This window comes from Calonectris borealis, chromosome 8, assembly GCF_964195595.1.
Source record: "Calonectris borealis chromosome 8, bCalBor7.hap1.2, whole genome shotgun sequence".
NCBI classification, from domain to species: Eukaryota; Metazoa; Chordata; class Aves; order Procellariiformes; family Procellariidae; genus Calonectris; species Calonectris borealis.
Window position 1 is genome coordinate 14063964 of NC_134319.1, and position 144179 is coordinate 14208142.

Sequence of the window (144179 nt, forward strand, 5' to 3'; positions counted from 1 at the left end):
TGTAAAGTTTCCAGAGAAAGGCGCTGCTTTAAACCGAATGCGTGCTCTGTCTCACAGGTCTGGCACCCGCTAGATTCCTCTCCGCTCCTTCAGCTAACTGTCACATTACTATTATTAGTTGCTTGCTCTCCATGTGCCATAAAACGACCTAGGACCTGACCACGGTCGGTATAAAGCCTCCCCTCTGGCAGGGCAAGAACCAGTGGCGGTGGAGCGCTCCCTGCGTGGCCCGCGTTCCTGGCCAGGTCTGATCGGGGGCCGGGAGGTGCGAGCGGCGGTGTGCTGAGGCTGCGGTAGCTGTAGGTACGCGGTGGCAATTAGCTGCTGGGCTGTCGGCTCCCTGCCGTGACCTGGGGCAGTGATCTCTGGGGATGTGGCCGTGAAAAAGCGGGGGTGCCGCCGCCTCAGCCGCGGGCAGGGCAACAGCGGGCGGGCGGCGGAGGCTGCGGGGCGGCGGGTCCCCGTCCCCTCCGCCTGCACGGCCCGCGGAGCCCTCTCCCGCCGCTCGCCCGCTGCCCGGCGGCAGGGACGGCGCGGCCAGGAACGCGCTAGGCGGGAGGCGGCCTCCCTCCCCGGTTATTTATAGCTCCGTGGTGCCTCCGGCCCGAAATAAGCCTGTTGGCCCGGGCGGCTGTCCGCGGCGGGGGCGGGGGGTCTGGCGGGGCGGCCGGGCTGCGCCCCCCGCCGCGGCGAGGGGCCGGGCATGGCGTGCCGAGCCGCGCCGCGGGGCCGGGGCCGGAGCCGGGGCCGGGACCGAGGCGGGCCGGGCCGGGCCGGGCCAGCTGCCGCGGCGCGGGGCTCGCCTGGAATGCGGGCGCCGGCCGCGCGTCGCGACTTTTATGGAAACTTGCAGCGGCGGAGCGGCGGCCGCAGCCAAGGGGCGCTCCGCAGCCAAGGGGCGCTCCGCAGCCGCCAGCCCGCCCGCCGGGACCACGCCGAGCCGCAGCGGCGGGGCAGCGCGCACAGGTAAGAGCGGCTCCGCCGGCCGCGGGAGGGAGAGAGGGTCCGCGTCGCTCCCCGCCGCGCACAGCCCAGCCCGCTCCGGGCTCGCTCCGCGCTCGCCCCGCGCTGCTGCCCCGCTCCCTCTCCTGCGGTGGGGCCCGGGCTGGCTGCCCCCCCCGGCGCCCCTCGGCCGGCCCCGCCGCCTCACGGCCCCGCCGCCAGGGAGCCCGCTCCGCCGGTCGCCCCCTCAGAGCCCCGGCGGCCGGCTCCCCCCGGCGGTGGTCTGTCGGGAGAAGCAACCCCTTCCGCACCGCGGCCCCGGAGGGGAGGGCGCGGTGGGCGAGGGCCGCAAAGGCCCCCTCGGTGGGGGCGGCTGGCCGCAGCCTCGCGGGAAGGGATAACGGGATGCGCCGAGCGGGGCTTGCAGCGGCCGCTGGCGAGGGCTCCGCCGGGGGCGGCTGGGCGGGGGACCCCCACGGCCCGGGCGCCGGGCGGGGGCCGGGACGCGGCGGGCCCGGGGCACGGCGCTGCGCCGGCACGGGCGCGAGGCGTCGCTGACTGCAAGTGGAAGGACCGCAGGGCGGGCTGGCGTCCGCCCGGGAACCCCGCCGGGGTGAGCGCTTCCACTTGCCCCGCAACAGGCGGCCCAGGGCCCGCGCGGAGCCCCGGGCAGGCGGCAGCTTCCCTGCTGGCGTCCCGCGCCGTGCCCCGGGCGGGAGGGGTGGCCGCCGCTGTGAGTCTGCCTCTCAGCGATGGGTGTTTAATGAAAGTGGCTCCAAAATCCCCCGTGTTCATAAACCGCACGTCTCTACATGAAAAGGAGTTCGGTTTCGTTCGTGTGGTCTTCAGCAGCAGGGGCGTACTGAGTGCGTTGATAGGTTCTGCTTCATCCGAAAGTGATGGCTCTAGGACAGCGTGGCTTGGAAGAAAATAGTGGGCTTCCGTGACAGCTCACAAACTATTTATTATCACGTTTGGTTTAGGTAAATAAGAGCTTCTGCTAAAACAATAAACATCTGCGAAAAAACCATGTTTAATGAAATGTATTAGTATTTCGAAAATTAATCGGCAAGTAACTGTGTGCTAGAAAACATAGTACTCTTAATCTTAGATTTCAGGTCTTAAGAGACCTTAGATCTCTTAGAAAAATGTCCAATGAAATGAAATTGTAAAATAATAATTAGTCTTATAAGAGGGCCAAGTGTATTAAGGAACATACAGAAGAATGAGAGTACGTGTAGTGTATGTAGAAAGCATAGTCTGGTGAAATACAAGAACTGGGTAGATGGTTAAAACATGCCTAAGAAATACCTTCTCTAACTGCATTTGGAGTATTTTATATGAGTAGTTTCCTCATGAAAGAAGTCAGACAATCTGTCATTTACCATACTTGGATATTCAGCTTTGAAACTCCTTTAACAAGGAACGCCCTCTGGAAGCTAGCTGTGGGAAAACGGAGCTGAAGGTTAACGACGGTGGAAGAGCAGTTCGGGAAGCAGTAGGAGTGACCCTTTGCGGTGCACTGCAGGCAGCCATACCCGCTCAGCTGAAGGTATTACATATGATCTGGTTTTTATGGCATCAGCGCTACCAGCAGAGTAGGGTTGGTCAAGTGGCAGCAGCAGTTTATCCCCAGGAAGCCAGGAGACCTCTCCTTTGTGGCAGCGGCACAGGAGTGCCCACCGCTGTGTTCAGTTTGAGCTGACCACGAGGATTTCAGAGACGAGGCAGATAGGCTGTGTCCCGCCATCTGAGAAGAGAAGCAGCAAATTTCAGTAGTGCTTCAATGTCCAGTATTTTATCCCACATTTCAGTACCCTGATCTCTGAAGTCTTGTCAGTGAAGTCAACAAGAGTTGAGCTCAAATCATCCTGTTTCTCTTCAGCTGCTGTGACACAGCGGGGGATGGAGGAACTAAGGCATGGGGCAAAACACGCTGATTTTTCTCTTGGGGACCTCGGTTCACAATTTACTGCCACCCATGATTAGGATCAGCAGATATCTTGGAACATGAAATCATGGGCCAGAAGATCTGAGCAGGGCTCCCCCCGTAACAGAGCAGTCTCTCAGCCCCCACTACATTTGCTCTGGAGCCTGTGTACCCCATAATAGTAGCTGATGAGAGTAAGGAATTAACAGGCAGACTTTTTCTACAGAGAAGGGTGATTTTATTTTTTTAATACAGCAGCGGGTCTGCATGGCACTGTCACATCAAAAGTATTTGTAGTTATATAAACAGACATAGACAAAATCCTTTCTAATAAATACGTTTTTATAAATAACATCATATCTGCAAGGACTATTCTACTATAATACGAGACTCTCAATAAATGTCGAAGTGCAATAAATTCAAAGATTGAGGAAGAGTTTGTGTATGAAATTGAATTATCTGGGTCAATTGTCAGTAAGCATTCTAGTCTTTAATTATAAAGACTTAATGAAGGAAATACAAGCGAGTGGAAGTAGTTTTGTATTTTGTATTTTACAAAATGTGAAGTTTAGACAGCTGGTGTTAATTGTCATAACTCATTGGCTTCAGTGGAGCTGACAGTTTGTGCCAGTTCGGGATCTTCCCCTACGCACGATAATTTTAGTATCTACTTTAGTATCTGTAATTTAGTACAACAACTGGTGGTGTCATTCCAGACGAGTTACAGTAAGGACATAAATGCTGAACGTCGCTCTCTTTCCCCTCCTCTTTCCAGTTCTATTTAACATTTCGTTAAATATTTTAACATTGTGGCCTGTGTTTTCCTCTCCTAAGTGCTTTGGCTGCAAGTAGTGAATTTCCAACTCCCACAATATGGTTTTCTTATATAATGGAGTCTTCCCTGCAAGCAGATCACAAAGAGGAGACAGATGGTAAACGTAACTTAGACCGTGCCGTGAAGGGCTTATTTATAACTCACAGTAGCCACAGGACAGCAGGAGGGCCTCCCGAAAGGAGAAATCACGGAGGAACTCAACTTTTTTTAAAGTCCTGGCTTTGTACTCCTGTTGTAGAGAGTAGTGTTCAGTTCAGGAAAATGCTGGTATTTTTTTGCGTCTGGTGTCAGGATGTTACTCCCTCCACTGAAAATCAAGAACTTCTGTGTTTTCTCATGAAGGGGAATTTTATTATGGGAGTTTTTTTATTTTGTTAAAGCTGCACAACAGTTTTTGATCAATTGAAGACTGACCTCCTTTCAAAAATGGAAATTAATTAGATTTAAGGAGATGGATTTTGGGACTTGTGAGCCATCAAACCTTCTGCGTCTCCTTAATGGTTTTCTTTGTTCACTTTTATTTTGCCTAAAGTAAGGTTTTAGGGAGTCTGTATGAAGGGTTGAGAAAGTGCTATGATCATAACAAATCAAGACATATTGGAGGTGGTAGCTTACCCATTTACAGCAAACAAATAAGATGCTTGAAAACAGTACTTTTTTTTTTTTTTACAGAGTTTTTCTAATCTATTGCCTAGTTTCCTATGCATTATTGGTTTTGTATTAAATTTTCACTTGAAACTTCGTAGAGATCACTCCCTGCATTATGGCCAGCCAAGCCATTCTAGTAATGGCATTTTCTCTTCCATTCGATTCCAGAGGTAGGACCATTGATCAAAGGATGGAGGTTAAATTTCTCTTCAAGGAAAAAATCTCAATGTAGACCTCGTTTGAAAGTGGAACTGCAGTCTAGTACTTTCAATATAAACATTATAACACCAAGACTAACATTTCCTGAGATACCTCGTTTAATCATAGGAAAGTTAAAATGTGGAGAAAAAAAAATCAGACTAGTGTCAGGTGAATGCGAGAGTGATGAGACTGGATAGGCAAAGAAAAGCCTGGTAACAAGCTCAATTCATTTTTTGATCATGGTTATGTTCAACATTATAATCTGGGATTTTTCTGAGTGGGAAGCTTCAATGGGGACCTCTTACAGCTTTTCCTGAGATACGTTGATCTCAGGAAATAAAAGAAAAGATGAGACTGAATCTTAAGATTGGACAGCTTCATAATAGGAGGACAAATCTCTTCTGAAGTAAGTACATGTGTAAGTAGACTCGTTGCCTCCAAGAATAAGCATGGCTTGTATTAAATGAACTCTGTGGGAAAATTACTACTAAAAAAGGATATATATACAACCTCAACATATAAGTAGTTCCTCTCAAAAGGGAATTGGTAGGAAGATACCTTATTTAAAAGTAGCTAGTGTTAGAAAATAAAATATGTCAAAGTTTCTTGTATTGGAAGATTTATTACCACATACTTCATGCAAAGTTATTGGCAGATGATGAAGGCACTGTTCTTCCACGATTTGTAGGTGTCAGGACTTCTTGACTTAGCCACTTTGGTTTTCTCAGCAACAATACATTGACTGTGTGGATCCTCTCCTAATGATAAGGCAGATACAAAGGAGCTTCAACCCACTGTAGTAGTTCCTGAAGCAGTGGTCACTGCCTCGCGGACCCACGCCAAAACTGAAGGAGTGCTGCTTTTTTTCTTAAAGGTACTGGATTGTCTTTATTGGCAATTACTCATCTGCCTTGAGAGGTGCCTGAGGCAATGTCCTGCTGCTGTTTCTGCTCAAGGTTTAACTGCCACGGAGAGAGATGAAAGTGCAAGCATGGGTGGTATCATGTTTAGTAATGCCCTACTGCTTCATATCCGTATCTCTTAGCATCAAAGGTGGAGGTAGGATGACTTGCAGATGCAAAATGTCATAGAGCCAGCTGGCTAACCTTCAAGCATATTAAGAGTTAGTGATGCCAAAGAACTGGAAAGTAGCCTGAAGTAATAGCATATAGGGCAGTAATCCAAACGGCAGAAACGTATCTGCCATCTTGAGGGCCCATAACCTGTTGGACTGGCGCGTTTTTGGAAGTTCAGGCAGTAGGAATTTGCAAAGAAAATGTCTTCCAACATTTGCACCGTTAAAAAAAATTTCAGATTTGTTATTAGAGGGAAGGTGTCAGCAATCTTAGTGACACTGTCAAGGAGTTCAGGTTATTAGAGCTATCAGAAAGGTTCGATACAAAGTTGATCCAGAAGCTCAAAAGCTAAATTGTGTTCTCAGACTTGTAAACCTAATCTTCTTCCTACAATTAATTGCATATAATAAACAAATCAGACTTTGGAATAGTCAGTTTTCAAATGACTTCAAGAGGAAGCCATATAGTTAGGGCATGTTGCTGCAGTGACAGTTAGCAGTAACCCTCACTTGAGGTGTTTAGGTGAAATGGAATTCCGTGTGAAAGATTATCTTTGGGACTTACTTTTCTGCTCCAGCCCTGTGTGAAGGCTAGAAGATCTCTGTGTCCCAGGCTACTTCAGTGCATGAATTGTACCAGTGCATGATGTTCCTTTGCTTTCTGATGGGCTTATGCAGTAAACCTTTTATTCAGCGTTGGTATTTTAAGGACGAGGCTAAAGGCCATCAGCCACAAGCAGGGAAGAAGAAATTAAAAAAGCAGAGAAGCAAAAGAAGAGAACAGAGAACTTCTCCAAGACCTGCATCGAAAAATGAGGAAGTGAATGGATTTTAACTAGTTTTAAGGTTATACGGATCACAATGGGATTTTACTTACCTGCATGAAATAAGCTAAAGCTTACAAAAAGCAAACCCAACTGCACAATATACAAATGTGTGTTAAAGTGCATGGGGACCTTGAGACCACAAGACTGCTAGTGAAGTTATCATCTGCCGTTCTAGACACAACAGAATTTTAACATGCTATTGCTGATCTGAAACGGCCTGAATAGGAACTAACACTTAGTACTTTTATGTTCATGTGTTCACAAGTGACAAACTGAAATGCCTTGGATTCCTGTCAGACTACAAATGAGGTGTTTGTCAACCTGATTTGGGGGGAATGACTTTCCATACTCATTCGTTGAAAAGGTACACCCAAGTGTTCTCCAGAACACCTCTGTTGAAACTGAATTTGAAGAGTTTGGAATTCGTAAACCAGGGCAGAATTGGTAGCTACATGCTCGTGTTTCATATGTGGTGACTGCTTTCATTTGGAAAAACATCCCAAGATATCTAAGAATCTCATCCGATCTGTATAGCTACAGCAGCACCAATGAGCATTGATGACGTTGGTGCATTTTTGGAGAGCTTACATGACAACAACTCTTAAAGCTCATTATTTTGAACACCACATAAAAATTCCCATGTTTATAATCTGCTTGTAACTAAGAATTAGAGAACTTAAAGGCTAAGAACTACTAAGAGCTTAACTTTCCCTATCATGAAACGCCCTGACTTCAACTTCAGTTCCCCTAAACAACAAGTGACAGGTGCCTTCCAGTAGCAAGCTACTTTTCTAGCCTTTTTACTTTGAGCCTTTGAGTCCGTTTGTTTGCACCGTGTTTGGCACACTGAGTTTTTAGGCTTGCCTGGGACTCCGGGCATCGGTGTAGCACAGACAGCAGTGGTATTGGCGTCATGTCATGGTTTCCTTCCTCCCACAAGCTCTGATAGATCTGACGATTTAAAAAAAAAAGGGGGGGGGAAGGAAAAGGCTTGCCCTGAACTTGAAGTGCCTTTCTGTTAGGTTCCTAATAAATACAGTGTAATTTCTCTTAAAAAATGCAGTGCCATTTCCAGCCCACAATTAAATGATATAAATACTTTCTCTAAGGTATGTTTGTGGCTTACCTATCTCATTTCATAGTTTTTAGCACTAGTTTTCCCTAGAATAGCCCTAGGAGAAGGGAAGGCATTTTGTATTCCCGTATTGGGTGAAGAGCTGAGAGTTGCCAGCCTGGCCGAGACTCAAGCAAGAGCATTCGCCCAGGCAGGAGATCCAGCTGCATCTTGAAACACAGGTAGGTCCCCGCAGCCACCGGGCCATCTTCCCTCCTGGCAGCCGTACAAAGGCGAGGCAGCGTCTCCAGGAGGCTGTGGGGTTTTGGCCCGAGCGCTCCACACACTTCGTGCGACCTGAGCTCCCTGGCTCACCCGTCAGGCTGCAGGGGAGCGGCGGAGGTGCAGGGCACATTCCTTTCTGCTAGCAGGAGTATGGAGAAACACAGTTTCGCAACACACCAGACAGGGCAGCCAGAGCTTGGCTCCAAGTTACTTTTTCTGGTTTTTTTTTTAAATGGAAATTAAAAACAAATATCTAGGACTATATAGAGGGGTTATGAGCATGAATCATGAGCTTGTTCTTTTAATTACTGTTGCATACTTAGAACCTATTCATGTCTTCAAGAGCCTCAAAGGACCAAATGAAATTGTGATACATCGATTTCAGCCTATGCAAACTTATTTATAGGAAGATGGTTAAAGCATCATTTAAAAGGAAAAGAAAGGAATGTAACTACAACTGTTTCTTTCAGGTAGAAACTGAAAGCAATCTTAACCATACCAGGTGCAGAGCACAATACAGTAGCCATGAATGACATTGCACAGAAAACTGAGGTATGTACCAATTTTAAAATAATCAAAGTAATGTAGTAATTTACAACTGATGCTTGCAAAAAGAGTAATTACAAACAATTGTAAAAGACAAACAATTATACTGGAATTTTGCTGGTATTGCTGTTATTTTAAGACAATGGAAGGGCACTTGAATGTAGCTCACGGAAACTATCTGATTTGATGGAATCTGTGAAATATGTTCTTACAGTTATTAAAAAAAACCTGAAGGAGGAAGGCAAAATAAAGGTAACAGAATATGAAGAAACTTTAAATGTTGGGGGGGAAATTCAGGGCAACATTCCCATCTAATTCTAAAATGTAAATATTAGGCTACTTCAAATATTTCTTCTTCTACATAGACTCACTGAACAACAGGAACAAAAGCAGGAACAAAAACTATTGGTTTAGGTGGAAAATATGAAACATGGAATGTTTTCAGCCAGTTTTCTCAGCATTACTGTATTGAGAGCATTCCTGTAGTGATTACAGTAAAAAGAGAGAAAACTTCACAGTAGTTCTGAAAAGTGGGAATTTCTCTTACTGTTTGGACACATACAGAATAAGCATTGACAAAGAACTGTCCGGTAGCCGTACCAATATCAGAGTCCTGTAAGTCCAGTCATCTTGACACTTTATAACATAAAATCACTGGACTTCTGAGTTTCTCTAAATATTAAAAAAGCATATATTAAGTATATAATGTATTGGAAGTTTTAAATGAACAAATAATATTATTTAAAAACCATATGTGGCTGTTGAAGTGTTGCAGAAGAAAACATACATACTGTATTATGTGTCTGTGTCTTTATATCTGTTTTAAATGCTAGGGGTAGGGAGGCTCTTTGGTGATTGCTTATGATTCAAAGCAACAATATAAATCTGTATCTAATTTTTGAAGCCATAGTAATTGAAAATGTACATTCACATAGTTCATATACTTAGTTACGTAGCTATTCATTACAATTACTTATAGCCTAAGTTTAATACAATGCTAAATGTTGGTTTGGATATTTTAGCATTTATTACTATTTATGAACAAATACAATGATGCTTAATAGATGATGGCTAGTGGCACAAAGTTCATAATCCCAAATGCACTTCTGTTTTATGTTCTTACATTCTTTCTAATCCAATCTATCAGAATATTTCTGTCCATCTGTTTCAACTTTCTTTTTCTTATCTTCATTTCTTCTATATCTTCACCAAGATTCTGCTTTCTTCATCTAAACCCGTCCAAAAATCCTATGTGCCCAAGCTTCACAAGGGTGATGTAAAGGATAAATTTGAAGCTATGCAGAAAGCAAGGGAAGAAAGAAATCAAAGGAGATCTAGAGATGAAAAGCAAAGAAGAAAAGAACAATATGTTAGAGAGAGAGAATGGAACAGGAGAAAGCAGGAGGTTATTTTCTTTGCAAATATTTTGTGTTATTTTAATATTCAATATTATTTGTGAAAATCTTTTCGCATTATTTTAAGATGATAATATTGGGATTTTATGTAAGGTATAAAGACAGTTTACTTTCTGTGTTTCGTCAACTAGATGAAAGAACTACTAGGATCTGATGAAGACGATGACGCAAAATCATCTAAAATAGAAAAAGGCTATGTTCCAAAGCTAATAGGTAAGGGAGGCCTGATTTTAAAGGCCACTAGATAAGTATTAGATGTACCTATTGAACTGTGTTTTTCATATTCACAGGAACCGTTAAAGGCAAGTTTGCAGAAATGGAGAAACAAAGGCAAGAAGAAGAAAGAAAAAGAATGGAAGAAGAAAGAAAGCGCAGAATTGAACAAGACATGATTGAAAAAAGAAAAATTCAAAGAGAATTAGCAAAAAAAGCACAGGAGGTATGTTCATCTGATCACAATAGCCAGGTTATAATTGTAAACAATCAACACAAGAAAAAAAGTTTTGTATTGATCAGAAGGATTTGATCTTAAGATTTCTGATAGTGGTGATTTACATGGGAGATGTTCAATAGGATGGAAGTGGGAGAATCTTCATCTTCACTTCTTTACGGTAACAATTTTTTTAAGCACTAAATTTGAGTTACAGATGAAACCAGGCAGGCATAAACCTGGTAGGAATGTTAATCAGGCACAAATTTTGATGTCATATGCATACAAGAGTTTATAGAATTTACAAAATTAATTTAAAAATGCTTCTTATATTTTACCAACCCTTAGTTTAGACAATTTTTGCTTATACATTAGTCAATACAGTTCAGTGATAGATGAACTAAGGCAAGCAAGAAGAAATAGGGAAGTGCCATTGGCAGGCAAAAATGAGAATATACTAATGCAGTAAAAATCATAAATCATGAAGATTCAGATCATGTTTTATTCCTTTGCCACTCTGTGAATCTTTTTTGCATATATATGTGAACAGACTCCAACTTTTGTTGATGCCAGTAAAGCAAAGTTTGTCTTTTGTAGGATTTTGCATTGGGGTATCATATTTAGTTCCTTTTGTAAGTGTTCTTCACTGCTGCAAATACTGCAGTGAGAGTGAACATCTAAATGACAGGCTAGAACCATAAGCGAATTTTTATTTAGCAAAAGATAGTAGTACTTAATTTATGTTTGTTTTTGTTGTAAGAAAAGAAAAACAGTGCTATAGGAGGAGTCAGTTTTCAACAAGGATTTGGATAGTATCTTCTACTAAGACTTTTAACATTGTTAAAACTGGACTTTTAACTGGAAACGTATTTAGCATATATTTAATCTACTCTGAAAGGCAGAAGTACATACCATGAATTTTGCAGGAGCTGAGAGGAAGACAATGTCACTTGAATCAGAAATAATCAATGATCTTGCTTTAGCTTTTTTTCTTTTTACACAATTCTGGAATGCTTAAATGGACATCTAAAGTACTCTTCTCAGTTCATCACTGAAGTGTTAAGAACACTTTAGCATACTTTCTGTATGATGTTTTATGTCATGTTCCCTCTTCCTCAACAAGCTAACCTATCTGAAGTATTCCAGCAAAGGTTCAGTCATTACCATCTCTGTGAATTTAAATGCTACATACACATCACTGATACAAAAAGAATTTCCAGTTCTATGTTTGCAAATCTAAGGCAAAGAGCCAAAGTAATGTAATCATATGAAATTCTCATTTAATAGATTGATGACTTTAACAATACGGGAACTGAATCAGCAGCAGAGGTAATCAGATTTTTTTTAAAGAAATGTTCACCTACATTTTTATTCACTTTGTTTTATTATTGTAATTTGGGCTGGGAAAACTTAGAAAAGGGCACACAAATACCTAATTAAAATTCAACCAAGAAGCTAACAAATTTTTAAAGTATACGGAACTATATGTCTGTACTTGAAGTGAATTTATTTAAGTTTGTAATAGAGTCTGCACTGTGAATACTTCGTGGTTAGTTAAAAACATCTAAAATGTAAATATTCAAAGCCACCAGAATGATTTGAGGTATACTGGCAATGATAATCTAAGTCCTCTTGCTTTGGAAAGTATCATCTTAAAGCTCTTTGCCTTAAACTTGAAATTAAAAGGGGATTCTGTCAATATACAGATGTCTGAACACTTCCTCAGTTACCTTTTTTTTTTACCATGAGAGTTTGGATTTTAAGTCTTGCAAATAAATGTTTAATTTCAAAAAGCTAGGTCCAAAGGTCCTATTGTCTTTCACTAACACAAGAAAATCACATTCCTACTATAATTTTGGAAAGACAAACAAACAAACAAAAACCCATTCGTTTTAAGTTATTTGACAGTATCCCTGTTAATCATGGTATTTTGTGAAAAAACCTCGGTAAAATGTATTTTGGCAAGTAAGTTGTGGAAATAGTTTTGAAGCAGCAACATCCTTCAAAAAAATTACTCTGCCTGACAAATTACAGATTGCTTTCTAGAATGACTAGCTTATTCAACTGCAGTATATTCTTTACTTAGTAAATGTAAGACTGGAACTAGAGTGTGGCTACAATTGCTACGTATTCAAAATTTCACCTGTTCTTCTCCAAACCATGAATATTTATAACTAACTGTTAATGAAAATATGTAAAGAAATGAAGGAGTTTGCCAGCTGTTACATTTGAAATATAATTCAGCCTTGATGCTCTTCAGATATTACAAGAAAACTAGTGACTGCCTCAGGCAGATGGGTTTATTCTTGTTGTTAATACTCAATACAAGTAATTCTTCTGGAAGCTTTAGTGCATAAAGGTAAAACCAGCAGTTTCATTAAGAAATGAGCCTATCTAGAAGTCAAGCTTTACGAAAATATAACAAATATCTTTTTGGACAGGAAGGGGATGATTCACTGCTAGTTACAGTAGTGCCTGTAAAACCCACCAAAACACCTGGGAAGATGAAAATAAACTTTGAGAACACAGGAAAGGAGAGAGCAGAACAAAGAGAGAGACAGGATGAAGAAACGAAGCTAAAATATGAGGAACAAAACCAATTCCTTAAGGAAACCAAGTGCCTTTCATTTGTCATGGTAAACCACTCATCTAAAAATACCTAAGAAATAAATATCTATTATTTAAGATATAACTATTTCATTTTTCTTACACAGGGTGAAAATGAAACACAAGAGCCTCTGTCTCCTGGGAAGCTGAAAGTGACATTTGAAGAACTTGAAAGACAAAGACAGGAAAATCAAAGGCGGCAAGCAGGGGAAGAAGCAAGGCAGCGTTTAGAAGAGGAAAAACGTGCCTTTGAAGAAGCTAGACAGCGAATGGTAAATACATATTTTGTTCATGTTGTTACAGAATTTTCGCATAGGATATGCTTTTACATTCTTTCCTGTATCTGATTCTTCTTTTTTCTTATTCCTTAACTATATTTCAAGCTGTTAAGAGTCTGAAAATTGTATCACCATTAATTTTTGAAAGACGTATTTTTGACCTTAATTTTAACTCAGTAACCACACTGGCATAATGCTTTAGACATTCTTTTAGTAAATCCAGGAAATTTATGTGTTTTAAATTTGCCAGCAACCTTAGCAGGTTTTATATCTACAGTTTGTAGTACCTTAAGCTGTAAGTCCTCAAGAAGAAAATTAGTTGTCTGTTTTGTTCTTAAATAGTGCTTCAGATGTTTCAGCAACCAGTTTTTAATGAAAACATTCTGTAGTAACAGAATGCTATTTCTTATTCCCATATTTATAAATAAATCGATAAATAACATCAATTACAGCTTTCCTCTTATGAAGAACGGGAAAAAAGACAGGTCAGCTCTCTTGTATGTATTGACATAAACAACAATATACTAGAAATTACTAGATTAAGCCCCAAATTAACAGAAATGTAGCTCACAATTCCTGTTTTATATTACTTGCAAAACTGCCTCCATATGTGTTCTTTATCATAAGCCAGATTTATTCTAGATCAACTATTCTAGATCAACAAAACAGACCTCACTATAGTTTGTTCTTTGATCATACTAAAGGAATCATACACTTAGTATTAACGTAAGATACACCAGATAGTTTAGTTCTATATTTCCTCACTTTACATTGCTCCATTTCCAAAAGCATTTTTAAAGTTCTGTATTTAAATCTTTCCCCTGTACAATCATGATCATAATGACTTTGTTAAATTCACATACAAAGAAGATTAATGAGAAATGAGATTTTAATCTTCCATGACATCTTTGAAAAAATTATTTCTAGGAATTTGCTAACTTTAACTTAAAAAGAGTATAATTATGAATGGACATTTTTGGACAAACAGCTCAAGATCACTATGTTGACTATACTTCAAAAACATCAAGAAATTGATATTCTCCAAGGAAAAGAAAAACAAAACAGGACACAGAACCTCCAGAAAGCTGAAACACTGAAATTCCCAACTGGTCCAAATTGAGAGGGTTCTAGGTTTAGGCAGATAGATACCCAAATTGTAGTTTACTCCTTCACCCCCACCTCCAATAAATAACTTAACCTTTCTGCACCAATAACCTTGACATTATGTCAATAATGCACTTTTTTCTTTTTATTTGGGAGTGGGCAGGGGATACTAGTGAAGGAGAAGAGGGAAGAAAATGAAGGAGAGAGAACTTCATGAACTCACTAGCCATTCTGTCTGAAGTTTTGTTCGCATCTCTCACCCTTGTGTATATGCATTTATTAACCAAGTAATATAAAGTAATTTACAAATTCTCTATTCCAAAAGAAATTTTCTAACATGAAGTTTTACATGATATCAGTGGTTGTCAAAATTTGAAGTCAAAAGTTTTCTTAAAGGAAGAGTTCAGCAGTTAATTTCCTTCAATTCTTTCTTTTTCCCCCATGAATTCCAAATAAAAGTTTTCTGTAATTCCCTTAACTGGCTACCCCACATACCAGTCCCAGGGCTGCTTGCAGTATAGAGAAATTTGGAATATGAATACTATGACAGTTCCCAGTCAATTTCCTCTGTTAACAAATAAGTACTCTGAGATATCTTCTGAAGGTGGTTTGTTCTTTTGTTCTTGATTGCAGTTTGCAAACCACAGGCTTCTCTTAGCAGGTAAGCGTTCACTGGAGACAAGCAATAGTGAAGAGATCAGAGTATCTCAATTCCCTTTCTTCAGTGATGATTAAATGTCTAAAAAGAAAAGAAGCAAAAATCTCAGTCTGGGGTAATAGCAAAATGTTAATTGATTTAGTTTTGCTATAAAACTCTACAGCATTTTTTTAACTGGTAAGTGCATTGGTGAAAACAATTTATATGCAAACAAAAAGACTTGATGGTATAAAGGTCTAAGAAAGTGATGCAAAGAAAGTGAATAGGGAGTGATTTACAGTAAAGAATCCAATCCTGAGACCATAAAATACGTACTTAATTGTTCAGCCTTTTCCTGATAACACATGTTCTTTGAATTACACACTCAACAGATTTTTTTAAAATTATAAAAGTTACATACAGGATACTGAAATACATTTCTTTTCTCCCTCCCCTGGCTAAAACCAAGACTAAAATGTTTCTTATAGGAACCAAACTCTAGATACATTTTTTCCCCCAGGAAAAAAAAAAAACATTTATAAAAGATCAGAAAGGAATTAATGGAGTATTTATTTACTATAAAGAATATTTTTATGTTTGGATAAGTTCTTTCTATTTTTTCCTCTCCCTCTTCTCTGAAGATAAATGAAGATGGCGATGAAGAATCTGAAAATTCTGTTAAAGAATTCCGTCCTGGTAAACTCAGACTCAGTTTTGAGGAGATAGAAAGACAGAGGAGAGAAGAGGAAAAGAGGAAAGCAGAAGAAGATGCAAGACGACGCATAGAAGAGGAGAAAAGAGCATTTGCTGAAGCAAGGAAGAACATGGTATAGCATTTTTGTTTAGTATATAGTTTATTTTTTACCTATGTCTCCAATGAACTAGAAAGCAGCTCTGGGAAAAAGCTTTAAATACAGTTAATGCATGCTTCAACTCCTTCATTAATTAGTTCGCCTCACTACTTATTAGAAGGTAGGGGGTAAACTAATCAAGATCGTTTACCAGAAATCATCACAGAACAATCCCTCCTCACAGCAAGCTTAGAAAGGATTTCAAGTAAGTTAGTCAAAACCAGATATTATGTCCAACATGCTAGATGCAACAAACTTGGAAAGCAAAAAGTTTTCACAAGGAGGGTTTGTTGGTTTTTTTTTGGGGGGGAAGAGCAATTCTTTTTAATTCTCTAAGTTTATCTCTCTACCTTTGCAGGGTGTCCACCAATCAGCTCTCCTAGCTAAATCATAATTAATAGCATCCTAGAACATTGCTCACCACAAGTACAAATTTTATAGTCACCTGTGGCCCCTTAGGAAGGAAAAATGAAGAAGGCTGAACTCGGCTAATTGATGTTTTTATTGTATTTCATTGCTTGTTTGGAGAAACAAAAAAAGTAACGTGCCATTTACCATTAGAACGATTCGTCATACGGCACTTCCTTAGGCAAATACAGATCTCTGTGACATGCAATGACTTCTACAATTTCAGTTGAGATTATATTGAAGACAAATTTTCAGGGACCTAGGATTGATGTACTAACACTACCTGAAAGCAGAGAAAAGATGCCTGATTTCAGAGGGTCACAACAACATTATTTATAAAAAATAACTAGCATGGAGCTTTTCACTGTATTCTTCATACTTATTCCAACAATTTCAAACTTCAGCGGGCTTTTGGATATAAGCCAGTTACTTATTAGTGGATGTTAGGAAATACAGTATTAAATTACACAACTACCAACTAAAACTAACTATTGTTTGTTTCAAAAGGAAGGGCAAGACATGGCAGTGTCTTCCTACATTCCCCTCTGCGGTTTTATTGGGAAAGACCAACTGCATGCCTAATAAAATTTTCTTCATCATTCAAAGCAATGCTTTTGAGACAAATTAAAGCTTTGTATGACTACTAATATTGCTAGCAGTGCTCCCTCTGCCTGAAAATTGGGCCAAAGACAAGACCTCTACACTGAAAGACTATCCAAAGAAACAACAATGTAAATTTATATTTGATATTGTACTGGTAAGCAATTATGGAAAATAGTGTCTGTCCATACCTCCAAAGAAAGAAAAGAGAAGCTAAAGCCACTAGGAAAAAAAAAAAACAAAAAAAGAGTGCTGCTGGACTTCTGCCATTAGAATTTTTATGAAAAACCAGCAGACAACTAAAGGAAAGTAAAGAAAGTACATGCTGTCTTCTGTTTTCTCCTGCTTCCTTGAGAATGTCTTTTTTCTGCCTCAATGTAGCAAAGTGTCCGGGCAAGAAAAATCTCACCGATTAAACAGGGTTTAATCCATTAGATATAGCACAGAGTCTATGATTGCACTGTAACAGCAATCAGCGAAGATGTTCAGTAATTTAAAATATTAACTGAAAATGTATTTTCAGCATATACATGTTCGAAAATTTTCTGTTAATTACCATCCTGAATATGAACACCACATTTGCTATTGCTTGTAACAGAAAATATAAGCCCATGCTTTCCCCATTTTCCACAGCTACACAATGTAGCAGCAATGCAAATGTGCTTTTAAACATTTGAAGAACATACTAATCATCTCTTTCAGAAGTAGTAAAACCTCACATTCAATTTTTATTTAAGCATCTAAATTAAGTAGTTATTTTAGAACCTTTTCACGTTTATTCATTTTAATTTAGTTTTGAAAGTATACACACACAGAAGTAGTGAGATTATTGCTGGAAAACACAAACACCACCTCCTTTTGGAAGGCTCTCCCTATTTCTCGTTTACTTGTGCTACATTTATACTTCCATGCTTCCCACCATCAAGGTGATTGCTTTCAGACTGAAGCATTCATCTTCCATCCCTGTCAGTCTCTTTCCGTTAGAGACTGCATGAAGAACCTGTCTTAGCACAAATAAAAAAAGGTTCTACTTTGTATCAGTCACTGTTTGCCCACTGAAAATTGGTTGACTGTGCTGCAAACTATGGTTATTACAGGACTGTTTCTCACTACCATCTGTTCCCACTTTGCAGAAGAAGTATGGTCTCACTTCACAAAATATGGCTAAAATATTTACTGAACTAACCACAAGGGTTTTGTGCATCACCCAATTCAGCTGAATTTTTTCCTGTGTTTTTTAACCAGGAAAAAGTTGGCTTACTGTCTTTTCATAACTGATCCAAAAATACAGAGCAGACAGCTGCTAGTGTTTGCTCATATGCACAGCTCTTCTAAGTTCATACATACACGTGTTGGTAAATTTTGAATTAATGCTTCTCGTATTCACTTAGTTCTAGATCTTCCTGAAGTGATGAGCATATGAACCAATGCATCACAAGCAAGAGACTTTCACCTTTCTTTGCTAATTTAGCCGTGGTTAGCTTCTGAAAACTATGTGGCTATGCATTGTTTTCATCAAAAGAAATCGTTTACAGCTTTGTTTTTTGACTCCACTTCTCCATAATGCAATTTCAACAAATATGCTCATTATGCAAAACAAATGAAGAATGGAAGGAATGGTGGGGCTGAAGTCCAGCCGTAAGCTTACTTGGGAAAATCTGAAGGAAATCTATAGTGAATAGCAGTATTTGAGTGGGATTGGGCCAAAAAACTATTGAAAGAGCTGTGACAAATAAAAAGGATATGGGCAAAGTAGGTCAAGACAGCAGTACGAACTACGATGGCACAAACAGCAGTGAAAGGTGTAAGTTATAATAGCAGTAAGTAGCAATATAGAGAAAAGGGAGTGCCAAAGAATCTTTTAAAAAATATCTTTATTTTCTGTTTCTTTATAAAGCTAGTTAAAACACTTTCTCAAATGGAAGTTTTGCTCCTTTAATTCTTTCTAGCATTTGACTGATTACTACTGTTGGGAATGCCTACAATTTAAGGCACATTTGGGCTCAACGTTTGCCACAGGGCTTTTCAAACATGCGCTGATTAAATAGCGCCTAAAGCCGCATCACCACACAGTTCTAGATCAGTATCTGACCTCATCTCACACATTTATCTACAGAATGTTCCTGTTGAGTCAAGCTCTGTTAATAAGTTCACATCGTTACGTGCACAAACATACATTTATATAGGTTTTATCAAGAAGTTATTTTAAAGTCTTCCTGCATAACTTGTGTCATGTTACCTGGCCATTTTTGTAGCATACAGCTTCGTATTTTAGTAATGCTTTGCTTCAAGAAATTCAGTCTGATAAAATATTTGTTCTTACACTTCCTGCTTTTGGAAGTAATGAAAATCGCCTTTCCTAGGCCCTACCATCTTCTTATCAATAGTCTACAAAATAAGTAAACTGCTCATGAATAACCATCAAAGCCCAACCCTACTCAGAAGCCTGAGAAGAGGACAGGGAAAGGAGGAAACCCTTGCTGTTGCTTGTACAAAGCAATGAACTGGCAACATAACTTCATATAATCAATTTGTGCACAAGAAGAGTTTCTTGTACAAAATTCTGTTCCGTTTCCTTACTGGCAATACTGATATTGCTTAAGAACAGGAATACAATTAAGTTTGATTAGAAAAAGATTACAGATATATGTACTTCAGCGTTAAGAGCAATGACATTTAAACAGAAGCCATTTGTCTAATGATAGTCTGTGAAGTAAACAGGAATGAATTGTTTCAGGTCCCGAAGCTACATTTAGAGGACATCCTCTCCATCATCTTGCAAAAAAGACCGCATTTTAGTAAACACCTTCATCTTAGTTATAAAAGTTTACCATTGTAATAATAAAGAGCTAAAGCCAAACACAAAACCCCACAAACACACTCCCTCCCAAAACATGAGAGGAATACCCAGGTTGTCATATTGCACCTTACTGTACTGTGGCAGATATGGGCAAAATACTTGGTTATCTTTATGTACTGGAAGTGTCTGAGCAACGCTGTGATTTCATCACAGGTACCTTCAGGAAGCATCATTAATGCTCTGAATTTCCAGCAGGTGCTGGATGATGAATCACCAGAAATGTTCAAAACAGTTTCTCAAGAATCTCTCATACCTGGTAAACTGGAAATTAATTTTGAGGAGTTGCTGAGACAAAAAATGGAAGAAGAAAAGAGACGCACAGAAGAAGAGCGTAGGCAAAAGTTGGAAATGGAAAAGCAAGAATTTCAACAGTTGAGACAAGAAATGGGAGAGGTTTGTATATCAAAGGATATGTTAAGCATGCTCTGAATAAAAATATAATAAATCAGTTAATTACTAAAATCTATAACATTGTATATAATAAGATACATACTTTTAATCACTAATCTACCAGGAAAACGCTTTTATCCCTGGCCACCCTTAAAGTAAAAACACAATTTCAAATTTGTAATTTTATTTTACAGTCACTTCTGAAAATTCTACAGTATTACTAAAACAATTATGTATTATTTACAATATTGGGAGAACAGAAACATCTAGTTCCTAAATGAAAATACAAAAATGAAAGTAGGAAAGAGCAAAATTCTTGCTTTTCCTCAAGGGAATGCTGTGTTGACTAATTAGGAAAGAATTACAGTGGCCTCAACTTATTTCTAATCAGCGTATCAAGGGTTTGAAGACTGTCACAGTTGATTTTAAAGATCACACACAAAATTTGCTTTGCATACCAAATGTCCAAAACATCATGTTCATGAACTTTACACTTCAATTTCATTTGGTTGTGGGTGGCAATTCTTTATTATTCCCTTTGAATGTTAGATAACTACATTTATTTATTTATTTATGTTAAGCGAAGCTTAGAGTGAGTAATAAAGGTTCTAGATTGCGAACTTCTCAAGTAAATTTTGTATTACATCCTGGGGAAGAAGGGAGAGACAGGGACATCCAAATAAAATGCATATACATCTTTACTGTCAGAGGTCATAAAAGGAGGGAGTAAAATATCAACAATTGCAGCTTCAGATGTGGTTTGACTAGGGATTCCAGGACTGCCATTTCTTTTCCAGCCATGACATCCTGAAATCTCATTTGCTTTTTACTGAATTAAAAAAAAAAAATTAGTAATTTTCTGTTTAACAAAATAGCTGTATTTTAGAAAATTATTTCATATCATATTGCAAGTCAGAGAAGTAAATTATGAATCCAGGATAACTAAGTTTTTTTGTATTGCTAGGTATCTGGTTTTCTGAGTCTGTGAAAGGTGGTTTGTTGACAGCAATCCTTGAACAAAGGGTACATTGAAGCAAGATATTTTAAAATCTGTATCTAGTTTAGATGTAATACAAACGCAGTAATCCTGAAAATAGCGAGGGGAAAAAAAAGAAATTGGAGGGAAAAGTCACTGTCCTGATTTCAAATAACTAAGAGAACTGTTCAAGTGTATTAAGTTACACCTATCTGTGGGGAGAACAGGTAGTAAAAATAACTAGGGCATTTTCCATCTTACATGTTCTGTAATTTCTGAACAGCTGGAAGAAGAGTCTGAAACTTTTGAGCTAAGCAAAGAATATGAAGAATTAATAAAGCTAAAAAGAAGTGGTTCTATTCAGGCAAAGAACTTAAAAAGCAAGTTTGAAAAAATAGGACAATTGTCTCAAGAAGAAATACAGAAGAAGATTGAAGAAGAGCGAGCTAAGAGAAGAGCAATGGATGAAGAAATAAGAGAAAGGGAAGCTGAAAAATTTCAAGAGGTAAGCTGCATTCTGTGTATGTTAATGATATACTTAACTAGCACACTAATGATCCAGGAGTGGACAATGCTGCTGCTTTCACCAAAGCTTGCTGTATTTCCAAAATTATTTTCTCCTTTCTTTCCTGTTTCCTCCTTTGGATGCATGAGGAAGTCTCATCTCAGCATCCGTGAAGGAAACAGCACCAGTTTATTATCAGTCATCTGGTCAAGCGGAGATCTGTTTTTCTGCTCGAAGTCCTCAATTCAGCATCGTTTTAACAACCTGAAACCTGCCAGTCTGAGGGTTTGAAACATTCATATTTGAGAATTAATCCTCACATGAATTGCTTCTCCTTCTGAACTCTAATTCATTCTCCACTGTATGAACTAAAAAAACCCAAACAGTACCATTTGAAGATCAAGTCTTCTTATCATCTTTACTCATTTCTCAGGGTAGAGCAGAAAAGGATGCCTACTTAATCTATGCTTCAGACCGCAACCTCTCACATTTTTTCAGAGGGGAAAAACAAGAAATGAAGCCATCAGTCTAACCAATAAATCAACACTATGCACTGTGACCCATAACACCAGTGTGAGCTTTCATGACATCATCTGGCAGTGCAGGAAACTTAACAGTAGTAAGCCTGATCTGAGCTTCATTCTGAGGTTCCTATCCACAGTAGCCAGTCACTTCAGTATCAGCTCAAAGCCTATCTTTTATTTTTGAGCTTTTAATTTAATGACTGACACTGTAATTGTGTTTCTGTAAGGTCAACCTGTGTTAGGTGTTGAAGCTACCATAAAATCATGGCTTACCATTGCCACAAGAGAGTATTCAACTTCTGTATGAAAACAAATCTTTAGGAGTATTTTTCTATATTTTACCTTATCCCTGGGATAAACTATTACAAGGCTTGATCTTAAATCCAACATTAAACAAACCTCTGACAAAAACAGGACTCTGGCTGGCTTTGCTCAGTTAAGGAGAACTACAAAACTAGTTTTATTATCATACACATTTAAAGGGTAATAAATGAGTTAAGTCCTTTTTTTTTTTTCCCCCAAGGATGATGAGGTAGATGTGAGACCAGCCAAGAAATCTGAGGCTCCATTTACTCATAAAGTAAACATGAAGGCCCGTTTTGAGCAAATGGCAAGAGCCAGGGAAGAGGAAGAGCAGAGGAGAATTGAAGAACAGAAATTACTACGCATGCAGTTTGAACAAAAAGAAATTGATGCGGCATTACAGAAGGTATAAATTACAAAGTACCTTTTCTTCAGTCCTAAGTGGCCTTTAACTTAGCATCTGATTACCACTGATGGCAACACTGCCAAAGGTATGAAACGAACATTATACTTGTTTTAACAGCTGCTGTGAATTGCTGCAATAATGTAAAATCGCTTTTGGTATTTTCACATGTTCTTGAAGAGTGTGAGAGGGATACTGCAAGGAAAGTTCATCGTATCCTTTGAATGGTCTAAAAATGGAATCTACATTCATGCCTATATTTTACCCTAAGATTCCAGCCTCATTAAAACCCATTTTACTCCCTGTTCCATATCCAGATTCAGTGCATTATGTTATCTAGTGAGGATAGGTGTGGCATTTCCCCTTCTCAGAAACGTGGCAACTTCTCTGTAATCAAATACTTATCACTAGCAGTCATGCTGCTATTGCCACTTCAAATGTTCTAAATCAAATTATTTTAAACAGAAAAGGGAAGAGGAAGAAGAAGAAGAGGGAAGCATTGTTAATGGTTCTACTTGTGAAGATGAGGAGGATCAAGCTCGATCTGGAGCTCCCTGGTTTAAGAAGTCACTGAAAAACACATCAGTTGTTGATGGCGAGCCAGTGAGATTTACAGTTAAAATTACTGGAGAACCAAAACCTGAAGTAACATGGTGGTTTGAGGGGGAAATGTTGCAGGACTCTGAGGACTATCAATATATTGAAAGAGGAGAAACCTATTGCCTCTACTTGCCAGAGACCTTCCCAGAAGATGAAGGGGAATATATGTGTAAAGCCGTCAACAACAGAGGCACATCTGCTAGCACCTGTATTCTCACCATTGAAAGTAAGAGTTAGCATTTTAATTCGCTTAATTCTCAAATATTCTTCTTGCATCTTTCCTATTATGAAAATCTAATTATCTGTTTCTCTTAACCCTTTTATTTTCTAGCTGATGACTACTAATGCTCTACTTTAGCTGGAATCTTTCTTCCCCTCGAAACTTTCTTATTGCATCATCTCTTTCTCTAATGGGGCCAACTAAAGAAAGCAAGGATATGCATTGATTGTCATTCCTGCATCAGATAAGAGTAACCTTCAAATTGTGAGAGTGTCCAGGTTCCTTGCTCAATACAAAAATTAGTATTAAAGGCTAAAGACAAGGAATCAATGTATGAAGGATCAACTAAAGGAAAAAGCTGAATTATAACAGTGCTCCCACATTTGAAGACCAACTGTTGTGTAATGGTATAAGACTAAATACACAATCTGGAAACTTGCGTAGTACTGTAAATCTATTGCTATATTTTGCATGAACACTGAATATTTAAGCTGTTTTACTTTATCCCAGAGGCATTGAACTGGCAAAAGGAAATACTTATTGATGATTTTCAAAAACCCCAGTGTACTATTTTTAAAGAATAAAAGATTACATAACTGCTCACTTTTCTTGTTTTGTTTCAAAGAGCATTAGTTCTTTTGTTTTAAAATGGACTTGCATTTAAACTGTTACGCTCTTATCAACCTATGCAGTTGATAATCCAAAAGTAAAAATAATCTCAGTAAGGCTTGTAATAGTCTTTATAGTACCAACGTTTGCTTGTAAAACTTCTGATTTTTTCACTGCTTAAATGATACAGGAACAGTTGGTGACAAAACATGAGCCTATCATAGCTAAATTAGTAGGAAGCAAGCTTTAAGAAAAATATTTTCAGAAAGTGCCTAACTTCTTGGTCTTTGTTCTCTCTTAATGCAATCAATTTATTGCTGCATCTCTAAACGTCTTCTTAAAGCTACTGTACTATTCTTCTCTAAGACCTCTTGATATCAACACTAATGTCATTGTGCTAACACCATGTGAATTGTTCAGCTTACGCTTCTGTAGGAGTAATTTTATAAACAAGAGTCACATTTTAAATTAAAGAACACGTGTGTAAGCCTTAACATAAAGGCAAGGCTTTACGTTGCAGCATATTAGATTTATGCAGTCATTTCAAAAAGAAATTTTCCTGTAGTTGAATCTGACTGCTCTTTGTACAGTTACCTATTGGAAGTCACTCTTTTGCCTCAATAAAATAGTTACAAATTCAGAAACATCTTGAAAAAATGGTAATAAGCTGCATGACGTTTTGAATGAATGTTTATCCTAACAGCCTTAAAAATATATTTTACTTCATTTCATGTGGGTGATGTTCATTCACAGAAGTACTAGTTGCTGCAATATCTCTCCCCTGAAGCTGTATTTCAAACTAACAAAGGCAGGGATAGGAGCATAAAAAAGACAAAAACATTGCTATTATTATCCATCAGTTTACATTTATTGAGAAAAACCATACAAAAAACATTATACAGTTAACGTGTACCCATATTACATACAATGTCAATGCAAGCTCAAAACCACATTTTTGTAAAGCATTCAATTTACCTCAAGTCCAAGCTGCATCTCCCTAAGACACTGTTCCCATCACAGTTGCCTTTTAAAGCCAATCTTCTTTTTACACACGGGTAGTTTCTGCAGAGAACACTTTTCTCAGGACGAAAAGGCATTTCACATGCACGCAAGAGAAATATTTGTGCATACATAAGAGTTTTATAAGCTATTACTAGGGAAGAGGGAATCCTGTCAACTGTATGCTTTCTAAAAAGCCCAGTCCTCCCTTCCTCCCCCCACTTCCAGAAAAAAGCAAAATAAAAAGCTTTCAGCATGCAATGGAAAACTTAAAAATTACTTTGGAAGAGAACAGGGGAGAAACAGTTTCTATCATCTAGTAAAATACCACTAGTAAAAAGATGAAATATTTCAAGATAGGCTGTGCAAGTGAATAATGATCCTGTCTGCCTGGACAACTTAAATAGATGACTTATGATCATGCTAAACTGAAGATTATCCACCTGACATTTTATTTCATGTCCTATTAAAGTATAGGCTGCAGAAAGGGATACAAAAATGCTTTTCCTACTTTGAACATTTACTACTTTCTTTTTAAACTTTTCGTACTCTTCACATTCTACTTAATTTGTGGAACTCTACGAAGGGGGGGAAGCATTTAAAGAAGGAAACATTTAAAGACGTCTTTTGGATGAGTTCATTACATTTCTAAGGAAGTCCAGTTATTTTTTTGGATCAGGATAACTCCAATAATCTATTTTCTGTTCTCCTAAGAACTATGAGTTTGGAAACAGAGTTGAAAAATAAACACTATGCTTAGCACAAAATAGCATGCCTGTAAGCCCAGCAGTGAGAAAGCTGGAAGTCAATACACCTCAAATGCTACATACAAGAACATCTCATCTTCCACACACTAGCAACATTCCAATAAACTGACTTTTTCTTCTCTATCTCCTCCCACTGTCTAAATTTACAATTGAAAGACTGTTAAGATATTTTAGCAACAACAGTTGAAGAAAAAAGTATCATGTAAAAGAAGTGAACAAATGACTCACCCCAACACTAAATTCACAGTATCAAAATCCAAATGGTACACACCTAACCTTTTCTCACGTCAAAAATGGAGTTACATATTAAGCTACAGATGAAATATTAAGTGGCTTGAGAAACTGAAGCACAACTATTAATTTAGTTCAAAAATTCAATATATCTAAGCTTGGCTGTTTAGAAGAATATAAATTAAAATAGATGGTTTATATTATTAAATCACAGTTTAAAAAACTTAACAGATTATGGAACATTTATGGTCAAACAAATAATACTTTAAAGAATGAAAAGTGATCAAACCAAAAATTATACCCTACACCATTATGTATGGGATACATTTCAAATCTGTTATGTTTTTGCCAATTTTACCTTCTACATGGAGCCCTTCTATGGTCCATGCTCATCGGCTCACCAATGGCATACACTCAAAGGATTCCTCTTTACTGGTAGTAACTATCTCAGGACCTGATTCTATGAGCTATGATTTGGTGCTTGCAGCATCTTCAGCACTGTGTGTGAAAATGAAGGCAGTATTTTTGAATATTTTTCTTTGATGTACAGATAAGCAGGACTTTTGAAAGAGGAGCAGCACATTTTTAGAAACAGAATAATCAACAAAAAACCAAATAGATGCTGCTTTACTTTAAGCTAAAAAAAAAAAAAAGAAAAAGAAAAAAACAACAAAAACCAGAAACAAAAACCTGTACCAGACCATCTATAAGACATACAAACATTTTAAACTATCAAAATATACAGCAATTCAGTTGAAGTATCAAGAAACAGGATACACTGACTGCTATATAGATAAAGTATTATTTGCTGTACTGTTAACATTTAATTGGTGCACATGCTTTTTCAGTTAAAACATACTAATCTGGAACTTTAGAATCTGTTTTCCTACCATGTCAAGTATGAATAAGTAAACTAAGTTATCTAAAAATTCCACTAACACACTATAACTGTAAGACAAGTTATCAAGTTCAGTGATAACAACAAGAAGTCATATTCTTTATATTTAGGTCTTACGGGTTTAAATGGGAATAGTGCCCTATTATAAAAAACATTTGTGAAGGCTGTTGACGTTTCTAACAAAAGTAATTCCTGCATATTTAAAGGTTTTGATTCTTTAATTGCAACAATTAGCTATTTGAGGAAAAATAACAAAAATTACTTATTCTCATCAAGTTTAATTATGCAATCTACTCATCTTTTCTAAAAAAAAAAAAAAAGAAAAAAAGAAAAAAAAGAAAAAAGATACATATTTACCTAGAAATAGAAACAGTTGTTTAAAAACTTATAAGACTTTCCACTGAAATGGAACCGTGAGTAACAATGCATTTGGGGAAGCAGCAGATTGCTTTTCAATACACAACCACAAAGATCTCACAGGGACAACATTAATGTACTGAAATATATTAATTTATATACTTCCTTAGGTTGTGCTTACCTGTTGCTTTTTTGCAGCAGAACCTAAGGTGGAAGGTCTGGGAAGGCACTGTGAAGTATAAATAATTGCACTGTTTGCAATTAATAAAGATTTTATACCTTAAATGAATCAAAATCAACAGCCTCCATTTTGTGAATGATAAGAATCCAGTGAATTTAATTTTGCTCAGTTTAGTACATAATAAATGCACCATTCTATAAGGTTATCTACAAAATACCATGCAAAATGTCTGAACTATTAAACTTCATACCCTACACTAAAGATAGCAAATACTGTCCTAGCCTTTTTTAAGCTACCAGAATAATTCCTAATTTTAAAAGGGATAAAAATAATTCCTTCTATTTCTACAGCACAATACATACATTGCTAATTACCTGAATAAACTACTTCAATTTTCAAGCCTTAACTTACTTCTCTGTGCAGCCACCCTAAAAAAATTTATTCTGAAAGCAACAATATGGTTCCAAAAGATAAAGCAAATAACAGTTATAGAATTATTTAAAACATACCTACATCACTACATATCTGCAAACTATCTGAAGACAAAAACAACTTCTGTCTAACAAGTGGTTCCAAAGACTTCAATGTTACGATACGCATACTTTAAAACACTGAATGATACAGCTGTCTCAGGAGTACTATTACTCAGATAAACAGAAACATGATCTTCTTTAGCTATTGCTAAACGTTTCAGGAATACTTACCCACAAAGCTCATATTATGTGTATGTATATATATATGCAAACCTAGGTTTCTGAATTAAGAAGCAATTATGATTTCCTAAGATATCAGCACTGTATTCCAACATAATAGTCACACAAGTATGGCATTTTCATTATGTGGAACATTGACAAAAAGATACTGTTGCAGTTCATCAATTTGTCATTCTGATGTACTTACAGTGCAATGCTCCTTGAAGGAACAATCAAGGATGATACACAGCACAGTCCTCCTCACCCCTATAGAGCTAGTTCTATACTGGCTGGATCAAACCTGCACTTCAACAGACAATGGCAAGACAGACTGTATTGCATGTAGTCTAATATATGCAAAGAGCCAATAAATATGCAAAGAGCAAACAGGATTTCAAGAGAATCAGATTTTTAGTATGAGCATTAGAGCAATAAGAAGTTTCAAGTATATATATATATATAAAAATAATAAATTGATTCAAATACTTGAGTATTTACAAAAACAGAAGTTATCTGCTCTGCAGGAAGTTCTCGACCACTCCCCACCACTCAAACAAAACAGAGTTTTAAGGACAGATGCAATTTTTGTAACTACTATGCATACCACATTGAGTTTTCTACACTGAATTTTGAAGTGGACTACTTTAAACTGAAGGCTTAAGCACATGACACTTAAAATAATTTTATAACTAGTCTGAAAAAGCCATAAAATAGTTATGCAGGAACAGTTTTGAAGTATTCAATTAAGAACAAAAGTTATCTGTTACAGCAGCTGCACAGGTCTGAAACAGTGGTCATGTATAAAAGGAAATTTCACTGTTAATGCAATGGAAGTATGCCAAAAGATCACCTTCTTAAACACATGCAGTTTTAATCAAATAGAAAATTAAGGTATCAAGATTACTGGTGCTAGGCAGCAAAATACAATGAATGAAAGAGATCCTCCATCTACAACTATTCTGCAAGAGGGGAAAAACATGCTAATGACAAGTCTTTAAACTCAACAAAGTTTCATGGGGGGAAAAAAAAATCTCATTTGTGTACAGGTACCTTGATTCAGCGTTGCAAATCAATCCTATAATTCTTTATATACCCACATATCCAACTTACCGACACAGGAGGTTTCATATTATTTATTGTAAAGCACAAAACAGGCATTTTAAAAGTGATAAAGTATACATTGAAAAAGTACATTTATATCACAAAGCATTGACCACATAATTGCAAATACATTTGCTGGAATGTGTACATCTACACTAATACTAAAAACAAACCATTTTTCATTTCTACACAGAAATATTACCTCCTATCAGTAGTGATAGATATTTTGTACATTTTCAAAAACACTATTTTTTTTTAACCAAACAAAATTAAGATCTTCATCAAGGCGTCTGCATCCATACATTTAACAAAGGTTTTTTCCCCCACACAATGAAGCAAATACTGTATTGTCCACTTCTTATTATTGGCCCTGTGCAGAAGAGATACATAAGAGATACACAAAAAGTTAAAGAAAATCCTTTAAATCGAGCTAACTCAGGAGTGAAGCCTTTAAGAAAGAAAAATTGGTTAATGTAAATGGTGGTGGCTTCTTGCATGGTTTTCAAAACCCTGGGAGGAGAAAGGTTTTCTTTTTTTAAAAAAAAAAATATAATCACCAAACATATGGATAGATACAGAACTCAAGTTATCAGGCAAACAAAGTCATCTATTAATTATTTTGATAGTTATTTTGCTAGAAAAAAAGATGCATACTCCAAAGGTAACAAAGCAGGAGACATGCAAAAAAATATCTGTAACGACTGAAACAAAAGCCAGCCAAAAAACACTTATAAAAACTTTATACCTGTGGTGCTGGAGGATGTTGTGGCATTCCCTGTGGACTTGTCTGGGCGTAATATGCTGCCTGTTGCCTGTAGTACTCAGCCCATGCTGCACTGTAATCTGGCTGACCACCTGGCGGAGCCCCAGCAGGGGCAGGAACTGCTTGACCTACAAGTAATTAAAATTATATACCTTTGTTGCTGCAATAGAAATGAGAAAATTTCAAAATCTCTCTGCCTAACAAACATCACCTAGCTTCTTGCAATATTCCTCCAAGGCTTTTGAATAATCTTGTGGCTGCTTATTTTTACCTAACCACTCATCCTATTATTTTGATGTAATGATTCCCACATAAAGCAAAATTGAGGAACCATAAGGACAGTTTTTTCCACCTCTTGAATCACATTTCAGAGCAAAAGAATTTAAAGCCTGCTGACCTAAACTAACCTGAAAAAACAGTAGCATTTAAATTAAAATACAGGTCAACAGGCAAGATTACTTTTTGTAAACCACCTAGACCGACTTTATCTTATTGTACAGGCTGCATTAATTAATTCACCAGATACCAATTCATTCACTCCCCCAATTTTGGCCTCCTTAATGCAACTGCTAGGTTACTGCAGATTACATTTTTCAAAAAGAGCATTAATTTTTGTAAACATTTACTCCACCACAGAATATAGTCCAGACACTTCTCCTTCCGACCTTTGCTTAAGTTCCGATCCTCTAGAAATAACACACACACACGTGTGTACACACACACACTCTCCCAGACTTACAGTTAAGAACTACCGGTGCTTCCAACAAAATCAACTTGCAGCTTGAAAACTCTATAAAGGCAATAGACTAATACACAAGGACTCTTTAGTGTATCAGAAAAGAAAATTACAGCCAACTTTTTAGGACCTCAGTCATGCTGTTCTTCCGAGGAAGGTCTGTCGCGGACATCTTTATTTCCTTTTTCCCTTCTCTTATTTCAGAAACATCAAACACACTCCACTTATTACCACTATGTTCTTCACAATTTTTTATCTGAAAGGTGCTTTTGCAGTTACCAGTGCAGAATGTACCTGACTATAAACAGAACACCACACTCTAACCTCATCTGTCCTCACACTTGCATGCATCCAGACAGAAGGGTTTTATATGGAGTGCTTCATTTTATGTTTACTGAACTTCTAAAACAGAAGAACTATTACTACTGTGATACGACATTTTTGTGATCGACATTCTTAAAGGGTTATTTTTTCAAATCAAAGTTTTACAGTCAGAATTAAGATACTACTGAAAAACCACCACATTCCGAAGTTTTTTCTAGGATACTAGGAAAAACAAAAACAAAAACAGAAACAAAACACCACATCCAATCACACTACATCAAATAAATCTGAGCAAAATGCAAGCCTGCACCCTGTAGCATTCCATGTGCACCTAATCTTCTGTTCTGCTATCAAGAAAAAGAGGCAGCTTCTGCACAATGGGGGCTGAAAGTTTTCAATCCTACCTGAAACCTCCTCACCTTTTATTTGTATACAAGGCCACTGAGCAACCTTCTGGGGAACATGAGTATCAGAGATTCTAATGAACTGTTTTCCAGGGTATCAGAGAGAAGGTTGGGTTTGTATGGTTGGTTTTTGAATACTTTTAAACAGAAAATTCACATGAAGAATACTAGCTATCCACACTCCTCTTACATATATGTGTATTCTCCCAATCCTCTCAAAAATACTAAGTGTGAGCAGAGAATCTGAACATTTAGCAAAGCACTATCCTGAACGTCTTCAAAATACAATCTTCCATTTTCCAACCCTCTATACAACTTATATAGTTTTTCCACTTACACTGTAGATATATTAAAAAAACCTCTCCATCACTTTTTGGGTTATACAGTAAAGCAATTTTTTTCCTAGAAAAACCTACTTAAATGTCTTCAAATCTTAAGAGCTGAAATCACATTTTACAATTTATACTTACAATTTATCACAGCTTAAAATTTACATGTCTGATCAATTATTTTAACCAGAATGATCTTTAATATAGTTACAAATTATCCCAGGATACACTTTTCGCAAGTTCACTATTAATTTATGAGGTAATAATTCTACTTACAAATTATTTAGCTATGTCATAGCTGCCAGCACAGCTGAATGTAACAGCTAAGGCATTTTTTTGTACATTATGACCCAAGAATCTTCTGACATTCAGCCAGCTATCCCAAGGCAGTGTTGAAATTCAAATAATAAATCAAATATAGGAAGTTTAACATCTACTCAAAGATGTCAAACTGGACTTCTGTCCTGAAATGGGTTAGTAAAAATTCAAAGCGTTTTAGCTGCATCATTCTCTTACTAAGTACTGCAACTAATTCTGAACCTACACATGGAATTCAGCAGTTTAGTCAAAACTTCCTTTCAGTGTACAGAACTGCACTGAAACAGTACATGCTCATTAATATCCAGATTCAACTGGAACACTAACAAATAAGATTGATAAACACAGAATACCTCCCCATTAAGGAAGGCTAAGAAAGAAAATGCCAGATGATTCTACAGTTCTTCCACTACTCAAAACATCAAGGGTGATTCTAATAAGAAAAAAACGTTCTTTGTCCTCTTTCCCGCTACAATGCTGAGGAATCATTAAAGAACAGTTTCACTATTTTATTATGGAATCCCTTAACTATAAATCAAGCCCACAATATACTAGAATGACTTTAAATGATAAACTTACAAACTCCTATGGTGACATACAGATCATTTACTAAAATATGACTTCATGTTTAGAGGGAACTGTTATCCTTTGGAGATTTTTAGGCCCAGTTATGCATACCTTTGTTTCAGCTCTTGTAGGGAAAAATAAAAATACTACATCTCCAATTCAAGATAACAGCATCTATATGTCTTCAAAAGCTAAACTACTGTCTTGTTACCTGGTAACACTCAACGAAAATTTAAAACAAATTTTCTGAATTTATGAAGTAGGGTACCAAGCAAGTAGATAGTCTGGGTCACCTACAAGATCCATGTACAGTAACTTAAGAATGTGTATGAGTAATTTTACTAGCTTTTCAGTCTTATTTTTAATTGTATTTGCTACTCAAAGCAAGAGTCCCTGACCAAAACAAGAGTCTGAAAAAGGAGATGGACTTTGCCACTGTATTTGTGAGTTAGAAAACAGGTTATTTTCAAGTCACTGTTCTAAATACTTAAAAAAAATAGGAAAGTGTTCTCTGTGATTAGCCGAGTCATACTGCACCAGTAGGAAGCCACTTTGGAAAACAGTATTATGGTTTTGATGGGGATATTCAGTTTTCAGATCACTCATGGTTAACAAAGTATGAGAAAATCGAAAGCAGCAATTGCAGTATCACATCCAACTTGTTCAGCTCAGCACTGTCACCCTCATAAGCTCGCCCATGGATTACCAGAAGTTTTCTTCAGCAGCAAAAATAAAACTGCTTGGGCTCAGCAAGTCCCAAGTTTCAGTTCAGTTCTCCAAAACAGCTGTTTGCATAATTATCTGTGCTGTGAAAAATCTGAAAGAAGAGTCAAAGAGTGACTTGTAATTCCTACCTTCCCCCTTTTGCAGAAGTTAATGGGGACAGAAGCATTACAGTACTGTAGGAAGCACAAACAATAGCAGCTGTATTTGAGAGCCCGGAGACTACATGAAACTGCTGATGGACAGCTTTCCTGTTTGTCAGATCTACTACTGCTTAGCACTGTTGTTAAGGAGGTGGGGAAAACCACCTCCATTTAGCACTAAATCAACTCTAGATGAATTCTCTGCCCTTCAACCTCACTTGGTTAGTTCTTCCTCTTTTCTAAGTGGATCTCAAGAGAAATGATACCTTCCATATCAAGATTGTCAACATGCTGAAGAAGCAAAAAGTTCTCACGATTTACAGTCAAGTTATACAGGTCCAGACATCAAGAGTTCTCCTTCAGGCAAAGAACTCAATTTGAACTAGAAAAAGAAATGAAGATCAGAATTGCCCTTCTGTTTTTCCTCTTATTTGATTGTTGTCTTAGTATTTTTAAATTTTGCCTTTTAATTCTGCAATTCTTTACATCTCCCAATGTCCATCTTCTTTGGGTTCACACTCCTCTTTGGAATTCCTCCCAGAAACTCTATCCTAACACCTTATAACTAGCTATTATTTCATTAGAGCAAGTGCAAGACTATTGCAACCCAGACTTTGCTTTCCAGAGATAGCAAATTTGAAAGATGGCAGAGCCCCTGCCAACAAATTACATTATTCTTAAAAAGGCGGTGGGAAAAAACCCACAACTTTGCATTGAAGAATGTGAGCTGAACTAACAGAGGCAGTAAATTGAAAAAAAGTAGTTAAATGAAATAGGAAGAGGAAAAATGGAGAGGCCCATCACATCTTAAAAATCACGTGTTTGGGAGTTCTGTTGCAATTTTCTTAGTCTGATACACAATTCTTGAAGCAAATCATCATTATATATTTTCTGTTTCATTTCATCACTTACACTGTGCCAAAATAAAGAAGAATAAAGGTAGTTATGTCTTGGCAAATAATTTGAGATCAACCTAGTAGAAGGTTGGTAAGAGGAATTAAATGTGCTATTAATCTTAACTCCAAATGCTTTTTAATATTCCATGAGAAAATGGGATGCAGTTGGAAGAGGGCACAGAACTCACCAAACCCTCCCACCCAAACAAACAAAAAATCCAAACTAGATGCTGCTGTCTGTCTCGTCAAACAGAGATACCAGGGAAAGCACTGGCATTCATAAGCCCACTAGTCAGCAATTTACAAATGTACATCAACTACAATATCCACAGGACACTGTGGACAGAACACTGACCTGCAAGACATTCCCATGATTTAAAAGATAACAGCACGTTCTGCCAATGCATCAAGACCACGTATTCTTGCCTTACTCAGTAAATGATGAAATCATCAACTTAAGCAGCAAATATATTTCAGTTGTATAAGTTTTGTAAGTCAGCTCAAGCAAAATATTTTGAAAAAGCTAGCAACAACAAATAACCTGCAGTTTAAACACAGCTCTTAAGTGCCGCAAAGCAAATACTATTTAAAAAAGGGCTTGATATAAATGAAAGCTAGTTATGATGCTTTAATATCCTGGAACACAGAAAGCAAGTTACAAGAAAAAAAAAAAATCTGTAATCTTAAGAGCATTAGGAAACAACTACCAAACAAGACAAAAACCAGCTTCATAAAGTAGATTGAAGTTGAAATCCCGAACTTATGAAACATACTTTAAAAGTATGCTTACAAATACTCAGATTGAAGTATTTAAAATATGTTGTTTCCCAATGATCAAATATAGACATCTCATTAGGTATGAAGTATTTTTGCAAAGCTAATTACTACCGTGAGTACAAGTAAATGCCTTAAACAAAACACAAGTTTTTAAGTCTCTTTTTCTGCAAGGTTCAGGGCCTCTAGCAATATATGGTTCAGAAGACACATGGATTGTGCATTTTTATTTTGGCGGGGTAAAAAAAACCCCACAAAACTATCTCATCAAATGAGATAACGCAAGTCTCCTAAAACATTCTACTATGCAACAACAGAAAAACAACATGCACACATACCCATTTTTTTGTAGTACTCCTCCCAGGCCTTGGTATAGTCAACCTGCCCTGCTGGTGCTGGATTTGGCTGATCTCCTGAATTACATTAAAAATAGTCAAAATAAAACTACTGGGTTTTGTTTCATACACAGAACAATTTACAAACGATCAGCTGAATTTTTCAGTAACAATCCCAAATAACATCACTCAAATCTGGCACTATATTATCTGGTACAAGCTATTACAAATATAAACAATTAGTAAAAGACACCACAAAGAAACAAAGAATTGTTTAAAGTGTTTTCAAGATTCAGGAAACGCACACCACTCACAGTACAAAATACTACCTAAAATTTAAGTGGTAAACCTCATCCAGGCACAACAGTTATACTAATACAACTAAATACTACAATTGTAATTGTCCTAAAACCACTGGAAGTGATGCAACTACTTAAGCAAATGACAATCAACAGTTTGGCTCATTCCATTTTTATTTATGACTGACTGCACTATGTAGACGTAATTAAGTCAGCCCAAATTGCAGCAAAATTCTCTTTAGAGTATATTACAATATGAATACATTACCCTTATTACTGCTGAAATCAAGAAAAGCAATGTTGAAGGCTCTAACCAAGAGTTTTCCAAGAAAACCAGCTACCTTATGATACAATATGTGAAGACAACAATAAAAAATAATGGGGCATCTACACCCCCAGCAATGAGAAATTTATCCATTTTACTAAACAGCTACCTTGTCCATTAGTTTGGGTTGTAGCTGGTCCACCAGGAGGGGCTGCAGGTGGTGGCTGTGCTTGCTGCTGATAGTAGTGAGCATAGTAAGCTGCCCATGCTGCCGAATTGGGATCTGTTCCTGGCTTACCTATGAAAACAAAACATAAGCATTTATAGAAGTAGTATGAACAGAATGCTGTCCTCAGTTAACCCTGTCCTAAGCACTCACATTTTCCTCCAAGGAACAATCCATCTAAACCAAATAACTATGTACATCCTGTAATTATCTTTTCTTTCTAGCACAAACTTTTGATCAGGTTTCAGACAACTGTATTGTACAAAATACACTTTCATAGGACTGATGAGTTAAAAATCTTTCTAGAACCCTTATTACTATGTCATTTATTAATTTTTAAATGTGATAAACAGAAACAGATTTTCAAGTTTATTTAAACAGTCACATTACTAAATGGTAGCAACAATGAATCATTCTAGCACCAATTTCAGTGGTTTTACTTTTGTTATAACCTCACACTAATGACACTGGCAGAGGTGGAGGAGGCATGCCAAATACATATTTCTGAAACAGAAGAATACAAATCTTACTAGCTATTTGCAGTGCTTGTCATTTAAACTTTAAGGTAACAGTAAAATACAGAAACACATAGTATTTTAAGAACCTGAGTTCCCATACGGGCTATAAAGCATCACTGTTTACTCACAGCTTTTTAGTATAACAAGTAATAGCAACGCTTGCATCTTCTGCAGCTATGTCCATGCTTCCCTTATTTTTAACTACATCTAGGTAGGCCAACAATGCTGCTTCCTAGAGCCTTATTTCTCCGTTTTTCATATATAGCCTTTAGGAATGGCTTATTCTTGCTGAATCACAGAGATTGATTACATTAACAGACTGGCAATCCACAAACACTGCAAATCTACTATTAGAGAATGTAATATTCTAGAACATAACTAGCATCCTTTAACATTAGTTGCATCCTTGAAGAATAAAGATATCTGCAAATATATGCGGCCAACAGAGGAAAGAACGTCACGTAAAGACATTGACACAACTGATACTTAAGAATAACTATACATGGGAATGGAAGTGTATTTCCCTCCAAAACACAAAATAGGTAAGGCAGTGCCTAATGAAAGAGAAAGGGGAAATCCCCTCAAAAAGGCATTCAGGGAGAAGAAATCTACAACATAACAAATTTCTTGCAGTATTTCATTTAGCATTAAAGTCAGCTGTAAACACTTAAAATGCACACACAGTAGTTACCGGCATACAAAAACAATGTTAACACCCCGTTTCCTTTTTAAATTAGACTGCTTCCATCAACGACAGTGGATTTAAACTAATATGTACTATATTCTAAGATTACCTGCAAATATCAAATAAGCCATTGCTTGGATCCCCCCCTCCTTCCCCTTAGTAGCTACTTCTCTAGAATAGAAGAACACAGAGCGGGATTCATTAAATTTCCAAAGAAATCTGACTGTAGTAACTAGCTCCACTTTCACGTGACAAGAGGCAAGCATGGTTCGGGAGAAAGCACCTCTGAAAAAAATACTAAAATAACCCATTTGTTACGCTGAAATGAGCAACTAAGTGGACAACTGTACAAAACTCATCCAAATAAATGCTAGTTGAAAGAAACACCAACTTCAACTGCACATAGGAAAACTTCATTACATTTTTAAGAGGAGTATTTATCCAAAAAATGGTTATAAAACCATCATCAAGATGACATCAAGGTATTTGCCATTTTTCTTACAGATCTTTATGTAGATAAATTACTTTATAAAAAATGAAAAGGTGGTATGGAAGAGACTGTAACATTTTGGCAGTGATCTTGGATTAAATGACACTTTCGGTATGCTGAGACTTCAAGTCAAGTAACTATGAATCATTCCACTTTTAAATAATGACAATAGGCACTTTTAAATACTAAACTGAATGCATGCAGAGCTACCTTTTATAAAAAGTAAAGGAAATGAAACCAGAGATGGTTCTTTGCAAAGAAAGGATACATAAAAGACTTGAACATAAGTAGAACTCTCTATAGATTATAACATCCTCCAAAGCCCCCCCCTTTTTCACTAATGGAACTTGTGTCAGGACCAGTGGCTACCAGAAGATATTTATTCCATTTAGAACAAAAATAAAATTGAGATCTTTCGACTGAAGTTCTGAAGCAGCTCTACCTCAAACAAATGAGGTACAAGTGACTCAAGCATCTAGCCTTACCATGCCTTCTGTGACTGCAGTTCCGTTTCCCCATATGCTCTAGTCCAACCAAAGGACGTAACTTAAAGAAAAGCAGGATACTAAAGTTCGGGAAGTTGTAATTAAGTAAAAACTCCCGGTCTTGACAAAGATAAACAGAAATAGAAGAAACAGATTCTACAAAGACGGGTTTTAGAAGAAAATACAAAACTATTATAAGCAAAAGCTCAAAATACACAATCCTAACTAGTTTTACTGTATTAACAGCAGTTCAACAGAAGTTTTGTCCCTCAAAAAGGACTGAACAAAATACATTTGTATCAAACTCTGAGAAGCAATCCTCATATAGGTCAACAAAAGCTAGAAATATGTAATATGGCATAAACTGTGCAAAGTCAGGATCAGTGAGGTTTTAAGGGGCACTGTTTAAAATAAAATACAAAGTCATTGACTATTAGGGAAAGAAAAAACATCCTCATTAAAGAACTTTATGCAAAAATATCCTTTGTAAGAAGAATGAACTGATTTGCACATAATCAGTTAACCAAGAGTCTTGCAAAAAGTTATCATAAATTGGGATGCAATATCAATAACGTTTAGTAAAGAAGTGTATTCCAACTGTAACAACTGAATTTCAACATCTCACAAGCAGCATGTGGGAAGTGTAAAACATGCGTAACTGACAATCAGTAAAGAAAAGCCTGAAGAATAGGAGCTTTTTCAGATTTACCAGTGTAACACAAATGAATTGTGGAATGTATATACTTGTAAGGATAAAATGGATGTACTCAAAGTATATCCACACTACAGTACAACTGTGACATTTCCTACCCGGATCTGGTGGATTTGGTGGCTGCCAGTGTGGATAAGCATTTCCCCATCCTTGTGGAGCATATGGAGCTGGAGGACCACTATAAAAGATCAAGTCAAACACATACAATGAAAGCCAGTCCCAGGGTCACCCTACAAAAAAAGGAAGCTAGCTGAAGCAGTACTCACTGAGGTGCAGGGCCAGGAGGCCCTGGATTATAAGGAGCTGGGTTATATGGTCCCATGGGAGCACCAGGACCTGGTGGCCCAGGGGGTCCATGTGGGCCAGGAACAACACCATGGGGTCCGTGGGGAACAGGTGGACCCAATGGATTTACCGGACCCTGCAACAAGAGTAGCACACAGATGAAAATAAACCTTGAAGTTCGCCATTTTTCAGCAGTTTAGAAGCATAAATCTGAACACTAAGAATATAATCTAAAAGGTTGGATTGTTTTTAAATAAAGACATTTCCCTGGAGAAAACAGTCTTTTTGAAGATTAATTAGGCTTATGGCTAGTTAAAGAAGAGAGTTAAGAGCAGCCATGGCAGTAATAGCAACTAAAAAGCTGCATTTATTTCAGTTCTTTCTTGAGGAAATAAAGAATTTTACAAATAAACAGGGATTTTTCCACAAGTTGCATTAAAAAACCCACAAACTAAAACAAGACTATTAGTGTTTTAAAATAAACGGATACATCTAAATCTGGCTAATCTTGCTAATTAACTCTGTTTGTAAGATCAGGTACAAAACCCAGGTAGTAAATTTGATTACATGCATACACATGCAAACAAAAGTACAGTGAATTTGGAGAGTGTAAACTTGGATTAAAATTCTACCTAAACGTAACGAGACTGAAAAACTAAACACACAGTTTAGCAGCTTTAACAGGCTATCTCTGAAGTCATCAAATATTTCATTATGCACAAAGCAGGCATCTTCAAGAACACATCATTAAAAAATACATTATATCACATTGAAGAAAGCAACTGCTTCTCTTCAAGTTTTTGCTTCTTTTGGTGCACCAAGTTATGTTTATATTACTTTAAATCCCGATTACCATTTATTGTTATCAATTTATTATCTGATTAAGTAATTTGGAAGTGAAATAGAAGAAAAGTCTCGACAAAGGAGAATCGCTTTCTATTCTGTTTAGTTATAACAGTCAACCACAATATAGTTATTCACTCACTCCAATCTTTTCTTCTATAAGTTGTCGTGCATAATCTATTTGCTGGGGTGTTCCACGGATAGTAAACATCTTCATGTTTGGATCCGCATTAGGTGGAGGATTTCTTTGAAGTTCTATTCTAGCACCAGACTGCTGGCTTATGCTTTTAATAGTTTCACCACCTACAATGCAACATACAGCTTTTATGACATGCATTAAAGTGAAAATACTAAGATTCAAATCAGAGAAAGTCAACTGCATGGAAGCTGAAGATAGAGAAGTGAAAAGACACTTATTCTTATGAGCCATACAAGAACATTCTAACAACAATTAAAAAAAAGCCTCTTCAGTGTACTATAGAGCTTTGATTGCAATAAAGTAGTAAAAATAAATTATTTTTAAAATTAAAGACCACATTATTGTTACTCAGAAAGAACAGCAAAGAACTCCTATAATGTTGTCTGGTTTTCTTCCATTCACATCAAGATGTAAGGTTAGACATGAGTAACAACTGACACGCATGGTTATCAGTAAATACAACCTTAAAGCCTAACCTCCCTATAAAGCAGTAGGCAAGCACAGATGACAAAAAAAAAAACCCAGAAGCTGATCAGACAGTAAAGTCCACATTTTTTGCAGCGCACTAAAACCAGAAAGTTAAATTCCCTAAACTAGTTCCTCCTCTTATAGGATCCTGAGAAGTTACTTGTAACATTAGTAGGCACAAACTTTTCAAAACAGGGGTCATTTGACATTTTAAAACAAAAAAAAAAAACCAACAAAAAAACCCAAACAAACAAACAAAAAAATCCATCAACCTTCCAGGTCAAGAACTGAACTATGTCAGCTTATTTGCTGTGTCTGGAAAACACATTACAAACAAAAGATTAAAACTCAAGCATTTCATTTAGAAGCATACAGTAAATTACTTTTAGAACAAAATTATTTGAGAAGTAATTGTTTTAATAAACACACACGTAAGAAATTGTTACAGGATTCCACTGTAGAAGATCTTCACCAGAATATGTGAAAATTAGTTTTAAGAGTGAGTTACAGACGTAATAACACTAGGCTAATCAAGCAGTATCAAATGCAAGTTAATTGTAAGATACATCATTTAAGAATCTACCAAACACTACCAATGTAACTCAGTACTTATTACTTTAAAAAAAATGGGTTAGATAAATTGATTGGTTCTTAACTACTAGGGTGTGTGTTTTAGTGAGAAAAATGTGAAAAGAATATTAGGAGTGTCATGATTTAGCAGTACTATGTTGCTCTACTGTACATGAAACTATTTGCAAAGGCTTCTCTTGAAATATCTCTCTAGTATGGCTATTTGTACAAATAGAAAAGCTTAGAGTTTTTTTAACTACACGTAAATACACATAAATATAAGATATATTGCCTTTGCCAATGATTAATCCAGTTTTGCCAGTGGGAACAATAAAATTGAATTCCTGTAATCCACCAGGAGGCCCCATGTTCCAGTTGCCTTGGCCTCTACCCCTTCCTCGACCACCAGGTCCTGGTCCACCAGGGTTACCAGCCTAAGAAGAAAAAGCAACAGATAAGCATGTTCTATAAAAATTACTGCAAACAAATTATTAATCCCAACTGGTTACATCACACCATTTGTTAAGAAAAAAATTATTTACTACTCAGATAGTTTTGATAGCTAAAGCATTATCTTTTCCAGAAGACCTAAATTACATTTTAAAAGATTTTCTGTACAACACTGCATATGAAAGATGAAGAAGGAAAGGTTATAGAAGAAATCAGAAAGTTTCACATGTACAAAAATATAACTTCTGTCTGCCTTCTGTAAATGCAGCAGTGGGGCTCATCTCAAAATAAGCATTTAGACCGTATTTTAAACACCAATTACAACCAAAAGTAACAGCTTATCGGCCAGTAATACAAAACAAGAGAAGAATCATAGAATCATTAAGGTTGGAAAAGACCTCTAAGATCATCGAGTCCAACTGTCAACCCAACACCACCATGCCCACTAAACCATGTCCCTAAGGGCCTCATCTACGCGTCTTGTAAATACTTCCAGGGATGGTGACTCAACCACTTCCCTGGGCAGCCTCTTCCAAGGCCTGACCACTCTTTCAGTAAAGAAATTTCTCCTAATGTCCAATCTAAGAAGCAGCTCTAAACCAGCAGCTCTAAAATCAAGAACTGCCATGACTTTGAATCAGTATTATCATTATCATCCTGACACATGCAAAACTAACTGTAAAAGCAAACATTCATATTCCAGACTGAACTTTGAAGTAGATAATGACACCATTATATTATTTTCTTTAGTTACACAATCATTTTTATAATTTTAAGTCTTTCCAAAATTCTGGCAGGAGATTTTAAATGGTAAACAACATATTACCCAACCTGAACACTTCGAAGGAGATCTGTAATAATTTCTGCAGCATGCTGACATCTGTCAGGAGGCCCTGTGATTTGGGCTATTCTATCTGGAGTTGTTCCATCATCTGGAATAAAAATGAACTATTCCAGTATATGTAATCCAGTAAATTTACACTCAATTCACAGAAACTTACGGACATATTACCAACCTGGCTTAAATTGGATCCTAACACCAGCATCGTTCTGTATCTTTTTTATCATCTCTCCATTTCTTCCAATTACAATACCTACAGCAAATCGTGGTATTGGAACCTTAAAGAGGAAGGAAAAAAAACGTCAGGATGTCAATGATGCAAATATTCCTACCAAATTCACACAATTAAAGGGTCACATATTAAAGTGGCAAATTAAGGCCAGCCCTAGGCCATTCTGAAGTGTGAATTTTTTAATGTCAAGTCACAAGCCTAGCAAATACTGGACAAAAGCATCGAAAAGAAAGAGATCCTATGCACTACAAGTTCTCATAGTGGCAGCAATTCCAGTGGATATTATGCTTCTCACAATCAAAGAACAAAAGTTCTAACAGGCCTAAAATGCAGATTCTAGCAGATTAAACTTTCAGCCTCACCTCTGATGAACAGTTATAAGCTCATGACTTGCATAATAGGTGGACTTAAATGTTCTTCTGTAAAGGCCAAACTCCAACTTCTATAATGACATTATATACTTAGCCATAAAACTTATTTATTTGATAAAAAACTCCAGCTAGCTGGAACTGTTCAGAACTGCTGGTAATGTAAAGTGAACGCTGCACACCATTTAAAGTCATAATTTCAGCAATGATCAAGTAACACTTACATGCCACAACCACGTTTGGAATCTGCTTAAGATTTTTCACTGGTACTACCCCGCTTAACATTTTAATGTTAACATCTCAAAATACAGTGAACAAGTTTTTCAACCATGCTTACGTCTATCCCTTCATTTCCTCCTATTCTTGACCCATATTCGTTGCGCACCTCTCTAAAGCCACCTTGATCACGAATTAACTCCAGCACCATTTCCTTGGCTTGCTAAAAGAAGAATGAAAGTTCATTTACATACTGCAACATCAGAATGGATTTTAAAATACTCTGAATTCTGAAGGACTCCTTACTTGAACTTTATAAGGGTCTCCAGTTATCCTAAGGGGCTTGTCTGCACCAGTGTTCTGTGGTCCATCTTGAATCATGACCATTTTGACACCTGCCCGCTCCTATTTGACAAAAGGGAGGTCAGTACCCACTCAAATCCAGATTCGATATTATCACACGTTTAAAAGAAGATACATATATACCTGTAATTGCTTAATTGTCTCTCCACCTTTTCCTATAACTAATCCTGCTTTACTTGCTGGAATCATAATTTCTTGGACTGCATTTCCAGGTCCATCACCATGATGAAAGCCAGGTGCAGGTCTTCCCTTTTCAACTATCTGATCAAGTAATCTTTTTGCTGATCTGTGAAGGAATATATACATTTATAAATACACTTATTCCTACAAGTATCACTTGCCCACACCTATTCTACCTGGAAATTTTTATTTTTTTAATTTGAAAAGTTTCTGCAGAAGAAATATAATTACTATCACTAAAAAATATGAGGCAAACTCAGTAAATCTGTAACAGTAACTTAAGCAACTAATTGCAAGATAATGTGGTAGACTTAAAACCACCCCAATGTCAATACAAAACGTGGTTCTTTACCAAACACATGTGAGTAAAAGTTACCTGAAACATGACTATCATCCCTGAATATAGTTACACTGATCAAACCTTAATTCAGAACAAAAGGTGGAAACCTTGTCCTTTAAAATATTAAAAAGAAACCATCCATGTTAATTAGAAGATTTAAAATTGTTACAATTCACCTTTTTTAGTGCATTTAAAAAAAAAAAAAAATCACCAGACAGAAAGCTTTTTCTAACTTTGCTTAACTTCAGTAGTAATTCAGATAACCTCTCATTTGACTAATTTTTTCTTTAATCTACTAACAGCCAATCTTAAGGTAGGTCTATTTTAAGTCTTGTAAAAAGGCAAAAAAACCCAGGCTGTAAAATAAACCTAGCTTTAACACCAAGTACTGTGATAGTTGCTGCTTGATTCAGCATGCAAAGTAAGGACATTTGTACTTGTAACCATTACCAGAACAGCGGACAAAAGTGAGTATATATTCACCACACATGTAAGTCAGTTGCCATCAGAGTAAAATCATGATTACAGTACTAACATTAGTTAAAAACTCTTCCCTCTAATATGTGAGCAGAATAAACTATAATTAGAAAGAAAATTCCCATAAAGGAATGACTTCATTAACAGCAGCCTGCTTGGCTGCAACGTAAGAGGAGAACGTCATGCTACTTTCCCAAAGGAAAACATGTAGCTGCAGGCCTTACCTGCAAACATGAAAGTGGGAGCAGCTAACGTAAATGAGGTAATACCAAATACACTACTACACTTAAGATCTTTCCTAACAAAGCCAGCATAAGTCGGTCTTCAAGTGGTTATATAACTTCTGTGCCAGTAAAAAAACCAAAACATTTTCACTGCTATCATCCTCTTCCCTGAACACAGGAAGGCAAAAGTTAACTTTGGTGATAGATATTACATAGACATCACTTTCATAACTTTTGGCATACATTAATTTATACCAAAGACATTTAAGAACTTTGATGGGCTGGGCTCTGAGTAACTCCTACTCTTACACATTACTGATTTTCCACATCTTCCCTGTGGTCTCCAATTTATGGTTAATAAAGAGTTTATTTTTAGCACACATTTCTTTTTAGTGTACATTCACACATTTCATTCTCAAGCTGAAATCAGTGCATGCTTAGGTAAATATTATCTACAACAAAATTTGGACTTGAAAAAGTTGAAGCCGCATATTTTTGTTGTAAAATTCCAAGTATGTTGAGTCACCAGACTGCCTCGTCAATAGAGAAAAAACATAATATTATAAACATACCAGCTAGATATTATATTTAGATCTAAAAAATGAAGTGTATTGCATAGTTAAATATGAACACACAGAATTTGTTTCACTTACTGAACAGACTCTGGTGTTCCAGTTAGCATACAAGATCTTTCAGGCAGGCCTCCACTATCTATGGTCATAAAATAAAACCAATTTAGCAGTAGTGTTAAGTCAAAAAGAGATTATGAAATTAAACACAATATACAAACTAGCGGAACTCCACTAAAGTAGAATAATCAGTGTATGACAACATTTTGCATTTCTTTAGACTGTGATAACAGCAATTAGCACAAAACATTAAAATATACCTTAAACGAAGGTTCAGGCAATTAGAAGCAATGATCGGCCTTCTGAACTTTCTACCAAAAAAACCCACCAAAACAAACAAAGAAAAAAAACCACAAATAGTTACCAGGTGCAATCTGTATTTTACAGCCAGACTCTTGCTGTATACGTGAGATCTGCTCTCCACCTCTGCCAATTACTTGGAGAAAGAAAATATAGAAAGATTATTTGTATTAACAGTATCTGCTAACATCCCTCACTATACTACACACCACATCCATACTACTTACTGAATCCAACCATCCCATCTGGAACTTTGTACTCCTCTGTCATCACAGACCTACACAGAATGTTAAATCAAACAAAAGACAATGATCATTCAGAGACCAAACTGGCATTAAATTCATATATATCCTCCCATTAAACTGAAGAAAGCTAGTGCCCCCACTATTGCCCTGGCTTGCTTGCCTCCCATTAGCTTTAAAAGTCATTATGCAAGCACAGTACTAAGTAAACTAACAATATACAAAGTGACCACAAAAAGTTCAAGTATAATACAAATTGATCTAAGTTTTCCTTCATCTTTACTATTTCCTTCATCCTTCTTTACTATTAAGAGATGTGTGGTACAGAAAAGGCCAGTGTAGCATTCATCTGTATATCCATCAAAGTATGCTGAAAATACACACATTTCAGCATCTCATCTGCCAAAACTGGCCAAAGCATAAGAATAATAGTTGCATGTGGTTGTTTAGGGAAGAAATGAGTGGAGAAAACTACTAAGTTGTAGCAAATGTAGCTGATTAAGCAATACGCTGTATTAAATCTGTTTGGTTTTTTTTTTAATCCATTAGCTTTCCTTTTTGTTTACAAGATAGTATCAACCCTTTCCCCTTCAGACCTGCTTCCAACTCCTATTTATGCTACCTATGCTCAAGTAGTAAAAACCAGCAACGCGTCTTCCTTTCACTAAGCTTGACGCACAGCCTAGGCTGCGAAGAGAAAGAAAGAGACAGCGATGTAGATGCATTTTAAGTGTTTGGCTTGGGACTTGCTGAAGCTAAATTTCAACAGATCAGACATACAGAGTAATTGCTTTATGCATTGATACAACTTTCTCAGAAAAATTTCTTTAAACTGCTTTCTTTCAGTAAAAAGGAAAACTCTACATAAGATGTAGTGTAACTCTTACCTTTGTTGCTGATGCATTGGTGGTAGCTGATTTCCAAAAGCTATAAACAAATATTGTTAAGATTAAATTCAAACAAGTAGTATAATTTACAACTAAGCTTCTACTTTGATAATAAAACTTAACTGTATTAACTTTTGTCCAAGCTGACTTTTTAAAGTGTTATCAAGAGGTTTAAGAACAGCTAAAAACATTCTCAGCTGTTGCTAACAACACTGTCAGTTTTACAAAACAGACGTGCACTTCTTCAAGAAAATAAGACATAAACTTTCAGCCATTCTTTTGATCTTACTGATTCAAGTATCACCTACCAGAACACTTTCAAATTCTTGTTCTGACAATGTTACACTTGTTTAGGTTTTTTTGGCAACAAAATAAAAATTACTTACAGTCATTCTGAGGAGCAACTTTCTTAGCATCTGGTTGATCTGCAAAATTAAGATTTTTTTAATTTTTTTGCCAAGAAATTAATGGAGTGTTTACACCTTTTAGTGTGAATTGTAACTTTCCAGAGTATTTTAGTCCCCCTTTCCTTTTTTTTCTTTTCTTTCTTTTTTTTTCCTCCAATTTCAGGGAGTTGATCATCTGAATAAAAGAAAGAATCTCACGAACACTCAGCACTTGGTTAGTATAGCTGAAAAGATGTTAGGTTTTTCCATATTATCTATTCAGTAGTTTAACAAAAGGCAGTTTTCAGAACACACTGTAGATTGCTCATAGATACCCAGTCACTGAAACTTAACTAAGACAAGGAACAAAGTTTGGTTGCTCAAGCTAATGATGCTTCTATAGTAAAAAAGGAAAAAAAAAAATCAAATCCATACAAAAATCAACAAGAATTTAAAGAAAAAAAAATTTCTGACAACGACCACAAATTTAGATCAAACATCTGAAAATACAACAGTATCACATGGCAATGCAATCTCAATCTGAATGTCCATATGAAATCCCTATCCAAATATCAAGCATTTCATAGCATAAAACTTCAAAAAAAAGCAGATTCAAAGCAACTACATCACTACCATCCAAATCCTTTCTGTACAGTAAAGGAATAAAAGGCATAATTAACCTGTTTCTGAAAAGATAGACTTCAGATGCTTCCTTCCCACCCCAAAATAAAGGTTACATGAACCACCATAATTTATGTGCAGCAAAAACTCAGACACATATTCCAAGAAATATTTGTGTCAATCCAGAAAGATCCACTAGTTTATGTCATGTTTACATACTAAACACAGGTAATAAATAAAAATTCCTGCCTTTAAAAGGAGAGGGCATTCCCTCCCAGTGTGTTGTACTGCTCGGACTTGTCCAAGAGCCATCTACACATAAAATAAAAAGAATACATTACATATATCATCTGAAGCATCATTAGCTCATTTTTGTATATTAAAAACCTCACCGTTAATAGGAAAAAAAAAACTTTATTACAGGACACAAGAACTCCTGATATAAAGCTTTAGTTACATTCTGTAGACTGAGTTTCAATCCTTTTAAAGGAAAAAAAGGCATTGCTCTTTTGTGAGACCTATGAGAACATTTCAACAAGCTCAGAGATTTCTTTCCACAATTTAGCCAGGATTTTGTGTGTATATTAAACGTATCAAACCCTGTTAAGTTCAAACTGGCTGCTTAGTAAGAGACAGAAGAAGACACACACACATTTCAGGAGAAAACTCTACTGCAGTATAAGGCAAATCCAAAAAGCTGCAACAAGTTAGAAGATTTAAGTATGATCTTATCAGGGTTCACACATGCTATAGGCTTAAATATTAGACTAAGCAAAAGTGTCTACAAGGTAGAAAATTTACTTTCCTGTCTTTTTTTAAAGTCCTATGCTTTTACAATGAAATGCATTAATACTTTTATTTGAAACTATGCAGTAATAAAGCATATAAGACAATGAAATCTACGGAGTGAGCACTTTGTAAATTCTAATTTACAAACTGTAATCAGTCCTACACAACAACAAAAGACTTAAATGACATACCTGTGTAAGCGTTTCTCGACAATAAATTTATCAGCCCCCCTCCCCGGCATACATTTTCCTCTTTGCAGCATTTAAACCATATTTAACATATTTTAGAACAGGCTTACATTCACTTCAGGTTAGAGCACAATGGTTTAAAACAAATTTCCCCATTAAACTGAAAATGAAAAAGGATGTCATGATCTATAAAGGGAACAAAATGTTTTTATGCTGTGCTATGGAAAAAAAAAATCCACAAACAAAAAAAACACCTGCAATCTTTCTGGCACTGTGGCCATACTCAACGAAAATAAATGCAGCAGTAACGAGTGCATACCTCCATCCTCAAGAGGTCTTTTTTGTCCGCCATAACCGTAGTCGTTTGAATTCATTGATGTGCCAGCATCTCCTCCAATTTTTGCTGCAATCTAAACAAAAGGCAGATGTTGTGAGTTTAAAAAAAAATAAATCAGTCAGCCCTCATTTATTTCAGGTCTTCTAAATGATTTTAAGCATTTTAGCATTATTATGCACATTAAAATGATGCCAAGTAAGTAAATAGAAGGCTGCTGCCAGAAACAGTTCTGCTCACAAAAATTTTATTTTTTAATGTCTTCAAGGAGACTTGTGCTCATCCTTCAACAGCAAAACTTCCTATATTTTCTTCATCGGTTGGAAAAAAAAAAAACACGCTGCCCTTCAAGCACCAGAAACTTTTTTCTAAAAGGGGCTTTTCCTTTTCTACCCATTCTTCACGAAACACTGCAGTATCTCAGAGGGCCTGACCGCTAAAACTATTTCAAACCTTAATAGTCCCGACTACACCGGATCTTCAAATATTTCCAAAACCTCGACGGCTTACTGCCAGACGAGGCGAAAATTTTGCTCGAGAAACAATGAAAGCATCGCCCGCGGTGCAAAAGGTACAAATAAAACTTCGGGATACAGAACTTCCGAAAAGACAGCCGTCGCCGCCTTCGCTCCGCAGGCCGCAGCACTTCCCAACCGGTCTGAGCAGGTTAGCGGGCACCGCGGGCGCCTCGGGGAACACAATACGGGCCGCGCGGCGGAGCCGCCCTCCCTCCTGCCCCTCCGCCACCCGAGCGGCCCGGCAAGGCGCCGGGCTGCCGATAACGCGGCGCGCCGCCAGTCGCCGGCCGAGATTTTGCCCCCCCGCAGGCCGGCAGCGGGGACCCCGCAGCGCCGCTCCCCTCACCCCTGCCGCCCCGCGATGGCGCGGATCACTTCGGGCCGAGCCGGGGCACTGCGGCCCCCCAGTCCGCCAGCGGGCAATGGCGGAGCGGAGGAAGCCGGGGACCGACCGAAAAAACCTCGCACCGCCCGAGGAGGGCGGGCGGGCGCTCGCCATGGCGTGCGCGGAGGGGAGCCAGGGGACGGGACAAAGCTCCCTCCCCACCCCGCAGACACACATTGGCGGAGGGGGCCCCCTCCTCAGGTCTCCCCAGAGCAGAGCGTCGTCAGGGCGCAGCCCGCTACCTCCTCCCGCGGCTCAGGCGCCGCGGCCTGGCCAGCAGCTGCCTCCAGGCCCCGGGACCCGAGGGCCCATTGATTTGGCAGAGCCACGTTACACACACACACCTGCCTAGCCCTCTGCAGCGCGTCTTTAAAGGCATCGTTCACTCCTCCACCTCCACCGCCGCCTCCCCCGGGCGCGCCCGAAGCAGGAGGGGGCACCGTGGAATAGTCCGCCATACTCGCTCCGCCACCTCTTCCTGCCCCACTCGCTGCCTGCCAAGAAAGAAAGAAAATGGCGGCGGGCGGGAGCCTTTCACATTCCTGCGCGGCATCGTGCTCGGGGAGGGGGGAGGGAAAGCAGCGTAATCTCGCGAGACCTCGGGCGAGATTTCATAGGGCTGCCGGAGAACGACGAAGAAAGCTCGCGGCGTTTCGCCCGGCCCCGCTGTTCGGGTGGGAGGGGTGGGGGCGGGGCCTGCGGGGGCGGGGGGGGCAGCGAGCTCGCGATGTTTCCATAGTAGCACGAGCGGTTAGAGACACCCGGTCATAGGGCTGGGAGCGTCACGTGGTGCGGGGGAGGCGCAGCGCACTGCTGCGCTCGAGGCGCTGCGGGTGGGTGCTGGGCGGATCTCGCGTGATTTGGTTTCGAGCTGTGGGTGCGCGAGTGGGACCCGCGGCTGAGGCGCGGAGGCTGCCGGGAGCAAAGGTTGGCCCGGGGGGCGGCTGAGGCAGCGTCAGTTGGGTGAGTGCGTGAGGGAGGTTAATGGAAGGGGGCCCGCAGGCGACCGGCAGCGCTGCGGCTTGGCTGCCTGCCCGCGTTAGACTGCGCCTGGGGAGGCGTTTGGCGCTCTGGTGGCTCTGTTCCTTCCCGACCGGTTCCCGGGCTGGCCGAGGACCGGGCGGTGGGAGTAGCAGCGGTGCTGTCCTAAGCCCTGAGCGGAGGGAGAAGCCGGGCCTTTTTCCCGCCTTAGCGCGGCGGTGCCCTGTGGAAGGGCTCCTCGTGCTGTCGTGCCGCGGCGCCTCGCGTTGCGCGGCCGCCTGGCGCTGTCTCTGTCCGCCGTGTGACGCGAGACAGCTGGGGAAGATAATACAAGCTCCGTTTCCAGGGGAGAAACCTTGGCGTCTAGCAGTGCAGGCTTTGCGGTAGCTGGAGAGGCGAGCCCCGCGGAGAGGCAGAGCCGTTGAGCCGAGGGGGCAGAGCCGGTGCCCGGGGCTGTGAGGGGAAGCGCCGGCCTGTCCCCTCCGTCGCGCTCTTCGCGGCGCTCTGCCCGTCGTGTCCCTTCAGGCGCGGCCCATCGCTTGTTTTGAACGGCTTTTCGGCTGTTCCACCGCCCGGCGAATCGGGGCAGGCTTTTTCCTTCCACCTTCACGGGAGCTGCACTTGCCTCCTTCTGCAGCGTCCGCGATCGTTTATTTCTTAGTTGAAAATGATCACTGCTATTGTACAGTTTTACAATTGGGGGCATTTTTTCATGGCTGAGCAAGGACAAGCTTTAATGAAAAACTGGAGTTAGTAATGCTTTAATCTGGGCCCTGGTTAGGTCCTGTGACCTGGAGGAGATGAACTGTCATGCTGAATATGGATGACAGTGTTGCAAAGGCTTCACATCTAGATAAGGTCATAGAACATCTACTTAGCTATCATGGCAGTAGAGACTAGATAATACTGAAGGGGAACTAAGCTGTACAACTGCTTTCTGTATTATTCTGAGGGGATGCTTTGCAATTTTTAAGAATTTATTTGTATGCATCGAACTGTAGCTACTTCATGGGCTCCTGGATTACATAAATATCATGCTTTTTTTTTTAAACATACGTACTTTTAAACTGAAGTGTGGGAGGTCTCTTCCAACCTAAATGAGTCTGTGTTTCTCTGTTGTCAGTACTTTTAATTAAGGAACTGTTGTTTTGGACTTTGCCTAGTTTTGGGATATATGCAGGGAGGAAGCAACTCTGTTGAAATCGTATAAGAAAATGCATCTTGCTGTCTTCTCTTTTGGCTAGCCTTGTACTTCCATGCTGCCTTAAGAAGTTCCTGGTTTCTCGTTGGTCCCTTCATTTCTTGCTGTTTATAAATGGGATCATTTTAGTAGACCTTAAGACACAGTGCTGCTGCTGTGGTCAGATTATTCTGCACCTCCAGTCCAGATAACTCCACCAAAGGAAGCTGCAAACGTGTGCTAGATTTTTTTTTTCCTTCTATAAAACTTTTGAAGTAGTATAGCTCAAAAGGGTTTTAAGATTAATATATTCCACAAAACTAAAATACCTACATGCTTTTAGGCAGATTACAGTGTATAATTAGAGCTAGGTGAAACTTGCTGCTGAGATGCTTCTGCTGAAAAAGCCTGTTCAGAAGAATTAGCATATACTTTCCATTAATGTAGCTGTGTTAACTGGGGGAGAGGGGGAAGCAAAAATAGGTTTGGAAAGTGGGAACTTAATTTTTGTGCTTGACTCTTTGCTATTTCTAAACAATAATTTGACCTTGAACTATTTTTTCATTTCCTTTGTTACTGAGAATTTGGCTGTGTATACCAGCCATGCTATGCAAATAAATAAGTTGAGCAATAGTAGTTGACTATGATGCATTAAAGCTAATACTGGCTACTGGCTATGTCTTTTATGGCTCTTCGCTTATTAGAAGATGTGGAGCGTCTATGTACTTTGCTTTTTATTGTTACGAAATGGGATAATGATTCTTTGCTAAGTTCTGTTAGACAAGCCAGGAGCTATGTAACGATGATATTTTTAAGCAGTTTTAATGCCTTGGGTTAATGAAAACACTCTTGTCTGGTACTGTAAGTATTCTAGTTGCATTCATAAACAACTAATGATAAGTGAATGTTAATTTTCAAATTTTTATCAGCTTTTTACTGCTGTTTGAGGTGACGCTTCATTTGAAAGATGAGATACTTAGTATATATATGATTCCTCAATCTTCTAAATTCTTGAAGTCACTGTATTTCTTAGGCCTTTCAGATAGTTAGAACATGAAATTTAGCAAATTACAGAGGAGTAAGATCTTAAATATTATATGCTGTATAAATATTATGCCCTTATTTTCACCATTTCGAAGTTGATCTTTATGAACAGCTAAAGAGTTGCTTCTATCAGTATTTCCCATGATGGCACTTAGAACCTATCTGCTAGAAACCCATGTCTCTTAAGCACTCTATCTCCATTTCCCTTTATTAAATGATACTTCTGTTGAGAAAATTATCCCTATGGGATTAATTTCTTCTCCTTAATCTCTTAATGGAGTGGGGTGAGGATGCAAGCCCTTAACTGTGCTAACTGCAGTATTCTTTCAGATGCTTTGCTGACTTGTTACAGCAGCATATGCCAGGTTATTCTGCTTTCTCCCGTGCAAAAATTACTCACTGCCTGTTTTCTCAAATCTGCCTTTTAAGAAATTAAATGTAGTAGATTAGTTAGCAAATATTTGCACTCTGCTGCTAGAGCAAGAGAACTTTTGTTTTGCTGTGTAAAATAAGCCTCGGTTCTACAGTAACTCATCCTTACTAAAGGACATATAGTAGAGAAATCTTCTACCACTTATCTTCTAGAATTTTAATAATAAGATAGTAGACAACATAAGAGGTAACAGAAAATATGGAGTTTTAAAATGTCGTTCAGTATTTCTTTTGGAGATTGGAGGAAGGTGTCTCCCTTAACTAAACTTATAAGATAATGACATCTCTCATGGTTTTCAGGGGATAGTCTGATGATTACTGAAAACAACAACAACTAGAACTTTCTGGTAGATGTAACTACTGAGAAACAGCTAGTTCAACTGAGAACTCTGACAAGTCAGAAAGCTTTTTATGTGTGGTGTGGCTTGTCACAGACTTAATTAATGGAGAGTTCTGGGAAAAAAATCACAAACAAAACACATTTCCGTTTTTTTTTTTAAATCAAATATTGTGTGTATGAAGGAATCCTTATTTCTACCAAAAGGTACTCGGGGTATTTCTAAGTTACCTGGTTCAGGGGTTGCAAAAGCATGGATGTAAAAGTGTGGAACTGACCCAAGTCATCTGCATAAGCTAAGACACTTCAGTGCATGCTTGCTGTTGTTGGATTGTTTGGTTTTTTTTTTCCTTTAACAATTGACTTTAACTTTGATGTGGTGACCAGACCAAAGGGTAAGGCAGTCCTGAAAGAAGTGGTTTGCTAGTACAGGTAAGGAGACCACTCACAGGGTCATAAACTAAGGGATTACATTTCTTATAAAGTTGCCTTGGCAACTCTCTGGGTATCATGTTCTGTTTAGCTTTGCCTCAGTACACTAAATACTTATATAGGAAAATTTATTACAGTCTCTAACTATCAGAGAAGGGTAACCATTGTGATAGCTTTACATCTGCCTGCTATGCTTTCTGCAAGTCATTGCTGGTGTGGGAAAATTTGCAGTTGGTTTCTGATGATTCCATCACTTCAGGAGATTTAGATCAACTGATTCAGATCCTAACTGTCAGCTGATGCTCCTGCACTGGCAAAGGGTGTCCAGGATCTGCAACATTGTCAGTAGAAAACTCCCTTGAGTAACTACTGAGAGAAGATTCAGCATGTGCTTTATATCCAAACAGCTGTTGATCTGTCATGAGCTTTCATATTTACTACACGTGCACTGAAGTAGTAATTACAAATTTCAGATCCACGATTTGGATCTGAAAGAGAATGTATTGGTGGAAAAATGGTAATATTAAAGCATAACTTAAACTGTCTACAAAATCTATACAATGTTCATAATTAAGTTCTCTTTTGAGAGAGATGAGGGGCAAGAGGAAGTTTTTGGGACTGAAATAGTAAGATTACTGTGCAGAATTCACCTACCCAGGGTGATTCAAGTGATGGCCAGCTGTGTCTTCCTAGTCAGCAAATATTCCTATTATGCTTTATTTCAGACAAATGCAGAGGAATGGGTGGAAGTTCGAGGGGACTGGAAAAAGTATTTGTGGGAGGGAATGGGAGTGTTGAAGAGGGAGGGCAGCCTGCTCTGCTGCAGCTGCTGTCACATCTGCCTTCACTCACTGATGATAACACAGCTTTCCTCTTGACTTCTGGGGGAAGGGCAAGAATGAACTTGCTCTGTAAGCGTGTATTTGGTACCCTGTGTACCAACTTTTGTATAGTAAGCTTCAAAAAACTCCAGCTCTTTCGGGATTTTGGCTTACACTTAGTCATGCTGCTTTTCTTAACAAAAATGTTATACTGTATTAAGTATTTAAAGAAAAGCCGTGTAAATATTGTAGATTCTTTAGAGCACTTGTCTTGCAAGTGTTTACTCTTGTGACTTTTACTTCATATGTATTTATTTGATTTAAAGCTAGAAGTGGGTTGAAACTGCTGAAAGGAAATTAATAGTAAAACTTAAAGGGAAAAAGAGATCTTTGCCCCAGGGTTTCTGTTGAGGTCTACCAGCACATTTGATTCTGGGATTGAGGACAGTTGAGCAGTAAAAGATTAACATGACTTCTGAAATCTTGACTAGCTTACAGAAGGCTATCAAATTGCATTAGACCACCAGTGCATTATGTGTGTCACAAATACAGAAGGATAAATCAGAGAACATGCACTTCTTTCTTAAATTCAACTGAAGTATGCAATGAGACAGTGTATCACCATGTAGAATGAATGTAGTGCAAAAAGGCAGCTGGATAATACTAGTCAGCGTGATAATGTGGTCATCAGTCTTCAGCATCCTACTTGTTTAAGGGGGTTGGATGTTTTTGTGTGGATGTCATGGGAAGGAAAGTTTCAAGAGCCCAGAGAATTTGTTTGCTGTTAGCATCTGCAAAACTCTTCCCACACGGGGGGGAAAAAGTGTGCAAGGCCTTGTTTGAAATAAATTGGTGAACGGAGCTAGGCATGGAAGTTGCACATGAATGGGGGTTAAGAAGGGCAGAGATAGGGACTGGGGGACTTTTAAAGGGAGAACAAATAATTACTGCAATAGTAGCTGTAGGGGATAGAAGTGTCTACTGTATTCCTCTATCAGCAGAGCACTGAAGAATGTGAATTCAAGCCCTGTTAATAAGGGTGTAAATACATATTTAAAGCAGTAATATTCAGAATTCTCATCTCGAAGTGGGAAAAGCTTGATTACCTTAAAGGGATTGGTGTACTTCCCTATTACATAGGTCTGATCCCTAGTAGCATTCTTTCTGATACTGTTTAATTACAGCTAACGTTTTTATTTGTTAATTTGTGAGTCAGAGCACGTTATTTTTAACCAAATTGTGCATATATCGCAGAGTTAATTAAAAAAAAAAACAAGCGTAGAAAGGTAAATCTCTTCTGAGGGTGAGAAAGGAAAAATGGAAGAGATGCTTGAGAAGCTCTAAATAACTAATCCCTTCGGTCCATAAAACCATGATTATGACTTATCTAAACTGAAAATCCTCTTAAACTTTATTGTAAGGGTTACATGCATGTTTTGGGAAAAATAAATGTTTGCAGTGAAGTTTGTGAATGTGTAAGGATATTTTTTCTTTAATAAATCAGTGTCCAGAGGCACCTTAGAGAAAGCTGTAGTCTAATTGCCACTTAAATATCTATTGGTGGTTAAAAGTATCATGGTGTAATTATCAAAAGCCCAGTTGTATTTAAAAATGAGCCCTCAATAACAATGCTCCATAAACTTGGAAAGGGATGAATGTTGCTGGGTTAATCTCAGATACCACTCAAAAATCAGTGATGTGGATGTCATGATATGACTTGATCTGAAGAGCAAGAAAACAGGATGTTCCATAAGTTTAGCTTAAACAAACAAAAAACCATACACCTGTAAACCTTCTGACTGTGGATTGGTATTTTATGCGGAAAATACAAAGAGAAGATCTTCTACTTCCTTTGTACAGGTTGTTGTCTGTTAGGATTACGTCCCATGAGTGAACTGATTCCGTGTAATGTTTTCAATAAATAGTCATCAAAATGATAGATTTTATTTGCAGGTGTCCTCTAATTCATCACTATTCTTTGTACTGCATTTTTTCAGAGGGAACAGAGAAAAGATTAAAAAGAAAATACATCACTGTCTTTCTAGGACTTGCTACCATGCAAAGTTTGAACTTTTGTTATGAGTTTGAGGGAAAATTTTCACAAAACTATAGAATTTCTATAGTCAGTTGGTAGAATAGATGCTGAAATTTGCTATCGCTTTAAAACGTTATCGCTTTAGAACACCTAGACATTTTTCTGCTTAATTGTTCATCTTTCCATGTTGTACTTTCTTTACCTAGCACCATTTAATCTAGAGGAATAAAGTCATTTAAGAGATTAACTGCAATGTACGTCTGTCAAACTCCCCTCTTCCATCTTCTTTTCCCAAAACCCTTCTAGGTTGACTAAGCGGGGGGAAAAAAACAACTAAGAAACCTGATTTGAGCTGTGGGAAGTGGTTGAAACATTTGAAAGACTAATGAGCAACTATTTTGACTTCTATTACAGCAGATTCTGATAAATATAACTAGGGCTGCCTGTATTTCTGTCTTCTGTAGGTGAACATTCTTATTGTTTCAACTTAAATCAAGTGAATTTAGGTATGCTGACGTATGTTCTTTCAGGTTAAACAGAGTTGTTCTGACATATCCTTAGCAAATTCCTGTCTTTATACAACAGTTCAGTGTGTGTGTGTTTTCAGCCTTGCACGTAAAACTAGCTGTGTGAATCAGAGCAGCTGGGTGGGATTTTGACGAGCACATTCTGGAAAAAGCATCTAGGGTGACCATTCCTTTTGCTTATGTAAGAACAGCATGATCACATGTCCACAGCAAAAATGTGTGCAGTTCCTTATTTGGTAATGCATTAATAACCTTCTTCTTGTTTGAGTATAACAGCAATTAAAAACAATACAATGTAGCTGAGTCCCTTTTCCGAGTGGATTTATTTGTTTTGCAGTTCCTCTCTTCATCAAGACTGAGAAAATAGTTTTTTTCTACTGGAAACTATTAATTTCTGTCATTATTACAGAAAAATAATAACTAAGTAGAGTGTGGATAGGGATGGTGCAGGCATCTTCCACCTACCCTTCACCCTTCCCCCTCTTATATGTGACCCATAACTATGATCAGTATCATGTTTATTCAGATTTTTTCTCTCAGCTGTTCTGTTTACTTATAGCTTTTCAATTATGTCAGAAAAAGTCTAATACGTTTGCAAGAAGAAAAAATAACTTGCAGACATGACTTCTGTCTGTTCCTTAATTATGGAACATGACTGAAGTAGTGGTACAACTCTAGATGAGCCTATCAGTCTTCAGTATAAAGCTGTAGACTATCTTCACTGTTAGGAAAATATTTCTATAATGTGTTATGTTCCACTAATGAATGTTCCAAACTGGTAGTGTGTTGGTGCTGTTTTGTTTTTTTTTAAATTGAATGAATCCAAATACTTAAGTGATAGGCTGAGAACCATTGGAAAGAAGGACTTCAGGTTCAGATCAGGTCACATTTGAGTCATGCCAGTGCTAACTTCCCAGAGATTCTTAGCAAGAGCTAGCCTGTGAGGACTATATGTATTCTACAGGTGCCCTGAATTCTCTGCTGTCTCTTTGCTGAGACAACAGGTTGTTAATTACATTGTTTGGTGGAAGAAACCCCTAGGGATTCCTTTGCTGTGTATGAAGGAATTGCTACTGTACTTAAGGTAAACACCAAAAAATTGTTATAGGTGGGGGATAACCCTCCTTTTTGTACAGGTGAAAGGCTAAAAGAGGAGCTGTTGTATGCTTCTACTATTGAAATAGATATTAAATGAAACAGTCTGCCCATCCTAATGTTTCCTGGGTGACAAGATAGTTGTTATAACTAACTTTATGTAGGATATCGAAATAAATGCATTTAAAATGCCTTTTAAAAAAATCTTTTTCTGTTCCAATTTCTTGAAGGAAAGTCAGCAAGGGTTATTGTGGAAACTAGCACTATTTTTCCATTGTCCTTTTCCTGTTAATCAGTACATAGCATTACTATTAGGTCACAGGAGTTCTCCTACACCAGGATTCATTTGGTGGAAGAACTGGTAGGGAGCCAATCACGGTTCCCAGGGTCTGAGCTGGCTGGCTGGCCTTGTGTCCAGTCTCAGCTGGCCCAGAGCAAATGTTACTTTGGTTTGTGCCAGCTGGCCCTGGTCCATGGGGTGGAGAATGCCGGACTGCAGAAGGAGTAGCATATGAGCCGGCTATTCTCTCTCTATACTTGTAGGGAGATTTCTGCCCCTTCTGTGCTGCAGGAGTGGGGTTGAATCCATCAAGTGTTAATGTCAAATTAAGCCTCACTTTTATTGAAAACAGGAATATTAGAAACATCTTTACAAGTGTTGTTAAATAACGGTTTTTAAAAAGTCTGTTTATTGTGAGCAACACCTGTCTTTATTTCACTTAGATGGAAAACAATTAAGATATGTTTAATATTCATTGCTTATTTTCCCAAGTTTATATAATAAATAGATATGCATGTAGGAAAATGAGAGTAGTAGTCCACATACCAAAAAAAAAAAACAACTGAAAAGGTGTGTGTGAATTGTCTGAGAGCCTATAGGCAACTGATACTTTGTTTCATAGGAACAGAGGGAGAGGTGGCAGGAGAGAAAGAGGAGGAAGCATGGTTGCAAGTGGTACCCTGGATTGTAATTTCAGCCAGTTTTAAGTAATATGCCTCTAGTGTATGTACGTTTAAAATAACCAAAAACCAAAACACCAATTTTTTTGGGGGAAAAAATCCAAAACAAAAAAGCCCCCAGCAACCCTCCTTGGCAGTACTAATAAATGAGTTGAATGTTATTTTGAAAACTAATACAAAACAATACTCCAGTTATATGACAAGGAAGCATGCTAGAATAAAGAGTACCCAAACACTTTTCTTCTAATACATTAGTTGGAGCAGACCTCTAGTGCTTGGCTGAACCCATTCATTTGGACAGCATTGATTACATAGTGCCAATGCTCACATTTTCCGCTTCTGTGTTAGAAAGTGTTCATTCTTTAGAACATGGGAGTGGCTGGATTGCATTATATTGAGATTTTCATGAATCGAATGAGGGTGCTCATCTAGAGAATGCTGAAGTGGTTGTCCGTTAAGTGGTCTATTTAGCCCAGTAATTTGCATACGAGCGTGACCATAAGTAGATGCTTTAGGGAAAGTTGGAATTAAGCAAACGCTTGGTCCTCTTTTCCACCTTCCTAGCTTCCAAATATTTGCAGCTCAGGGAATTCCTGCTCTGGCTTCTCTGTGGAGAAACTTGCAGTGGATCTATTCTATGGTATTTTTTCAGTGTCCCACTGAAAACATTTTTGAGTTTCCAGTGGCCTTTGGCAGGGAATTCTATCACTTGTAGAACTTCTTAATTTTATTGTTGAAACTGGCTTCTGTTAGTTTCACGTAGTGGCTCTGGCTTAGATGTGATTAAACCATGAACAGGTCATGTCTCCTCCTCCTCGTTTCTCCATCATTTGTAGACCTTGTAGACCTCTGTGACTTCTTTCTGTCTTTTTTACAGACTGAAGAACTCAAGCTTTCTCAGTTGTTTCTCATGTGGAAGCACTTTCATATCTTTGATCATCTTTTATGGTCCTTCTCTGAACATTTAAAAAAACATTATACTTGGTTTGGGGGAGTTGAGGGGACCAGAACTGCACAGTGTTATGGTGTAGATGTAGTATTGGTACTGCACTGTTCATATGATACGATAATAATGTTTTCTGTCTTGTTCTCTATTCCTTTCCTAATAACTCCTAACACTTCATTTGCTTTTTTTTTTCCTAGCTACCAAGCAATCTTGTATTCTTTTTGAGACTAATCAGAATTAATCGGTACTACTTTTACCTTTTTTAAGCAATATCTATTTTGTTATGTGGTACATTATTCATGCTGAGAAAAGTGTAACATGGAAGCCTGTGGCATATGCGTAAAGCGTGTGTATAACAAATAAAATACACCTATGTGACAATATTGAAAACATTCAGGGTCTGAGTATGTTAGCACGTGAGAATCTGAAAGACTTGTATTGCAGCAGTATGTTGTTTCTTAAAACAACTACCAGAAAGGCTATAAAACTTAAACGTTAATACAATAAAATAAAAAGCAACTAGTCTTGGAGGGAAGCAGTGAACAATTATGAAGCCTTAAACTGTTCATCATATTAAATATCTTTACTTGTTATATAATCAACATGGGAATGTTAGTGGCATGGGAGAAACCAGACTGGCACAGTGTGATAAATATGTGATTAAGTCTAACTCTTCATTTGCGTATGGGCTGTTTCAGGACAGAATTATTTGAGTCTTGAATAAATTCCTGAGTGATAGCAGTCAGAGACAAAAGTAGTTAGGACAAAATTCTAGGCTTATTATATGTAAAATTGAAAGGAAGAACTTTGACTAGTGTATTTTTCTGCTTTCTTTGCCCCAAACTGATAACTTAATAGTAAATTGTGCAGAACATGTCAAAACAGAACATTTTCTTGGGGGAAACAGAACTTCAGCTTCCTTATGAATTTTTTTTTTTTTTTGTAACAATAGTGAGAAGATATTTCTCCTTACCAACACAGTACACTTTTCTATGTAGATGTTTACAAAACTATATATGGCAGCAATGTCATTAACTACTTGAAGTTTGTGAGTGTGGTAAACAGGCGTAGTCAGTAATGTGAGGGAACCTGTTAAATGTTTTATATGATTGGCATTTTTCCTGGTTGACCAATCAACTTGTTTTGAAGAAGAGTCCTTTTACAGAAATTTATGTGGGTGGGAATTGAAAAGGACAATGAATGTAAGTAAGGAATTGAAAACAACTTGTGGGATCCATATTCTTTCAGAAGAGGGAAGCCTTAATCTGTAGATGAAGATACCGTGTGTGTGTTGCCTTGTGTGACCATACTTCGGATGTTTCCTTTCGTTTTTCTAAGTGCAGTCTGGTACTTGAATGAAGTAGTTAATCACACCATTGTGAAGTAAGGGGGAGTTAATTGCGTTTTCATCAATGCAATACATCATAGCTGAGTCCTAAGAACTTTGCCTGCTTGCAAGATGATGTTCATTCTTTCTCAGCGATGGAAAGTTAAATTTGGAAAATTCTTTCAAGTGTATTTTTGTTCCTCAACTATGGTAGAGATTGTGACTTAGTAGACAGGAATCAGGTATGAGAAAGCAATTCTTTATGTTAATGACATGTAAGTTAGCTATGTTGTGATGAAGGATCAGTGTGCATGTGTTGCTAGTGTCCTAGTCATGTTTTTGAAGATTGCTGTAACCATGTTTAATATAAAATCTACTTGAGATTTAGATCAGTTTTTTTTCTTTTTCTAGTGCTGTATGTACTTCTACGTAGGTCATAATATATATATAGTGGGAATAATCATTTTCTGAAGAGAAGAATCCAACCCTATAACTTAATATATAATAAATTATAGTAAGTTTTAATGTGAAAATATGATGAACATTTTCAGTTGTGCATAGGATTTCTAGCTTTTGGTCTATTGTTACAAAAGTAACAAGAAAAATAAAACTGATTAAAAAAAAAAATTGCTAACGGTGCCTGCTGTCTTGTCATGCAGATTTTCCAAATAAAATTGAAGGCTGCATGAATCACAGGCTTAAAAATTCATTTTGAAAGTTCAGAAGCGGTAACAGTATATCTCTGGGTGATAGCAGTGTGCGTTTTGAGATTTAACATTTGAACTTGAGCTGTAAAATCACGTTGACTGGAATGTATATTTAAAGTAAGCTTTCCCACAGAAGACCTTAAAAACATGTCCTTTGGCCTGTTGACAGGAGCATAACTTCATGTATATTCCAGTAATAATATAAACATTATTTTGAAGCAGATAGTGCCAACATAAAATGGAAAATATTTTTGTTGATGCTAGGACTGGTATAACTTATATATAGTGAATTTAGTTGTCTTGAATAACTTCGTATCCTGCAGTTTTGTTTAATATCTCTTATTGAACCAAAAATAATCAGACCAGATCTTTCCGGGCAATACTGTCGATTTTTAAATATAGAAAGTCTAGTGGGTATGTGTCCTATGAAGTACTGTTTCACAGTGACTTAGATATATCTCTAATGGAAGCCAGATACTTTTGTAAAGCATGACTATACCTATCCCACTACGTTTCTTCCTTTTTAATCTGTGAGGAAATAAAAAGTCAACAAGTCGTCTTAATGTAAGCTTCAATTGTCAGTGAATTGCATTAAATTGCATTGTTGCATGTGCCTCAGGAAAGAAATTATGATGTATGTAGTACACAAACTGGTAAATACTTCAGGGCACATTTCAATTTAATCTTTTACAAGTAGAGTGTCTCAAAGACACAATGTATGTAGTATGAAAATACAAAATAAGTGTGCCTAGTTACTCAAGTATGCTGTTTAACAAAGTTAATGTCACTGTCTATTGTAACTTTATAAATCTATTAATTGTTTTAAGTTTTTATGTGGTATTTCACTTTTTTATGATTATTTATTTATATGTAAAATCAGCCCCAGAATCCTAATGTACAATGAACTTTTTACTTCCATCACAGTAGCAGCATGTTTCTGCAGAGATCTGAAGTAAAAATTTGATAAATTTGGGTAGTTACTTGGCTGTAAAGTGTGTGACTAAAGGAAGCTTTTCTTTTAGGGCCATTGATTAGAAAGAACTGTTACGCTCTGCAGGTTTCACTTTGCATTTTCTGTTAGATGTGTAAAAAATTTTCAACTATTTGTTGCTTCTGCTGTAAACTCTAAAATCTGTTTCTGTATATAAGACCAGCTACTGAATATTTCTGTAGTGAAACTCTATTTGATGAATTAATGAATGGCGTTTGCATGTACAAGGTCTTATTCACAGTCCAAAAGTATAAATGTGGCTCAGTCAACAACTACATACAGTTAAAGATGATGGGGAGAAAAGTCATTGTCAAAATTTTTTTCTCTGGGAAAACAATTGGATGATTTTATAGAAAATTTTATTATTGTATATGGATATGCTTTCTTCAAACCATTGTAGACAAATGTCAATTTATTCCATTCATTAATGTGGGTTTGCAAATATTATGATACTTAATTGTGAAAGAGCTGCTTCTATGGAGGGGTTTGGCTCCTCTGCCTTGACATTTACGTGCACATGTGTATTTATAGTTGTGATCTGTCTGGAATTTGCCGTTGGGGTTTTGTTTGCTCTTTAACTTGTTCTGTGATGTAGTCCTTTTTCAGTTTTGTTTCTAAGGTTTAATAGGTGAGGAATGCAGAAGAAATGGCTTAATTTAAAGGAAGTAATGAGCATTTTTGTTCGACTTCAGATACTTCAGGGAATAATGATACTGTTCTGCTTAGAAGCTTTTCCTTAAAGTAACCTCATACTGGTGCTAATTTATGATTAATCTAGAAGTTGAATTCAGTGTAACTATTATTGTGAATGTTTCCTTAATTTATTTCAGTTGTTCTTATGAAGGCTTCTTTAAAGAAAGCAACTAATTCAAAGTTAATATTATCAATGCAACTACTCTAAGACCTGGAAGTGGTATGACCTTGCTCTCACTGTTCTGCCAAACTTATGATGTGTAGCACTCGTCCATATGTATGTGAGTTAAACTATGGTTGTTCAGAGAGAGTAATAGGAAAGGTATTTTAAAGCAACAATTATTTCACTGAAATATTAACTCACATGGAATGCTGCATATAAGTAGTCAAACTCAGTCTCAGAAGTGAAGGTGAACTGTTGCAGGAAAAATTTTCAGCTTCCTAGTATATATTTCATAAACATTTTTAGATTAAAAAAGGAAGTCTTGTATTACAAAAGTGAATGTCACTTTCTTGTTTTTTATCAAAGAACAAAGAAAATCCTCTGTAAATAAGAGTGGGATTATATTAGGCAAGTTCTGTATGGTTTCAAAATTTTATTCAGTCTTCCTGAGAATTAGTAAGATTTTTTAATAAATTGTCTATTCGGCTTTTTAGTAATTTGTTACCGTTGAAGGCGCACCAATTCTTTTTCCCCAGTCAACTTCAAAAAGTTGGACTGAAATTGCCATTTTATGTGTTTAGTTTTTAATTTGGACTGTAACAAGTAACACTGATGTAAGGAAGCGCTGAACAAATACAGGTTGCTAACTTTCTCAGTGCATAATAAGAGTACCCTAAAGTAGCTTACAAGAACAGGAAGCCACGTTTGAGACTCCCTAGTTTGGCAGAAAATTGGTTTACAGAATTGGTTATAAGCAAAAGCTTCATCGATACCATTTGATACTACGGTGGTAAAAACTTTTTTCTCTGTATGCCTGAAATGGAATGCAGCTGTTGTATTTGAAGACTGTGTAAACAAAAAACTGATGAAATAGATGGTTAATTGATTCATAAAGTGATATATCAGTCAGAGAAATGCTGATGTGGTAGAATGAGGAAGAAAGGTAGCTAATTGATGGTGGGCTTTTTATCTATTATGTTTTTGAGGTGGTGTCACAGCCAAGCGCATTATTGGATTTGTATGTCTGAGAGGTTGCTTAGCACTCTTAATCGAAGTCTTAGATTATGGCCTTACCAATTTTATAGATACGTGGTTTAGTGGCTTGCTTCTGGGAGGCTTGAGTAAGTTGCAGGGTGCACTACTGCTGGCTTGTCACAGCTCAGGCCAGCCTTGGCTTCATAGGATCTATCGGGTTGTGTGCTGTTAATGCTCCCTAAACAAATGGAATCATGGAAACCACCCCTCCTTTAAGTAAAAGTTAAAAGTCCAAATAGAGGGTGAGCATGCATCCCAGTATGCCGCAATTGGAACTGTGCGTGAGCAGGTGTGTATAACACTGCAGGTACCTTGTGGTACTTGGACACAAGATGTCAATCTCTGAAGTAAGAGGTGACTGAAATGCAAGGACTCTGGGAAATGGGCTTACTGACAAAATGCCCTGTAATGTTTCTAAGTTCTACTACGAAAGAAGAAGATCTTAAGGTAGAAATGCAGAAACTTGTAAAGAACAAAATAATACCATAAATGAGTTCATCTGTCGCACACTAGGTGATGACCTTACATGTTTTTGTAGGGGACACTTATTCAGGCATTTAAACAAAAAATAAAAATCTTATTCGAACATATTGGGAATGGAATCTTTTCATAGTTTAGAAGAGTTTTTTAAATACTTCCACTTCTAGGTGTATATGGTAACAGGGAAGATAGGACTATAGCAGTAAAACTAAATACGTAGTTGTTTGTGGTTTTTTTTTTCTTTTAAAGCTGTTTTGTTTTCTGGTTATCTGTGCTTATTTGAAGGGACTGCAATGCCAGAAGTCCTTGTTGTGGAGAGTACATGAAGGATTTTCCTTTTTTTATCTTTTGTTAATAACTCTGAAGAGGAATGTGGGATAAAATAACAAAATGAACAATAATGAATTGCAAAGATCAGATATTCAGAGTTCTAAAAACATAACAGCTGTGATTTATTATCTGTCCTTGAAACTGCTCTAATACTAGAAGATTGGAAGATGTAAAAACTTAGAAGTGCTGGTATGATCGGATGTACCCAAGTGATCATTAGCATGATCACTAGATGTTCATCTTGTTCATGATAGTCTTTTAACAATAATAATAACTGAAAAAAAATTTCACTAATTCTAAGAAAGTCATAGCTCTCAATCTATTACAAATTGTTTAAAAAACTCAATATGTGAGAGGAACGGTAGCCTACTTGTATTTCCAAAAGATCTCTGATTGTATGATAAAAGGAAGGTCTCAGCATGGAGAAAAAGAAGGAACATCCTTTCTCGAAGGAGGTGCTCCAGTTACCCTATCGACTCCTAGAAGATATGAGATACCAGACTGTAAATTCATTCTGACCTGAAGATCTCATGCAGGGCACAAAGTAGAAGTAATGTAGTCATTGTTGTACATCTTGCTCAGAATCTTAAGTAATTTCATTTTTAGAGAATAACTTATCTAATTAGGGTATAACTTAGCACTTATGCCAGAATAGCATGTTCTCCTCTGTAGGAGAGAAAGGATGCCTGAACACTTACTCACTGTGTCAGCAAAAAGTCCCAGTGTAACTTTTGTTGTTACCCGAATTTGTCCTGTAAGTTTTGACACTCGAGGGGAAGAAACTTTTGATTTATGAAGAAATCCTAACTATTGGGTCTTTTAATGAAACCTGGGAAATGAATTACTATGTTTTACAAAATAGGGGGGGAGGAGGGGAGTGCTAAGCCTTGCTAATTGCAGCTGCTTGAGTATTCTTTTGATATTTAAAAGGAGAGATAAGTGTTTGATATAATATTCTCAAAGGCGAAAATTTCTTGTACCTTGTTTTTTAAACTAGTGTATGCACCCTTCTGCCACTTCGATCAACCAGAAGTTTTGAAAAACATAATGAAAAATACAGTCCTGAAACTAGTCTGAGCTATTGCTGTTCTGACAATTCTATTATATGACAACACAGTGACACAAATATCATGGGGTCCTTCTCAGACACTCAATGGTGGGAATACTTCAAGAGATGTAAGTTATGACCCCACCAGAGGTTGCTCAAACCATACCATAGGAGCACAGCTGAGCATAACAACTCCTTGTACTGCAAGTTTTGCAGGAGAATTTAAGGCTGCTTTAAATCTTATTCTGTCAATAGTGATAAAGTTTGTTTGCTGTTGTAGTTCACAGTATCGTATCTGCTGGGTTTGGATGGTGACCTGTCATATTTGCAACCATTTCTTGAGCAAAGTAAGGTTAAAACTGCCCACTAAAACGTGTGTAAGTAAAGTAGCTTCTTAGGGAGTGGAATTATATCTTACATGAAATCAATTGAAGTCCTGTTTTAATTCAAGCTATTGTACCTACTGCTTTCAGAACTCCATAGTGGAGAAAATGCTGAATTTATGATATGTGTCTACAAGAATTTATCTGAAATACCAATCATAAATTAACAAAAGTAGCACTTTTAAAGAAAGATAAAAAGAAAAGGGTGATTAGTAAAAGACTAGCTTTATTCCATGTGGAGCTCAGCAACAACTTCTTCCTTCAACTGTAAAGATAATTGATTCTGTAACCTTGTGGCTCCCAGTGTTGCAAAAATGCAAGTAAGTTCTGAGAGATTTGATGGCAAGGGGAGCTGATTCCTTCTTTCAATACCCTTTGGCCTCTGTTACATTTGAAATAATGTAAACAGACATGCAAAAAGTTCTTGCTTTCTCAAATATTGTGATGAAATCTCACCTTTATTCTGTTTTTATCTTTCCCACCCCTATTCCAAGGGGAATGTAAAAAAAAAAAAAAAAAATTTAAGCAAATCCTGGATACATTGAGGGAATCTAGTCAATTCTATTGCAGAAATTGAAAAAGAATAGATATGATGTCAGGAATAGGAGATGACATATGTTTAAAAAAAAAAAGAGAAAAAGTCCCAAATTTTTTTCTAGTACTCTCTGGTTAAGGAGAAATTTTCTGTCTCTTCTGATCAGCCCCCTTTTAAGTTAGAGCAGGTTATAAAAAACAACTTCAAATATAATGCTCCCTGAATCAGAAGGTTAGTGTTCTCCACTTGAGTTTGATGGTCCCTTGGCTGCTATATGCTGCCTTTCTTAAACTTTTTTATCATTAGAAGGAAGGTAATTGAGCCTAATTGTCTTCATACAAGTAACTTCATAATTGAGCCTAGAAATGTCTTCATACAGGTAATTTCTCGATATGACCAAAACTGGTGTATTTTAATACTTTGTTCCAGGGAGGAGTTATTTTTCAAGCTATGCTAATCAGTCTTGATGTTTATTGCCATACTGACAAGTAGGGATAATTTCTTGACCTATAGCTCTTAACTAAGATCCAAAAGAAATCTTGCAGGCTGAAACTTCATACTATTCCCTCTGCAGAGCATGAGAAATACTTCAGTAGTAAAGTTTGCACTATGTATTGTAAAACAAATGTGTAAGAACCAGGTATTTTTCTGTTATTAATATCTCATCTGATGAAGGTTATTTGCTTGATATATTGCCATACTTGTATAATAGTCTTGATACTGCCTCTTGTGTAGAAGGAGACCAGGGCAGGGGGTAACAGTTTTGGTCTGCTTTTTTTGAGTGGCTTGAGTTGTGGTAAACTGAGTGGTATTTTTTGCTCAGATTCAATTTCTTACTGCTTAATAGTACATGGTTGCAGTCAACTGTGGTTGAGGGTGGCTTAATTTTATTTTTAAAGAAATGAAGCTGCGCTTTCTGAAGCTTTGTCGTTAACTTGGGTGTAAAATACTTCGTAGCTTTGCTGGAAAGGGTACAAATCCATGTTGATATATTTGGAAAACAGTTATATGTACAGCTGTCTCTATAGAAACTGTGAAGTAAAATGCTGTAATTACTTTATATGGGCTACTGCATTTCTGTTGGGGCAGTTATGTCTTCAGAGCTGACCGGATTCAGCCCTGGTGGTGAAAGGCTTCACGCTATTAAACCTTTAAACTTGCTGGTTGCTTGAGGAGGGAGGATATAGAAGTTCAGCATTTTCTCTGTGTGTGTGTGTGTGTGCGCATGCGTGTGTGTGAGAGAGAGAGAATGAAAGCTGTGCAGACTGTTCAGCTGGGGCAGTCGGGGAAGTGACGTCCTGTATTATTTGTCGTTCTAGAAAGAGCGGAGACACGTACTGTAGATGGGAGGACTCTAAAGAGGGCTGTGTCTTGTCCAGTGTGTGTAATTATTTATAAATGAGCAACGGGGGAAGGAATGAAATACGGAGAAGCTGTCTAGTGTTTCTTCAACGTGTCGGAGAGTTTGTTGATTTGTAACAGTTCTGTTTTCTTCAATTCCAAATTTGATCTTTATTTTTCCTCCTCTAGCATCTCTACGTTGCTAAGACACTGGACACTGCTTTCTTTATAGCAAGGAAAATCTGAATTCCTCCAACACTCAGGATGGGGAAAGATTATTATTCTATCCTGGGAATTGAAAAAGGGGCTTCTGAAGAGGATATCAAAAAGGCTTACAGAAAACAAGCGCTTAAATGGCATCCAGATAAGAACAAATCTCCCCATGCAGAGGAAAAATTCAAAGAGATTGCAGAAGCTTATGAAGTGCTGAGTGATCCCAAAAAGAGAGACATCTATGATCAGTTTGGGGAGGAAGGTATGTATGTCTCTGTTATACTCTAATCGGTCACTTTCATTACGTTGAATGAAGCAAAATAAACATAGATGATGCATGAAAACATGATATGTGTTGATTTTTAGGCAATGTATTTGTACTGCTTGGCAGTTTGACTCATCAGCTTTTTAAATGTAAAATGTATTGCAGTGTTTTAATGCTGATATAGTTTTAGTTTCTTACTTTAATGTCTTCTGTATGTTTTTTTAAAATTCCCAAATACCTGACAGGCAAAAAGTTACTGAATTCAAAAAGTTTGTATGAGCCATAAATAGCTTTCTGGGATCTCTTACTGCTGTCTTCCCCTGCCATAGCACTTTTTGAGGTGCAATTGGAAAGAGATGTATTCTTAAATTTTTGCTAAAGGGCAGTCTGCTTGATCTAGGCAGGGCAGTCCTTCTGAGCAGATGCCCAGGTATCCAGCCCATAGTTGTCCTTGGCTTCTTGCCTGGAGAGGAAAGAATTTGGCTGATGTCATGAAATACCAGAACAATTTTTTAGCTTTAATTGTAAACAGTGATAACATGCCAAGAGAATGAGGCCTCAGAAATATCATATTTATCCTAAAATGGTTATCTGGAGAGGATGACTTTTTATTTTTGACCAACATGACTTTCAGTCTTATGATTGAGCAACAGAGGAAGTAATTAACATCCTTCCCCTTAAATGTATGGTATCAGAAATTCCACATGAAGTAATCACTTCCGTTGTGACAAGTAGGTCCACTCACTCGTTGCCATTCACTCAGGGCCATGTTTTTTACTAATATAAAATAGGACACTTAAATAGCAGTACTTTGGGGAAAATTGTGGGTTCTTATGAATGCATAATAAAATTCGGTCCTCTGTCATCCATAGGACTTAATACAATTGTTAACATCCATAAATTCATGTAGAAGACGTTCAGGTTCTACAGAGGATGCAGGTTTTTTTGGTCTTTTGTTCCATTGCATGTGTTCAAAGCTTTAGTGCTGTTACTGAAACATTTTAGGAAAAAAGTGTTTATGTAGATATCAGAGGCATTTGTTGTCTCTTGGGTCTTTTGCTTTCTTGCACTTCTTCCTTCTCACCCCCTGCCTCCTTTCTGTATATCATTATAAACCTGTTTACTCTGTGGATTCATTTGCATTTTAGATTCCTATGCAGCAGCTCATCCTGACTACTTTCCCAAAATACCGTTTTAGTCACTTTTACCAAAGAGCTTGAAGTAAAGCATATAAAGCAATGCAGCCTTTGGCATCCTGGTATTGCGTACTTGAAGACAGAGGTTCAAAACATAGATTTCTATTTATTTGGGGCATAATATTAAACCAAAGTATGATTTTTTAGAATGGTGATTCCTGGTGGAAATACCTCCTGATGCCTCAGTTGCTCTCCAAGCTCTTCAGTTGCATCTGAGAGTGTAACTAGTAGTTGTGAAGGAAAGGCAGGGGGTGGGGAGGGAGGAAGGAGGAAACCTCAGTGTTTTTACAGCCAGGAACTTGATGTACTTTCAATAACTTTTGGCTAGCTATTTCAGAAGGTGTCCTACTATCACAAATTGAATACACTGATCTGCTTTTTGACATTAACAGTACTGTGACAGAAGGATGTACTACATGTTGCTAAGTACTTTTAATATGGTCTGGTATTGAGATGGGGAAAGCATTGTCATTCTAATGTCTTACTTGGTTACTGTTGATAACCAGTATTAAGCTTATGCATAGAAGGTCTAGAACACTGAGCCAAAAAAAACCCCAAAACCTCTCTTTCAAATTTAGGGAATGCATGCTTCATTAATGTAAGCCTCCACGTTTTTATGGCTATGGAAGTAGGATACCAGCTGTAGTGCTGAACTGCTGTAAGATTGAAGAGGAAAAAAAAAAAAAACACACAAACATTGTAAATTTAGAAATAAAAATCTCTTAAGATGACTTTCAGTCTTTCATCTTAAAGGTTTGAGAAGGTATCCTGAAATGGTCAGTGCAGGAGAGCACTAACTATTACGAGGAAATACTTAGAGATCACCTAGTAGGAAAGAGGCATTTAAGAAAAGTGATTTTAGCTGGGTTTGGAATGAGAGAGCAGGAAGTACAAGGGAATGTCCAGTGAGAATTAGGAAGGGAATAAGGGAAATCTTATCAGGAAGAAATGATATATAGATCTCTCCTTGTGGAAGATAGAAGAGAAAGAACAAAGCTATTTGAGAATATTCTGTTTTTTTGCACAGAGACAGTGACAGTATATACAAAATTTTTGTACCCAAACTGGTCTTAGGAACTTCCAAGCTATTTTTATTTGTGGCTGCACTGAAAAGAGTTCCCAGGTTTCTTACCTATTTTATATCATAGGAACACAAGCTGTGATAAGTTTGGGATTCTAAATCGAACATTAAGGAAGCATATGGCTGCTTGACTATTGGCACATTACCTTTTACTCAAACTGAATTGCAGGAAAACAGAGGTAAAGCTAACACTGAGTTAGAGCTGAGCTATGGAGACTATGGCAAATGCTGCATATGATACTGCATAATTTTCCCCAGAAGTGATCTTGAAGAGGGATGCAACTCCCAACAGACTTTGCAGAACAAGAAAAGATCAAGTCAAGCAGACCTCTCTTCTGTTTTAAGATGCTAATTCTTTGAATAACTGGCTTCAATCATATGAAATAAAGTTGGCAGTGTCAGAATACTTGTTCTTCTGAAGTAGAAGTCATTCTAGAGCTTCAGAAACTTTGTTGCTGTTCAAGCTATTGAATTACTAGTTGGTATTGCATAGTCTGATGTTGAGTCCTCATTGAAAAGGAGACCTCTCACGCTACTGCAAAGACCCTTTCGACTCATCAGTTCTGATATCATTATACTCTGCAATAGGAAAGCTTATACTAATATTTGATTTGTTTTTAACTTTGCTTATTTGTCTTATTTAGGTTTGAAAGGAGGAGCTGGAGGACCTGATGGACAGGGTGGTACCTTCCGGTACTCCTTCCATGGCGACCCACATGCTACATTTGCAGCTTTCTTTGGTGGCACAAATCCTTTTGACATCTTCTTTGGGAGGAGGATGCCTGGTGGCAGAGACACTGAAGACATGGAGGTGGATGGTGATCCATTTGGATCTTTCACTAGTTTTAGTATGAATGGTTTTCCAAGGGAAAGGAATACAGTTGGTAGCCAATTACGTCGTAAACAAGATCCTCCTGTAATCCATGAACTTAAAGTGTCATTGGAAGAGATCTATCATGGCTGCACAAAAAGGATGAGGATTTCACGTAAAAGGCTTAACCCAGATGGTAGAAGTGTCCGAACAGAGGACAAAATTCTTACTATTGAGATAAAAAGAGGATGGAAAGAAGGCACCAAAATCACTTTTCCAAAAGAAGGCGATGAAACACCCAACACAATTCCAGCTGATATTGTTTTTATCATTAAAGATAAACCTCACTCTCACTTCAAGAGAGATGGATCAAATATTATCTATCCTGTTAAGATCAGTTTAAGGGAGGTAAGTTTCTCTTTTGGTAGAACTCTAAATGTTTAAACCTGTTAACAATATGATACAATGGCTATGCTGCACAAGCTGTATGGCAGCAGTAAAGTTTTGTTTTGTTGGTTTTGGATTTTTTTTTTTTTAAATAGAATTTCACTCTTGTAAAGTCAACTTGTGGCTGCAGAGCACAGTTATTTATAGCGGAAGCAATAGCTGTTTTGATAAAAATGGAGTATTACTTCAAGCTGTTTACTATAGAGGTGTAAGAGAATGAGGGTGGAAGGGTAAGAATAAAGGTTGATATGTCTTAAATCTTCATACTTTACCTTTCTAGCTACATATGTATTAGGCTGAAGTAACAAACACAAATACAATTAACAAATACATCTAATGTAGTATGCTCCTTACTGCTGTGATATGATCGCTACTTCTGTAGGACAAAGTAGAAATGTCTTAAATATTTTCACTGCCAACAAATTCTAAGTCTGCCTTTTTATGTCATAAGTTATTTCAGTGTGATTTCGAAGTACATAGAGATTGATTTCATGAGGATAAATTATTGTGAACAGGTGTTATAGGAGCTATATATAACAACAAAAATGGTATAGCTTTTTAAAATTCTGTTCCAAGTCAAAACACATTGGCTTTCAAAAGAAAAAAATCAAAAAGACAACTGAGCAGAATCTGTAAGGGTCTGAAGCCTCAACATGGTCATCATTTAAAAGATAATGTACCTGAGTGTGTGATGTGTTTTTTCTTTTTAATTAGCTTTAGCTGGAGAAATAAACTCTTGCTTGCATTATAAGCTTTCAGTGTACATTATGAGCTTCCTTCTTAAAGGATTCTTAACTAAAAATACATCTGAAGTGAGGTGAAACACCTAAAATAGGATGAGGGAGGGAGAAAAGACAATATTTAATGTTAATGTGGGTAATATAGTTCCTTCATAGATAAAAGCCTATTTAGACTCATTGCGTTGTTATGTAAATTGGACATTATCAGTATAGACTAAGTGTGCTGGATCAGGTGAAGTTGGAGGAATCAAAATGTTATTATCAGAGATCCTAGTAATGAAAACAAAACTATTGGATAAAGCAGGAGAAGGTCTGTGATGTTTTAATTTTGGTGCACCAAAATAGTTGTTTGCTTTTCTTTGAGCATCACAAATGCTGACCTAAGATAGCTGTGAAAATTGATATGCCTCTGCTTATAGACACTTAAATGTTGTTCTGCAATTGGGTGTAATATACGTTGATAGTGTATTAGAGTAAACCCCTGTGCAATGTAAACAAACAAAAAATGGAACAGGGCTCTAAATTTCTAATGGAAACTGGGAAGCTGGACATCTCTAGAAAAGTATGAGTGAAGAGTTCACTCTGTGCTCAACTACCTTATTATTTGATAAAGTCTTTGAAGGATATATAAGCTCAATTATCCTCCAGTGGCCATTGCGTAAGATTGGTAAATTCCATGGTATTCAATGACAAATTGAAGCCTTCCCTTTTTAAGAGAACAACACTGTATTTGAATTTTGACTTCTCAGTAGTTCACAGTGGAAATACTGTTTAGAATGCTAGTCTTTTCTAAATAATCCAAATTCAGGTGTAAGTACAAATAAAGTTCTGACCAATTTCTTTCTCTCATGATACAATCTTTCTTTAGGCTTTGTGTGGCAGCTCTATCAATGTGCCAACGATAGAAGGAAGAACCATACCCATGACAGTAAATGAAGTTGTAAAGCCTGGGATGAGAAGACGAATTATAGGATATGGTTTGCCATTTCCCAAAAATCCTGACCAACGTGGAGACTTAATTATAGAGTTTGAAGTAATTTTCCCAGATAACATTTCTCCAGCATCAAAAGAAGTACTTAGGCGAAATCTTCCAGTTTCATAAAACGAAGACTGTGTATGTCAACTGTTTAAATAGGACACTGGAAATGCAGAAGACTGGCAAGTCTGTGCTTTAAAAGTGCAATCTGTAACAACTAGTGGAATATTTGGGGGTTTTTTTGTTTTGTGGGATGGGTGGGGGGGAAATACTGTAATGCTGCATGAGAAGAAAAGGGTTAAGTACAAGTCATACAGATGACTTCTGCAGTAAAATTTACAGGGAAAACCACTCATTTTATTTTACATCTTCCTAATCAGAAAAGTTTATTCATTATCTTGCCTAATGTAAACTGTAGTCGGTTTTTACAAAGTCAACGCATATTTCTGCTACAGTACTCGAGCCTCCAAGTACTTTATTTCTTATATCCCTACCCTATCTATAACATTACCCATTTATACAGAAATTGGAGATAGCAGTAGAAATACACAAGTGTATAAATATTTTAAAGAGCAAAACATGAAAGATATCATTTTGGTATGTTGCCTCCCACTGCACAAAGCATAGGCTGGGAAAATCAGCTTGGACTCCTGAACCACCTCCCAGTGGAATGAAAGCATTTTCTTTATTGCCCCAGAATGTATGAGGACTGCATTGCGAGTCTAGCAAAGGGCATGTGGCTTGAGGAGCAAGAGTAGCCATTTGCTACAGATAGTTCCTCAGCCTTCAGGCAGAACAGCAAGAAGGGATTCTGCAAGTACATAAACAGCAAATGGTGGGCCTGCTGTTGAATGGGGCAGGGAAGCTGGTGACAAATGACATGGAGAAGGCTGAGGTACTCAGTGCCTTCTTTGCATCAGTCTCTACCAGTAAAACAAGCCTTCAGGAATTCAGGCCCCTGAGACCAGAGGGGAAGTCTGGAACCTCGGTGGTGGAGGGACTAGATCAGGGTGCACTTAAACTGGAAGTCCGTGAGCCTGACAGGTTGCACCCCTAAGTGTTGAGGCAGCTGGCTAATGCCATTGCAAGGCCACTCTTAATTATCTTTGAATGATCACAGAGATTGGGAGGTTTTCCGGTAGACTGGAAAAGAGCAAATACCACTCCTATCTTCAAGAAAAACAAGAAGGAAGATTTGGGGAGCTACAGACCACTCAGCTTCACCTCAGTACTTGGGAAGGTGATGGAGAAAATCCTCCTGGAAAGCATTTCCAAACACATGAAGGACAAGAAGGTCATCAGGAGTAGTCAGCATAGATTTACAAAGGGGAAATCATGCTTGACCAAGCTCATTGCCTTCTACAGTGAGGTGACTAGCTTTGTGGATGACAGGAGAACAATCCATGTTGTTTACCTTGACTTTAGTAGACAGACTGGTAAAGTACAGGTTAGATAAGTGGAAAGTGAGGTGGATTAAAAACTGGCCAAATGAGTGGGCACAGGGGGGTGTAATTAGTGGCACAAAGTCCAGTTGGAAGCAAGTCAGTAGTAGTGTTCCCTGTGGCTCAATACTGGGGCCAATACTATTCAACATCTTCATTAATGACCTGGATTATGGGATGGAGTGCATCTTCAGCAAGTTTGCAAATCATATAAAACTGGGAGGAGTGGCTGGTAACACCAGATGATGTACTGCCTTTCAAAGGGACCTCAATGGGCTGGAGAACTGGACAGAGGATTCTCACAAAGTTCAACAAGCAGGAATGCAAAGTCTTGCTCCCTGAGGAACAACCTGAGGCACTAGTACACCCTGGGAGCTGACTGGCTGGAAAGCAGCTTTGCTGAGAAAGACCTTGGAGTCCTTGTGGACAACAAACTGACCGTGAGCCAGCAATGCACTTTTGTGGCAGCAAAGGCCAAAGCTTTGCTAGCAGGCTGAGGGAGATGATCCTTCCTCTCTACTCTCAGCACTGATGGGGATGCATCTGTAGTACTGTGTCCAGTTTTGGGCTCCCCAGTACAAGAAAGATACCAACTTACCGGAGTGCATCTGGCACAGCGCCATGGATGAGAGTCTGAGAGAGCTGGAGCTCTTCAGCCTGGGGAAGAAAAGGCTTGAGGGGATTTTATCACTGCATATAAATCCCTGATGGGATGGAATGAAGATGGGGGAGCCAGGTTTTTCTCAGTAGCTCTCAGTGACAAGACAAAGAGGCAGTGGACACAAGTTAAAACACAGGGGATTCCATCTGAACACAAGGAGACACCTTTTTACTCTGAGGATGGTCAAACACTGGAACAGGTTGCCCAGAGAGGTTGAGGAGTCACCATCCCTGGAAATACTCAAAACCCGACTGGACATGGTCCTGGGCAGCCTGCTGCAGCTGAGCTGGAGCTCAAGCTGGATGCTTGAGCAGGGGTGTTGGACTACATGATCCCAAGAGCTTCCTTCCAACTTAAATGATTCTGTGAACTTGGACTTAGCACTTTTCACTAGAGAGTGCTATGGGCCATGTTCTGCAAATGAGGCTTAGCCCGAAGATGGGTGGTACTGATGTGACAGCTTGAATCCCTAGGGAGTAGGTCTATGCTTGAGAGGAAGGATGCACAAAGAACACTGTAAAAGCATTTCGCTAGTGCAGATATTTAAAGATCATGCTGATCTCAAGTATTCATTATTTTCAAAGGCTGAACTTTACTCCCATGAAGAATAAGGAAAAGCCCAGGTCCTAGATAAAGGAAAGTTTGCTGAAGACACAAAGTGGGATAGGGGTTGCCCATGAACTTTCATATGCTTGAATTTAGTCTTTTTTGAATACAAATATGAGTTACTTGTCTTTAGAGTTAAAAGGTGTGTAGGGAAATGGAGAGCCCTCTGTAATAGTCTAGTTTTATAATACAGTATAGGGCTGGTTCCCTTGATTGCGGCATGATTTTGGTGAAAGAAATGCCTTGCGGGCGTGCTTTTACTTGAGTTTAAAACCATAATGCAGTGCTTTAACAACACTTTCAAAGTTTTGGGGTTTTTTTTAGGTTTTTTTTTTTTCCTTCACAAGAAAATACATAAGATTTGCAGTCAGCTTTTTGCCTGTGGAAATTTAGTAATTACCTGCTCTGTTAGGTAGCTTAAGAAGTAGCAGTGTTATCTTCATATATGTGATTTTCTGCAGGAAAGTAAATCATATGGAAGTTGGGATTTAATTTACAATAACTTTTTAATGAGCACAAGAAGAATCCCATTTCTGTTACTCAAAGGAATAGAACTTCTGGGAGATATTGTTCGAGTCAGTATCTCTTCATACAGTGTCAGTTAGCTGTAGTCCTAAATCTACAAGGAACTAAGCAATTGCTGGAGCAGTATCACAAAGGGAAAAAATTTGCTGCTTAGTGCTTATGCATATTGTTAACATTATATATTGTTTGTTCAAAAAATTCCCATTTCGGTATGTTCCGTATTGCATTTCTTAATGTGGTTTTTAAGTAAAAAGTGTACAGGTGGTTTTTAACTTTCTCTTATCTTTTGTTATGACGGCAGATGCTATAAGCTACATGACTTTAAAAGCATATCATCCTAAAATACCTGTTTGTCAGCTTAAAAGCTAATGGAATTGAGCGTTTTGTAATCCAGGATCTAGAAACCATAGTCCAACTTGGAGAGGACAAAAAAAAAAAAAAAAAAAAAAAAAAAAAAAAAAAAAAGAAATTACAGCAACTAGGACTATTTTTTGTAACCACCTTCAGGTAAGAGGAGTAGTGTTAAATTGAGGAATTGCAGAATCTTGTGTATTTAGAGGTATGTGTGTATATATATATATGTATAACAAACTAAACTTTTCCAACTGTTTTCATGCTCAAAATACAGAACTATAGGACTGGTATGAAATGCTTGTATTTCTTTTTTTATGGAGAAGTAACAAAGTATATGTTTCAGAAAATAGCATGTGGAATTACTTCAAAATAAGAGAGGGAGCATTAATATCTATCTAATCCAGGATTCACAAAAATTAATATTTTTCCAATCAAAAAATGTGCTTAAAAGCTATGTTTTAAAAACCACTTGATTATTTAATAAAGGCTACTTGGGTGAAGGAGGCAAATACTCAGTCACCTACTATATCTACTGAAATACATGGAAATAAAATGGACATTCATGAAGTTGGGATGAGAAGGATATTTTGATCTCTTGAAGGTTGCTTAGGTGCCATTTGGTTACTTTGGGGGGGTTCATTCAACAAGTCTATGAAAACCTGTACTTCTAAAGAACCTTTTTTAATCTCCTCAACATCAGGCTTTAGGATAACCTCAAGCTGTTGGAAGAGTAGGGCAAGCTACATTACAACCATTTCTCCTTTCTGCCATGCAGTGGTACTCTGTGATTGCTCCAGAGCAGGCTTTCTGATGTCATGAGGATATTAGTATTCACTCTTCCACTGAGCCTTTTCTGTATTATCTATGCTGAAAACTTGTTGAAGCTTATTTATGGTGTGTTGAACAGAGGTGGTTTTGGGTTGGTTTTGAGTCCCGACCTGCTTACTTTGTTATGGAAGTAAAAATCTCTAACTGGGGTTGGGTCTCCAATGTTCTTACCACCTTAATCTTGTAACTTTGTGTGTACTCACTTCCGTTTGCCTTTCATAGGGTGGAAGCTTTCTTTTCATTTGTATGTTGTCTTCTAGTATTCACCCCTATTTTCAATATGGGTTCAGTCCAAACCTCACAAACAGTGCTGAAGCTGTGCAACATGTATTTTGATGATCAGTCAAATGAGATTATCAGTGTTCTAATTCTCAGGTGTGATAGTTCTAGTATTTTTAGCAAATGCTCAAAACAGTATCCATGTCTGATTTCAAAAACCCAAGCATAGGGAGGAGGCGTCCATCAGATTGATGCATAGTGCAGTAAATGAATCAAGCTCTTGGACCAGTTGTACCTTCAATGGTAAAGAGCCAAAGTATGGGTGAAGAAAAAGTCTGTAGCTGGCTCGGTTTTAAAGGCTCTGGTTGAGCTGGCACAGGTATCAGTGTGCCATGAAATTCTCGACCTTGCATAGTTTTGCTTAGAGACTAGAGGAGACCATTGTCTTGACTGGATAATCTGCTATTAGTTGTGGATTTTTTTTTTTTTTTTGGGAGGGCCCGTTCCAAAATAAATCAGCAGCCTGGAAACGGAGTTGTATTTGGCCAAGAGTCAGTTCTACTTCTTGGTAAGTGCCACTAGCCCTATGCTTGCATAAACTAGACTTCCCATATTAATGAGTCATGCTTTGTATTAATTTTTTTTTTTTTTGAGATGTACTGGGTGCAACTGGCTGGCATTTAGTTTTCATTGAGAGAGGAAAGAATAGTGGTTTCCAAACCTTATTTTCTTTGGCCTTTAGTTAAGGCTGTATGATCCTCGAAATATTTACATCTTTCTTTATTTTTAGCCTATAACTCTTGAGTCTTTCAAAATATTTTAGTCCTAGAAACGCCTCCAAATCTTTAAGCGCTTAAAATGCTTTTGCCAGTCCCAATGACTTGGTCTCACTCATGTGATGATGCAGTCTTAAAATGTGATTCTAGGAACTATATATCTGGGATGCTGCTGAGCTAGAGGAGTGAAGTCCGTAGCCTTTGTAAGGGCTTTGCTCTGTTCATGGGCAACTGACCGATTAACTGGCTGGTTAATCATAATGTCTCTCATCCTATCGTGACAGACTGTGTTATTTCACTGCTTTAGGCACTTGCATACTTGATGACAACCTGTGTGTCTGGCTGACAGGATTATCCAGGAGCAAGTACTTCATAGATAGGGGTTTGAGAGAATGACGTGCATGACTGAGTGGTATCTGTAGTATCCACAGAATGGCAGAAAGAGTGGAATGTACAATGGAAGGGAAAGACATTAAACTCAGATGATTGTGGAGAAGAACTGAAGTATGTTTGTGAAGATCTGGTCAGTCTTGCATATGAAAAGCACTCAGATCCAGAGTCACTTCCCCTGACTTGAACAGTATCAGTCCCATAGGGATCCACTTACAGAGCTGCAAGTCGTAGTGGTTCTGTCAGCTCTCATGCTGACAGGTTCTCCTGGCCCCCTTTATTAGTTTATACAGTTGATGAAGCTTCTAAGAAGGTCTGGAGGTGACTAGACAACCAACAGTAAAATAACTAAATGCACTCCATTCCTTTCTAGCATGCACATCTTATGTGCTAGTCTGACTCACTGGTAACATATTTTGGGGGTAGAATAGGTTTTACCCCACCAGTGAAATTTGTTATTCAGGGTGAAATTCTGCGCGCTTGAATTTATATGCCAGACCTAAAAAATATGGGACATGGACATGCTACTGTAAATATCACTAAGAGACAATTTTCTTTTTTCAGTCAGTAAATGCTAGTCCTCCTTTGCAGCAGACATTAATAGTTCTTACTATATTGCTTACTGAACAAATCCTATGGAATCAGAGTATTCATATATTCACTTGCTGTTTGGCCTGCAAACTGGGCAAATCACAGTACTAACCTCCTCATGAAGTACAGAATCTCAGCTCTTCATTTGTCAAATTGCTCAGCAATGGACTATTAGGTGGCATGATTTGTTTCCTTCAGGCTCTGCCAATTAATTGTTCTATTATTTAAAGAGTGAAAGTAGAGGTCTACTGTTGCTCTCCTTGGGTCTAGAAGGTATAGCTGTCCTGTGCTTGTTTTGTCCCTCTGGAATTACTGGCTTACCCAAGGGAGGAGCTACACAACAACAATCTTGTTAGTCATGCCTGATTGCTTTATCAAGGACAAATTACCATCTTCACACTCCTGCTGCCCTACATAATTAAAAAACCAAATCCCTACCTAGCCAGCTCCTGAAATACCATATAGCATTTCCCTGAATAAGTACTTTATGGCATGCTCCAAAAAAGTGTCTTAATTGCTTGTATTTATATCCAAAGAAAGGTTGATAAACTGGGCTCAGTGAGAAGCAGCCCTTGCCGGAAAAGCTGTGGCCAAGTGTAATAAGGACCTACAACCACTTCTGAGAGCAATCCAGGAAAACCATGTATTTTTATTTTCCTCATATGCCAAAAAACTGTTTTTAAAAGTAATAGGAAGCAGGATAAAAATCCCTGGGATCCCCTTCTGCTCCCTATCAAGTCACAATTCCAAAATTGAAGTCAGTGTGCAAAGTGGGTTTTTTGCTGCTGCACGGACTTTCAGAGGATGGTTTTACTAGTTGATGTTTTTCATGTGTCAAAGCCAAAATATGAATACTTAATGTAGCGTGGACAAACTCTCAGAAGATCAGTAAGTTTTGGTAATGGAGTTTGGTTCCCTCCTGTCACAGGCAGTCCTATTTGAGCTCCTGTCTTAAAATAGAGGAGGACAATCTTATTGAAAGGTCTTGTTTTGCAGTATCCTCTGATGGTTTAAAAAGATGGTTTTTAACATTATTTATGAGTAGGAAATTTCAGTTTTATTTTTATCAACATTCTTTTGTTTAGATAGTTTATATCAATTTAATGCTATCATAGATATTTATAAACACCAGCTATGTTTCTTCTCAGTCTTACTTTCATTAGACTAAACAAGATAAGGTCCTGAAATATCTTAAAACAAGCTCTTCGTTCTGTGGTCATACCAGTAATTCTTTTAAGCAGTTGCTTCATTTGGAACATGGATGACCAGAAAGATACAATATGCTGCAGGTAAAAACCGCCTAAGTTATATGTGTGTGTATATATATATATTTTATGTGTAGTGAAACAATTTTATATACTGATAGTTTGCAGTATAGCACTGTGGCATTTCATATCCAGTAACATCACTCTGGTCTATTCCACATACTTTCTCCACAAACTTTATGGCTGTTGCATGCCATGATTCTCACATCCTAAGTACTATGGCTGAGAAACTGAAGAATGTGATAAACTGCAGCGTGCAATATATGTATAGGATAAAAGGACTGAAACCCATTTTTCTTTTTTTTTTTTAAGTACATGGTTTATTTTTCCTTCTAAAACCAAAGCTAATAACATTTTTATTTAAATGGTTTACTCTCCAACAATGTCACTTAAAAAAAGTGAAATTTAAGTAATTTTTTGATCCTAACTATCCTGAATTGCTGGAGGCTTATTTGGATTCATGATCTGGTTTTGATGATCTGGTGCGTTAATTAATGTTGCAAATATTTCCCTAGTGGGTACGTATTCAAGGAAGCCTGAGAGGAGGACTGGTTGTAGTTGGAGAAAATGTCTTGTGTCCACTATAGGCTTTTATTCTTTGAGGTTCTCAGCAGTCTGACTAATTTCTGGCTCTACAGATCACTCACGCAACACTATGTTATGCTGGTTAAATCTAAATGGTTGAAACTGCTAATCCATGATCAGAATAATATTAATAAGTAGCTTTTGCAGCTTAGTAAAAAATAAGTACATGCAGCAGTAATGGACAGGTGAAACTGAGCGTTGAAAACTTCTTCACGGTTTCTTGCCAAAGCTGGGGGCTGCTATGACAATTTCATGTAGATGCTGTTCTACATTTGGCTTTCGAGAATAATTTAGCATATGTGCAATATTATCTTCCTCTGATTTAAACGACAACAAAAAGGTTTAATTTCACCTGTTACATCATGTAAATAATGATAGCATATACATGCTCCATACCGTTTGTGTTAAACGGTACGATGTGATCTTCAGTTTATTCGGTCAGCTCTGTTGGTCTCATGATTTTTTCTTTCTATAGTTAAAAGTTGATGCTGTTGCTCCGAGCTGTAAGTAGGATCAGCATAGTTCTTGTATAACTTCAGCTGTCTTTTTCCATCCATCTCCATATGAAACATGGAAACACTAACACTTTCATTGAAGAAAATTTTGCAACAGATATCTAAATTAGGGTATGTCAATGTCCATGAGTTTTTAAAATAAAACACATCTGCACAACCTCTGTATGTCGGTATATGGAAACTTGACTGTTTTAATTTACATTAACTAAATTGTTAACATCAGTAATGACCGTAAACAGTATTTACTGTTTTTTAACATTGGTTCAATTATCTTTTTGGAAGATAAGGAATGAGTTGGTAGAGATCAAGATTGGTAGAGACAAGCCATAAATACTTGACAATGTTACCAATTCCTTTGTAATACATTTTAGTAAATAGAAAAAGGCATGTTTCAAAAGAAATTGTCCATTTAAAATTGCAAAACAGCAAAACCCCCTAAATATCAGAATGAACATGAACAGTTTGGTACTGTTATTTAATCTATCTCATTTCATCTCACTGCAATCTCATCCAATTCATGCCAACATGCTGTCTGAATTGCATTCCAATAACAGGAAAAAGTACACACAGTTCTCCAGCTTCAGAGAAATCTTCAGTTTAAGTTTTCTGGTTTCAAACTGGACTGGAAAGTCAACTATTAAAGTGTGATGGTAAGTTTATTCTGTGGTGGTTTTTTTATTTGTGGAAATGACTAGAAAATTAATAACAAACTTGAATCCAATTGTCTTAGATTAGAATTGGATAAAAGTTAGGCATTTTTGAGTATTCAGTTAAATCTACCACATTCTATCTGGAAAGAATGAAATCCATCTGGCTTCAAAACTCTTTTTTTCCCCCACAAAATGAGCAGTTCAAAAGTTGTATGTATTTTCTGAGATGATCTAGATACTCTCTGATTAGCTATACTAAGAACTTTTGACTCTGGGCTGCATCCTCATAATTCACTTCTCACTGCCTACATGGTCTGACTCCCATGTGCCAGAATCCTTTTTTTTTCCTCCCCAGTGGTTTGTCTTTTTTATTCTTAGAGTCAGAAGATGTGGTAAGGCAATGCTGCTTCTTTCTGCAGCTTTATAGCAGATTCCTTTAGAAGTGCTGGATGTTGCCTCATGAAATTCCCACTCTTCACATCTTGAGTAGATTCAGTACACCAGTGAAAATGGAGCAATTCCACTGAGGTGAGTGTAGTTATATTGGAGCACAGATGTCTTCTGTAACATGTGAATATCTAACTCATTCTATAGAATACATTTCTCTATTCCATGGTGGAGAAGGAAACATTTTAAATCTACTAAATGTTAGAAAATACACTTTTCAAATATTTATATGTTAAATCTCAGTATTTCAAAGCTGCTGTCCAGTTCAATAGGAAGCCTCTTAAACTTTGCTTATATGGATACTTGCTTTATTAATCCTTAGACGTTTGTATAGGTATACTATGTACAATTGTGGTAAATAAGCAAGAGTTGCCCGAAGTCCTTGTATACTTCATGTTCGCTTTTATATCCTGGATATAAACCTATTCTGATCAATATTTAGTACTTTCTTAGTAGAAATTCCTGAACTAGTGAGTGGAAAGATGGTAAACTTTTTACGATCTGGGTTTATGTACAATTTAGGAAAAGACTTTAAAAGTATATAAATACACTTTACAGTATATAATACACAATTAGACGAAAGTGGAAGAGATGTCTTTGCATTGGCCAGAAAATGGACCATACCAGTCTTTGGCAAACTCAGCGTTCTTGGTGCAGTCTAGTTCAAAGTGCCCTTGGCTTCCATTTATAAAAAAAAAACCAACTCAAACCCTTCTTAACCAGTACCCTGGACAGGAAGGGTTATTTGTTTACATGAATAGCCTAGATCCCAAGTCCGTGTTGCTCGGCTTTAGTTATGGCCGGTTGTGGCTTCTATGGTGGGCGGGGAGGCTGTGGGGGTCCTCGGTGCACGAGGACCCGCTATGGCCGAGGCTGAAGGGGTGGGGGCACAGGCCGGGCAGAGCCCCGGTACCCGCCCCGAGCTGCCAGGGGAGCGGGGGAAAGAGCGGGCAGGGCAGGAGGCGCCGCCGCGCAGCTCCCGCACCGAGCGCCTTCCGCCGGCGTTCAGCGGCTCCGGGGCAGGCGGGCGGCAGCTCGGCGGGGCGGGGCGGGGCGGGCCGGTCGCCGGGCCCGGGCCTCACCTGGCGGCGGCATGGCCGCGCGGGGCCGGGGCGGCGCCGGGGGCAGAGTCCAGCGCGGGCAGGCGGCGGCGGCAGGAGCCCGTCACAGGCGCGGAAGATGCCGCTGGGGCTGAGGAGCAAGAAGAAGGACAAGTCCAAGGAAACCTTCAAGCTGGTGGAGAGCGAGGCGGCGGCCCCGGCTCCCGCGGCGGCGGCCCCGGCCCGGGCAGCGAGCGCGTCGCGGCTGCAGTTCCACACGCAGCTGGCGCACGGCAGCCCCACGGGCCGCGTGGAGGGCTTCGGCAGCGCCCGCGAGCTCTACGCGAAGATCGCCGAGGCTTTCCGCATCGACCCCGCCGAGGTAGGGCCCGCCGAGCCGGGAGCCGGGCACTGCCCGGGCGCGGCGGGGGCTCTGCGCCTGCTGCTGGCGGCGTGCCGCCGCGCCCTGCGGGTCGTACACCGGCCTGGAAACACGCAGAAGGAGGTGGGGGCAGTTCTGCGCTGCAGCGGGCGGTGGGCGTTCTTTTGCAAATTTTTGTGGACGTGGGTATTTTCCGTTTTGGGGGGAAAAATTCCTTTTGCCATTTCCAAATGAGCATTACCATACGGGAAAGGATATAAGCATAACTGCATTTAACTTTTACATGGAAAAACAGTGATCCTTTTAACCAAAATATATCTACTGTCCGAGTTAACCTCTGGCCAGCCTGCTGTTTAACACAACAAACCATTTGTATTACAGTTGAGTGGAATAATTATTTCCAGTGCAGGAATTACGGACTGTAGTGATTTGTTCTAGTTTCAAAAAAAAAAAAAAAAAAAAAAAAATCAATGGATCCATGAGGGTAAACACGCAGAATGAAGGCAATGGAGGGTATAAACGCTTTAAATCTGACTACCTTTTAAAATTCCCACTGAATGTGACGTTTGGGAAGTTTTCTGCTTTGCCAGGTAGTTACTTTTAAAAGGCCCACCGTTTAAGTGAGGCTATTTAAATCTGTAAGAGGATTTTTTTTTTAGTGCTGCCTTTTTGATGTTTTTTTCTGAGCCAAGTTTTAAACATTTGTTTAAATAATGATTCATTTGTGTTTGCAAGTGTATTGTTTTCTCTTAGTTAAAAGGTGGTGACTGTATCAAGTTCTTCCTACGTGGTTCTATGAACCTTAACCTCTGAGTGGCAAATTGAAACAAAGTGCTAACGTTTCATTATGCCTGCATGTAGTTATACAGCTTTACTTGTTTTCTTATTTGGAGCTGGCTCTTTTAAAGAAGTTAAGACTACTACTACAGACTTTGTTCTGAGAGTCTGCTGTGGCCTGACCTAGCAGCATTTCAAACAGTAAAGAGTAAAAGAAAAGTGGCAGTAGCAGTGAATACAGCTTAACCAGTCACTGTTGCATTAAGTAATCAAGAAGTACCAGTTCTGTTGCCAGCCGGTGCACCTATGTCCCAGACCTTCCAAGCTGCTTTCTGACCTTCTGCTTCCCTGTTTTCTTTCCATACTGAGCTGCTTGTTCCGCTTTTGTTCTGTTCCATCTCCAGTTATGCCTTCTACTCTCACGTTCTTATAATTGCCAGATTATCTTCTTTTTTAGTTTTCTTCCTTTCACTGTTGAACTGTTGTTACTGATCTTGTGGCTCCACTGACTTGAGAAAGAACAGCGTTCACCAGGAAATTCAATTTTGTATGAAAGGTGCACTCCCGTTTCTCCTGCTAGATGTATAGTCTGACACCCCCAAAGGTTTTAGAGGAAGCACCACGTTTCATGGGCATCTATTGCCAGCCGTGTGCTAAACTAGAGAAGTTTCTTTCTTCTCTTTTTCTCTCTACTGTCCCATTCCTATTTGGTTGGTTTTTGGGGGTTTTTTTAAATGTTGTTTATTGGTAAAAATGGATGGAGAGCTGTTGCTGGAGGCACTGAACTTAAAATCTTTTACTCAAGGAATTCAGTTGGCTTTAAGAAACTAAGTTGTATAAAATGAAAATAGTGATAAAAAATATTTCCTGGTGTAAAGGTGGCACAGCAGAGTGAAGAACCTGAACCTGAGAGTCTTGCAACAAAATTTTGGGTAGACAAGATAAAATAGGATAGATGAGTGAATAGCAAGTGGTGCCATGAAACGTGAATTTATTAGCAACTGCTGAGCTTGCTGGAAGTAAGTAAAGACTAGACATTTTCAATGGTATTATCTATTAATTAAAGCTGCTTTTGGACAGGCAGTCTGGTGTAAAGAATAATGCCAGAAGCTACTCCTCAGCAAACTGAAAGACACTGAGGTACTCAAATGCCATTTGTAGGTGTTATCTGTCTAGGAGAGTTTCTGTGACCTAGCTATGCTGAAGCCTATGGGCAGTGTGATACCTGAATACCTTCGGAAACAGGTACTATCACAGAGATCTCTGCCCTCTGAGGTGGAAAATAGTGGAGGGGGGAGTGAGGAAGAGCTCAGTGTAGAGAACATTTGGCTAACTGTTGCAGAAGTTAATACATTTAATGATACGTGAGTTTACTGCAGTGTAGGCAAGGGTGTGGATTCTTGGATCTGCTGAAGTGTTTTAGTACAGTTCGGGATGAGCTATACTTGTAATCTGTCACTTCTCCTTTTGATTCCGCATGGTTACAGCACCTCATTTCCTCTTTCACATCTCAGAGGACCAGCTGAGTTTAGCTTCTGCTGGAGGATCCTTTCCAGGATCTGTGATTGACTGCCAACAGGGACAGAGCGAAGCTTGTATAAAACACAGTATTTGTTGGACAGACACTGACAAAACTTCTGTGCAGACCTGGATCATGAGTAGGGTAGGATGGGGGCAGAACAAGACAGGTATAACTTCAAACGGGAGACTCCTTCACTCCTATGATGTTTGCTAGGCATCTATGAAAGAGTGAGCCATAACAGCAGCTTTCTGAGGCATTTCCTATACGTATCTTTTCTTGTCTAGGTATTTTATTCTTCATCCATCTTCCTAGGTGAATATATATCTCGGTTATCCCTTTTGAAGCTGACATTCAGCCTGCATTTCTGTCTACCTCTCTGACTTTTACTATGACTAGCGTTTCTTCTTTTCCTGGTCCAAACTGAATGTTCTTTCGACAGGGAGGAGGCATGAAGATGGCTTCTAGCAATGGATTGCCTGTATGATTAATATGAGTGCTGTTTGAGGTAGACCACATTGTTCTTGACTTTTAATTTGATTTCTTCAAGGGGGTTTCAACAAGGAAGCACAGAACTAAAAAAAAAAATAAATAGATGCAATTCTTAACTAACAACACAACCCATCCACAGTTATGTGTATGTTTCTACTTGCATAGATAATACAAATATCTCCTCTGTTTTTAATATGGAGGATGAAGTAGGAAAAGGAGTTGGAGAAAGTATTTCTGTATGGTCTTGGCCATTTAGGATTACTATTCCACTGTGACTATTGGAAAATGTGGCAGGGAGTGTTATGTTCCCTGTAAGGGTGAAAGGGCTAAGCGTGGCCTGTATGCTAAATAAATGAGCACTGACCAAAGGACAATGTGGGTCTGTTAAAGACTTTGGTGGTGGTGTGCTCCTGTGAGAGCACATGGTAGGGCTTTGAAGTATTCAAAGTAGCTAATCGGGCACCGGGAATGTGGATATTAAAGTCCAACTGTGGCAGGGCTATTTCTTGATCAGATGAGAAGGGAATGGTAAACCACAGGAGCTATATGGACTTTTGGTTTGTGTACTCATAATTTGCACTTTTGATTATTTTGTTTGCTGTGGAAGGTGAAGTATGGTGGGGCTGCTGAGGTAAGTTGTATGCTCAGCAGGTGTGTCTGTCAAGAGCCCATGAAGGTTGCTGTTCCTTTCACGGTGGAAGGAATTTTGCTTCATAAGGCAATACAGGAAAAAGGAGACCTTCCTAGTAGCACCAAGGGCAGAAACGCAGCTCCCTCTGTCTCTTCCAGTAACAAGAGTTCAGCTGCTGAGCTTGTGTCTGGGCTGCTGTTCCATGGGCCTTGCCTCCTCATGCTAAACAGTTAAGTATACTGTGAGGCTGTGCCGCATTAAACTTTCATAGAAGTGTTTGATTTAAACCTATTTGATTTAAACTTTTATGAAAGAGTACTGAAAAATAAGCCACTGTGCTGAAACTTAGGTTTATAAATAAATGTGACCTTATTACAAGAAAAAATCTGAAGTGTATTTTAGGAGGTTAGAGAAAAGGGTCAGCTTGTGAAATCCTCATCCTCATCACCAAACTGTTCAAAGTTTTAGAGTATATGCTCACCTGTTGAAACAAATTGTTCACAATCTTGCCTAGAGATTAAAGACTTTAAATGAACAAACTTAACACTCCCTATAAACCACCTCCTCCCACGCCTATGGCAACAATTGTTTGCTTGCCATTCCCCTAAGCAGTGCTTAAATTTCACATCTGTATTACCTGTGATGCTTGCTGTATTAATGATCTGTTTTTCAAATACTTTTAAGCTGTATGTAATTCTTGTGCACTTTGGGTTTAAAAAAAGAACAATAAAACACTGAATGCTTATTTTATAGTACTTTGAATGTATTTGGGGAGGCAAAGTTGCATACCTGATAGAGTACCAAAAGCACACTAGAACTCAGAGGACTTGGTTACTCTTCCTGTGCTGCAGCTACTCAAGGCTCCCACGTTTTCCTCAGGGAAGATAAAGTGAGTAAGGTACCTAGAAAATGTGACGGTGATTTCTTGATATAATGATGCCTACGTGTAAAGGGAAATATGTCAGTGGGTGTTACATCTTGCTCAGAAGTAGAATTCCCATTTCCCCACCTCTTAAATAGAGAAAGTGATTATGATCTCTTTTGTAAAGTTGTCTGAGATCTACTGATTTTAAAAGCGCTTTTAATAGCTTCTGAGTGTGTCATCTATCAGTCAACTTATTTTTGAGTTCTTCTCAAGGTGTAGGCTTAATATGGAAGATGAGAATGTAGTTAATATATAGGATATGCAATATGGTACTGCATATATACTTTATATAACACATAGTGTAACCCTCTTTTTCTTAGCTAATACGGTTTCTTTATATAACACACAGTGTAACCCTGTTTTTATTGGCTAACGTAGTCTCTTCCTATTGAAGGTACTGATGCAGGGAATAATCTGTTAGTAATCTTATCTGAGAAATCTATTTTATAAGGTTGTGCATAAGCCCCCAGTCCCTGCCAGCCGAATGGAATTTCCTTGTTCTGTGTGCCACACAAGATAACTCTCTCAGTGAAGGAGGTATCCTAGATACTTCATGACTGATGTAACAGTTATGATTTATAATGTCTTGCTAAAGTTAGCATGAAATGTCACAGCACAGGTATGCTGACTTAAAGATCAAATGCATATGAAGGTTGAGAGTAAGAAGAGAGAGAAGACTTAACAATGAAAATGGCACATTCAACTTTTTCTTGATTCTTTTCTGGGTAAGAAAATTACTATCAAAAATATACCAAACTGAGTGAATGGAAGGTGTACTATAGTAGCTGTTGTTTAATTATTTAAGTATATAAGCTGTTATTAGGTACCTATATTAAACATGTAAAATCTAAAAAAAAAAAGTGTCATTTTTGAATTGACAGGTATCAGTCATGTACAAATAAAGCTGTGCTGTTAACTGATAGATGGTGTAACTGTGTATTATCCTGGGTAGAGACATCTTTAGTACATTACTCTTTGCATATATGTGTTCTGAGAAAAAGCAGTTGTCCTCTAAAGAGGATAAAGAATGATTTAACTTTTATTTTTGACTGGCTGATGCTCTCTCAGCCTTGTGGTTAGCATAGAACTGACTCACAGAAAATTCTGCAGACTTATAGGCTGTAGTAGGAATGCCATCCAGATGAAGGTCTAAAAAGAGAAACTCTGGATCGAGTTTCTAAATATCACATTTCTGCTCTGTTGCCAATTTTATCTATTCAAAGGTGTTACAGTAGTTACTTGATGATTGTCTGTTTGACAAGGTCAGATGAAGGATGCTAATGTCTAAAATGTAAAGACACGGTGCTTGTTGTTCATTGAAAGAACAAGAACTGAGTTTCAGTTGTAAATTGGCCAAGTTATTATGTAGCCTGAGAGAGAGATGAAAATGTATACGTGAACTTACATATAGTCTGTTTGAATTGAACCTTCTTGGTTTAAAAAAACTGCTGATGATTAGAAATTATTATTATTTGTAAAATAAATTTTAATTTTCTACTTAAAACCGGCTGAATTTCTCTAGGTATGCTTGAGTATTGGTTAACTGAAAAACTTTGCATTACCTGAGAGAATAAAACTAATGTCTGTGTGCTGTTCCGACTCTCATTGTTAAAGTAAGGCTTAGATTGCAGTGGATATTTGATGGATTATAAGAGATAAGCAATTGGCCTTTGAAGTAGGGGCGGTTTAGGTTTTTTGGTTTTGAGGGTTTTTTGTTTGTTTTTTTTTTTGTTTTTTTTTTTTTTTTTTAAAACAATTAAACAAGCCCCCCCTCATTAAGAAACACCAACTCACTACTAAACTTTCAGTTTTTAAAACCAAAACCCCCATAGTTATAGAATCTAAGTTCTTCAGAAACTTAAATGCTCTCTGTGAAATACATTAGGAAAAGTATTCACCCCTCATTTGACCTGGAGTATATTTGAATATGTTGGTGACTTTCGTTTCAGTTTTTCTGCTGTCATCCAGTGATGCCAGAAGGAAAGAAAAGGCATTTGAAGTGTTCTGGTGTGGAAAACCCCATAACTTTTACAAGCGTAGTGAGGGAAGCCGGGAAGGCAGAAGGAGACCCTGCATTTCCAGCGAAGCACTGGGGGGTTCGGCAGGCTGCAGGCACAGGTCTGTGCCTGGGTTTTGGGGCAGCTGGGCTGGCCCGCTGCTCCCTGGGGACTGCCGCTAGAGCAGTTGCAAAGATGAAGGACGCTAAGCGACATCCTGCTGCTGTTTGTCTCAAATGCTAGGCTGGCTTCCCACCGTGTACTTCTTTTCATGTGTTAGCACTGCTTTTTCCATTTCCTAATTTGGAGCTGGTGTGGGCAGTGGCTGCAAGGGGGTCCAAGGTGCGCTCTGAAGGAAAATAATGTCCAGCAGATATGGGCAGGGGGTAGAAAAGTATCTACTTTTATCTCCTGTCCTGTCAGAGCCATGTGCATCCTTCTGGCAGCAGAGCCTTTGATGGTTTGCAGCTGTGGCTTTGCCACCTGTGCTGGAGGGCCAAATGGGGTGGCAAGTCTCCTCCTCTTCCCCTGCTTCCATTGCATGTGAAAGATGGTCTTTAGGGGTGCTCTTTGCCTCAGTGAAGTAGATTTTAGGGATTCTCCAAGTTTTTCTTGGAGCACAGAGTTTCTCTATTTTGGCTGCTGCTCTGAGCTCTCCAGTGCTGCCCAGGAGGAGGCTGTGCGGGGCCTCCCTCAGCCCTCACTCCTCTCCAGCTACAGCTGGGAGCGGAGTTGGGCAGGTGTAGCTACTCTAGCTGTGAGGAGGAGCGTTGGGTTTGTTTTTTTTTTTTTTTGGCTAGGCTGTTCAGTACAGCCTGTACTCAAAGAGCAGAAAGCCCAAAGCCTGCCCGGACTGGCCAAATTCCTCCATGCAGTACTGTGGTGGGCAAAAGCATCGTCTCTGTCCCCAAGCAGTACAGCTGGGTTAGGCTCATCCAGCCTATGCCCGGGACAATAGACCTCCTGTTAAAGAGCCACTAGTATAAGTGTAGGGATAAAAAGGAGTGCCTAACACTCAGTGCTGAAGAGAAATCCCTCAGGCTGATTTATGAAGAAAAAATTTGCCCTTTTTCTTAAGTCTTGCTTTTACTAAGCTGAAACAGAGATGACCCCCACTTGCTGGAGGAAGGGTGGGGAAACTAAGCAAGCTTGTTGGAGAGAACGTGCTCTGAGCTAATGGTGGAACACGTGGAGCAATATAAAACATGTCATGCTCTCTGTTTTGATGAGTTCCTTTTTTTCCCATGAAACTGCTTTCAAGCAGTTATATTTTGAAGCAGTGCCTAGTGATGTTTGAATCCTGTGGAATTTGAGGTGGGTGAACGATGGCGGTGGCTCTTTGGTTTGCTCACTCTAACCCCTGGAACAAGCTGTTCTGCTCTAGCTCAAGATGCCTGTGTCAGAGTTGGTGTGCTGGGACAGGCCATGAGAGGCTGCTCACACAGATATGCCTCTCTCCTTTGCTCCCTGCCAGCTCTTATCTGCAGGGTTTGAGCTATTGATGCTTTCTGTCATGTGCGTGGATGGAGACTATTACCTCTCCTGGGGCAGCTGGAGAAGGAGAGTTATCATCATTTCAGCTATCGATCTGTCAAAGAGGCCAGAACTATGCACTTCCTTTTATTTTCCTAATATACTATTAAACTTAAAGATAATGTGTTTGCTGTCCTCCTGCACAGATCATGTTTTGCACTTTGAACACTCATAAAGCTGATATGGACAAGCTCTTAGGTGCACAAATTGGCCTTGAAGATTTCATATTTGCCCACATAAAAGGACAACGAAAAGAAGTGGAAGTTCTTAAAACTGATGATGTGCTTGGGCTTACCATTACAGACAACGGAACTGGCTGTGCATTTATAAAGGTAAATCTGATTACTGGTGAAATACTTTACTAGAACAGAAGTTCTACATCATTCAAAATGAGTTCAGCTATTTCTGTACTGCATGTCATTCAAAATTAGTTCATTTGTTCATTGCTTCTGTAATGTGTATCAGTTTTACAATGTGACCATTGTATTTTCCGACCTGCCCTAAGGTTGTGGGTGTTAGATACTGCTTGCATCTGCCCCCTCCTTTTTTAAGTGATTTTCTGATGTCATTGATTAGGTGCTTATAGAATGTTTGTCACTCATGTGATAATGAGATCATGTTCTTTCAGTCTTTATGACTCTTCATAGGGCAGAAGCCTTTGTGCTGTATAAGAATAGGTGCAAGTACAGTGCTTTTCCAGCTTTCCAATATTGTTGCCTTAGGTAGGATGAATTAAAAGGTGCTAAGGATATGGAGTAACACAATTTACCACAATTAACTTGAGTAGCAACTATGGGCGGTAACATGTACAATATATTAATCATAACTGCTTTCCTCCTCCTCTTCTGTATGACCTCCAGATGTTTTGAGACAAGTAGAGGCTGATGAAATGATGCTACCCTCCTTGCTAGACTAGGTATTTGGAACCTTAATCACATTTTCTGCCTTTTTTAGATGCTTTGCTCTGATATAATCCAATTATCCATTGTTAGTGAGGCATTGGCAATTATCTTCGATTACTGCTGTCCCCATCACTGTTCTTACTGCTATTGTAAACAGAGCTTCTTGTATGGAGAGGTTGTAGTCTCTATTCATTCCGTAGCTACCGTGGATGTAAAACAAGGTGTGGTTTAGAAATAGGCTTGCTTGTCTTTGTTGTGGAAAAACGTGATTGAGATCATGTTTGAGAAAGTCGAGATGCAGTGGAGGTTTCAGTAAGCAGTTTAGCAAAATCATAGCCTCATTTTTATGTTTATAGACACAGAACTCTGAATTTCTAGTGGTAGCATCCGTGCAGCCCATAACATTCAGTCACGCTGCTGCTTATGTGGTATTTTAAAAGAAGGCATTGAAAGCAGTGCTTCAGCAATTAAAGTTCATGTGTGCAGCACTGTACAGAGCGTTACTTTCTCTGTGCTTGGTTAGTAATATGGGGAAAGAGAACAGCCATCACATAATTGGAGCAGACTGGAAAATCCTCGCCACATTAGCAAAACAAGCTGTAATTTCCAGTAAATTGTATAAAACTTATCTGAACAAATATATCATTGTCCTTGTACTGGTCTAATAAGCAGTATAATGAATACGGTGCAGTCTTCGTGGGAATGCATCAGTTTAAAGGAGTTTCTAGGAGCTTACTTTGTTGCATATTTAGCTAATGGATTTTTTAAAACAGCATAGAAAATACATAAACAAAAGTAAAAGCTGCATCTTTTTTATACCTGGTTGTCTAGGTAAATGACTAAGCAGAGACTTAGTCTTAAAGTCTCTACTTTAAAGTTTGGTAGAATTCTTTTTGTTTATATAATTACTTTCCTTGAAAAACTGTTACTGTGTTCTATTAACAATTAACGATTAATATTTACCTATCTGTGGGTTGTTGAAAGCTGTTATGGGCTGTAGTAATTGGTGTTAGGATCCAAGTGAAGAAGAAAAGCTGAATGAGAATGAATTCACCACGTAGACAAAAGACTGGTTGAAGTCCGGTGGGCACGCTTTTGAATCCTGGCACCTGGTAACAGAAATGCATTTGGGACCTGGTTTCTGGTGTGTGTAAGATACCCCCCTCTTCACTCACCATGAGGCTTCTTTTTGGTTTTAATCTAGTTAAAGAAAAAAGTGCTAGAAAGAGTTAAACTCAGCCTGAAGCTAAAAATTGTTGCAGTGTTTTATAGGACACTGAGCACAATCACACTTCCCACTGACTCTCTCAAATGGAGGCACATATGTGGGCTCAGACATGCGCACATAAACTAGAAGCAGGTTTCTGAGATAGTTATGCAGCTAGGCTAGGTGTTATAGTAGTAGGTGGTAATATGTTTATCTCCCTTTTCTCAATGTTATCTCACTCAAAATTAGCCTGAACAACATCAGTCTTAATTGAAAAGTACATTATTCAGGAAGATATCAGAATGAAATTCCTATCTCTACAAAATATAAGATATTCTACTATTTTATAGCTTTTCTTTTAAATAGCCATAGGATAATGGCTTACATGACTTAGGCACATGATAAACAAATATGACAGCATATAACAACAATAAACAGAATCACTAAAATTTTAAGTGTCCTTCAATTGACTTGATATATCATAGAGATCTTTTAAAGATTGCGTTTTTTCCTCACTTTTTAAATTCCACTTCACAAAAAGTATAATTACTAACTTCTATTACATTTTGTGATCTTTAGACCATTTGTATTTGTGTTCCATGAGAATTTCTTATTCTTTGTTGTTATTTCAGAGGAAATACTTCAATATGCAGCTATATAGCTTGATGAGGAAAATGGTAGAAGTTCTGTCACTATAGAAGGGTCTTATTAAGACTGGCCCTTTATAGTATGTCATTTTTAGTGTATCACACACATTTTTTTATGTCCCTGGACCATACTTGAGAAGAGAAAGGTTCTGTTCCTATGCTTGTCAAGCTATTAAATCAAAATAAAAGCCCAAAACTCAATTAAACATTCACATTACTGACATGTTTGGGTTCAGTTTTAAAGCACAAAAATATTAGCTTATTCAGAAGCCTTAATTTCTAAAGTATGATTGCATTCTTTTTTTTTCCCCTGTTGATTTTACATTCAATGCTTATTAAAATACTTTGTTTGCAAAATAATGCTTTCCAAAATATGTTTTATGAAAATCTTATAGACAAAACACACTGCTGGTATAATAAGCTCAATGCTATTGATGTTGTTAACTGACATTCTTGAAACTCTGTGGTGTCACCTCTTTACCTTTTAAAGAAATGCTTCTAATTCTTTTTTTTTTTTTTTTTTAAACAATAGCGAATCAAAGAAGGTAGCCTTATGGACCAAACCAAAATGATCTGCGTGGGTGATCACATAGAGACTATAAATGGAAAAAACGTGTCAGATTGTCGGCATTATGAAGTTGCCAAAATGCTAAAAGATCTGGAGAAAGGTCAGGTGTTTAAGCTGGAGTTGATAGAGCCTATGAAAGCATTTGGTGAGTGATCTGACTGTCCACCTTGTTCACTGATACTGAAATCCCAACACTGGATTGCATTGTAAGTTTGTTTTCAGATTGCAGCCAGGTGTCCACCCAAGGTAACATAACTGCTATAAGAAAGTACATTTGTTTTTTTTCTTCAAAGTGGGAAATTTATGAATGGATTTTCTTCTGTCTTGCTTTTTCCAGCTGTTATCCTGGTGTGGGGTGCCTCAGCCTGAGTCTCGGTTAAAGCATGGATCACTTCACTAATGCGCTGATCCTTGAGCCTCCTCTTCTCTTTTCCTCTATTGATACATAATCCCTGTTCATCTGTGTGTCAGGTTTTTCTATTTCTGTACCCTTTACTGGGGACTGCACTCTCTAATGCAGAAGGATGCCGCAGAAAACACTGTCTAGGATTTCCTAGAGCACCTCCTTTGCTGCATGCCTGCCTGCTCTCCCCAGCTTTTTTTGGGCATCTCTAATCGTACAGCAGGTATACTCAGAATTGGAAGAAAGCAGTATGGCAAAGCTGTGTCTCTACCTACAACCTGCATGCTATGAGAAAGTGATACTTATGTAGGAGGAATACATACCTACTGCTAATCCTTATGTATATTAATTTTATATTAATTTTATCAATGTGCTAAACTTTTAAAAAAAAAAAAAGTGGGTTTAGCTCAGGGAGTCAAAGTAGAGATTGAGTTTTAATTTTTATTCTCTCAATTTTTTGTATACAGCCCCCCTCCCCAACCATGTGGCATTTTTCTGTAATAAAAACTTCAAAATACTGCTAAATTATAAGTGTGTATGAGTCCTTGTGTGCATCTGTACTAACAGCAAGTTCAAAATCGTCATCTTCACCACAGCAGCAAAAGTTCAAAGTGTTTATTTTTCAAATCTTTTTATCTGTTACTAGTTTACAACTGCTGTCATACACCAGTCTTGACACTTGGTGTCAGAATAGCAGCAGAAATTGAAAATGAGAGAAATTTGAAGATTTCTTTTTGCTTTTAGTGCTTCTATGAAGAATGAGGTTTATCAGTTAATCTCTAATGTGTTTGGATATAAGTTGATACTCCTGTAAGTAAATGTGTATGTTACACATTACGCTAAAGTAGTATTACATATTATAGTATTGCAATTAGTAATATAGGAATATACCTTTTTAATATGGGTCTATAATTTGTATTCAATGCTAAATGTGTTACATAGTCTATTTGTAAAGACCAGGGTAAATCAGCATTTGATTGATGACTTCAGCCGTTATTTAGTGGTAATTGCTTTAGTCAGGTGATTAAGATACCTTTTAGTCTGTCTGTGGTGTAGAGAAGGAAACCTGCTGATTCCATGGCAATACCTTGTATCTGACATTGAATTAAGAGGCAATCAGAGCTTTTTGGACAGATTTTTGGGAGATGCACATTATTTTTTACGCTACAGGAATTAATTTACAAGTTGCAGTGCCCAATATATTAGAATATCCTGCCTCTGGCCTTAGGTGCAGTTAGGCTTTAGGCACAAATTTATTCAAGATATTGTTTAAGCTGCAGCATGCTGAGAATAGCCCCAAAGAGACAACAAACAAGATCCAGATCCTGCTGGACAAGTAGGTGCTGAATTTGTCTTAGTTTCAACACAAGTTTGTGAGGGTATAGAAATAAGAGACAAACCTTTGTGTGAAATTACTAACTTTTACTTTTCTTCCTCTCAGCAGAATGTGAAATAAGTATTATTTACTGGTTGGATGTCTTTCTACCCTGTGCACACAGGCTGCCTCAGCTACTCTAGGCAAGGCTTGTAGCACAGAATTAAAGACTTGTCTGAATAAGATTGGTCCTTACCAGTCACAAGCTGGCCTCTATGAATTGGTGAAAAATTAATAGAAACAAAGTAAAGGCAGCATAATACAAACTCTACATTTAAATTACGTGAATATGAAAAATAGTTTCTGTGATGGCCAGAGAGCTTTGGCCTGAAGTATTGCAACTAAAGGTTATGTCAAGTCATGAGTTTTAAGGTGCTAATAGTAACAGAACTAGAAAAAGATGTATGTTGTATCAGGAATGATTTTTTGAAACAAGTCTAGCAGAAGTGGTGACAATCTTAAGGATGTTTTAAACTGTTCTTGAAGCAACAAAAGGATTAAGGAAAAGTGTTGATCCTAAGTATATATGTAAGAGACTGGGCCATATCTGTTTGTTAAAATAAAAACAATCTGGATTTTTGACTACTTATGCAAGAATGATGAGTTGGAATCTACCTGGGCAAAATGAACATAGCATGTGAAAGTCTTGCCTTCAAGGAGAGCTTATTAGAAAGACCTGCTGTTAAGAGGAGGAATAATGTGGTAGAGAAAACAGCACACTTAAAAACAGTTCTGCAAAATTATCTCCCCTCTTCTAGCACTTTCCAGATTAGCTGTGTAACACCCATGTCACTAAATTAATTAAAGCCTTGCCACTCTTGAATGTAAAATTATGTCCCAGAACAAGAAAGCCAAATCTAAATGATTCCATACTCCATTCACTAACTGGGGTGCCGTTACCCAAGATTAAAGAAGGAAAGTTGAATTCAGGTAAAGAAAATTTTGGGTAAACCTGGATATTCTTGGTAGAGATTTATCAGGTATGAAATCATAACTTTGGTGAAACCAGTGGAAAAACCCCTGCAGACCTACTTATGGACATTTCACCTATGTGACTGCTAGTAATCAAATTGTTAGCTCAGCTCCATGTGGCTCATCATGACCTGTTGATCAGTGGTGTTTGCACCATTGCATCAGTGAAAGATGGAAATGTTGCAATGCTAAACCTACTACATAGTCTGTCTCTAAAGACCAGGATAAATCAGCATTTGGCTGATGACTTCAGCCATTATCTAATATTAAGTAATAAATCCTTCTACTTTTCTGTAGAATAGGGAAATAAAATTATACAAAGTGCATATATGAAGTTGAGTGCAATAGGCCTGCATAGATACATTGGTTAATGGAAATCCTAGTTTCAGTGCAGTCAAGCGGATATCAAAGTTTGAAGACAAGAAATTGTCAGCAAAGCTGTACTTAGAATACAGTTAATTTATAATTAATTTTTTACATATGTCTAGATCTTGATTAGAATAAAAAGTGAAGGTAATATAATAGCCAAAGCAGATACATCATATTCTGACATACCATATACTTAGTTTTGTTTGGTATCTTTTCTTTTTGTTGTTGTTGTTTGTTTTGTCTTTAGAAAAGCTGGAACCAAGGTCCAAAGGTGGAACTCTGCCAGAGGCTAAAATCTCCAGAGGGAGAGAAACACTTCGGCTGAGAACCAAAGGCCCTGCTACTGTGGAGGAAATGGTACGGTTATCTTGGGGCCCTTCAATAGTTTAATCACCTAGCACCTGATTTATTCTTCCCCAAGGTTCATAAGGTGGAGTAGGAAGGAAAAATCTGGATGTTATAGGACTTAAGAAGACGACTGCCTTCTGCAGGGGAAAAATGCTTATATAAAGTTGAAGTCTAGCAGGGATAGGATGGGGCTGAGGAATCTGGAAACAGAGAGCCTATATTTAGATGTCATGGATTATATTGATGCATTTAAGGTAGATTAGACCAAGGAGTGTTGAAAAGAGGGAAGGGGGAAAGAAAAGGGGAGGACAGTTGAAGAGTTGGTTCTGTTGCTGACACAGCAAAGTCCAAGGGTTGTTGTTAGGAGAGGCTAATAATGTATGCTGACATGAATATGTGTAAAATCAGGAGTAGGGTTTGGAAGAAGAAATGTTATTTATTCTGGGTTCCTCTAAAGCCGATGAGGATTTGATGAAGATCTGTATTGTCAGGAGGTGTAAGGCCCCTGTTTAGTTTGAATGTGAGAGCTGCGTGGCTTGATGTTAGGAGGAAGACTCAGGTTTGTGAGAAGAGGGAAAGAGAGTAGAATAACGTGTTTTACTTGTAGGTTTTGTAAGTCTAGGTGGCTAGGATGGGAGTAAGGATAATCAGTGTCAAATTGCTGGTTATTTTGAAATCTGCATGGATATAATCATACTTCTGCTGTTTTTCTCCCTTCATTTCAACAAAGCCAACTGAAGTTGAAGAAAAAGCAATTAAAAAAGTGGATGAGCTTCTTGAAACATACATGGGGATAAGAGATATTGAATTAGGTGAGTTTTTAACAGATACATTACTACAAGATTAAACCATTTCTCATTTTCTGTAGTCTAAAATTTATTGAGTACTTTAGTCTCTGGATGTAAGCGAAGCAAAATTTGTCCAGCATGCAGTCTCAAAAAACTTGCCTCTATTTCTGCAAACGTGCATCTCTGATAAAAAAAAAAAGAATCTCTCACTACAAGCCTTATGATGTAATTAATCAATCCTCTATTCTTCCTGCACATTTTCTATACACTGTTGCATGAATTATTTAGTTGTTTGCCATTAACTGTCATCACTGTATTCGTTCTGGCATATATTTTTCTAGTGGAGCTTGTGTGTACCACATTTAAGGATTGTTAAGGATAAGCCTGTCTATTTGCTTTTTTGCTGTTTTGCCCCTTGGCTTAGAGACATCAAAGTTGATTACTAAAGTTTGAATCTGAGATCTTCATCAGTGAAAGGGCAACTATTTAGCAAGGGAACTGACAGAGTAATTGCTCACATTTATCAAATTATCTAAAGCCTGTGTTCTGAAGAACATGGGAAATTTTCCAGAATATTTACTGGCTACCACAATCATCAATTTATAACGAAAGAAACTATTCAACCCCAGTGTCATAAGTTCCTTAAAACTGCACCAAACTTGTGCTTGCAGCTGTTGCTTCTCTCTGTTAATCTGACAACAACTAAATAGGAACTTCTGTTTGTATGGGAAGAAGCTGCAATCTAGCTGAGTGAGAAGTGCTGCTGTAGCCAGCTGTGGCTGGGTGTAGTCCTCATACGATCTTGTGGAACTGCTAATACTGAGACAAAGAGGAAGGTATTTATTGTTATGGTAATATCTAAAAAAATCTGCCAAGAATTAGGAAAGGATAAGCTAAATGGAAAGCGATCTTGAAAAGAAAGCTTTTATGAGAGAGAAGTGGAGGAGGCAAAGCAGAAGAGAAAATAGGTCTGGCATGAAGCTAAGGGCAAAGCAGGAGGGTTGGACAGGCAGCAGTTAGCACAGAGGGATGAGAGCAACAGGAGATTATCTGAATAGCCAAAAGTCCTTTGTTGGCTGCTCGTACCGGCAAGCATCTGATTGGCAGCTTCTACTAGTTTTCTCACAGGGAAAATTGTAGGTAAAGTATTATTTGTCCCCCAGCCTAAGGTAGGTGGGCTTCCTGGCACAGAAGACAGAGCGGAGCTGCCCAAAACTTGCGAATTCTGTTTTGTAGGTAATATCTAAACTTTCCAATTCCCAGAAAACTAAAAATTCTCAAAAATTCTGTTCCCAGCAACTCTAATATGTGATGCCCCTGCCATGTAATGCTCCCGGGAGCCCTGTGTGGTGCTGACCCTCTGGGTTAGGTTGGATCCCATGTCCTGTCGTTCTCCTGCAGCCTCTGCTGCTCAGTCCATCTCTGGCTCAGGCTTCAAAGCTCCAAGTCTCGTGCCAGCCGTCCCTCTGGGAGCTGTTTTTGTCCTGCAGCTGTTGCAGTCCCAGCTCAAGCTGGGTTTCTGAAGGATCTTGTCCTTGCAGGTAACCTCCAAGGTCCCGAGGCTCCTGGCCCTACAGGAATAAGCAGCTATAGGTGTTCTGGTTTTGGTGTCCATAGCCCAGAACCCTGAGATCCTAGGCTAGAGCATGGTTTCTTGGGATGTTGAGGTGTGCTATGCTCTGCTGTGTGAAAGGGAAGCAAGTTCCCGTGGGAACTGGTGTTCCCTGTGGTTTTGGCTCTCAGTACTGTAAGATGGCTCTTGTACAGTAGACAGAGTTCAGCTTTCAGGTCATATGGCTGAACTGGTTGCCAAGCACCTGGTAGAGTTTTCTCATGAATTCCTTGCTTTTTTTTTTTCCCAAAAGATCTAATGTCCTTCATCTTTCAATATGTAGTTTGGAAAGTTTTAAAGAATGCCTTAAAAGAACACTCAAAGAAGGAAGAGGTCTTTGTACTCAAAGATAGTGTCTTCTTCCCAACTGGGTGGTTGTTTTGCCCTTCACCTCTCCCTTCTCTTCCTCCCAAAAAGGCAGTGAAACAAAGAGAAACTGTCAGGAATCAAAGACTACAGGGTTCATGTAGCTTTAGTTTGCACCTTTGGAGCCATTTCCTAAAGTTCAAATCTTAGAGTCAAGGGCCAACGGTGATGACAAAAAAAAAAGTTTTATCATTTTTAAACAATTAAACAGCTCTAGGACTCTTTACAAAAGGAGGGCTAATCACCTGTCACAAATCTGTTCAATTAACATGTCAGTTTTTCATACACTGGATGTGATCAGTCATCCATGCAAATGAAATATGAGGAAAGGATTCATTCAGAGAATGCCAATCACCACTCAGCTAGAAATTTCACTCATTACTCAAGCCAGATTAGTTGAAAATGCAAGTCATCACAATGCGACAGCCGACAAGTGATTAAGATCTCAATCATTGCTCATTCCCATGTAGTTGTGTTTGTCAGAAGCTTTGGATGTCAGTTTATATTGCTCTTTCATCTCCATTAAAATGACACTTCCATGGTGTTGATTGAATTCTAAAACAGTGCCCCAGTTTTAAGCCAGAAGTTAGAAAGAAAGGAAAGAAAAAATAATGTAAAATTACAGACAGAATTAAAGATGAGATAAGGCCCTTAATTTTTGCATAGTTAAGTTTCCTGACAGTTTCAAGAATGGCTGACTAAATCTACAAATCCCTAAGTTGGAGCAAAATGCTTGGAAATCATTTAATGGAAATGCGTACACTTACTTTTTTTTTTTTTGGCACAGATTTTTATTTTCAAAGATCTAAATGTTGTTGAGATTTACATACCTGCCTTTTGAATGCACTTTTACCTTTTTACCTCTTTACTCTATTTTACTGAAAACTGGACTTAGTCTGCAGAAGGGACACTTGGCTTTGGAAATATATTCCTCAGCCATTTTGTGGGCACATTAGAAATTGGGCCAATGCTTGACTTCAGCCTTCTTTAAAACATTAATGCGCCATTGAGAGGTAATTCAGATTATTTTAAATCCTGTCAATGCTTTCTGGTAAAGGAATGTGAACAGTTGATTAATAGGAGGGACTCAGGAAGCAATGTTCTGGGTGGGAGGAAGCCTGGATCTATGGGATCCAACCCCAGAATGCTACCGATGGAAAAATGAACGCAAAAAGGGCTTCCCGTCCAACTTTTTTCTTTCAGCATCTTTTGGCTAGCTCTTCATCCACTGATATTTTGTTCTATTTTGTTCTATTTTTACTTTGGATGATTATTTCCTTTTTGTTGTTCCCTATAACATTGTCAGACATTACATATTTTTGCATGTTCTCCATCTCTGGAAGAATTTCAAATCTACTTCTCCACTCTTGACTTTATTTTTCAAACTTACCATCTAGTCAAAATGTCCTAACAGGTTTAAACTTTTTGTCACCCAAGCTTCTTCTCTTGGCTCACTAATCCAACCCAGCAATATTGGATAGATGTTTTTATCTTGAAAAGCTTTGACGAAAGTGATATTCTCCCTGAATCTGTGGTTTCTACTCCTGTCACCAGACTTCCTTTCCCAAAGGATTTTATTGTATACACTTTGGGGTATATTGTTTATGACTGTTCATTTACATTCATTAGAGAATAATGGGAGTTTTGTGAAAAAGGGAAAGGTAGCAAGTCTGGTTAAACAAGAAAACTTACCTACTTCAAGAAGAATTAGTACTTAATAAAAAGAAACAAGAAGAAAGGATATTTCTAATGATTCCTTGAGTGCCAGATCTGACAATGCTCAACATGAAACTAAAACCAAGTAATGTTAAACACTGGAAACTGCAATGACATACTTCATTTTCTGTCATGTCGTAAGGAAGCTGAACGTGAATTTTAGCTCTCTTGAAGTGTCAGGCCAGAATAATATTTGTTACCTTTTGATGAAAGCAAAGCTTCTGATAGCATTACAGCTAAATAAATATTGAAGTTTCTGTTAAGACTTCTGAAAAAGTTTTTTTAGAAGCTACAGGATAGGATATAGGTAGCAAAACCACTATGTAAGGTAGATAATAACAAGCATGTGTCTATTAAAAGTGAAAATAAGGATTTTGTGAAAGATCTTTGAAGTTATTTTAAAGGGACTAGGTTTAAAAAGGCAACATACTACTTTGTTCATATTCTGGGAAGCCTGATATTGAGGTTCTCAGTTAAAGTTGAGAAGACTTCTAATTCCTGTCATCACTTTTAAATTTGCTGAACTTTTTACACTTTATGTAAAAATTTCTCAGGTATGAGCATTGCCTGAAGTGAGATTTTAAAAAAAAAAAATCTGAAAACAATTGGGGCTATCTGGAGTGTGGAAAAATATTCTATTGGAATAAAATTCCAGTAATCGCTATTGTTTGCAGCTGTTACAAGAAGCAGTGGGGGGAAAGGAAGGGGAGTGGAGACAATTTGGCACAGAGCTGTCACCCTCTGAGAACCAGTAAAGTTTTCTTCAAGTTGGCAAGTATCTGCTAAATGCCTTGGCAATCAGTAGTTTTTGATTTGCCTTGGGAATTACGCATTGCAAATGTCATTGTGTAAACAAGCATGTTCTGCACAGCTGTGCCTACCAGGGGATGCCATCCCGCGTCTGTGTCAACTGCCTGGGGAAATAAGAATACGTACACTGGGTGGGAGAGAAGACTGGTCAGCTGCAGTGTTCCTGTCTGTATGAAACTAGTGAAGCAGGGTTCAGCTTTGCGCATTCGTGTACATCAGTGGTACAACTTGCGTGTGAAAATCAGGAAGGATGGCTTGCATCTTGCATTAGGATTTGCTGCACGGTAATACAACTCTGCTGACACGAGAGGTCAGCACCAAGCTGTCGAAAACGTACAAACCAGCAGTGATGAGCCTGCGATCTCTCCACAGAAACATATTTCATTACATCAGGTGAATCTGGGAAGGGGAATGTGCTTTAATAAATATAGCACATTAAATATACCCTAGTAGTGCTGATTACAGTTGCTCAATACAGTTGAAAACACTTTTATTTGAGGCTGCTGCTTTCGCATGGCGGTGACATTCTGTCTCCTGCTTGACTGGGTTGAAAGTTGTCTTGACTATGTAAGTTTAGTGGATTTTGTTTTCAAGTTTGGTAAATCTATAATAAACTATTTTTAAAGTTCTATTTCATAATTTGGGAAGCTCAATCTTTGAAGAAAATTGTGTTTGAAATAACATTTTCTGTTAATGACAGAGTTTATTACTGTGTAATTCTGAGGTTTCAACTAGGGCAGTTGGACTGTAATATAATGCTGTGTTGTCTTGTTTTATTGCTGCTGTCTGTATCATATGGCTCTTTCGTATGCCTTGAACAATTTATCTTAAAACTGGCTAAATTCCTTGCTGCCACTCTTTCTGCTGGAACACTTGTCTAGATCCTACTCTGTTGATGGCAACTTTTTAAAAATATCTTGAGTAACTGTATCTAGACATGTTTGCTCTCGTGTCACCTTGCACAGCTCTTCTCCCTCCAACCCCCTCCCAGTGTCTATTTAGAGTAAATTCATATCCTGGTTCATGTCCAGAAATCTGTGAAGTTTAAATTACACCTGTTACCTCATTACCTCCAGGGTTGCTCCTCTGTAAGTACCTTCTTATGCCACGGTGTCAGGGGATATAGGGTGGCATTGATGGGACAAATATTTGTCTTCTGCTTGTCGGGAACAAGAGTCCCCTGTTTAATGCCTGTTTCCCGTCCAGACTCCTCTCAGTCAGTGTCCCAGGAACTTCACAGGGGACACAGAAAGAATCAACGCAGCAGGGTTAGGGTTTCTTCTGGCAGGGAAACAGATCTTGAGTTTCCTTGCGAACCACTAGTGGTGCCCGGGAAGCTGGTTACGCTTGAACTGTCTTCTCAATCACAGCGTTTTGTTTGTCGAGATTCACGTAAATTTTCTTTGGACTGCTTTGTGTAGTTTGGCACACTGTGATTCGCTTTGAAGCCTCACGTCTGAACGTAGTTAAAACCAAAACGTCAAATTTCTTCAGAAAAAATTACTGTTGCTGACGTCTACGGTGTGGACTATGGCTCAAGTTTGCTCACAGCTTGCTATAAGTTTGCATAACAGCAAAAACTGTTTGCCAGAAATTCGTAACTGTCAATAAACTTGAGCCGTGTGTCAGGTCAACAAAATAATATTAAATACATTTAATAAAACTTCAGAGCAGGGGAAATTTCTTTTCCTTTTTATCAGAGAGATTTTGCCATGTTGGTACAGCACAGTGCATGCAGTAGACGGCAGACTGTCCCAGTGAAGATGGTCTTCTGTGGCTTCAGAACTTTCTTCCCTTTCTCAGGCACTGTAATACAAGTTCTCCACTCGATATCCCTCTGAAAAAAGGCTAGAATCTGTCAAATCCGTCAGTGTGACACTTGAATTTGATATGCTTATGAAGAAAATGGTGGTTACTTGATGTGTAACAAAAGATGGAGGACATCTTGCAGTTTAAGGCAGGTGTGTAAAGTAATCATGAAATGAAGCAGGCTTTGAGGGTTTAACTTGTTGTACAGTACTGTCATTTCTTGTGAATATGAACAGAGGCTGTGGAGGAGCGAGAGAGCTCAGAAAATAAACTGCACTCAGCAGTGCTGTTTGTGCTGAGTCTGTTTTACAGAGTCTTCTGCATCCCTCAAACCATGATAGCCTGTTGCCAGTAGTTCTCCTGGCCTAGCTTAACCAGGAGAAACTGGTTAAAAAGCTGAGTCTTTTCATCCTTCAGGGAGGTGCAGGTGCCATGATCAAGGGAGGTTTGAGCCCTCGCAGTTTTGATTTGTTCTAATATCCTTGCATTGCCAGTATCCAGTTTTGTTTGGGATAGACTTGTAATTTGTTCTAGAATCTGAGAAACTGCGCAGTGGCTAAAAGTGAGGGATGAGCACAGCAGCTAAGGACTGAGTCCTGAGCAACGACCCCAGTATAGCCATTTCCAAACTAAAGTCTAAAACTTGGTAAATTCTGATACTTGGGTGTTAAATAAGAGAAAATGCTGTACAGCATGGGTATACAAGATATCACAGTCTACCTCTGTGGTATCAGACCTCTCTGCTTTAACTTTCCTGGGTACTAAGATGTTCCTAGTCTTTGGTGGCTGCGGTTTATTGTGCACAGCAGCAAGGCCTTTCCTGTGCTTTTGCACAATTTGAACCACCTGGCTGAGACTTCCAGAAATAACTTTGCCACTTCATAGTGGCATAAGCACAAATTTTCCCAGCCTTGAGGGTGCTATAAACTAAAGATTTGCTTTTCAGAGCTGGAGGTAATAACAACTGAGGCAAACTCATGCACTGAAATCAGTTACTCTTTAGTTTGGATGGTATTGAAAAAATATGTAGATCCAAGCAGAAGAATAATGTGGCTCACAATAAATGCCTCGGTCTCTTTACAACCTGGAGGTGTTTTTTGGGTTAAAAAATTAAGCCAAAGTTAATTAAATTTAAAGAAAAGTAAGCTGAAAAATTAAACAAATCTGTTTGAGGTCATATGGTGGTTTCTTGAGAGCACAGCTTCTTTCAGGCAGTTGCAAACATACTGTATCCAATACCTAACAAACCAGATTTTTATTTTCTCTGTATTTTACACAACACATTAGCCTGGTATTACACAACACATGAGCCTAGTATTTGAATTCTTGTTTCCTAAAGTAGGGGTATTCAAGTGTTTTCTCTAATTTATCATTACTCCTTTCTAAACGCAGGTGATGCTCAACATTTTAAACTCGTAAAACATGGGTTATTGCTAGCAAACCCATACTAGCTTGGTTGCATATATCTATTATGCAGGCTGTATGTTGTTTTCCATGTTCAAAGACTATGCCTTTTGGCTTTCTGTGAAAAGCTTGGCCACTTTAAACTCTGACTTGCTGAGATCTTTTCTTTGTTGTTTAGAGGACAAGAACATTCAGGTTTGCCTTTTGATCTTCTGGTTTAGATCAGCAAGCTCATATCAAACTCACTGAAGCTGGCATGGATCTGTTATCGCAGAAGAGTTGTGCTTAACCTTGTTTTTAGACCCATGCTTCATGTGCCTTCAGTAATGAGTACAGAATATAATTTAATAAGATTAAAATGAAGGTTTGTTGAATTAAAAATTAAACCTCTGCCAAATAAACAGAAGAATATATAACAAGCACTCCAAGGAAGCTCTCCTGTTTATCAGACCAGAATGTAGCTAGTGTAGGGGGATTTAAGTGCATAATTCCCATTGAATCCTAAATTCAGTAGGTAAGCTTTACATCTCCCTAAACTGACCTTACCTGGTTTTGAAAATAGACATTCAAAAACTATCTTGGCCATATATGTTAGCTTTCACTTTCATGATAATTACATTATTTTGTTTTGTTGCTTTTTAGCCGCAACAATGGTGGAAGCTGGAAGAGACAAGAAAAACCCAGATGAATTTGCAGTGGCATTGGATGAAACTCTCGGAGACTTTGCATTTCCAGATGAGTTTGTCTTTGATGTATGGGGAGCAATAGGTGATGCTAAGCAAGGACGACTGGAATGAGACCTGTGCAGTTTATCAATTCCTATTTGAAAATCCAAAATTATTTTCAAATACGTACATCAGAATTTTAATACTTTTATTAATATGAATCCAAGGTGCTCTGTGTAAGTATTCTTATCTGAAACTTCCTTTTGCAAAGGAAGGTTTCTAATGGAAATATGAAGATAAACCCAAAGTTCTGACAACTGCACATTTAAAACAAACATTTAATTTACATGTAGAAATCACTGTGAGGAGTGTGTCAAGGAGATATATTTATACAGACATTGTATGAAAATTAGGTATTTTTTATTGTACATACACTTCAATATCAATATTCTGAAAGTGTTAGACATATGCAACAAAGAGTTTGGATTATTTTATCTCTTCCTTAGAAAGGTTTATAAACTTGCTGAAAAACTAGCTAGCTACACGCTGCAGTTCCCTGGTCTTCTGTTGTTCTTATGTATTCACGTACAAAAAGAGCTTACAGTTTGGCCTGGATATAGTCTTTTCTGTAAACAGAGCTGGGGAGAAGCTACCATGTTTCTGAAGAACCTGAGTTCAGGAGAGAAAATATTCCTTTGAAACATGAGAGATAAGATCTTTGAATAAAAAAGACTTGCTTTCATTTGAGTCATAATACACACTGTCTGGGTATTACTGAGATGAGTAAGTATAGTAGAAATGCTTAAACCAGGAAGCTGCTGCTTTATTCAGATGCCATATTATTGCAATAGGAACTGCATAGGAAGAAACAAATGATAATTTTGATTACTATTCATATATTTGAATAATATCTGTGATCTGGCGCTGGAGCCTATAATGTATGACTAAGTGCTTAATTGATCTTTGCATATGCTAAATGATTTGCTGACATCCTATGCAGTTCCCCTCTTCTCTGGTTTTTTTTCAACATGGCAACGTAGGAGAGACATTGAAGGTGTTCAAACCTGGAAGATACTATTGTAAAGCCACAAACAATTGCAGTTTGGATGAAAATGCATGCCTAAACCCTGAAAAATATATTAAACTAATTTTAGATGTTAGGATTTACAATTATATTGCACATAAGCATTTATTTTAACTGATAATATTTTACTAATAAATCTCAGATTATTAAAAATGAACTGTCTCTTTTAACACATCTGCTATGCCTGCATTTATCCTCCTGTTCACTCTCTATTTAATGAAGAGCAATGCAAATAAGTTACTCATAACTAGATTCTTTATCAGTTTTTACTGTGCTTGGCTTTAATCAAGACAGATATTTGCTCATTTGTTTAGAAAAAGCTGCTTTCAAGTGATTATTATAGCCAAATAACATGCCGTGAGTGTCCTTGAAAATGAAATTGAACAAGAATGTGGGGCCTGACCTGGGAAGGTGTCATAGCTTTTAGTATTTTTATATTTGCATAAGCATATAAAATAATAGGTATTACAAAAGTTTTTTCTAAATCACTACCTAGTTACTTTTCTTCTGAGGAAAATGTCTTTCACTGTCTTGCAGAGATCTCTTTAAAATAAAGACTATGCTAATAATTTTACACATTCTATGTCAATGATTTTTTTTTTTTTTTGTCTAAAACCATGACACTTTGAAGTATCATTGAGAGGACAGGTCCTCATTCTCTTTACTATGTTATTTAGGAAGGCTTCTAAACTCCATTTCGGTCTTTTGCACATGTTACAATAAGTGAATATTTTTTCTAGTTATGAAATATCACATGAAGTCTGATAAATACGGTTCAGTGGTCTTTCAATGGGGATCATCTCCAATTTTATAAATGCTGTTGTGAATATTTTACTCTTGTATGTCTGATTTAAGGACAAGCTTTCACATAATGTAGATACTCCTTTTTATGAAGTGAGTAGTGCAGAGCAGTATGGAGGTCACATATTTTATTGTATTTAAGAAGTTCAAAGGTGTCAAAATTTCTCTTAATTGTACTAGTACCTCATATCACCAGTATGGGATGAAATCTATATGTATCTTCAAACAGGTGTGATCATTATCAATTTCTGTATGTAGAAACACATATAGATACAAAAATTTAGGCTATTCTCAACTTGTGAGAAGTAAAAATATATAATTTTACAAGAAAATTTGAATTTTAGTAAAACTTGAAAACAAAATTAAAGAAACTTTGTAAGGAGGTGGTTAAATTTTATACATCCCATAGCTCAATTGGGGCCATGAGGATGTATTATTTTGAGAAAGGAGTGTAATTTTAGGACAGAGAGCACAAGGTGGATAGCGTTTCTCTGTATTTAATAATTGTAAGTTTGAGCCCACAATCTTCCATTGCAGTTGAGCTCTGTCTTGCACAGGGCTACTTTAACTAATGTACTCTTGGTAATGAAGAGTTAAAGTATTGTGGGCCATATCATTGATTCTTTAAACTTCTTTTAGGTGAAAAGGAAAAATGAAATGTCAGGAATTCCCTGTTGGTTTTAAATTGTTTTATAAAAAACTCAAATGTCAAATTTTGTGGAAATATTTATGTACACTAATGTTAGTAACCAACATGCCACTGATTATAAAATCAATTAAAGTTAAGAATGCCTTCTTAAACAGCAAAAAAAAAAAGTACTATGGAAGAGTCGTATTATAAAATAATATGTACCTGTTACCTGTAGCAGATAACTCCTCATGTGTTTTGGCTGTTCATTTTATTTTGAGAAATTAATATTGTTCATCAATTTATCCTCAGAGGATAATTTGTCTCATTACACTGATAAAGTAGTGAGATAAAAATAATCTCTGAAGCTCTAATTCTGCACAGAGCTGTCTCTTGTCATAGTGGCCTATCTTTGTGGACTTTATTTCAGAACTAAGATATAAATAGTGATTGCAATTATTAGCATTTACTGCAATAAAGTATGTCGCTATATCTTAGTAATTTCTCTGGGTTCTCATTTACGCATACGCTATTTCCAGCACATAAGACATAATGATACCACTACCCAATTTAGTAGGTTATTTGCATTTTCCAGCTACGCATGAATAAGTTGTCACATGAAAATCACGCTACCTTGTAAAGTATGATAAATACTTCTTGCTCTTTGTAATGATTTGTGTAGTAAATTAATGTTGTTTTACTAATGAAATACAGCCTGGAGATGCCTTTAAAACATAATCAATAATGACACTAAAGCCTTTGCATGCTTTGTAGCATGAAAATGTCATTAAATGTCATTACAAAAATCTCCCAAATTGATTTGAAGTACTAGTTCTAGTTAATATAAGTGCTGATCAGAGTAGGACTATAAACATCTTGTTAGTGTGTGTTGCAGGTGGAGGTGAATGTTGGTGAATAGTCCTCTCAAAATCAGAGGTGGAATGAGACAAGGTAGTAACTCAGCCTGAATGCTATACTGAAAGTAACTGATTCCTTATTCTTATAATTTGGTTTGCAGGGAACTGGCAGGTAAATGCAATTGTTTGTGCCTTTACTTGGAGACTTACTGCTATATTCAAGATGACGAAATACACCGCTATTTTTCTCTGTAAGCAATAGCCTTTAGATGCAACAAGGGGATTTAATGAAATCTGGTGTTCATAAAGTTCTGAGCTCATAATCTTAAAAATGTGATGACCGATGAATATTTCACACTTTTAAAGGAACTAATTTTGCAAATTACAAATATATCTTTTGTGACACCTTTAGTATGCCAGATGTTGCGTCAGTTAAATTTGATTTTATGCAACCCTCTTCATAACACAGTTGTTATTCAAAGAACTATTAATATAATCAGTGTATTTGGGAAAAATCTCGTCTCCTATTCAGATATGCACCTTGATTTGAATAATGCATATATTCTTATTTTCTGTATATGATTTTCATCACAATTTGTCTATTTCCTTTTTATATTTTTTTTGAGATAAATGTAATATAAAGCTTTGAAAATCTTGTTCTTTGTATTTGATAGTGAAATATTAATATTAAAAGTTAGCTTTTTCTTAACAAAATATTATAAATTATCAGGCAAGATGTGAAGCAGAGTATAAAGTTTTTAAAGTGCAGTCTGTGATGACAGAAAAGCAAATTGTAGATTTTTTTTCTGCTTTTGAATGTGAATTTCTGCTACTTTTCAAATTGCATATTGTTTTTCATTAAAACAGCTCTGAGAATTTGTATTCCAAAGTCTGAATATTGTAGTAAAATGATATATTACTCTTAGTTTTCTTTCTGCCAGGAGATACTTCAGAACAATTAGAAGTCAGGGTGTTGACTATCTTTCCTTTTGAAATCAAATGCATGTTTGCCATGAACTTCAGAACTCAACTCTAGCAATAAATCTAAAATTTATATTCAGTTATTGTTTTCTTTTCCAATCTCTGACTCCCTATGTTTGAAAGGCATTTTGCTTTTAGATGTTATACTTTGAAAGATCTGTGATTTAGTTTATGAAAATATTAACAAATTTACAGGCTTGGAAGTCAAAAATAGGGAAAATCCTCAGCATTTCTTGAAAATACTTGTAAATAGTAACAGTCTTTGATTAAAAAATATGCAGCCTGCAAGTACAGACTTTGTCCTCAGAAAAAATATATTCAATGTGTGAGATTCAGGGAATGACAACTAAAAAGAAGAAAAAGATTGAGACAGCATAAATGTAAAGAAAATGTCTCTTTTTTTTTATTGAAACGTGCATTGGCTTTAAATAGAACAACACAATGTAGATTGAACAGAAGCAACCTCCTGATGTGTTTAGGCTGCCTTATCTCTCAACTCTTTTTGCTTGTAAAGAGAGAGGTTATGAACAGCTTTTTCCGTTTTCTTTAAATGATGGCAGTCCTTATCTAAATCTCTATTGCTATGTCAGAGCTCTTTCAGAAAAATGTAGCTGTTGGTTTTGTAGCTGAATCATTAGTTTGTAGGGTTCTCCCAGTTCCCTGAGAACTAATGCAGATTTTCAAGTTGTCATAAACTTAATTTTACACAGTATTTGAAAGAGGAAAAAATCAGGGAGAAATAGATGTCTACTTTTCTTTGAAATTAAAGGGTATCTGGCAGTTTCACTTTTTAGAGTCATTATTGCAGTACTGCTGCAGTGACCTGTGTGTAGGATGCTGAAGAGTAACAGAGAAGATGATATCTGGTAAAATCTTTTGTCTGAAAATCATGCCAAAACAATCACCATGTACTAAGAATGCTTTGTAAATTATTAGGAAAAAGAGTAACTGCTATTCAAAAGCTCAACAGGTAACCCCAGTTTGTGGCATAAGGTGGAAGTTTTCCAAGAGCTCAGATGAAGAACATGACTGACCACGGGAACAAATCCAAACATTTCTTCCCAAATCCTTGTCTCACTTCCTTTAATCTTGCTGTCCCAGTCGTGTTTGCTGAGTGTGGTCTCTGGAAACTGGTACATAAAACTGTGCAAAGCACAGGAGCTCACAGAATGGCAGACACCGTAGTGGATCAGAAAAGGAAAGTGAGCTTCTTCGCATAGGATGAAGTGCTATGCCATTGCAGTTATGAGGATAATCATTTGTTGGTACACGTGAGGAACTGGTCGTCTCTTTCTTCTCCCCAGTTTCCTAACATACCCACCAGGCTGGCTGGGGTATAAATCAGTGGGTAAAGATGGGAGAGCAATGGCTGGATACTTTAGTTTCTAACCTTTCCAACTGCTAAAGGGGGTTGAGTCTGTGGGTCAGATTAGAATCGTTTCATTTAGGTTGGAAAATATCTCCAAGATCACCAAGTCCAACCATTAACCTAGCACTGCCACGTCCACCACTAAACCATGTCCCTAACCACCTCATCTACACGTCTTTTAAATACCTCCAGGAATGGTGACTCAACCACTTCCCTGGGCAGCCTGTTCCAATGCTTGACAACCCTTTCGGTGAAGAAATTTCTCCTAATATCCAATCTAAACCTCCCCTGGTGCAACTTGAGGCCATTTCCTCTTGTCTTGTTTCTTGTTACTTGGGGAGAAGAGACCAACACCCACCTCACTACAACCTCCTTTCAGGTAGTTGTAGAGCGCCATGAGGTCTCCCCTCAGCCTCCTCTTCTCCAGACTAAACAGTCCCAGTTCCCTCAGCTGCTCCTCATAAGATTTGTTCTCCAGACCTTTCACCAGCTTCATTGCCCTTCTCTGGACACGCTCCAGCACCTCAATGTCCTTCTTGTAGCGAGGGGCCCAAAACTGAACACAGTATTCGAGGTGCGGCCTCACCAGTGCCGAGTACAGGGGCACAATCACCTCCCTACTCCTGCTGGCCACACTGTTTCTGATACAGGCCAGGATGCCGTTGGCCTTCTTGGCCACCTGGGCATGCTGCTGGCTCCTGTTCAGCCGGCTGTCAATCAGCACCCCCAGGTCTTTTTCCTCCGGGCAGCTTTCCAGCCACTCTTCCCCAAGCCTGTAGCGTTGCATGGGGTTGTTGTGGCCGAAGTGCAGGACCCGGCACTTGGCCTTGTTGAACCTCATACAGCTGGCCTCGGCTCATCGATCCAGCCTGTCCAGGTCCCTCTGCAGAGCCTTCCTACCCTCCAGCAGATCAACACTCCCGCCCAACTTGGTGTCATCTGCAAACTTACTGAGGGAGCACTCAATCCCCTCATCCAGATCGTTGATAAAGATATTGAACAGAACTGGCCCCAAAACTGAGCCCTGGGGAACACTGCTCGTGACCGGCCGCCAACTGGATTTAACTCCATTCACCACAACGCTCTGGGCCCGGCCGTCCAGCCGGTTTTTTACCCAGCGAAGAGTAGGCCCCTCCAAGCCATGAGCAGCCAGTTTCTCCGGGAGAATGCTGTGGGAAACGGTGTCAAAGGCTTTACTAAAGTCTAGGTAGACAACATCCACAGCCTTTCCCTCATCCACAGAGTGGGTCACACTAGAGGTAGTTCAAAGTAAATTCCTGACACAGGAGCACTGTGGATATTGGGTACTCGGCCCCAGCGGTTTTGGTCAGCAGACCTGCTTCTATGGTTCCTTGACTGCTTGCCAAGGTGCACCCACTATCCTGCCCTGTTAATGTTTACTAGGAATGTGGGCTCATGAATGTAGCATATAAATTAAAGCCTAATGAGTTTTGTAAGCCTGGGTGTTTTATCTTGGAAATTAACTGTGTTTTTCTTCTCTTTGTAGGGAGATAGGTTTGTCTGAACCTAAAGGTTACAAACAATGGTCCCCAAAGCTTTTCTGTTGTGTTTCTCTAGCCATCGCATGTCTGAACTTTTCACAGAGGCAGAGAGAATGAAAACAAGATTCACTATAATATTCAAATTTTTGTTTACTAAATATGCTTTATATTAACTTGTTTTTTTCCTGTCTTCTTTTGGTATGAATAGTTAAATATTTTATTATTAATGTTTCTTTTTGGAGCATGAACTGCATTAATTAACTACTTAAAAGAAATAAGGTATTTGAATTTCAGATGAGCTCTAATTGGAGAAACATATTGCACCATAATACTTGGCAATATCTAAGAATGCAAGTTTCTTCTTACTAGAAAAGATTGTTTCATTACGTATTCCCAAATCTTTTTCTTTGTCCTTTTAATAAGGAAATAAATGGTGAACAGCCAGGGAGGAAAACTTTTCGTTTAGTGGAAAAAGTTTTTAATGACAGACTGAGGGTTACAAGTTGTGCTTGTAACACAGATGATCTAAGAACAATTTGTCTAATCCTTTCACTTGACAACTCTTCCAGTAAAGGCACCAATTTGTACTTCATACATATGAACTCTCTCTGGCTTGAAGTGGGAAAGAAAGCATGGTAAATCCATTGAAGTCATATTCTCCACGCATTCATAATATTGAAATCTCTATCAGAACCTTCACGCATCCTTTCCAAATATCCTTATTTTCACAGTGCAGATTTTGTTTCCAATGAATATTTTTGCAGATAATTTTAATTGCTGAGCTTAAGTTTTGAAACCAGTAAGCTGTTTTTCAAGTATCTCTAGCTAAGCTGAATTTTTAATAATCAGATACAGAAACTGATCAACAGAATGACATAAATTTCAGCTCTGTTGGTAAGAATACCTGAAATGCCCAATGGTTGTTTGTCATTAGCATGAACAAACGAGGTAGTGAACAAGTTCTAATTGTAGGACTACAAGAGTAGAGGCTGACCTTGTCCTTTCTATGTTAACAAAACAAAATAACGTGTTGTTTCATGGTTGATATGTTTTCATTATCTATAAAGTGAACCAGGAAAGAAAGGGACCAACCATGATCAAAACAAATGTTACAAAGTTTCAAGTATGACTTCTTTCCAGGACCAGAAGCATTGTGAATCGAGGTGAAGAAGCCCTAGATAAACATGATACCAGTACAAATGCTTTCACATTTGGTAAAGAATAAGGTAATACTTACCTTTCAATATCACAAGTAAGTGAATATAACTCTAACGTTACCTATCTGTTCAAATATAGTGAACTGTGTACTATCTATTGAATGTGCAACTTTCTTGGCAAGGTTCTTGGCTGGAGTGAATTGCCACTAAGGAAAGATTCATGAAACTCAGCTCAGATTGATCGTTTGGTCCATAAGATCCAAGGCAGCTAAAGCATTGCCCGAGAGGGAAACAACTCTTCTCTTCAGTGGTGCTAATGGTCAAACTATTGAGCTAGAGAGTTTACCAGAAGACTTTCTCAAAAATTGATCCTGGGACTGATCTCTTTTTTTTAAAAGAAGAAAAAAAAAAAAAAGACCTTGGCACAAAGAATAGGCTTAGGTTAATGAGATTGCTGATGACACAAACTGGGAAAGACGACATGACTAAAAAGAATAGTGGAATATTGTCCAAAAGATGGCCTTTAAAACTTGACTAATAGAATTTTAATAGTTTAAAATGGAAGGTCATAACTTCAGGGACTAATAACTGAGGGAAGTTCTTCATTTGAGATGATAGATGAAAAATACCTTGATGCACTAGTCATTCATAGAACGACTGTAAGCCAACAGAGGGCTGCATCTGGGGAAAAATGACTGTGGTGTGCATCATAGGGAGCAAATCCAGGAGAAGCTGTTGTTATCCAGGGCAATGGTGAGATTTTTATCTGCAACAATGTGCTCCGTGCAGGCTCACCCTGTTTATTTAAACATTGGACAGATTTAGAAAAAAGACCTAATAAGATGATCGCTAGAATCTTTAAAGATCAAACTGAAGACCCTGCTTTCTTTGGCACAGTAAAAGCAACGAAGTGTGTTAAGATGGCAAAAACCTTGAAGAGGGAAGAGTTCTTCAAACTAACCAAGTGCATTGCCAAAAATACACATGCGTATTACGTGGCCATGAACTGCCTTCAGTCTGGAAACACTAAGGAGGATTTCTAACCACAAATGGAACAGCACAATGTAAGAGTATGGGGACAAAAACTAGGCTGGTTTTAGGGCAGAACTTCAACCTTTATGAAGAGAGGTTTTATGATATAGTTGCTGGAGTACCAGCAAACAAGATGTGATCCCCCAGTAGTTTCCTTCCAGTTCCAAGAATTTATTTGGCTGTGTTGAATTACGAGATGTTTTGAACTTTCCTAGGCTCATTTAAACATGGACAGATTTGGAAAAGTCTGATAGGATTATAAAGAGTGAAGGAACTTGCCTTTTTGGCTGAAGTACAATGCCAAAGTCCGCTTGAGGTCTCTCAGCATGGTAGGTGATTTTGGATTTTGCTGCTCCAAAGGTGTGAAGGGAGATGGCTAAGCCAAGGCTTTCCTACTGTGTGCCAAAAGAAGGGGAACAGTGTCAGGGAAGGGAAGGAGATGCTTCTGGAGAGTTAAGGTTGTTACTCCTGCTGGGGCTTGGAATGATCGCTTCCACCAAGAGCTAGTGGCCCTATTGACTTTTCCTTTGGTGGTAGCAGCTGGATCCTGATTTTTGTATGGATTTGGTGCACTACAGTCATTTTCCCCTCCTAGGCCTATGCATAAAGCCAGCACTACAACTTTTGAACACAAAGGAGGAGTCTGCCAAGGTTTCATCCTACCCCCAGGAACAGCTGAGAGAAGTTCTGGTCTTCAGCAATATTCAGGTGTGGGCACTGCATTGCCCAGGACATATGAGGGGAAAGAGCTAAGTTCTGCTTAGCGTCTAGCTATAGTTGAATGAAGAAAGGGTGCAGACAACATAGTGTCCATTGGTCATGCTGCAGAGTGTTGCTTGCGACACTGTTTTCTCCGTTCTCTAGATTTCTAGTCCCTAGTAAATACAAGAATGTCTGAGATTTGTACCCTGCTAAACTCACTACAATATGCTCTTCTCCTGTATTCTGGCCTTTCAAATTTGTGGTTAGTCTCCTGAATGATCAGGGGAAAAGGAATTAGTAAATAGCTTTGGCTGTAATCTGTATTCAGCTCTGTGTTGAATATCCATTATTTTTATGGCTATAATAAAATGAATAGCAGTGTAACAGCTGCCTTGGGTTTTCAATTAAATGCATTAATACATATGCAAGAAAATAGCCTGTCTCAATAGTATTTATAGGGAAGAGAATATTTTTCGAGATCTGTTGCAAATCATTATTATGTCTTATTTATCTAGCATTTGGAAATGTGAGAGTGGAGTTGCAGGCATGCTGCTTTATTACTTGCAGGTGGAATGTGTGATAATCAGCCTGACCACTTTGCAATATTATTTAATGATGACAATTTTCATTGCATAAAAATATGGCTTTATAAGCTTGATGAACAAGACTCTAGTCACTGCTGGTTTTAGCAAGAAGGTTAATGTTCACAGAAGGGCCTGAATGCATATTTACAGCTTTGCTGCATTATTTTTAAGAGAAATGTTGATGGCATGAGTGAAGTGTGTAAATTCCTGGTTTATTTTGATGGTTTGAGGGCAGGGGGTAGTTGCTTTGCTCATTGTTTCCAAACTGCTTTCTCCAACATGCTTTATTTTCTTTATCTTCGCTCCATGTCAGAATCGTGCCTTTGACAGTTTCATTTCCTTACAGCTTTCATTCTTCTCCTTTGTGCCTCTAAGCTTGCCAAACAACACTGAACAATAAGGGAGTCGCTTTGTCCACCCGGATTAGCTTTTGTCAGGCTTTGCACCACAGCCCATTTTTCTATTCTTTCCAGCCATATCTTGTAGTTGAGGCCTCACTGTTCCTGCCAATGAGTCTGAAAGAACGGTCTAATCACACTGTTTTTACAGGTCTGTTATTCCTTGTATGTGAACGATAGACTGCCTAGTATCTATTATATTTCCACCATAACAAATGCAACTGCAAAAGTCATCTCGGTATCGGAGCATGGAAGTTAGCCAATTAAAAAAATAATAATTACCATCCTGCCACATTATCTGCTTCAGCTCTAAGGCAAGTAGCTGCTTGGGAAGTGTTTTATTAAATCTTCACTCTCAGATCCAGAATAAGTAATAGGGCTTAATAGCAAAAAAAAGCCAGCTAGGATTAGTATGAGACAGGTAGTGTTACGTATGTAATTCAGCCATTTTACTCTTAGGACTAAACTCCTTTTATTGAATTGTTTCACTGCAGAAAGAATTGAATTTTCTATTATTGAGAGCACTTGAAAAACTCAATGAATAAAATGATGAATAACCTTGAACAACTTGGACTGTGAACTTGATAGGAGGATTGCAATCTTCTTTCTTCCCAGTGCCACTCCATCTCCCATGATCTAAGATCCCTTGGCTTTCCTGTTTACCAAATTGGTGTTTGCTAATTTACATAGAAACAGAGGTAGGTAACAGAAACTTGTTTATTATAATTAATTAGGATTTCATACCGTTTCTTTATGCATCTTCTGAAATTGTTATCTTCTTAAATCTCATCATGTAGAAAAAATTGCCAAAAAATTAAGCTAGACTGGAGGGTTGAATTGTTGCAAGAGATCCTCATCTGTCATAAACAGTTCTCAAAACGTTGCCCTCAAAAATCATCACAGAAAGTACTTTAGAATCCATGGCAACTGGCTCAAAAGCATTAAAAAACAAACTGAAATTATTTATACCTGATACTGTCACTGTGCAGATAGAAAACAGGTCCTGTGATACATTTAAGTGGACAGACAATGCAGGTTTTATGAATTTGAGAAGTTTATTTTCTACAGCCCATCACCATGAATTATTTATAAGGGGGTGATGATTGATGAAAGGGTTAAGTAAGCAGATTTCTATTTAAACACTTCAATTTACAGGACAGGAATGTATTTACTCTATCTGGCAAAAGAATTCTTCTTTATTGTTTGTAGTGTGGTAAACCTGGATTTTCATATCAGGTTTCCACTATCTGAGGAAGTACATGAATCTACTCTCAAGCAGCTGTCCTGAAAAGCATATAGTCTAAGCCAAGACTAGCTATGTATAGACAAAAGCATAATGCAAAATAACTAGGGAACTGAAAACTAGAGATTAATGGTAGATTTTTTCCAAATGCCTCAGGGAATGAGGATTTTCAACATTTTGCCCGTGTCTCTCAGAACGTGCTGGACAGAGCGAGCTGCACGACTCAGATCTGCCTTCACCCTGAGCGGTTTTTTCCCCTAGACTCTGTTTTCTCTCAGTTCTGTATGATCAACTCTTAGTCAGCATGATTTACAAGAAAAAAAGCATAGTATTTGCTTACAAACATATGGGAACAAAGAAATGAGCTCTGCTTTGTCAGAGTTCATGGAAGTGCAGGTAAGATAATTTCTCCTGGAAAATGTGGAATGACAGTTCTTTCTGTCAAGATTAAGACAACCTTTTCAGCAGTTTCTGCTCTGTGCCTCTTCCCTCAGACTACCTCCAGCCAGCTTCTTGTAATTATCTCCTCATTATGTTCCTGTGGGATGGGAGTTTAAAAGATGACATCACTCAGCCACATATTGTGATATGTATGAGTAATCAGTAGTTAACAATGCAACAATTAATTCCTCTGTGGCATTTTATTTGTCACTTAAAAATATTCCTTTGACTCACAGAGTAACTCATGCCCTGCAGGAAAAAATCTCGGCTCATTAGAGCTGATCTGCAGTTATCACTTGGCTAATATCTCCACTGACATGGCTGGGCCTCATTTATTTTAACCTCGATCTGGTATCTCACCTCTTTTTTTTTTCTTTTTTAATGTCCTTTTTTTCACAGTGGAATATCTGTCTTGCTTCCAGGCAAGGAGTAAACCAACATTATCAAAAGCAAATTAAAAAAAAAAAAAAGTAGGCCTTTCTTTTTTCAACAAGCCTGTATGACAAAGTACGAAAATGGCTAAAATAAGGTATGCCACTGTATGAATGTCTCCTCTGAGCTTTAGTCTCAGTGCAAGAGGCATCAGTGTCTTCCACAGTGCCCTGATTTGCACTTAATTGCCTTTCCTAGAGATCGGTCCTGCTTCTAGTTTCTCTGTGGATTTACTTATTTCTTCAAGAGTTCACGCTCACAAGAGTAAAACTTTTTTACCTCTTTGCCTGAACCCATTTTAAATACGGCTGATGAAACTGAAAAGCCAATGATACCTGTTCTTCTGGGGGGGGGGGGAATCTCAAGTCTTCTATACTAGGTTGATCTGCGCAATAGAGATCTTTTGGAGTACTTATTTCTTTTTTCACAAGGAAACTCCCAAATGACGTGGTTTCAGCTCTTACGTGTCCTGAAAAGCATGAGGTAGCATTGTAAGGCCTTGTCCAGAGCGCCTGAGGAAAGGTGCTGTCGTGCAGGCGGGGTATATGTACAGCAGCACTCCCAAGTTTTTCAGTCACCCCGTGTTTTGGTCAATTCAAGCAGCCTCTCTTGCAAGGATCTTAGAGGAGTGGCAATGAGGGCCAGCTTCTGATAAAAATATTTAGTGTATTTGATTCTCCTGGATGTTTTTGAGTGAAAATGTTAATGTGGCAAAACCAGGCTGACTGTTGGGCTTCTGCATCCATGTGGGGCTTCTGCCTAGGTTTCCTGCTGGGAGCATGGCGCTGGGCGAAGGCGCGCGCAGCCAAATCAGCCCTCATGCGGTGAGCCTATTGCACCCGGGAACCGAAAGCCAGCTGGGAAGGCAGCCCGGGGGTGGGACGGGGAGAGAGGAGGCCTGTGTCCCGCTTACCATTGACCAGCGCCAGAGCGCTGGGCACGGGGGGCGCGGGCAGGCACTAGGCAGTAACGCAGCAGTGGAGGTGAAAGGGCCGGGGGCACCACTTGGGACCGATGGCCTCGGTGCGGCGGCGGCCGTGGTGAGCTCCAGAGCTCCAGAAGACGGTACCTCGCGCCACCGGAGGGACCGGCTCGCACGCCTTGCGCTTGCTGCTGAGGGAGGGCAGGGCTGCGGGGAGTGCCTGCTGATGGAGGATGCGGGAAAGGCTGAGGAACTCCCTGTCTTCTTCGTGTCAGTCTTTTCTGGTGCAGCCTGCTCTCTGGCAGTGCCTTATGGCAGTAGAGGAACAGGATTTTTTAACTCAAGGTCAGAAAAGCATTTTTTGGTGTGGTGGGGAATGTTTTCTCATCCACCTCTCTTGTCATTGAATGAATGCAGAATCAATCACATATTTTACATGCTGTATACAAATGCATCATTTAACACTGGGTTATGTAAATTCATACCCCATACAATTTGCCCTCTAAAGTGTTTTCTCTATCAAATCTTAAAGTCCTTTTCTATAGTAAATCTTGCTATACACTACTATTATTCTGCACATCTTGCAGCTGAGGCAGTGATGGAGTAAATGGCCTACTAACAATCTCACAGAGGCAATCAGAGTGAATCAGAGGCAAAGCCACTTTTACTTTATGCAGGTAAAACATGATTTTTTACTGCCAAATTATTAATACATTGCTAGAAATAGGAAAACAAAATGAGTTATAAATGGATTATAAATGTGAAGGCAGCAGAATATTTTAAATGCATGCAGATAACTACTGTCTACTGTAATTCCCCATATTCTTAAGTGGCAATGCCTATTTAGAAAGATATCTGAAACATGCTTAAGTGCTGCAGTACACCCTATCTGAAATGATAATGGTTGAGATGGTTACGGGTAAGCTAGATTTACTCTTTTGATAAATCTGGTCTGATAGGCTTTTTTTTTTTTTTTTAAGCTGAAAAACCTGATTTGTCAAAATCAAAACTTTTTCTAAAACCATTTGATTCAGTGTGGTAGCTGAAGATACTCTGTTTATACAGGGAGTTACGCACTGAGAACAGCCAATCACTTCATTGCAAGGTGCACAGTCAAGCTGATGAAATAAATATTTTATTACTTGTAAAAAGCAGAATAGCTCAATCTACCTAGAAGGCCTAATGTCTTAAGATGTACACTTAATCAAAGTGGAAAAACGAGGTTCAGTTCCCTACTCATAATCATGGAAAAGAGGGTCTGGAGGCAGGTTGGTCATATTCCTGGCAAATACTCCCCAGCACGTTGGTAGAATATGTGATTGTCTCCCTTATAAGACCTTGGGGTTGTACTCAATTTAGAGTACAAATACTATTAATATTTTGGTTTTCTTTCTCTGTTTTTGGACACAGTTTCATACCCAGCTCTTGTTATAAAGCCATGTGAGCAGACTATGTGGGCAAAAGCCCAAGAGTATATAAAGATATCTTCCGAGAAACAGCTTTGGGAACATGCTGCAGGCAGAGGCTGGGACCCAAACCATTGACAAAGGGAAAGGAAAATAGGAGAAAGATTATAAAGATATGAAGCATCAAAAGCACAAAGGACAATTAGAAAATTATGGTCTGGAAAAAGGACAATCTGCCAAACGTGAAAGTGAACCACATATAAATTTAATAACAGGGCTGGATAAGTTGAACAACAGAGTAATCTGTATTAGCCTCTGAGAGAGAAAGGTTTGTAAAAAGGTGCAGTTTTTATTAGAGCAGAGAGCTTGCAAAAATGTAAAGAAAAAAGAAATGGAAAAAAGGTCCATTTTTCCAGCTTGGTTCGCTGAATGTGCCAACTTAACAGAAATACTATCAAGGATCCAGTCGGAGCAATAAAATGAGTTCCAGTCATTTTTTAAAGCTGGGCGATTCTAGCCTCTTGCATAATAACACCTTAGTACTGATCTGGTAATTCCTGCATCCATCTCATAACTTCTGTGAGCCCTGAGCACATCTCTGAAATGTGTGGATAGTGATATAGAGGGTTTCAGGAGATGAAGGATCTACGATGTTGCCAGGTAAGGCACTTTAATGGGTCAATTCTCTTCAGTTAAAAAAACCCCTCAAACCAGAGAAGTGCCATTTCTTGACCTAACCCTTCGTAAGCTTCTTTGTGGCTCTTTCTATTATGAGAAATGTCTTCCTCCGTTTGATCTTCCTACGTAAGCTGGTGTAAGTCTCATGATTTAAAGGTAATAGTGCTTCTGTTTTGGTGCCTTACATTTATGTATCCCTGTTCCTGTATCCCGAAGTATAACTACAACTGCTTTCAACAGAACATGTGAATCGAACCTTTCTAACTACATCTGTGATGATTATGTTATGCCTTTGTCCTTGGCCTTGTTTAAATAAAACAAGATCAGATGTACCACTCAAAACAATCCAAATCTAAATAAGAAATCAGAAGGAAAACAGCCAAGTGATTCTGAGAGGGAGCTCTTGATCAGGCGTGGCTGCTGAACAGCAGTTTACCTTGAATAAGTTCAGATCCTCTGTGTTTATAGTCATTAGTCATTACATTTCTCTGGCAAAACGGGGTTTAACTCTGAAGAGTTAAAGTGCATGGATCTCACCTGCTCTTGTGCTGGCTGTGAGGTTATACTTGGGAAAAATGAGTGATGCTCGTTCCGAGGAACTGAGGAAAGCAGGAGGGCCCAAACGGCGCGCTGCAGCTGAGGGATGCGTACTGGGAGAGCCCGGAGAGCTGGAGAGCAGCATGCTTGGACACAGTGCTGCTTAGCTATTGTGCAGCTCCCTGCGATCTGGAGACTCTTTCGCTTGGAGGATGTAATCCTGATGTACATTTTCATGTGATCATTTCAAGGCCACAGCTGTTCTGTTTACTATGGGTATGACCCCCCAACCCCCGTCCTCGCAAGAAATACTCACAGATATGCATATCTCTGTTATTTTTCCCCAAGACTATATATGTAAAAGCTGGAAATTATTTGAAAGACTACAGACTTTAAATCCTTTAAAATATTTTAAATATTTTCTCTCAGAATCAACACTTAAAGAATTTAAAGAACATTAAAAATATTATTAAAGCTGTATTTCTGTTCCACAGAATGATTTTCATTACTTATGAAGAGTGTTTTAGGTCTCAGTATTTGTCAGGCCTTAAAATTATGTTGTGGATATCTACAACACAATGAATACATATACAAGCTAATTTAGATGGTAGTGGAGAGTGAGTGTTCTTCATGTTCCAGGCATTTTAATCTGCAGAAATTTCTGATTACTTCTTAAGCCCGTTTTATATATCCCTCCTTTATGTTTAAAGACAATACCTCTTGTATTTTCTATTTTCAATCTTTTTTCTCCTTTTTTAAAGGTATGTTAATAGGCAAAACTACATATGAATACATTAACATGCAGTGCAGCTTTACCTTTATCAGTGAATATACTGATCATTAATTAAATGGAAAGACTGGGTATTTAGCTATTTCATAAATTCATCAGGACTATGTTCTTTGTGTTAACTAATTAATCAGAACACATTTGAAACTCTGAAATAAGTAAGTTAAGTTGGGATTTAGTAAGTAATTAATAAAAATGCCAGCCAGTATGTATTGCAGATACTTCAATTTCTTTCCAAATTCTTCCTCTCACCCCCCCATAAATTTTCCCATATTTGAAGAAATGTGTTTCAGTTTACTACTACGTTTTAAAGATTGTAATTGTGAAGACAAAGCTTGGTGAGCTCATGCTTTAGTTAATTATTTGTTTTGGCTTTATCTTTAGTAAATGCTTTGCAGCTGTTTCCAAATCATCTTGTATCAGTACAACATTGTCAGGACAATGAATTCTGCTTAGGAAGCGCTGTGTAAGATACAAGAATTGTATAAGATACTGTTTCCAGTCATGAATTACACTCATAGGCTCATTATACTCATCAGAGAGCTTTCCAACCCTCTGATCTTTCCCTTTGCTGGGGTTGCACTGAAGCGTTAGGGAAAGGACTGGGAGAAGCGTGTTTTCCACAGCCATAACATGTCAAAGCCTGCTGCCTTCCCTGCTGCCTCCTGCTCCCCTGCCCCGTTCCCCAGGAGCTCCCCTCTTCTCCCGAGCACGCTGCTGGGCCCCTGGGCGCAGAGGGAGGAAGCTGCAGGTCTGAGCAAACAGAAGACGTGCTTCTCCAGCCATTCTTGGGGTATTCCTCGCTTTTCCCGTGCAGCAGACTTACATCTCTCAATCCTATCAAGGGAAAACTAATTGATGTAATATAGTCACCCCTTCCCCAGGAGCGAAGGGAGAAATCCGCGCAGCACGGAGGAGGAGCTGAAGAGCTGGCTGGTTGCTCTCGGTGCGTGCCTCGTAGTGGGTTACTGCCAGCGAGTGGCTGCGTGAGCCCAAAGATGCTTCTTAGTCCTCCGTTCTAACATTTCAGGAGTGATTAGGCAGAAAACATTGCACATAATGAACAGAGGTTCCACAAAGATTGAAATACGGTGAATACTGACGAGGCGGGTGTTTGGGATGATGCAGACTGTTTGGCGACATGGTTTTATCCTTGCACGGCTTCCCTGAGAGCTCCTCCATAGCACAGCGTGACGTGTGCTCCCAGGAACGGGGTAAGGTGTGTGTGGCTGTACAGCCGGCCTATTGCTACCTCACAGCCACATGATGATTGCATTTTGCCCTGGCTATAGCCAACAATACGTGTTTTCATATGGTTAGAGCTAAAATCGTGCTGCTGGAAAGAAAACAGGGAAGTGTTTTTTCTATGAGGGAAGGCTGTCTTGGGAAGCAATGACTCAGAAAAGGACTCCAGGGGAGAGGGAGCTCCCAGTGCAACATTATAAAGGTGATTTTTTTTGCTGTCTGAACAGAGGAATAGGAAATTGTTCAACCTGCAATTACCCACAGTACAATGGTTACCGGAATATCAGATGCAGGTCTGGAAGTTTGTTAATCAGGGAGGTCTAAGAGAGGAACTCTGAGATTTGAAAAATCCAGCAAAGTTTATTAAGGAGAAAATAAAGGAGCAGCTTGACCGTATGTGAAGCAGAGATTTGATAACCGCGGCTCTCCTGTCTGGCTGGCACAGGTATAATGAGATCCATGCAATTAAATTTAAGTCTAGGCGATTTAGATTCCAAGCAGGCACATCTTAAACAGTGTGAGTGATTTGCCAGTGGAATGATTTAAATAAAGATCGTAATAAATTCCCCCTTACTGGACATTTTAAAATCTGAACTGGATGCTTTTCTGAAGGAAATGCTCCAATTCAAACAAGATGAATACATAAAAGTCTTACAGCCCAGTTTATTCAGGAGGTCAGACTGGAAGATTATAACGATCCATTCTATCCTTCTATTGTGCAAAAAATTGCTCAGTGGTTGGTCTGTGCACTTTCATCATGTGAAAGGATTATTTCTTTAGCAGATCCAAAGTATATCAATTTAACAGAGAGCTCTCAAGTCCTCTTTTGTGATTTTAGCTTTTGTACTAAAAGGAATGGTGGCCCTAACTCTTTTGTTTTTATTGCATTGAATTGGCTAATAAGGCTAAGAGCTGATAATGTGTTTAATGTTGCTTATATATCTCGAGCCAGTAAGAGGCAATAATGAAAAAGGCAACGACTAGATTCATTTTGCAATTTTAAAAATCCACGTCAGCGGGATTATTGCGCTTTTGACTCGAGGCAATACAAACGTGGCTTCATACAGCTGATTTCTGAGTAATGGTAGCTGCTGGTCTGTGAGCTCTTCCTGCGCGAGCTGCCTCCAGATACTGCGAAGTAATAGGAAAGCATAGGTCGTTGCTGTGGGTTATCTAGCAGAATGCAAATGTACACATTTCACCCCTTGTTAATGCATTGCTGCTTCTCTCTGCTTGGTTTCTTTGCTCTATTGGAATATAAAAACTAGATCGCTACTAGAAAAAAAGCTATGCTATCGCAGAGTTCAAATGTAGATGATATTAAGAGAAACTTCCTCAAAACTGAGAAAACCATGGCAAATTTGGAAAAGAGACAATTATGTTAAATGAATGTTAAAAACAATTTAATTGGAGAAATGTCATTTAAAACAGGTTAAATAATGGTTAAAAATACACATAATTTAGTTACTTGAAATATCTTCCATTTGATACTTCAAACACAGTATAGTGCAATTCTTAAAGATTAACATTATCCCGTGTTGCCTTAAGAACTAATATTTAATCTTGATGACTCTCACTCGTTCGCATATTCCTGGAATTTCTGAATTAGACATGTTTCAGAGTTCAGGAGACATTGCTGCCAGGCATTTTACAGCTAGAGGGAATTCTCTTTATTTCTCCCCCAAGAAAACTGTTTCCTTCCTGCTCACTGTTTTGCAGTTTTAGTACCAAAAAACTGGTCGTCTTTGCATCCTTGAATTCCTTCAGATGAAGATTACTTTTTTCTGCAGCTGCTGGAAATACTGCTGCTTTCTGTTTTATTGCTACTAGATGCCCTGTTTCTTTATTGCTGACTACAGGCTTTGTCCTTGATTAGGTACATTCCTTACCTGCCCCTTTTCTTTTGTAACATTTATTTAGACCTAAATGTAAACATCTTGTAAAGAATGTAGAAATAATCTCAGATGTGAATATATAACAGTCCGGTTATTCCATGCCTGTTCCTTATGGGGTCATTGGTTTGATTGTCCGGCTTTACATAGCTAATTTTGGTACACACCAAAGCTCGGAGCCTGTACTCCCTAAATAAAGAGGCAGACTGCTAACCCTGGGTGCTGAGATACCTAGAGCAGATCGTGTGACCGTACTCTTCATTAACTTTTCATCCAGCATCTCTTAGCTTCATTTTCTTGAACTGGGTCGAAAGATCAGTCCTATGGTGTTCAGTGAAGTCAGGTCCTGTCTGACGTTGAAACTGCCTAGTTCCTCTGGATGTCCTCTATCAGTGCTGGAGTACCCACCTGCCTCTTAAATTTTGTCTGTCCTAATTAAGCAGCAGAAGCAATCGCTGTGGATATTGGAATCACACAAAACATGATATCGATCTAGTTGTTTCCATTTTATCTGATATGAAATGCACACAGATTTCTTAGATCATCGTTATACTAGTTGCTTGTGAATCCATGACCTATAAAGGCGACAGGGTGTGAGTGTTTGAAGAGGTATGTTTTTCATGAGTTCAGTATAACAGTGCCTGTTTTGATCTAACTGTTCATGTTACCATAAATTCACAGGTTTTCTGAGAACCAAATGCATGCACATGCTGTAGGTTTGTAATATTTGCAATTGCTGGCAATGAGAAATTTTTCATTTAATAATTTATTTCTATTTAGGTAATCTTTAGCTCCTTTTGAAAAGAAATGTTGAATTGTTCATGGACTACATGTTTACTTTTCTCAATACTTTAGAGATTGGCAAATATCTGAGAGGAGAAGAGATAATCTGTCTTCCATTACTCTGTTTAAAAGGATGAAAGAGGAAGTGAAGACCCTTTAATTTGATCACAAAGAAAATGGAGATTTGCTAGTCTAGTTTTAAAAAAACGTACATAAAAATTTTTAAAGAGAAGAATAAAGTTAATCAAAGTCAATTCAAATTCAAAGAAAAATGTATCTTGCCAGTTTTGAGGTTAATTAACCACTTATGACATAAAAAACATTGGTGGATTCTTCCTGCTACATTTTAAAATCAAGATTGGATTTTAAAACCGATGTTTTAAAAGAAATATTCTGGGTTAAACAAGAGAGGTGCAGAGACATCTTCTTGTCCCTTTATAGAGATTGCTTTGCAGCTGGTCTCTGGTAGTTCTTACCAAGTAGTTTCTTTAGCAGACATGAGGTATGTAAGAATATGGATCTTTTGAGCCTTTTTCAAACTGTAACTCTAGTTTTCATAATGAAAAGCAGCAGAAATCCTAACTTAGATTTCTAGAAATATATTCGGTTTATTTTAATTGTGATTCATGTGAATTAGTTATTAAATCCAATAGATAATAATGCTTTTTAATGTTGTACATACGTCTTAAGGCAATTATGTGGCAATAAGAAGGAAAAAGCAATTCCTGACCTCTTTTAGCAAGTTTTATATTCAATAAAAATGATTGTATGCCTCCTTAGTGCGTTGAGGCAATCTGAAATGTGGATTGAACATCACTAATTTTAGAAAGCAAAATGTTTTGGAATTAGACTGGATCAGCATGTCTGAGTCACTGCTTTAATGGCACCAGACTGTAGGATCTGCCATTTGGCCCTTTGCTTAGGAAGTGTGATTGTCATACGTGTGGTTTGGTTAGAAATATTTAATATTTTCTGATTTCATTTAAGCTAGCTCCAATTGAAAACAAATGCTATTGTGAAAAGCACTGCAGTTAGAGGTGAATTTAATAAAAGCTGTTAGACATTACAACAAACAAAAGAAAACATGGGAAGATGAAAGAGTTTAGTAAAATTGTTCCCAGTAATTTGTTCACACATTGTCAAGGAATGTTGGGTTTCATTTATGTTTCTTACAGATTACAATTTTTTCTTAATTGAAGTGGAGATTTGATTTGAGAAACCTGGGGCTTGCTTGTTTTTTCTAGATGGAGCAGACCAGACAGTGACAATATTTAAGTTCTGCATATTGATCCTTTTCAGACTTCATACCTCTGTTGATAGAACAAAAAATTGAAGAAAATTGCATTATATTCATTGCAGATTTATACAGTACTGAAAAATTATTTCAATCTGCCATCAGATAATGTCCAGAACTGAAAAGATCAGGTTGAAATCTTTAGTTATTGCTGCTTGTGCTGGAGCTGCAGTTATTCAGACTTTTATTTTGGGCCCACTAAGGGAGGTGGTATGGCCATGTATGCTCTCTCTTTCCCAGGGAACTTTCTGACATGACCAAACTGGCAGAGGCTCTGCTATGTGAATGTGTCCTGGGTACGTACTTGCTTTTGGGGGAGTGGAGCAGCAGTCAACATTTGACAAATTCTTTAAATGGCATTCCCTAGAGGGTTGGTTTTTTTTTTTTTTTCCCCTCAGAACATTGCATTTTCCATCCATTAGATTTAAAGATAATCAATGGGAATTACCTTTATTACAGCATTACTGTAGATTATTTCTGGGTAAACCCAGGACATAGAGACAGACTTAATACCGCGGTTAGTTAACCACAAATAAAAGCGTTAGTCTTGAATATGGGTTGAAGTTTTTATTTATTAGTCATGTGAAACACAGTATTGATTTACTGGATCAGACAAATACCATAATTTGCCCTGTATTTGTTTTTTAAAAGCTATGCATAACTTTTGTACAAGAAACCAATAATGAACAACAGGTGACCTTGGTTTTGGGCAGGGCTGGGGGGAATTCAAGGGTGTTCTTCCTGTCCTCTGCCCATTAGTGGTGACTCATTAGTGCTTTCCACCTTGTTCCCAATGTCACTGAGATGAAAAAACCTTGTTCATCACTTTCACTGCAATTTGAACAAGATGTGAGGGATTGCTATCTTTTCTGTTTTCCATCCTGTCTTATATTACTCTGTATGTTCCTGTGCTCTTGGTAAACATCTATTCTTTCTGGACCTTATTAAGACTCATTTCAAACAGAGAACTGACTTAGAGCACCTGCCCTTCTAATTTGAGCAACCCAGCTTAGATGCTAAATGACAATGCCTCCTGATATTTCACAGTGGTGTATATAATAAGTATAAAGGTTTTACATAACAGTACTATAATATTAAAAATAGTATTTGCTATCTCATTTCTCATGAACCCTACTTTTTTTTGCCTTCTATACCTGGTACAAGTGGAGCATATACTTTAATCTGTGCACAGTGACTAACTCGTCTTCTGTCTATGCAGTTATGATCAGTGTAGAACTCAACAACATGCAGAAGTAATTTGGAGAATTACCATTATTGACTTTCATTGGTCTTCATGTTGCCCTCTATTCAGCTGTGCTTAGATTTAGCAGAAATAATTTTTGCGCGATTTTTTTATTTTGGTATGATAAATGTTTTGAGCAGATTTCCTTTCTGGCACCAGACGCATGATTTCTTACAGTTCTCATTTTGTTTTGTTTTTTTAAAAAACCAAAACCCCTCAACTTTGATTTTCAATTACATGAAGGCATTGAAAATGAATTTTTAAGTGGATATAAGGGTAACTTATGGAAAGTTAACTATGGAAAAAAAACTTGGATAAGAATGAAACACCTCATCCTGGTGCATCAAGGAGATGTGGAAATTAGTCTTTAAAAAATGAAGTAGAGTCTCTTAAAGTTACTCTCAATGTGTTTTTTGAGTGGACTCTTTTTTCTGCAGAAATCTTTTTTTTAATGTTAAAAGGTGACTTGTTTTATGAAGAACAAAATCGTTGAATTAATTTCTCAACTTTTAAGGAAAAAAAAGGAGAGTCTATCTTACTAGTGATTAGGGATGTTGACAAGGGAAAAGTAGGAGTCCTGGCTTATCTCCTAGGACTATTTATAAATTTCAAATTGGACATCCAGTAGATAAAATCATAATTAAAAACATCCAAGCAGAGTCAGAGGAAATGTATGATGAACCAGCCACCCCTGCTGTGCACCTTTTTTTTGACACCAGCCTGAGCAACTTTTTCTGCTCTGCTGAGCAAAAGCAGAAACAGTCTCAGGGTGAATTCCACAATTCTTACAACATCTGTTGAGGTGTTCTCTTAAAGTAGTCCTCTAGCAGCTGTTAGTCCATCTCTTCTGAGTAACGCAACGAACAGCCTTTCCTTCCCTCTGAACAGCAGCCTGTTCTCTTGCAGAGCAAGAGTTTTCTTATAGTTTGTGGTTATCCCATTATATCAGGGTCTGAGAGGCCTTGTGTTAAGGACGTGTGTTCTCCTAAGTGGTCATAGCCGGCAGACTCTGCGTCCTCCACGCCCGTTTGAAATTTAGTTCTCTTTGGCGGTGTTAAATTCCGCATGCCTGTGCTTTGTCGTGTCTTTGATTGCCAATGCATTGCATGTTATGGAAAAATACCAGGAAACCACATGCCCTTATTTGTTTAGATTTTCCATTCTTTCCATTTCAAGGTAAGTAAGAATTATGTTTTGAAATGGGTGATTCACAGGCATAATCATTCCAGTTTGGCAATGATATTGAATCACAGTGTCACATCCTTGAAATACAGCACAAAATTTTGCAATATAAAGAAAATGGCCTTGCTTATATCTCTGAAACTTCCTTGGTCTTATTATAGCTCTTCTTTTCTTAACTTTCTTAGTTCCCTCTTCTAATGGTGCTACATATTCACGTAGCAACAAAGTCAATAAATCAGACCTTCCTATTTAGTCAGGTGTGCAAATATACTTTACTTATCTGAAGAGCAAAGAAAAGAATTATTTATAATATAAATAATTAAAGTGACACAGAAAGGTGGATAGGCTGACTGACTACAATTAGCAGGAACAACATTTCTAAAGGGAGGGATATAAAGTGAGGGATATAAAATTTTATTTTATAGGTCTGTGAGGCCCTCTTGCCCTCACTGGATGGGCTTTACTTCAGTGGGATTTTTATCAGTGGGTTTCTTATTTTTTAGCTGAGTCTTGGCAAAGCCACATTATTTTTGTTCATTGCTTCAGTGGTTTTAAATTATTTTTGCTACCAGAAAAAATGAAAAGCATCATCTTTGCACTGGTGGTTATCATCTCATTTCATGTAGATACGATTTTGAAACTTTTCCAGGGAAGCACAAGGCCAGGTAAATCCCCAGCTTAGTACTCAGGTAGGATCTCATTGCTAATTTGTCAAGCTAAATGGCTGTCACATTTAGCCCTCTAAACAGTATGAACTGACACAACGTTCTCTGTGTAAGCGTGACTTGGCAGGCTATTTTTCTTGCATCTGTCTTTACCCATACAGATACAGTAAGAAATCATTATAATGAGATTAACTCATTTACTTGGAAGAGCCAAGTTCTCCATTTGGCTATCTTCGTGACACTTCTGCGTTTCGCTCCGGCAGCATCCTGGAGGAGCTGCTGCCGCTGCAGGCAGCCCTAGCGTGCTGCACCGAGTGCGCTCGCCCTGCCAGCTCCCCCTCTCCAGGCGGCTGTGGGGGGCCGAGGTGGGACCGTTGGCGAGATGTATCACCCTCAGGAAATTCTCTTCCAGTTCTTCAGAATAAGGCAGTTGAGAGACATTGCGGAATTTGTTGCTGAACTTTAGAAGGCGCAGAGCATGCTTGCATGGATGGGGAGGAGCTCTGCAGAACAAAGGCTGGGATAGCCTTTCTTTTTGCCATGGTGTTTAGTCGTATAGTTAATATTGGGCTGAAGAGAAAGATCTTACTTTACTATCACTTGTATATGGCAATCTTGAGAAAGAAGAGTGACCTCTGCCATCCAGACTGGTCATAGTCCAGATCAAAAATCTCAGTAGCTTGGTAGAAATGGTGGGACCTGAATACTTTGAGAACGCTTTGTGTAGCAGCCATTTAATATCCCCCAGCCTTAGTGGATCTTTTTCCTTCCCTCTGGAGCTGTGGTCATTACAACCCACCACACTTCAGACCCTGGAAAAAGCTGTCAACAGCCTGCTGTCCTGCCCTGTGAGCTTTTGACTGAAAAGTACATCACTTGCCATGTGCAGGCACAGTGCTGCAGCACCCTTCCATCCCCGTTTGGCGCTCATTTACAGTCAATGGACTGATCAGTCAATATCAGATCAGTAACCAACAGAGCTGCTGACTGTTTAGAACAGGAGAAGACATTTATCTCCTTTTTTTCCCTGATGCAATGGCAGAACTACCTCTGATTTTATTCCTGGAAGAGCAAAGTGTACCCACAATTTATTGTCTGATATGCTTCCAAGTTATAATTTTCCCAGTTACATTTTCTTGCTTTATTCCATTCCCTTGATTTATTGATAACATATAAAGCTTTTAGAACTGAAAGCAAAAATTCAGATACGGTTACCCTGGGAGCCTCTGCTGCGGAAGGCAAATGAGCCGTTTACCTTCCCAAGAGCACCAACCTCTCTCTTTGCTTCACCTTGCGTGACCAGTGAAAAGATCAGAACTTGGCAGGTGGCATAACTTTCTGAAGGCTTATTTTTTCACTGTAAGTGCTTAACGTAATAGTATTTAATTGCTTCTGCTAAGCTTTTTTAAGTGACAAGTAAGATGGATCTCAAAATGATGGATGGAGACAGGGTCTAATGTGCTTTTTCAGGAGACAAAGGCATTGCTGCTTCATCCTCACTCACTCTGGCTCCACTTTCTGCAGCGTTTGATCAGCTGGGCTGTTCTCAGCCAGAAGCACTAGATCAACAAATGGCTAATATCGACTCCCTTCCTGCCTCATTGGGATTTGTCTTTAAAGGCTACAGAGATTTAAATGTTGAAAGTACAAAGCATTGTTCAAGATATGGCTACATTTGACCGTTGGAAAAAGAAAGAAAGGAAATTCAAAATCTCAACTGACAAGCAGCATGGTTTCTATTCTACCGCCAGGCCATTTGGTCTGCCTGAAAAACACTTGTTAAACTTGCCTGATACTTCAGACCTGTCACTTTTCTGACAAAACAGAGGGGAAGTAGCCCTCAGAAGCAGGCCACAGACAAAACTAATGATGTTACTCCTGTGCACTGAATCGCGCTGGGAAAGCAGCTCTTATATGTCTCTTTTAAAAACAAGATAAAGTGGTTTCTCTTCCAGAAATGTGCTAGGATAAATCACCTTAAGTAACAGCATGGATTTCAACTTTAATTTTGTAAGTCCCCAAATGCTCTGGTTTTTTTTTTTTATTTTCTTGTTGTTTTTTTTTTTTAATAAATAATTTCTTAATTTAATTTTGAGTTGCCTACTTTACTTGCTTAAATTCCTATTTATTTAAATGAGTGAAATCATTTACAGGTCTGGCTCTTGCTGTTTAACCTTTCTGCTTTCTTTTCTTAATGTGTCTGTCATTGTAAAATGACATCTCTCTTTTTAGAGTGCAGTAAAGGTTATTTCATGAAACATTTGAAGGCCTCATAATCAAGTAAATTCTTGAGGTAAGATGTTGGGAAAAATGTGTATAAAACATAATATTGAAGAAATTCTGACAGAAGAACTATCCATCCTGTGCAGTGCATGAGGTCTGGGAAGAAAATGCAATGGCATAGTTAAAGCTTGTATCATAATACAGAAGCTGCATTAGGCAACCTTAAATCTGGCATTTCTTAATTTTTAAGAGTCTGGCTTTGTAACCTCAGTAATGTTTTTTCTCTATGTGTAGCTCATCTACTGTTGTCACCTAACGAGGAAGATAGTTACGGTAAGACTGAACTAAGCATAAAATGCTTCTGTCTATATTGTCCTTTCTCACATCTATACTTCGTGTTTGCTGATTTCCTTCCAATGCTCTCGGCTAATTTCTGTCTTGATGTTTCTGTTAACAAACATGTTCTGAAGATTAAATGCAAACTAACGTGTCTGAATTCTCAGTTGGATAAATTGCTGTGTGTCCATTTTTAAGGTTTATGTGAATACCAGTGAAGAACCTGCATGATATTTGAAACTTCCAGACCTTACCGTTGCCTAATCCAAACAAAACATTCGGGCACTGCCTTGCCTGAGCTGTTTGGTGGCCGTGTTGGTAATGCCATACACAGAGTGTGAGAAGGGGAAACGGGCTAGGGCATAACCTGTGTCATGCAAGATTCTTTCCAGAGAGAAAGATCTATTCACATCACTGTGGTTGAGTTGCTTCTGAAAGCAAGTGGCTTCACGAAGACTGTACCCCAGAACTTCTGCACAGTTTTATTACTCTGCACTTTTGTAATACGAACTAAGATTTCTCACTTTATTTCTAAAATTACTCATTTGTTTCTGAAATACTGTAAGTTAGTGTGTCAAGAAGAATGACTTAATTTTTCTTCAATAAAATACACCGAGAGAAAGCTTTTTCTTAATCTGCCTACAGCTGAAAAACAAAACTGAACCAAAACTCCTAGCCTGCACTGGTAGTCCTATGAGAAAATGACTTGGACAGGTTTATAAATTCTGTCTGGCATTGTTGGTCCAGAAAGAACTGTTTCCCTAAGTCTGTTTAGGCTGTTCTTTCTCTGCCCCAGGCATTTTTGTCCAGCTATTTTGGAACTTCCAGACTCCAAAAAAGTTCCAGTTTATCTGTTGCTTTTCTTTAATTACAGACAGCTTTTTATTTTGACTTGGAAGTCTACTTAGTACAACCATGTGATTTGTATTCATCTATTTTTCTTTTCCACTCGCTTACAAACTGTGGAAGAGAAGTCCAGGGACAAGTTAAATTGACTAAAGTGAGTGGGAACATTTCCATCAGCTTTAAAGGATTTGGACTGGACCCATTGTAGTTCAAAAAGATTTTGTGCATATGCACTTAAATTTGGCTACATCCTTTTGAGGAAGAACAATGACTACTTTTTAGCTGTGTAACTAATTAGGTGTCTACCACTGTAACCAAATACCTCTAGTAGCTTGTTAAATGAAATGGCTAAGCTTTTGTGTAGTTTTTTTCTTTCTCTCCTGCCTCCCCTTGAGGGATAATATCTATAGTTTTTTAATATAACTTTGCTGAGTATTTTTTAAAGAATGCGAGCTGGAGATGTATACTTTGCACTGGAGTAAGGAATAGTGAGGTTTGCAACGGCTTTTGGTTCCAGCTATGGACTGGCCTTAGGAAAGGGTCATTTATTTCTAAGGAATATCTTAAAATGAGAAGCTGGAGTAACAGTTTTCAAACACCTTTTCAAAGATGTTCAGTGATCTTTTAATTGCACTATTTTGGGAAACTGAGTGCCTGGAGTAGAAGAGCTCAGGTCTAGAATTCGTGTCTCTGTTTTATGACAAATGAGTGTAGATTGTGAAGAATAGGTTGCTATTGCTTCAGTTGTTGAGAAGACCAGCTGCAGTGTCCTGTACCAGCTGGAGTCTGCTAACAGTGATGCCTTTATGCCCAAGTAAATTGCATTGTTTGAATCCACTTAGGATGTGACTAAGGGACTTAATACGTAGGCGTGGTCATAATTCATAAAGATGGGGTAGTTATGTTAGCCCTGCAGAAAGGGTGAATGCTGTTGTTGAGAAAGACAAAAATAAGAGTACAGATGCTGCTGCAGCTGGAAGCAAGGTATAAATTTAATATACAGAGCTAATGCATTCAAAGGGAACAGACGGTCTCTTTTTGCAGAATTACTTTTGCAGCTCAGTTTCATTTTGCAGCACATTTCCATCCCCAATTACAAATGTAGCTCTGGACTTTCCTTTTTTTCAGCCTGAACTCTAAGCTGATTTACAGACCAGGGACCACGTTCTGCTGAGAGCTTAAATACTGCTCAGAGGAAATAGTAGCATCATCCCTTAGTTTGCTTTGAGTTGTACTTTCTAACTACATACTCTCTTTCCCGTAACCCTAACCTTAGGCTCATCTATAGGAAAGGCATAGTGATTCCAGCTCTTCCCCAGCACACAGGGAAAACTGGCATGTTAAGGTGAACATCTGCTGTTTCTCAAATAAATCTGCTAAACTAGAGCTCAAATACAGCAAAGATATGATCTATGGTCATAGGATAGAAGATACCTAAGACAACTACTGCCACATTTCTGTTATTTTAATGCATGTTTTAAAATTATTTTTGAAAGCCAAGAGAAGTCAGAAAGGGATAAAAGATGCATAAGAGAGTACTAATATTATGAAAGAGGAACTGGTTGTCCTTTAGCATGTGCATAATAAAGACAGGAAGAAATCTAGTAGAGCGAAGCAGAAGTTTGTGTACTTGATTGTCCTCTGTAAAGTGGGAATAGCTGGACACACTCATGCCAGAGGAAAAGGAAAACTTGACTATTCCTCACTCACAAAGTTACTCAACCAAGAATGTAATACAGCCATGAAAAAGCAGAAGTCTTTCTTGGAAATATCACGGGAAGTATTACTGGTGAAGGCAAGGAAAAATTCAAGTTATTGTACATGTCAGTTAATACATAATAATGGTATCTGCTGCTTTTATAATTGTTGCATAAGAAAGATTCTTTCAAACTGGGACTGGATTACAGGAAAAGAGATAATATTTGATGAGTTATACTAAAAGACTTCAAGTTGTTTAGGTAGCAAGTGAGGATGAAGTGGGGATATGACTACTCTGTTGAAGTGTTTCAGAACGGTTTCAGTTCCAGGATGGGAGAACAGCTGAAACAAAATAAAAAAAATCCGGGCAGAAAGAGATGGCTGAAACCTCCTCCTGGGTGCAGGGATGGTGGGAGGTAGATAATCAACAATGAGACATTGATTGACGTTCCAGAGCAGGAATATGGGGACCACCTGTGGAGACAGAGTTTGAATTTATGAATAGGATTAGGTTATGTGGTTATCTGTTTACAGCAGGTACCACAGAGGCGCTGTTGGTACGGCTGAAGAACATGAAAATAATCCAGAAATAAACTTAACTTTCCTATGAGTTACAAGTAAAATGTGTTTTGATTATGCGAAGAAACTTAATTTTGTATGAACTGTTTCCACTGAGCTTGTTTTTGAGGCATGGAACTAGGTTTCTAGCTCTGCCAATTATATCCTATTTGATAATCTATATGCTGCCTATTTCTGTGCCCCTTAGGAATAACAGTATGAAATGAAACTAAATTCTTATTTTAAAATGCTCTCACATCTTGAGGAAAGTCTTATAAATACTAGGTATTACAATTATTATTAATTCTGACTTTCAGGGAATTTCTTCTGTCTGTGGTGTTTTTGCAGCTTATTGACTGATCTGTATTTTTAGTCCTATTCTGAAATACACCTTGTATTTTAACATATTATTATAAACATGGTTATTCTGTCTCACAGGCTCAGTCTCTTGCTCTCTAAAAGCAATGGAAATTTTACTGAGGTCATTAGGTTGTTTTTCTGCTGTTCATGTATGCACAAGTTTGATAGACAACATTGTCCAGGTCAAAAACTGCGGGGAGCTTAATGCCATGAGTTTGGAAGAGTTGATATGGTGGTTGGATGCCTAGGAAGGAAGTTTTGCTTTGCACAGCATACCAGCTCACAGCTGCAGCACAGGTCAGACAGCAGCTCTAACTCTGTTGTGTGGAGATCACATCTGTGTCGTGGAGGAATCAGGTGGTCTGTACTCACAACTAAAAGTGCTGTACTACACATAATGGCGAATCTGTTACTAAAGAAGGTGAGCAGGCATCATTATTAAGGCATTAAAACCATAGCAACAAAGACACAACATTTTAAGCAGTGGTGGAGATTAATTCTTTCTTTGTATCATTTGCTATGCTTTGCTGCTTGCAAAGGTGTTTGAGTAGCATATGCTTTACAGCTGGGTGAAGCCTGAAAAGACTGGTTTCTGCCACAGCATCTCCAGTTTACTTCACAAGTAGTAGAAAGAAATGGATCCTGAGGATTTCCCTAGCATCTTTGCTTTAAGGAAAAAACATCGCTTCTCTAAGGCTCCATCCTTTCTTCACCTGCTCTCTTGACTGACACCTGCTCATCTTTACAATGACAGCAGAAAACCTGTGTGAACAACAAATACCAAAGTGCGAATTCTTACACTGTGCCACTGAGGAGGCTTCGGTGTTGTGCTTCGTCCTGCTGCTTTGTGCCTGAGTCTGGAGAAAAAGAGAAGTGGTACAATGTTTTGAGAGTAAAGTGAACTTTGGTGAGATTTTTTCAATAGACAGCCTACTGACTGTTCAGTGTATTTCTGACACAGTGAATACAATGGATGAGGCCAAACAGACTTAGGGAGAATGGATTGTGGAAGGTGACCTGAAGACACTTAAGAG

At 38.3% G+C, this 144179-nt stretch overlaps 4 protein-coding genes across 43 annotated transcripts; 3 read left to right on the top strand and 1 right to left on the bottom strand.

Moving 5' to 3' along the window:
* The first annotated feature begins 857 nt into the window (after positions 1–857).
* Positions 858–24057, top strand: NEXN (nexilin F-actin binding protein). 22 transcript variants are annotated; one of them, XM_075156073.1, is made up of 14 exons: positions 858–966; positions 8268–8349; positions 9557–9748; positions 9890–9971; positions 10049–10197; positions 11476–11517; positions 12630–12824; positions 12903–13067; positions 15456–15641; positions 19687–19926; positions 21183–21404; positions 22452–22637; positions 23100–23460; positions 23566–24057. In XM_075156073.1, the coding sequence occupies exons 2-14, from the start codon at positions 8323–8325 to the stop codon at positions 23577–23579; spliced, it is 2061 nt and encodes a 686-aa protein (XP_075012174.1). In that variant the 5' UTR covers positions 858–966; positions 8268–8322; the 3' UTR covers positions 23580–24057. The 22 variants fall into 22 exon arrangements, with proteins under 22 accessions (XP_075012174.1, XP_075012181.1, XP_075012194.1 ...); XM_075156080.1 differs by lacking the exon at positions 9557–9748 and having other exon boundaries at positions 861–966; XM_075156072.1 differs by lacking the exon at positions 858–966 and having other exon boundaries at positions 8224–8349.
* Positions 9351–51183, bottom strand: FUBP1 (far upstream element binding protein 1). Of its 16 annotated transcripts, XM_075156097.1 has the most exons (25): positions 50961–51181; positions 49699–49789; positions 48652–48714; positions 47782–47820; positions 47396–47435; positions 46494–46543; positions 46331–46402; positions 45991–46048; positions 44240–44402; positions 44060–44158; positions 43875–43976; positions 43113–43215; positions 42928–43028; positions 41939–42080; positions 40552–40712; positions 39548–39702; positions 39380–39459; positions 36335–36463; positions 35605–35679; positions 30035–30180; positions 27497–27544; positions 26419–26558; positions 25039–25125; positions 14673–14916; positions 9351–9677 (listed from the first exon to the last, which is right to left on the bottom strand). In XM_075156097.1, the coding sequence occupies exons 1-22, from the start codon at positions 51072–51074 to the stop codon at positions 26553–26555; spliced, it is 2037 nt and encodes a 678-aa protein (XP_075012198.1). In that variant the 5' UTR covers positions 51075–51181; the 3' UTR covers positions 9351–9677; positions 14673–14916; positions 25039–25125; positions 26419–26552. The 16 variants fall into 16 exon arrangements, with proteins under 16 accessions (XP_075012198.1, XP_075012200.1, XP_075012209.1 ...); XM_075156103.1 differs by lacking the exons at positions 9351–9677; positions 25039–25125 and adding an exon at positions 28397–28489 and having other exon boundaries at positions 14614–14916; XM_075156098.1 differs by lacking the exons at positions 9351–9677; positions 14673–14916 and adding an exon at positions 28397–28494 and having other exon boundaries at positions 24908–25125.
* Positions 51184–51400: 217 nt separating this feature from the next.
* DNAJB4 (DnaJ heat shock protein family (Hsp40) member B4) lies at positions 51401–79674 on the top strand. Of its 3 annotated transcripts, none has more exons than XM_075156116.1 (4): positions 51401–51449; positions 70629–70914; positions 73839–74413; positions 76061–79674. In XM_075156116.1, exons 2-4 carry the CDS (start codon positions 70704–70706, stop codon positions 76292–76294), a joined length of 1020 nt encoding a protein of 339 aa, XP_075012217.1. In that variant the 5' UTR covers positions 51401–51449; positions 70629–70703; the 3' UTR covers positions 76295–79674. The 3 variants fall into 3 exon arrangements, with proteins under 3 accessions (XP_075012217.1, XP_075012215.1, XP_075012216.1); XM_075156114.1 differs by having other exon boundaries at positions 51429–51579; XM_075156115.1 differs by lacking the exon at positions 51401–51449 and adding an exon at positions 51490–51543.
* Positions 79675–86014: 6340 nt separating this feature from the next.
* Positions 86015–111510, top strand: GIPC2 (GIPC PDZ domain containing family member 2). 2 transcript variants are annotated; one of them, XM_075156118.1, is made up of 6 exons: positions 86015–86103; positions 95465–95650; positions 98607–98787; positions 102009–102118; positions 102840–102921; positions 111257–111510. In XM_075156118.1, the coding sequence occupies exons 2-6, from the start codon at positions 95468–95470 to the stop codon at positions 111409–111411; spliced, it is 711 nt and encodes a 236-aa protein (XP_075012219.1). In that variant the 5' UTR covers positions 86015–86103; positions 95465–95467; the 3' UTR covers positions 111412–111510. The 2 variants fall into 2 exon arrangements, with proteins under 2 accessions (XP_075012219.1, XP_075012218.1); XM_075156117.1 differs by lacking the exon at positions 86015–86103 and adding an exon at positions 87133–87444.
* Positions 111511–144179: the final 32669 nt, after the last annotated feature.

Coding starts and splice junctions, on each gene's coding strand:
- NEXN (XM_075156073.1), top strand. CDS start 8,323: ATGAATGACATTGCACAGAAAACTGAG. Junction 12,825..12,902: donor AGTGCCTTTCATTTGTCATG/GTAAACCACTCA, acceptor TTTCTTACACAG/GGTGAAAATGAAACACAAGA. Junction 19,927..21,182: donor TGAGACAAGAAATGGGAGAG/GTTTGTATATCA, acceptor ATTTCTGAACAG/CTGGAAGAAGAGTCTGAAAC.
- FUBP1 (XM_075156112.1), bottom strand. CDS start 51,074: ATGGCGGACTATTCCACGGTGCCCCCTCCTGCTTCGGGCGCGCCCGGG. Junction 46,403..46,493: donor AGATGGGATGGTTGGATTCA/GTAAGTAGTATG, acceptor TCTTTCTCCAAG/TAATTGGCAGAGGTGGAGAG. Junction 42,081..42,927: donor ATCTCCTTCGAAGTGTTCAG/GTTGGGTAATAT, acceptor TTTTCTTCTTAG/GCTGGTAACCCTGGTGGACC.
- DNAJB4 (XM_075156116.1), top strand. CDS start 70,704: ATGGGGAAAGATTATTATTCTATCCTGGGAATTGAAAAAGGGGCTTCT. Junction 70,915..73,838: donor TGATCAGTTTGGGGAGGAAG/GTATGTATGTCT, acceptor TGTCTTATTTAG/GTTTGAAAGGAGGAGCTGGA. Junction 74,414..76,060: donor TTAAGATCAGTTTAAGGGAG/GTAAGTTTCTCT, acceptor ATCTTTCTTTAG/GCTTTGTGTGGCAGCTCTAT.
- GIPC2 (XM_075156117.1), top strand. CDS start 87,202: ATGCCGCTGGGGCTGAGGAGCAAGAAGAAGGACAAGTCCAAGGAAACC. Junction 87,445..95,464: donor TCCGCATCGACCCCGCCGAG/GTAGGGCCCGCC, acceptor CCTCCTGCACAG/ATCATGTTTTGCACTTTGAA. Junction 102,922..111,256: donor GATAAGAGATATTGAATTAG/GTGAGTTTTTAA, acceptor GTTGCTTTTTAG/CCGCAACAATGGTGGAAGCT.